The following is a 121,896-nucleotide window of genomic DNA, read 5'->3' as shown; positions in this document are numbered from 1 at the left end:
GGATAATAACAAAAATGTTTAAAATTTTACAGTAAAATGTTGGTGAGACATGAGATAACTTGCTTTATCCTATAAAGCACCATCCAGTGCTATGACCTTTTCATCACATTGACCACAATGTTTCATTTATGACAACTGTAATCTGTCTAATCTGATCTAATCTCTATCTTGTGTTGAGTATTATAGTCTATATTGGCAGTAATAAATGGGTGTATGCTAATGTTTAATAGGCATTAAAAAAAGTGTTATCATTTCCGTGAAGCTGCCCTGAGACCTTATATAATTCAAAGGATGAAAACAGGAAAAGCCCATTTTGTGTGTCCTTAGGAGTATCTATGGGAGGATCTGGCCAGTAAGCTTTGGTTTTGTCTGTCAGGCTGTGGTGTTGTGTAGGTTGTCATAGTTAATATGGGGTTAAGATGAGATGGGTGGAATAATAACGCTGACATAACAAGGTGTGGGTGAAAATGAAGAGAAGGTAGAGTCAGTTGTCCCTTCCCAACAGAGGTTGAATGAAGCAGAAGCATGTTTCAGCAAGAGCCAGCATTTGTATAAATGAAAAGAGAAATTATTTCTCAGATTATGCACACCGCTACTCAGACATCATGGCTACAGGGATTTTGGAAATTCAGAGTGTGATTTTATAAAACCTTGAAGGCACTCTTCAAAGGTATAAACTGGGACAACCCGTTCTCACTCCCAAAGCGTAATATTTTACGCTAGGTGACAAATCGTCACCATATTACGTTTTCGGCTACCCACCACGTTCCTAAATGACGACCTCGGAAAAAGAGGAAATATGAGAACCGTCTGGACTGAACCTACACATGTTCGCTCTTTTTCTTCAAATCGCTTACAAACAGGCTATTTAACATCATTAAAGTCCTGGTTAAGGTCAGGAATAAGGTTATGGTCAGGGCTAGGGATAAGGTTAGGTTTAGGGCTGGAATACAGGGCTGGAACGTCTACTACCGCGGGAGCGTCATTGCACTGGATTCCAGCCATAACCCGCCGCGTACCATAAGAACGCCGAAGGTCTCCTTTCGCGTTCCTCAGGAACGCCGCGGGACGTGACAAAACGTCGACATGTTACGCCTCAGGAGTGAGAACGCTCTGACTGGGAAGGTGTGGTGCAAGAGATCAAATTGGGAGGAGTTTCTTTTTTCAATTTTCTAAATATTCAATATATCCATGTGTCTAAGAAATCCCTGAATTGAGGTTTAATTACCCTCCAAACTACACCCCCCCTCTCTTCCACCCACTGTTGTTGACTGGCTCGGCCGGTTATGTAACACATTTATGCCTTGCGCACGTGGCTACAGTCATTATAAATGACAATATGTGGACGGATTAAACATTACCATCCACCCCTGAAACCAAACAGCCCGCATTTCACCTCTAAGGCACAGGATAAGAGTGAGGTCAATGAACGCTGTGGCCAATTAATCGATTTTCTACCGAGGAGCTCGCACTCATCCGTTCAGTCCCGACCATAAAAACGAATCCAGGGATTGAACAGGACAGTGTGTTTGCTCTTAACTCGATCTGAGGGTACACTCAGTTCAGCGTGACCGGTTGTTGGTTGTGTCATCCTTACCAGGAAAAATGCATTGAACGGGTATTATTCGATGGGCCTCCTGGCATTTATCTCAAGAGGGCAATGAGCAAACACTGATTTAAAGCAAAGTTCATACACTCGTTGAAAATGTTAATTAAAAAAATAAAAAAAAAAATGAATGCGATTGGATGATCACTCGGATATCTTCTGAATAAAAAAAATTAAACCACATTTAGAGATGCAAATTATGCGCATATTAATCGTATTGTTGTAATTCCCCCTCTCACCCCTCATATGGTACCACCACTAGACTGACCACCACTCTCTCTCTCTCCCTTTCCTTCCCTGTCTCACGTTATTCCCCCTCCTTCATCTAAAAGCTGTCATCCTGAGCGGTACTGAGTCGACGGCTCAATCCCTAAACGCCCGGATGAGAGCGGCAGGCGACATTCAGGGCAACACAGTCGCATGAGTCGACCGACTGGAAGGCAACCAGTCCAGTGGGGGACGACAGCGAGTGCAGGAATCTGAAAATTTTCGACGCAACCCACGAAGATCGCTGTGGGAAAAATTCAGACAGAGACAGAGGCGTGGAGGCGAAGAGGAGCGGCGCGTTCCCCCCTCCTCTTGCGGTGTCCTATTTCGTTGGTAAGTACATTTTGCCCATTAAAAAAAACCGCTGCACATGTGCCTTTTCCTCTTCCACGGGACTCGTGTCTCGTTTCGCCACTTTCCCTGCGCGTTTGTTGTGGTCTGCGTCCCCGCGGGCTGCGTTTAAGGAAGAAGAGGCCTGGTAAGTAGCAATATAGCGGCAAAGAGGCATGTGTGTACATTAAAATGGGCTGCAGCAGCTCACGGGCACGCTACGGTGATTCCGAATTGTACTCCTGTTACGTTGACGGACAGCGCCGTGAACGTCACATTTTACCGTGAGTGGCAACATTTTTGTTTTATTTCTGTGCGCTCGTTCCTGTTGTTGCTGCTGATCGCACGCGACAAAACCAGTGAATGAAGCTACACGTGTGTGTGACTCCACATCTGAGAGTCACCAGCTCTTATTCACTGTCCGCTCTGAACCACCGTAGCCGGCCATGGCTTGAATTTGAGAGCTGCTTTCAGTGCCTAATAAATCATTTAGTTGTTAATCACACGCGCGCATTTCTCTCAGGGCTTTTCGTGAGCAGACCAAACGCTGAGGACAACGGTGGTCTCCACTGGGCATGCGCACTACCGCCCCCTTTGACCTATAATATTAATCAGTTGAGAGTAGTAGTAGTCTGTCCTGCACCTCTCAAAAGTGCATCGGGTCGCTTCTCCGGTTTGTTGACAGAACGATTATTGAGTGGAACTTCAGGCGAGTGAGTCGGGCAGCACAAGCAAATAAAGCAGATCCTGTTATTCACGAGCAGAAATGAATCTGTGATGGCAAGCTCTGTAGCTCAAGGCAAGCCTCATTGTCACCATGATGACTATTTTCCAAAGAGAAATATCACAGGGCTGTGGGAAGAACAACAGAATGAACTGGGCAAAACGCTACAGACTGCTTACTCAGAACAAAAATATCACAGTGTAAAAATACGCCATCACAAAATTACTGAAATGTCACGCAAGTGAAAGTAAGATAGTAAGCAAACATTATGCAAATACTCAGAGGTAGGAGTGCCAAATAAAAAGTCCCTGGTAATATATTTTGGCTAGGCTCGTTTTTTTTTTAATTTTTTTTTTTACGTGAACTATTTTAAGTGTATGTGAAAACAAATACAAGTAAATTTCAAGTACCTTAAGTTGGGCACCAAAGTGTATGCACTTAGCTATTTTCATAGTTAATAAAAAGTGCTGATTGTCATATTCTAGGCAAATCCAGTTGTCCTCTTGTCTTCTTTAACAATATTTCACTACGTTAATGATATCTGTTGCTACTGCTTGCATAGGAAGTGGAAATCACATATTACTTATGGACCCATGATGCAGTTTTCTAGTTAATCATTAGTCTGCGTGCTATGATAAGCAGTGGTGAGAAAGGGGCAAAAATATCAGGGTCTGTCACTACCTTACGTGTTTTCCATTCTCTGCTTTTTCTCCTATATGGTTTTGGTAATAAAATATTAGAGCAGTGCTTCGCACAGCAGGGGTTATAACCTGGGAGAATAAAATGCTCTGATTGCTGTGTCTATTCTAGCTTTATCGGCATTAAGACAGATATGGAAGTGCAGAATGATAAGATACGCAGATTAATGACCTCCCTGTCTTTCTACACTTTTATCCTGTTTGTAAACAAAAGCACAACCAACCTAAATGTCCCTGGAGTGAGCTAAAGTTATTTATTTATTTATTTATTTATTTATTTATATGTTTATATGTTTTTCTTAACTACAGGGTGGAGAATGCTAACAAATATGGTACAGAGCAGGGAAGGGTGTTAGGTAACGGTTTGGCTTGGTACTTGCTGTTCAGGGCGTTTGCACCCATGTGGTAATAATGAAATGGTAGTAGAATTTGTTTGCTTCTCTTTACACCATCCGGCCATTTTTGTGTCTTGGATTAACTTTTTTAATAACATGAACAGTAGCCAGTCTACCTAAGCTGGACTCACTGGCTTTCACGCAGTTATGCAGGGATTTTAAAACGTAAAGTCCTTACACCTTCGGCTGTGGGTAATCTGCTGCTTTAAAGCAGTCTGATTTACTGACACAGGGAACATTTCAGTTCAACTTCTGTGTTTGAGCGTCAGCTTCTTTTTTTTTGTTGTACTTATTTACTTGACAGCTTTGGAGAGAAGAAAACATGTTAGTGTGGTTGGACTTCTTTTGAAAAAGCTTTTATTAAAGAGTTCCACCACTATCTAATCGAGTTAAGGTGCGTTCACGGAAACATTACGGTCCACTGTGTTTATGTTTGACTGTACTTTGACCTGCCTTTTGTGAGTGTAATCTTTTTTGAGAGAAAAAAAACAATCAAACCAAAATGATTCACACTAAATTGCCAGTTCCGTGGCGACAGGGTGCAACCACAGCCTAGACCACATGCTCAATAGTCTCTCTTCTAATGGTTAACCAAATGCTCCATGACAGACACCGAGCACCTCATATTTAAGCTTTGCAGCTAAACCTTGTTTAGTAGAACTTTTGTGTGGAAATTAGCCATCAGTGGAGGAGGGCGGGGGGTGAGCCGAGTTTTTATGCATGGAAGAGGTATGTGTACATTGCGTAATGTTTTCATGTTCAACAGTACACTGAGTGAGCAGACTGGTTTTCGTGGCTGTACTTTTAAAGTACAGTTTGTCGTTTCTAAGAACTTTTTGCCCTCTGCGACTTTGCTTTTAGTTCCGGTTCAATGTTATTTTCCCCTGAGGCCTCTCGCGATTACACAAAAATATTTTCTGTCAGCAGGCAGGCTACAGCACTTCATATTATAGTCTCTCTTCATGGAGGAGACCTTCATGTGTTTTGATTGAAGGTGTGATAAAACTCTGAGATTTTTTTGTTAGATTGTTTTTTGTTTTGTTTTTTAAAGTAAAAACCAAACCTGATTTAAATTTGGCTGGTTTTCCCTTCAAGGTTCCTTCCATGTCGTAGAAATGCACGTTCAGATTGCTCCTGTTTTGTTAGGATCGCTCACTTGAAGTCCCACTCTGCCCACTTGCAGGGATATTCACAGGATGTGAGTAAACTGTGTCAAAACAACATTTCTAATCATTTCATTTCATTGGGGAAGCTAGGTGCCGTCAAAGGAAGCCAAAGCAGAGGAATTGTGCCAAAAAAAGCCTAATGGTATGTGATAAAGTTAAGGCTGTTTGGACTGAATGTTCTCTGTCCGATGCCTCAGTGCGTCACAGGTTAATCGGTACTGACAGTCCAACCCTGGTGGATACATTCGCAGTAGAAAAAGACTTGTGTGTTCTTTTACCTTGGATACTTTGAGTATCCTTCTACTAATGTTTGGCCACCAACTGGTGACCCAATTCTTGTCACTAATGATGACATTTTATATTAAATTTGGGTCAGAGTGACACAACATTTGAGATTTTGTTTTATGTACATATTTGAGGTCAACAGTGACCCTACAGGGAATGATTTAAGTGTCGTGGCAGCTCTGGTAGTTATGCAGGGCTGCACAAGGAGGCATTGTTGAAGGGGATAAGCACTAAATTTGAATCAAGTGGGGTTTTTAAAAAATTTTAGGTGAAGTCTTATCTTGTTGAAATAGTGACTGCTTTTCAGATGCACAATGATCTTGGTTAATATACAAATTGCTGCAGAGTTGTCACTGTTGTGCTGACAGCTTGTTTCAGCTCCAACAGTTACTTTTAAGTGTTCAGAATAGCAAAATCCTCATATTTTACATGTCATTAACAATTACTTTGTGGAAAAACATCTACTAAATAACAATAAATGTCTTAACTGGGACATTTTAAGACTCGTCAGTGTCCTCTGGTTGACAAAATGTCATAAGGAGTGTTTCCAAGAACCTCACCCTATGATTAGCAATATTACAGCTGGAGTACAACTAAAGCAAAATATTTTTTTTGAATTATTAATTAATCTACAGGTTATTTTCCCAAGAAATGTTTTTGCTCATATGTATTGCAGAGGATAGTGAATCAGAATTTTGCAGGGCCTCCAGTGGCACATTGTTAATAGCAGCCTGAAACCAAGCAGTTTTTATTATTTTATGATGATGTCAAAGAAGACAAAGGAAACAACTTTAAATTAAAATTCTTAAACAAATAATCTAACCCCAATTTTTGGGAATTATAATTTCTTATTACTAGAATAAAATAAAGCTGTACCGTGTTAATATTGTATACATTGATGGCAGTTACACACAGCTATCAGAATTCTGAATTATCTCAGATTTAATTTGGATTTTCTTACATAAAAAGACTAAATTAGTTTGACCTTGTCTGTCAACATGACCTGGAATAAAAGACAATGATAGGAAAAGGTGCTCGCCTCCTTTCAGTTATGGCTGCCCACCGTGCAGTCCGGCCCTTCTGCCAGTGGGTGTGTCTGCGTCGCTGTGGGAAGAAGGGCAGTTGGCACCGGGGCTGGCAGCTTCACAGTCAGAGAACAGTCTGTCTTTCTGATCAGCCCACCTCGCCCTCCGAGCACAATCACCCTGTTATGTCTGAACCCTCCTTCGCCATGGCAACATCACATGATACCACTGAAAGAGCGAGAATCTTCATGCTGTGTGTGTGTGTGTGTGTGTGTGTGTGTGTATGCGTGTGCTACATGCCTGCTTATGCCAGTATTGCTTAATCCATGTTATTGCTGAAAACCTGGTTAAGCATATCATCAATCACGTGTCTTCTTATTTTGTTAGCTAAGGTCACAACATGCATAGGACAGAAGATGACGGAAAGGTTTGCATGCAAGTGTTTTAAGAGGACACAGAGCAAAACACACTTAGGGGAATCTGCTAGCTATCAGTGATAGAGAAAGAAGACAAAAACAGATCGAGCAAACTTCAAATTTGCCTTTTTTTAATTGTTTAATTTAAGCTGTGCCTTAGGGTCAGGGGGCCATTAAAGCTTGGGATAATAACCCAAACCATTTCAGCTCTTGGACTATTTTACAACCATCAGTTCGGTTTTACCTCAGTACTTAACCAGATTTTAACTATCAGGACGCAAAATACTTGAGGCTGCAATTATACGTTTAAATATTTGTGGCTAGTACACATGTATATGTATGCAGCTGGTTTCAGGGAACTTCTGTCTCCTGCCAAGTTTAGAGCCATAATGCTCATCTATCCGCCTTTACTGCTGTCATGTAGACCTTCATTCTTAGAAACCATAAGTTAACCTTAATAGCTCTTAATGCTGAAATTTTTTTTCCGAGAACTCGTAACACGACGATTGTGGTATTTTTGAAGGTTTCCTCGGTCTTCTTCACAAATATCAGCATTTACTGACTCACTTCTTTAATCGTGCTGCCAGCCGTAGGTTTCCTGTTAGTTTTCCTGTTTTGGTTTCTTTAAAGCTGGAATCTCTTGTTTAAATTGTTAAGGCTGGTGCTTACAAGAAGTTATTGCCTCCTGAACCTTTAGATTCTTCCCATGAGAAATGTAAGCCATTCCATCAAACAACAAAACAATTAGCCATATATTACACTCTGGTATTTTACGATAGCTGTATCATTTTCTCAGTCCTGTTGTGTGCTTTTTTGGCCCTGTTTGTGCACTCCACTCTGCCCATAAGAGCGGTTTTGTAGTCTTTCTGGTGGCCTTCTGTAAGCGGCAGGGTCTGTATCAAAGCGGCGTCACACAGAGCTTCTCTTGTTCGGATGTTGGCCTTGTGTTAACTATGCTAATGGCATAGCATGACAGGCTTACTGCTAAACTGTGAGGCCTTGCGGTTCTATTTATGGAAAGTATGCATTTTTCTCTTCTTTTCGCTCATGTATGTTTCTCAGGAGCACAGTGGGGCTTGCTTGACATTAATGTGAAATCATTTCGCCACTAAGCCCGGAGGCCAGTTTGAAATTTTGGAAAATGTTTGTTGGCACAGCGCTTAGGGAAATCAATTTTTGTTATTTTGGGGTAATGTGTCTGTGACAAATTGGGTAAAATTATTGAGAACTGGCAGATTTATGTTGGTTGCACAATTTTATTTTAAATAATTTATATTTTATTGCAGATTGTATTTGATTTAAACAGGTCACCTCTTATGGTAGCGTATCGCAGTTTTCTCCATTTTACTCTGCTGTGTGGCGAAATGTGTAAGAGGTCTCAGATATGAATGAGAAACGTGTACATGTCCTGGTTATTGCTGTTGTGTCTATAATGTTGCCACTTATTTGTATTTGACTGTACGAATGAGGCAGGGCTCCATGTAAGGTTGAGCAGCTGGCAGACTGGTTACTGCATACGCTCATGTGACACGGCTATTTCTAGCCAAATCATTCCTTCTCCCTGCTGCCTCCAGCAAGTGCAAGAGCAAGTGGTGGATACGTGACACCTCAGGAAGCCGTGAGGTTAGAAGGTGGGGGCAGTCGTCATAGTCCAGTGGTATCTATCCAGAGGCCACTTTGTGGGATGGGGATAAGCTAGGTAGGACATGACTTGATGGCCAATTGAATGTCTTCAGTAGAAGACTGAAGTAAAGGTATGTGGTCGGAACAGGTTGAGACTGTTTCCACAAAGTTGTAATTTGTCAGACAGTGTTTGCACATGTCACTGGGCACGCTGGAAATAAACACATGAATTGTTGGTTGACACACATCCAACGTTCTTGTTGGGAAGATGTAAAGATATAAGGTGATTGATCAGTTCTGCTGCTTACTTAAAAAACCTTTCAGAATCTAAGTCTGTTTGTTGTTCAGTGTCATTTCTCAACTTCAGTGCCACTTGGATAGGTTGTGGTATTGAATGTGATGTCTTAATAGATGCTTCATCATTTCTTTCTTTCTGTGCTAACATTGCTGTCTTTCACAGACAGCAATATTAGATTCAATATTTACATTTAATAGCTGGATTCTCATAAGCTTAGAACTAATCCATTAACAATACATGGGGCATTGGTTTGGAAGCCACCATGTTGCTATCTTGAATACAGTAGCCATGGTAAAGCGCCAAATGAGGCTTTATGTACGTGGCTAGAGACCGGCCACATAAGTAGTACCTTATGAGTTACTATAAATTTAAATCTCAAAAATCAATCTTTCAAACTATATATGACTGTAACATTTGTACAAAAGATTTGTGTTTCTCATTATGTCATTCTCCTCCTCCACTGCTCTCTCTTTTACCTCATGTCCACTTCATTCTATTCTTTCTCACCTCTAGCCTCATTTCCTGAACTGAAGCCAAGGCTCTAATACATGAAAACATGCATAAACATGCTTATTTATTCCCGATATTTTTGTAATTACTTATTGTCAGCAGATAAGATGTGACCCTCCTCTCTCTCGATAGCTGACAGCCAGCTAAACACAAACAGCTGGTTATAAACTAACATCATGCCAGCTAAGGTTAGGGTCAAGTGTCCTAACAATCACACTTTCCCTCTGATAAACAGTTTGATTAGATTCCCAATGAAGATGAAATCAAACGATGTTGAATCAACTTCAAAGAAAGTTTCACTAATGCCAGCTAACAGTAGCTAACAATAGCTAACAGTAGCTAACAATAGCTAACAGTAGCTTAAAGGGGCAAAAAAAGGCAGCTCTTATGGACACAAAAGTTCAGGATAACTTCCACAGTTCACCTTGGTATCATTGTCATCGGACAGAAGTAAACTTCATTGACTCGTATTGGGCTCCTTTCATAAGGTTTTGCAGCCTCCTCCAGCATAAATAGACCTGTACGCCTAGCATATTTACAGCTGAGGTAAACAGCAGACTGACGGTCACACTGAGATGAATGGTGGGCAGAGTTGTTTATTCTAATTATGCACTTGAATTGTAAGATGTTAGAAAATAGAACTCAGTTGATTCCGATCAGTCAACTGACATCTATTAATGATATTTTGCACATTGTACCATTAAGATTTGCTGTCATCTTGTGATTCCCGTTTATGTTTTGCATTTAATTCACGTGATGGTAAATGCAAAATTTCCTGTGTTTGCTCATGCCAAGAACTGGTACAGTATAGAAAACAATGAGAATTTGTGTGAGTTAACTGGAATCTCAAGCTGAATGTTGCAACTCTAGTATTGACAAAAATTATCAACAAATCCCAAATTTTAATCATATTTTTATCCAGTCATTTTACTCAATGATTTGTTCCACGGTAAGCACCAATTTACTGCCATATGCATAATTTTTAAGTCTAAAATAGTACCGAGGGAGTACTGTTGTGATCACATATAATTTCACTGAATCATACCATTAAGCTCTCACAAGCTGAGACTACCTATTACAATGTTAGGTGGCATTTTGTACACTTTACGGACGAATTAATCAGAGTATTCAAACGGAGTGGAGGATATGATTGTTGGTCTAATACAAGTCTGTTATTTTTAATAATGGTTAGTTGTATAATTGGGTCTTCTTTAGATGTGTGACAGAAACAAGAGATAATTTTGGAACAGAGTGTGGGCACAGAATACACTCCTATTGTGAAGTAAACCTGATATCAGTCCAGTAAACCAGCGGTCTCCAACCTTTTTTGCGCCACGGACCGGTTTATGCCCGACAATATTTTCACGGACCGGCCTTTAAGGTGTTGCGGATAAATACAACAAAATAAAACTAGTACCGGTACCGAAAAAAAGAAAAAAGAAGAAACCGAGTTAACAATAAACGATAACAAAATAACGCTGAAAACCGATAAAAACCGTGAAAACCATACATTTCACACCCGAGCCTCAACTCTCGCGGCCCGGTACCAAACGACTCAAGGACCGGTACTGGTCCGAGGCCCGGGGGTTGGGGACCGCTGCAGTAAACTACAGGAGGTTAGGATTAAATGTGATTGAACAACTCGGAGGGTTCCCTATACTGAACAGGTGATGACATCTTCATAATGTTTATCACATTCCAGCCCTGCCCTCGGTATACAGCAAGTAACCGTTATGGCCAGCAGCCTACTAATACTTAGAAGGCTTACCCAGCTCCAGTCTGAACTGTAGTCAACAAACCTGTCTACATAATCTTTACACATAAACACGGCATCTTTCAGAATACTGTATATGATATTAGAAAATGTTTACTAGGTGTCTAGGGCCGTGTATAATCTGTAAAACCTGTAAAACAGAGAGTTTTCACATCTTTAGCTCTAATATAATTTGAACTTGCGCAATAGAATCGTGTCTTATTGAGCTTAAGTTCAGGAGTTTTAAAGTACATTTTGAGCTTAAGAATATTTGATTTTGATAAAAGACAGGGTTATATTTTTTTTCCTAAAAGCTGGTAGGCAACTTTTTAAGGAATAGACCACTGATACAAATGTCTGAATGTCAGAGTTAAACTTGCAAACACATCAAAGCATGGCTGTGAGATCAGCTCCGTTAAAGCCCTCTTTTTGAGTCCTGCTGGCTTTTGGGAGATGTTTGCTTAAACAGTTAATGGGAAATGGGACTTATCAGCACTTTGGCGTTCTTACTTGGACAATTTTATAACCTAATTATATTTGTTCAGTCAAGTGTATAGTCAAGAGGACTTTTGTTTAACTGAAATCCCTGATTCAGAAGCATGGTAAGTTGCCATTGAAGCTAGTAGTTGAAAAACTTACTCAAAGTATTTAAAATTCTCCTACTCAAGAAAACTGAGAGTAGAGGGGGGATGGGGGGGGGGGGGGTTGGGGATTTCAGCTTCATTGCACCCCCTACTGGTTGGGCAAGATGATGTTCTGATCTGGAGCCATGGATGGAAAAGTCTTGAAGAAATGAGTTATACCAACAAGATTAGAGGTGACCCAGGCAGAGCTGCCCTCCTCCCCATCCTACCCTCCATCACCGAAACACCAGCAGACCACTTGTCACAACGGCTTTCCTTCAGCACCAGGCATGCTGTGACAGCATTCACACACAGAGAAAGTAGCGCATGTCACACCCAGCCTCCAAGGATGCTGCCCCCAAAAATATCACTCCCTGGAGTGTGCACGGCAGCTGTATCAAAATATTGTGTGAAATATTCTGACAAGGCTGCGCATATCAGGACAGATAAATAATTTGCACATTTGTGTAGAGAATTGTTATCAGTTTTGATTGCAGGTTCTTCATTTAGTCCGAACGCTAGGACACTTGTATTGAGCACCTGGGTGTGACCTTAGCTTGCCCCACAAATGCAAAATTGAACACACCTCCTTAAAGTTGAAAAGTGCATTGTGTCTGTGTGTGGACGCCATGTGCCATGAATGTGCGGTGCAGCTTGAATATGTGATAACACTGGCCACACTGTGTTTACTGTGTAATTTTCAGATTAAGCCATTTGTTCTTTCACAGACGTAGCAACGTAGACCAACATCTCCTGCCATGCAGTGCTCTGTTGACAGTAGGGCTGAACGATATATCGCATTTGCGATAATATCGCGACATGATCAAGTGCAATTTTCTAACCGCAAAGGCTGCGATTATACTGCGATTATATTATACAATTCATGGGCTGCATCCTCCTGAGGCCGCATTTGTAGACCGATTACGTCACAGCGACGCGCCGAAGGCTGTCCAAATTACTACCATATCCCAGAATTCATAGCGCGGCCCAGCCAAACTCCAGTTTCCAGCAATGGCGGCCGCTACTAAGTTTTAAAATTACTCATACTAATCTTTCTGGGTCACAAAATAAACTTTTAACATATTTTCAGGTGAGAAAGTAGCTGTGTAAACATCAAATATCTGCTCGGTTTATCAAGATATCCCATATTTGCAAAAGTGCTTCGACGTTTTCAGAGGCGTCTGCTACCCACCAGCTCGACAGCTAGCCGGGAGCTCGAGGGTTACTGATGCGGCCGAGAACGGCACAACTCCCGGCACATCATTTTCAGATCACCGCGGAGTTTCGCTGCTCGGGTTAAACGTAATATATAAGTCACTTAGACAACCTAAAAATGTTATTGTTGGGCTTTTTTCAGTGTTTTGTTTGTTCGTGAGTAAATCGGTTTGGCTGAGATTAAAGTTATTAGATTAGATAAAATAAAACTTTATTAATCCCCCGGGTGGGTTCCTCCTTGGTTTTCACACAGCTGACTAAACGTCAAACAGAAAACTTATTAAACAGAAGTATGAGACAGTCGAGAATTTACACCAGTGTCTGGTTATATTTTAGATAGCAAGAAGCAGACGGCCGAGTTTATTAAACTCCACCGAGACAGCGGTGACGCTAATCAGAACTAGACCGTCCAATTTCACGCCTTTAAATTTTAAAGGCGTGTTTGTGTGTGTGTTTATACAATTGCTATTATGTTTGCACTTTATGTGTAATGTTACTGACTGCAGAGATCAGTAAGATGTGTGTATTTTTTATTTATTAGTTTTATTTATTTAATATTATTTTTTAATTGAATGACTGTCTAGTAGTTCACAGATGTCGAAAAACTGAGTGTGGTAAAGCCACTGATTTTTTTTATGTATATTTCTGCAATCTGCACATTGTACTGACTTTCATTTTAATGTTTACACCAGGGTTCCTTGTCAGCACTTTATGCTCAGATGTTTGTAAGCTAAAAATAAACTATTGTGTATGTTCAAATATACTGTTGTGATTGAAGAAGTTAAATAAAAATGTCAGTCATCAATTCATGCATCACCTCATGTCATCATAACAGAGGTCTGTCTTCCAGGAAAGAACAGTTTAAAATTAATGTAATATAGTATTGGCCATACTATATGATGTATTGCTTGTCTTTGTTTAATAATACAGAAGACAAATACCTTAAAAAATAATCGCATATCGCATCGCAATCGCAATATTGGGGCAAAAAATCGCAATTAGATTATTTTCCATAATCGTTCAGCCCTAGTTGACAGTCCTGGATTCGTGATTGTGATTTTGTTTATGCACGCATTTGTTCACTGGCAGCGGCCTGCCTGTGGACTGTTCCGTCTCTGTTGTCATCAATCATTCCAGGAGATAAACAGAGTATTTGTAGTTCAGAAACGTCTGAGTCTGGAGCTGCTGTGTCCTCAGCTCCCCTTAACTAAGACAATTGAGATTCAGTGCAGTCACTAATATATCGCCATGGTTTTAGTGAGGATACACTTAATTTATGTATTTTAAAAACAGAAAACGAAAAATTCAGACATAAATAAAGAAAGCTGATTTTGATAAATCTGACTGCAAATTCACGACTGATGATGGACTGACCTTTTTTCTCTAATTTAGCATTTGTTTTCCTGTCTGCAAACTTAAGTTACGTCCTCAGTTAGCTTTTTTCCTCTTAGTTTATAAAAATACAGTTTTTTGTTTGTTTTTTTAAACCCCTTGATGCGATTAAAGCCTGCTGCTGAAGTTGTCATGTGAAAATCCCCTCCCTGTTGTAAACAGTCTAAGTACCATTACTGCAACTCATTCTTAGGACAAAGACATTACCCATGGCTAATGCTAACTACACATTGTTGAGCATTACTCTCAGTTTTCAGAATAACAGCAATGGGGTAATACACCAATTCACTGACTTGCAGATGTAATCTGTCAGGCCTCGTGCCTTTTCTTCGATTGTGTGTAAGCCGTGTACGCTTGGGTCGACATGTAGTTAATTACACTGTGTGGCTGTACATGCATCTATGCAGAGGCCTGGCATTCCTGTAAAGTGGTGCCAAAGTACAGGACCCCACGTACCCCTGCCACCGCTACGTCTGTCACTACGTGCGCGCAGCAGCAGGCCTAATCAAAGCACTTCTGTAATAGTGTTAGCTGTGTCATGTGCTGGAAGCCAGGATTAAGAGCACGGCCACTAGATGCAGCTTAGGAGGAGCCATTCTCTTTCATTCTCTTTTTGCTCTGTCTCTCTCTCTCTGGCTTTGTCTTATACTTACGTTTAACCTCACATGCGGTGGCTGCAGCCATCCAAGGTCACTGAAGTGTGTTATACTACAAATACTATAGATTTAATGTGAAACAAAACAAAGCGCTTTCATAATCCTTTTGCTAAAAAAAAAAGTACCCACAGCTTAAAGTATCTGCACATACACGTACTGTTTATGTATCCAATAGTGTCCTCCTTTAACCTTTCTACCACACACTGTTCCACTGGCGGGACACTAGCACCACATAGAACGTTCCCGAACAGCTAGCACTACCAAAAACATCACAAATAGGAGCATGTTAGGTGAATCATTTTGTTGTGCTTGTGTTCTACACATATGTTCTCATACTTTTTATTAGGATACAGAGAAAGTAAGAGAAATTCAAACATAAACGGTAAACAAAATTGGAGGGAAAAATCATTCTCCCCTCCCAAGCAAAGAGCTTTATATTGAAAATTGTTCTGGATCCTGTGGCACTCAGGACCACGAAATCCTATGTCAGCATTTGCTTAAAAGGCCTCATATTTGTCTTTTCGCATTACATAACAATCCCAGAGGTTTTAGATCTCCACTTTGGAGACCATTTGAAGTTTCATGGGTCACTTGGCAGCTTTAGTGTAGACAAAATACTGAGGCGACAACATGCTTTATTCCCACTGGTGTAAACATGGACCAAAACATAATTTAATCATGTTGGTATGTCTCATTTTTCACTGGACTCTTTCGCCATTTTTGCCCTACATTTCCAGCACTCACTTATACCGGCACCCACTTTGTCCCAGTAACACAGTTTAATACCACAGAACATGCCAGCAGTAGATTACCAGTCTCAGCGGTCAAGAAAAAAGTAGGTAGGCTGGAGGTCCTGGCAGTGCTATGTGAGTACAGATCAAAATTGTTCTGCTTCCACATCTAAAAAGAGGAGAGGGTGGCAGGGGGTCGGCACAGGAGTGAAGAAGGAAGCAAGGACAGGGCTGAAGGGGATTTGTTTTTTTGCTTTTGGGTACCTATGCTGATTCGTGGAAAAGAACTGGAGCTGTTCGGGCAAAACTAAGTACGGAAGGGAGGGAGCAAGGAGGGGAAACCGGAGAAAGGGTCAGGGGTAAGATGACTCCTACACTGAGGAACATGGACACAGATGGCAGAAAGTGAAAAAAGCCAGACTGCAGCCTCAAAAAAGGCCCCAAATAGTTGGTAGGTACCAAGCCTAATTGTGTCAGTCACATGATATGAGGGCTTGCCTGAATAACTGGCCCTCTTATTGTTAGTAATAAATTGTTGGCTCTTTTTTTCCTTCTTTGTGGCACTGTTTGATTGGTCTACTAAGATCCCACTTGTGTGCATGGGTTATTCTCAGAGGTGACTAATAGTTTCTGCTTGCCTAAAAGCATTATTCTGAGCACTCCATCCTTTGTGAGCTGCTATTTTAGCCTTGGTGGTTTTTGTGCATTGGGTACATGGGTTATTGTGTGTGTCCTTGGCTTTGAAGTTCATAAATTTGGGACTTTAAGTATAGAAAGTATAATTATTGAAGTTATTGTGACGTTTTCTAGTTTTTTTTATGCATTCAGTCAGTATTTCCTTTAAATACACTGATTTTATTGATCTAAGTTAATTTCCTTATTTGGATGCCTTAGAAACCTCAACAAGGGCGAGCAGTGTTAGGTTCTGTGCAGTGTGTCTGGCTGTTATTTAAAACAGTCATACAGACGCTTAAATAGGGATGAGTCGCTTTACTTGGTTTGCCATTTCTCAGTAAGGGTGTCAAACCCATGCATAGTCTCCACTGAAACCAGAGAGAGCTGACCTTAAGAGTATTTAAACCTAAGCCTTACACAACATTGAAAGCCACAGGGGGGCTCAATTGTTTGCTCTTGCACCAGAGCTCGGTTTAGCATTGATAAAGGCTTGGATATTTGTTAGGTGCATGAGAATGTCATTTTAAAACTGTTTCGAAGATAATTGCTGTCTGAGGGTTAGCCAGAGGTAATTAAGCGGCAAAAGCTTTCATAACACAGATGCAAATCCAACGGTAACAGGGGCCTTATTAGAGACTGTGATGAAAATTTTGTTTCTTTCTCCTCTGATAGTCCAGGAAATGTATTCGATACTTTTGGGGTAATTGGTCTGAGAGTCTCAGTACTACCACACTGAGTAATAGTTGTCCAGGCTTTTGTTGTGTCCATACATAGCAGACAACTTGGCAAAGAACGCAAATTGTATCTTTAGGTACTCTGTTACTACCAGTCAGTCACAAAAACACAAAATTTGTTCCAATTTCTTTAGACGAATCTATGAAAAATGCAAAAGATAGCAAAGACTTGACACAGGACCTGGCAGGTGTATCTGACTCTTCAGTTGCTCCATCTGGTGTTCACTGAAGCCTCTTCAGAAAATGGTCTTGGTGGAAGGGTCGCTATCAAGAAGGCATCCCTAAAGAAGGGAGAGAAAAGGTTGAGGTATCCCAAATTATGCAAGAACAAGACTGAAAATCAGTGGTGACAGGTCTTTCCAATGCGGCTCCAACAACATTCTCAAACAATGTTGTTGGAGATCTTGTCAAAATTTATGTTATGTACACATGAAAGTACCGTCAGATTTCGATCCAACATGCAATAGCATGTGAAAAGCATCTGATTGACAGCAGCTTTATTTTCCAGCATGACAATGATCCCAAACACCCTTCCTTTGCAGTAAAGCACACCTGGATAGAAAAACACACAATGGTGCACTTTTAGCCATGGACTGGCCTCACCAGAGCTTGAACCTCTACATTTTTGAAGCACTGTGGGATCTTTTAAAGTCCTTCAAGAAGACTGGAGAACTATTAATGAAGACTAGTTTAACCCTTTAAAACCGGTCCGAGCGGGCACGCTCCGTTTTGCGTAACTATTTTTAAATCTCTGTAGAACTGGAACCACTTAAGGTAGCGCAATATTTTTTTTTTGCATATGAAACCGGAGGAGTTGTACTTACATGTTATGCCATTAGCTTGTCCTAAGTCATGGTTTCCTTCCACATATAGCTTTGCAAAAATTGCATATAAAGCACTGGCAGCAACAAAAACATAATATATTCCACGCTTTGCCGATCCGATCAGCTGTTCATAACACTTCCTAGGTTGGAATAGACACCAGCGCGAACTACTGTATGTCCGCCATTACCTGCCCGAAGTGACGTCATCTTCGTGGAAAAAGTAGTTTTTTACCTTCAGGGCCTTATAAGCCTTTGCTGGTGTTTTTAAAAGTCATGTTTGACTTTTCTGAATAGTTTCTGGGATGCTTAGGACTCAAATTGCACTGCTGGAAATAGTTTATTGTGATGCACATGCAGTTTTTTTTTGCAAATTTGCATTACAATATTTATTTTAGTTTTTCCTGCAGTATATAAAAATTGGTGTTTCTCAAAAATGAATTTTGTATTTACAGTTTTTAGGAATAAACCTCTTAAATTTCTCTAAATATATATATATATATATATATATATATATATATATATATATATATATATATATATATATATATATATATATATATATATATATATATAAAAAACAAAAAACGATTTTCAATTTTTTTTTTTTGCAGTTTATTGCACTTTTTTGCAATTTATGTAGTTTCTATTGATTTAATGCATACATATTATTAAAATTTGGGCTATAATGGTTGTATTGATGTATAGCAACTTGAAATGCTCCCAAAAATGGCACTACAGCATGTAAAAATATAAAGATAAGCTCTGGCGGACTTGGTTCTATGGTAGGTCTTAAAGGGTTAAGAAAGCCTGCCTTGGAAAGTTCAGACAGTGTCAAGGGATAATGTTAGTCATACTTAATATTAACTTTCAAGGTTGATAGAATTGTAGAAACTCTGTTTTTGTCTTATTTATTGTATTTCTATGTATGTTTGGACATGTTTCAATAATTCACTGCACCTGTTTCCAATTTTCCTGGCAAAATATAGAGGAACGAAGGGGGACTAAAGACCTTTGCACAGAACTGTATGTTCCTATTTACACCTGGTATTAAAATACACCTTGAGATATCAGATTACAGTGGAAAGTGCTAAATAAGTGTAAATGACCACCCTGACTCATTTCAGCGCATGAAGTCCAAACACTTGCTGAAGTTGTCGCATATGACTACCTGGTGTATAAACTACAAATGCATCGTCAACATGGACATAAGAAGAAAAGATGTCCCGAGAAAGGACATGGTGGTCCTTCATCTTGTCCTCTACCCTTTTTGCAACCTGTGAATGACTTTGCCCTGTCATTCTCCTCATACATGTATATTGGTCCTTGAAACATTGTGCTAGCACTCGCTAAAATATAATCTGTTTCTTCACTGGTGACAGATGCATGTAACAATGGTGCACTGGACCCTTTGACATTAATGAGATCCAAACACAAGTGGCACAGGTTTAAATGACGATGTGCCTCTGCTGTCCACTTGTGATCCAGTCACCCCGTACATATTTTAAAACCAAGTGCAAAAAGAGGTCTGTCAGACCTCTTTAGCATGCACCTCATCTCTGCTCGATGGTTGTGGGTTGAGACTACAGCCATTAGCTAGAGGATAGGCCGCCCAATGTTCAGAAAATGTTCCTGGTTGCATTGCGGGAAACCTAAATACCAAAGTTTGACATTGAAGAAATGTGTGGAGAATCTTTGGTTCTGCTGTAAGAATTTTGGCACTTTAAAAAAAAGGCTTATCAGCATTTAAAATGGCTCTATGTGCTAAATCGTTGGAGTAATCTTTTTGTGGTACATTTTGCAGCGGATATCCACATTCAATTGAGGTTAAAGGTTAACTCTGAGGTAGAGCTGGGCGATATGAGATTTTTTCATATCACGATATGTTTTTTTCATTTCAGGCGATAACGATATCTATCACGATATAAGCCAAATAACTATATTTGTAAGATTTAAATGTGCCGTTGCTCACAAGTAAAATGTGAAATAATCAGCAGCTTGTTTTTATTTAAATATTTATTTCCCATAATAAGTTCAACAGGGTAGATGTACTTAAGGAACATGAGACTTTTTCAGATAAATAAAGGCAAATATTGCAAACTACACAAAAGGCAGCCACTAAAGCATTTAAGTTTCAAAATAGAACAAACGAAACAGACTAAATTGTCAATTCCACTTAGAAACAAAATATTAATTCTAAAAATAAATCTTAGTTTGTTTTACAGAAGAACAGACAAAACTGACTAACTTTTGTCAATATCAAATAAACTGAGAACTAAAAGGAAATTCTCAATCTCTCCTTGTTGTATAGCTGAGCTTTTCAAACAGTTTTAACAGTTACTTTAGTCTGACAAAAGCCGAATGACGAATTAGCGCTTCCAGTCAGAGACTGAGGCTACGTCCACACGTACACGGGTATTTTTGAAAACGGAGATTTTCCGTTTTTGTTTTAAAAAATAATCCCGTCCACACATAAAGGCAGAAATGAAGGAAAACGCTGCTATGAACATGCCAAAGCAGCAGGTGGCGCTAGATTCCTAACCGTGCAGAAATGTTGGCCAATCAGAAGTCTAGAAGCCTCGGTGGGAAAAAGTAAACAAAGCTGGGGCATAGAAGCAGAACCGAGTCGTATGTGTGGAGGGACAGTAACTGTGTGTATATGTAAGCATTTAAACACTGCAGAGAGTAGAATTAACAGTAACAGTATTGTAGAAATTCATTTCACCGAAACAATAACGTGGCGCACAGTGTGACGCATGCACCGGTTTATTGTATTTCCAGACTTGCTTTCGGCACAATTTACAGTGCACGCTGCTCTGTTTTTTGTCAGACTTGAAATAGCCGAAATACCTTCACACTACAGAACTTCTATGGCTCTTCCGTTCGACAATCTCTCCGGCATTGGAACCATCATCTGTTTTCTCTTCGGTCACACTCGGTTGATTTTTCTAGTCGGCACACTCATTTCCTCCATTACCCGCTGGCTGCTTCCCAAACAAACACACGTGCGGCTTGGCACTTGTGCTGTATGTAACAAGTCACGCGACGTGACGCTGCGGCTGTGATTGGTTCGGCTCTGCGCTACTTAATTTGGATTGGCTGACCTTTTTTTTTTTTTTTTTTTTTTGAGGACAAGAGCGGCGAGGTCTATCGCGATAGCTTAATTTCTCTATCGAGTAAAAGTTATATCGCGATACATATCGTTATCGTTCTATCGCCCAGCTCTACTCTGAGGGATTTATTACTATTGACTTTTTGTTGTTCGTGGCAACGCTGTGTTAATGTCACAAAATCCATTCATGAGTCATCTTTGCTGTGTGTTGAATGCCCCATAAAAGCAGTCCCCCTTTCAACAAAATACTTTACTGTAACCGAGTTTTAACCAACGCAGCTGCATTAATGCATCTTTAACTTATATTTGAAACGATGATAGGAACTCGATGCTGTCAGGTTTTATGTAATAGTGAAATAAAGAGAAAATGAACATATTTTTAGAAACAAAGTTAAGAGGGGATTTTATTTCAAAGCAGTCTATCTTGAGACTTTAGTCATTGTGCAGAGATAGCAGAATCTCTACAAAAGTAAATCTAGCAAAAATCTCTACTGGAGACTATTTATTTAGCTGTGTGCTCGCATAAATTTTTGACAGATTGCCTGTGTGTTTCCATCAGAAGCAATCTGAAGAGTTATTCACTTCTTAACAACCGGACTTAGTGCTGCAATGCGGGGAGAAAATAAATAGACTTAGTGAGAGGATTTATGAAAGTGTGTGTGTGTCTGGTGAACCTTTTGAAGATGGTGCTGAGAGCGACATGCGCTGTTGTTGTCATTCTTAAGCGACCCCCCTCCTGCCCATCGACGCTGACTGATCATAGGACTGTAGCATGTGTGTGTGTATGTGTGCGTGTTTGGGTTCTAAGAGACAGCGCCTCCCTGCTGCGAAGTACAGAGTCAGAGGCAGCAGGTGCAGCTGACGCAGATTGGCTTTTAGCAGGCAGGGCCAGTTTGGGGGACAGAAAGGGAGAGAATGAGCTGAGAGGCGATAGAAGAGAAAGCTCAAACAAATACAACATCAGACCTTTGAACAGAACTGGATAGATGAGGTCACCGTGTTTTTAGCCCTTGGACAGTATGTGAGGAGGAAGGGAACAGGACCCAGAGTGTGCTGTGGAGGCATCTGACTTATTCTTGGCTTCAATGGCGCATGTGAGTAATGATTTAAAAAAACAAAGAAAAAAATCCACACAAAAGATTTTGTGAAGGTTAAAAGAGAAACTTTTTAGGAAGCAGGTAGTTTATTGTCGAGCCAAATCTCCAATAAGTTTAGAACAAAAACCTTGCTGGTTGTAGCCAATTAGAGTTTGTTTCCCTGTAAAATCATCTCAAGTATAGGATTTTTCTTGCCATTCTTCTTGTTTAATTATCAGTGACGTGTTGAGGAACTGCTGAAGAGATGCGAACTCTGCGGCTTTGCATTTAGTCGCCTACATCAGCTCTGGCCTGGGCTCTTCATTGTGTCGACGAGAGCCCCTATCTCTGCCCGCACAAGTCAAGTGACATAAAGACGCACTGTTCGGCGTGTCTTTGAAAGGAACAATTGTGGCAGAGAGAGAAAGGCAGAGAAAGTGATGGGTGGGCTCCAGCCAAATAATGGTGCTGAAATGCTGTGCGCTCTTGTGTGATAGGCTTCTGTATTACAAAGAAAAGTAGTCCTGTCTTAGTTCATTTCATTATACTGATTATTCTGCAATAACAACCGCTAGAGATGACAGTGTGCGTTCATCTGTGCATCGTTTTCTAGTATGTGTGCATAATAATAATATTATTATTATTATTATTATATGAATCGGTCTGCTACTTGCGTTGGGATCAGAGTGATGAAGGAGAGGGAAGTGCTCTGAATGCCCTTCATCTGTCTGAATGCTTTTCCCTGGCTGTAAAACACATCACAGGTTCAGCTCCTCTTCTTCTCCCCCCCCATTGCTGGCTGTCCTCCTCCACAGACATTGGCCGCCTCCCCCCTGTCTGTCCATCCTCTCTGCACTCAGATAACCAGTCAGTGGTACACCTCTTCTTCTACGACATTTGTCATTGGTTGATGTGTGCTGTGAATGCAGATAAATTCCTTTAAGAGGCAGTCTAGACTCAGCTGGCTGTGCTGCTCTCTCTCTCTCTCTCTTTATCTCCCTCGCTCTTGGTGGTTAGCTCGCGCCGTCCTCTCTCCTGCAACACCACCACAACCTGCCGATTCCTCAGTAAACCTCTTCTGCTCCTTCTCTTCCCCTCTCCTCGTTCATCATCAGTTTTCTTCCCGTCTCTCTGCGTAATTTTATTTCTGATCAATCACTCGCCACTCTATTTCCCAGTCTGTTTTCTTTTCCATACTGCCATTTCCCTCTGTCCCCCTCTACCTCCCCTCAAAAAATACATTTCGTCTTTGACGTTTATTCATTTCCACCACTGTCCCATCTCCTCTTGATGTGAAGTGTCATGAAGGTGAGTGGTGCTGTTTTAAAGGATTTGATCTTTCTGTACTTGGCTTCCTGTTTCTCATAGTTTTGTGTTATTAAATATAATCTCTCTCCATCTCTTAACTTACTGAGCCATCTGGTAGATGCGAGCATCCGGTGTCCTTGAAGGCACTGCAGTTGCGTATGCTTCAGGTATAACAATTAGCCGGCTAGTAGGATGCTGCTGTGAGTCATCATCTTGACACTAGATGTATGTTCTAGTTCTGTTTCTTTCAGCATGTGCCTAGACAGGATGAGAGGAAGGGGAGGGGGCTGAATCAGTGTGAGGATAGAGGAGCCGCGTGTCAATGCAGACTGTAGCTCGTGACACAGTGTTTTGCACCAGCTGTGGCTGTGGTGCATTGGCATCTCCGGCGGATTAATGATCACTGTTCAGCAGTGATAACAAACAGTTAAACTAATCACTGGAAGTAGTTTGCACAGAGGCTTCGTGTTACAGTCCATGGCACACAACACGTGCGGCTAGGGGCCGATGCTGTAACAGGTGAAACGCTCTAGTAGTGTTACAGGTTAGCTGGCAGTCTCTGCATTTTTTGGGGTCAATAAAAAGTCTAAAAATCAATATTTTATTAAACAGCTATCATCCATATGTTTATAAGAATGTATCAGATGTGTGAAGGAGTACAGTTTCGGCTACAGATGGCAGCTATTGAATAGAAACCCACTGTACACCTGCAAATGTAAGATTAGGTGTCAAGAATTGATAGAGGCCAAGAAGTGGAGCGAAGCGAGAGTGAATTGGCATCTAGCCTCCCCAAGAATGATGCTGCTGCTCTGTAATTGCTGGTTTAAAAAAAACTGGTTTAAAAAAAACATTCCAGAAAAAAACATTTTCAGGTTTAAATGTTTCTACTTTGCTTAATTTCTTCTGCACAGACAACACGAAGACCCACTTTAGCCTTGTTTGCCCATGTTGTGTCATTTCTGAGTTTGTGCATGTGTGTCTGTGTCAGTGCTCTCATTATGGATACTGTTTGGCAACCCACATCCACAGGAAGAAAATGAGTCTGCCAGAAATAATCCTCAAGAGCAGGTTGCTTTACGGAGTCACTTTCCAGTGTTTTTATTTAGGGTTGCTTTCTTAGGTACTCTTGGCGCACCGTTGCTGTGCAAGGCCGTGGTTTGCTCTTTGGGAACAATTACACAGTCGCTCAAAGATAAAACCTCAAACTGTTAGCGGACAAACAAGGAAGGCCCACAATTTACAAGCAGATTGTGGAAATAAAGGTTAAACAGACGATTGAAATGCAGAACTGGTGGTGTTTATAATAAGATGTGGAGTGTGGGGTTTATTTTTTTAAAGAACATTTTACCTTGATATTTAAAAATTCTATTAATTTCCAATTTTCCATGTTCAGGAGGAACTGCCGGTTCATCTCCTTGGACTGACCCTGGATCCAGAAAAATATCTGAGCTCTTATTAGTTTGTGATGTATTTTTGAAAATTAAGGCAGTGTCTCCAAATGTACCAATGTCCTTGTTATTTCAGTTTCATTTATTCTTCAAGCGTATGAAAGTGTTGCAGGGGTTAGCACTGTAGCTAACTGTTCAGTTCATTTCCACCATCAGGGCAGGGTCTTTGTGTGGGGAGTTTTTCTGTGTTTGTGTGGGTTCTCTGGCTTTAGTTAGTGGAGTTAGGTTAATTGGTAATTCTAAATTGCCCTTAGGTAAATGTGAGTGTGGGTGACCATAAACTAGGCTTAAGTATGGCCATGTACCAACTGGAAACATTTTGATGCAAAAAATTATAAAATTTCAACAGACAAAACAAACAAAATGAAGGTATTATACATATGATATAGGGCTGTGCGATATGACCAAAATCTCATATCCCGATATAAGAATTCTATCGTCCGATAACGATATAAATCACAAAAATGTAACATTTTCTGTAAATTCTGTGAATCTCGGGCAGCTCGACTTGCGGGAAGTGTTTCCAGCTGCGCGTCATGTAGCTGCAGTCGAGTGTTTTAACCGATGCATGAAACGATACACTTTTAGACATAAGTTGTAAAGGCCGCCGTTTTCTTTGCGTATTTATTACACGGCGTGCTGCGGGGAAAAGCCTGTTCTAACGTTTGAGTCTAAGGTTTCTTTTTTAGCACCTGGCGGCTCTTTTTTACTTCTCATCCTTAAATAATCTGCTCTTTCACGTGATTCAGTTTATTTTGAAAAGTCTCAACAGGATCTTGAGCTTTATTGTGAAAGGTTTACGTGGAACATAAACAAGCAGACACGCGATGCTGTTACCGTAGTTGTTGCTAATCACAACCATAAAAACAGGGCTTGTCAAATAAAATATAAGAGAAAGAGAGAACTTTAAGAAATTAATATAGCCACTACAGTGACCATCAAAACCATGAAAAAATATTGCCGTAAACAGTTTATTTTGCGACACCACGAAACAAACGATAGCGTAAAACGAAACGATAGACTGTTTTATATCGTCATCGGATATATATCGTTATATCGAACAGCCCTAATATGATACAACATCCTTTGTGGAAATGGTGCCTGTTAATCGACTCTTCATACTCATCTGAAACTATTCAGGGCCACTGTATCCAGAATTTTCCCTTATAATTCCAGCATTTCTCAGGCACATTAATCGTGACCTGAATATTGCTCTTGCTCTTAAAAAGTCTATCAAAGTCACCTCAGTCATCCCTGGTGGTCTCAGGATCAGCACCTTGGAGAGTGGCAGCGGCACAGTTTTTAAAGGTTGTAAATGATTCACCTGAGCTGTGTTGGAAACGGGATGCTTCATTTCGGCAGATAAAATCACATCATATAAATATGAGCTGGACTTCCAAGTTTTTGTTGTTTTTTTTAACCGACTCAGTGTTTTTACCGAAATGGCACCTATGCATTAGTTTCCTTAACAAAGCGGGTCAGACTCCTTCCTGTGTGCACCTTATCTCAAACATTTCTTCTAAGTTGTTTGAACAGTTATGTGATTTCCTCTCTCTGCTGCCAATTTTCAAATTAAATTTTGTATGCTACTGTTTCATCACCTGATTACTTCCCTGCATCCCAACGACCTGCAAAATAGAAACATCACGGAGTTCATTCTTATCCAGGTAGCAAAAAGCAATTGCAATTACATTTGCAGTGCATCAATTTGCATTGTGGTTCTGCTCCGTCCTTGCTTCTATTTTATTCTGCTAACACTGAGCGCATCTTTTACATGAATTATTCATTGATTGTTACAAGTGAATTACAGAAGGGCCGCTCTTGGTAAATGGCAATAAAATGGAAAGATAATAGGTTGTATGACACACCATGCAACGGTTCTTATTTTGCTTTCAGGCAAAAACTGTAAAGATTCATTCTGAAGGTCATGTAGCCAGACAGTCCATTTAGCTTGAATCACACACATGAATATGAAACTGAATCTCTTTGCTAAATGGCTGGATCCAAATCAGTGCATACTCCAGGTCGTGGTAGGATTATTGAGTTGTGTTCAAGGACGTACTCAATAAAATTATGACCAGCTGACCTAGAGATCACACCCGCGCTCAAATCACTTTCTTATCTTTCTTCCATGTCACCCTAAGGCACAGGACGTTCAGTCTGCTTTTGCTGCAGATGTGTTTGGCTGCACATCTCTTCTGAGCATTGCCTGGTTCTGTGTGTTGCTGGACGCTCGTGTTTGACTGTGGTGTGTGATGTGGTCGTCTTGTGGCAGCAGTGCTCCCCGGAATAAACATTTACACAGTCTCTTGTTAGTCCTTCAGACTTTGCCAGAGTCAATACATTGACTGCAGAAAACATTTTTAGAGAGCGCTACTCAATGGCATGAAACAAGCCGCCACACATGGATTCTTTAACTTATTCAATAAAGATTCGGTGAGAAATCAGTTTAGGGTAGCTTTTCATATTGGTGCGGCCTTTATTAAACTGCCTTTTATTATGAATTGACATAATTACAAGCAGCAGATATGAGTCGGGAAGCAATTAAGTAATCAGAGATAAAATCATGCCCCGCCTTATATTGTCTTTTTTATCGTTCATCATTAATTTTCATTCGTTATGGCGATGGACACAAGTTCACGAGCTTGGTTTCTTTAACTTTTTAATTCATTCAATTCAGTTTTATTTATACAGCGCCAAATCACAACAACAGTCACTTCAAGGCACTTTATATTGTAAGGTAGATCCTACAATAATACATAAAAATTTGGCCAAGAGGCACTGAACTTGTGCTCAGATGTGTTTCTCTCACTGGAGAGGATTTCACCTCGGGGGTCAGTACATCATCAAGTCATTGTTTACTCATTCTGTTTGAGATTTGGCAGCGTCTGAGCTCTCCTCACCTTCACTTCTGTGATTTTACTGTGAGAAAACCAAGAAATGCGTCCACTTATTTTTCAAATCAGCAGCAACGTAATCATTTTTAGTGTCACTAATGGATCCCTATTCCAGGAGGTCTTGATCAAAAGACAAATTATCATGTTTTTATGTGTTTGTTGTGGTTCTGCAAAGGATAAAGGCTAAGAGTGCGTGACACCGACTGTTCCAGATGGAGTTCTCGGTCGGGAGGAGGGAGCCATAACTGGCCACAGGCTATTTAGAAAGGAGCTGCTTGCCCCCCACGCGAGGAGAATGCAGTCGGTTTATGCCAAGAGCTGTTTACATTTAATGCTTCCCCACAAAAAAAAAACCAGAAGAGAGAAAAAATGAAACCATTCCAGACTGTTTGAGGTTAACTGTGAAACCCCCTCCCCCCCCCCCCCCCCCCCCCCCCCCCCCAGAACAATACTTTTTAAATTTAGAGAGAAATTAGGAAATAGGGGCTTAATAGTTTTATTTTATAGTTATTCACATCAGAAACGAAGAGTCTTGTAAGTCCCCTCAAGAAATGTATCCCACCTCGAGCAGCAGTAGAACATCAGCGCAGATGCTGTTGCTGCATTGCAGTCTTAACTTAAACGCACCACGTTTTTCTTTTTTGCACTGCACCAGAGCATTTGGTTCTGTTTGAACTTGTACTCCAAAGCTGGTTACAAAACTCGTGTACCTTTCAGTGTCGCCCGGCAAGCACAATTATAGTGACGCTGAGGCTAAAGGAGCACAGATTGGAAACCAGCTATAATGTAAATCTGGCAAGAAAACATCTACGGGGCTGCCACTGAAGCAACTTTATGACTAACATTTCTGTTTTAACATTTCATAGAATACTTAAAAATTCTCTGTTATCACTGTTGGCATCACTGGGTCGGATTAAAATAATAACAGATGGTGTGATTTTTCTTTTTTTGTGTGGTTGAACATTAAAACTAAGTAAATTATAAACTCCTATCTGAGATTGTCTGAATGTGTGGCAAAGGTTGTCAGCTGCCCTGGTGCGCGGGGATAAAATGATACTAGCCTTTCTAATGTTCGGAGCATTGCTCATGTCTCATTCTGGAAACGGTGATCTTTTTATAGTGTCAGTGCTGACAGCAAACCCTCTGCACGATCTGATTTGATTCCTTTGAAGTGCAGACTGTGATTTCCTATTGTAGATATCTGAGATGTCCTCAGCTTTTCTCACTGGAGTGCACTGGAGTGCTATCATTGTTTCATCAAAGCCAGTTCTGCTTCATCATCATCTATCCCGAATCTTTCATTTATGTGTGTCTCCCCTCCCCTCTCTCCTAGTCCCACCCAGACTTCTTTGTTTTTGGTTTTCTGAGGAAGTCACGGGGAGGTGTTGTCAGGAGGTGTTGAAAAAGAGTAATCATAGCTTATGACACTAATCTGTTTCTGTCTCTCCTCTCTCTTTTCTCCGGCAGGTGAAAGAACGTGCAGACCGACTGTCTCACACTAAGCTATGGAATGCTCTCTGCTCCCACCATCACTAACCTCCAATCTTTGGACTGAGCTCCAAACGCTTAGTTAGCGGCTGTGCTTCTCCCCTCAGACTCTTTATAACCAGGGGACGAAGAGAAGGTGTGGGCTTACCAAGTCCTCCGCTAAAAACGCACAGAGCACTTCATCTTTTTTTTTTCTTCTTCGTCTTTTTTTGTAGATATTTTAAGCAGGATTTTTGTTTCTTTGCATATTTTTCTCACCTGAAATCATATCAAGATGGATCTGGAGTCGTATCTGTGGATGGTGGTTATTGGCTTCATCATTGCCTTCGTCCTGGCATTTTCAGTCGGAGCTAATGATGTGGCCAATTCATTTGGCACAGCAGTGGGATCCGGCGTGGTCACTCTGAAGCAGGCCTGCATCCTGGCATCCATCTTCGAGACGCTGGGTTCAATGTTGCTCGGGGCCAAAGTGGGAGAGACGATTCGGAAGGGCATCATAGATGTCAGCCTCTACAATGACACGGTGCCCGTGCTCATGGCAGGCGAGGTCAGCGCCATGGTTGGTAAGTTGAATTTGCTCTTACATCCACTGAGTGAAGCAGTTGCCGCTAATGTCTTAAGCCTCATTTTAGACATGCAAATCCTTATGTTTATCTGATGGACAGTTTTAGGCCATGCTGGAATAAGCACCAGAGTCAATTTGATGTAAAAGCCACAACAGCACTTCTACTAAATAAACCCAGTGATTGTTTTTTTTTTTTTTTTTTTTAATTTGCAACCTGTCGCATGTCTGAATGAAGTTTGAAGTAACTTGAATGTGCAAAAAAAACTTGGATGTCGATGAAATTTAGGATTCATTATTTTATTTTATCCTTTACAAATCACATCAGACTTCATCAAAACTTGTAACAAACACGATTAGTGGAGAACATGCTTGACTTTTTGATGTTATAGCTGCTAAACAACTGTTAACAAACAGGAAACAACCATGAGACTGGAAATAAGAATAATAGTTGTCAGTAGCTCTGAAAACAGTCTGTAAATGCTTTTTATTAGAGATGCTTAAGTGTATTTTTCTTTTCTGTCTTCTAAGACTGTTAAAAGGCTTTTGAATGAGCCGCGATGGAAGAGAGACATTTGACTTTGTTGCCTCGGCGATTTTTTTTTTCCTGAAATTTTTTGACTCTTTAAAAGTTGATTCATTTGCTAATATTAGTTGTGATGCTAGTTGCAGCCAAGAGAAACTCCTGCGACTTCCACTCCATAGATGAAAAATGTGTTACCAAAGGTGCCCCCCTCCCCCCATCCCTCCAGTGTTACTACTACAAGTTTCGATCCTTATCCAGCAAAGGGTCACACAGAGCCAAAGATCTATTTTCAGCCATTCGGCCACACGATCAAGTATTCCTACAGCAGTTTTCCTGATGTCAACATCATCCTGTCCGTCTAGGATTACAACAACACATGCTTTTTCCTAGTAAAATAATAAATAAAAACTCTTTACATTAGAAATCTTTCTCACATGCCTAAAAGATTTGCACATTGCAGTAATATATGGTATATATTAAAGAGGAAATGCTTCAGTTTTTTTTTTGTCCCCATCACCTGTAAAGTTGTAAAATAAGAGAAAAATTAAAAAATTACTTTCCAACAGCCCAAAAGACAATTTTTTAAAACTTCAACAATGTCTTATTTATTACCTCATATAAACTACTTTGATATGTATTGTTCAATATTTACCATGTCACAAATTAGGCCCTGCTAATCCTCCCGAAATCTGCTAAATCCATAGCTTAATGCAGACATAGACCTTTATAAAAGGCTTAGAAATGAATTTGAATTTAACAATAATGTTATATATATTATCCTGGGCTCAGCTGGTACTTGTGACATGCACCAATCCTCATGTATGTATCATAATTACTGTTATTAAGCAGTGCACCTCACTCACTTTCTTACTGTACATGAAAGGCACTGCACGAAGTGTTTTTATTTTTTATGTATTTTCAGATCAAACTTTATTGGGGCTTTGCAAATGTTAGCTAACCTTGCAGCATTGTAAGTATTTCCTAAGAGCCGCAGGAAAACAAAACTCCTGAAGTGAAACATAAAGAGGAATTGTTGAGTATCAACTGGAGACTCGCACACCACCATTTCAGTAAAAGCAGAAAACAATGGGTCTCCCATTAGGACAATACCATTTTGATGACAGACTGCTGGCAAACGTTGATTTAAAAAGGGCAGCATTATGCACAGGGGATTCCCAAGGAGATGAAAATTCAGGTGTGGCTGGCTGCCACAGGTCACTGTTGGAGAAACGTTTTAACTGGCATATTGTTCATGCATAATTAAAGAAGTTTTAACCTATTGTTAAAACTTCCTCCAGTGCTTCTTGTGTACTGGAGGCTTTGGTGTTTTGCTGGAGTTTAAAGTCTAATTTAGGGCTGACAATGATTTGTCCTATTATCTGCTTCTCTAGGATAATGAAAACAACCGCATGTATAAAATCTCCAGCCAAAATAAGCTTTTAAAAGGTTGCCTCCCCCCCCTGCAGGTTATAAGTGTACTATGTACACCCAAAACAGTACTTAACAGCTAACTCGATGAGTGTTTCTAGCTCTACTTACCGGAGCACTGAACAGACACCATGCTAACTCAATTTATGGAAATGTAAGCCGAGAGAAATGGTACACATTTTTCTACACATACACATTCCCTAGCGCCACTCGGCTGAAACTGTTGTGAACCTCAGCTGTGTGCATGAGTCAGTGCAGTTTCCTGGTTCAGCTGTTGATTGGCTCTTTGGAGGCAGGTTGTGTCATCCCTCATAGAATACCTCTGCTGTAAAACTGTTTCGGCCCCTCTTAATTCCTGTCCTCAGCCCCCTTCAGGTCATGCCACAGCATCTCAATTAGATTAAGGTTAAGGCTCTGGCTTAGCCTCCGCAACAAATTTTCTTTTTTCAGCAGCTCTGTTGTTATTGTTTCACTGTGTGCGCTTTGGGTCATTGTCTGCTTACATCACCCAAAATCTCCAGAGCTGCAGGTCATGATCCGCTGCCCCTAAAGTTATCTTGTAATTTTCAAATTCACTGTTTCCTCAGTGATTTGACAGGGTGCTCTTTCACTACACACATTTTATGACTTTATTTATAGAGAGAGGTACCTCTCTAAACCCACACTTCCAGTTTTTCCTGATTTTAATGAGCTTTTTAAAGTCTTAGTCTCAGATGTTCTTTTCGATTTTCCAGCTTGGGCCATGAAACTACTCTCTGTGTTGAACTTTGTCTGTGTTATTGGTTTAGTTAAAATATTTGTCTCTAATGAATGTAGTGATTTAGAAGACATATTTGAGTGATTATTTCGAAACTTTTTCTCACGACTGGATCTTAAAATATTCCTCTTTTTAAATATATATAATCTTCTATGTCAAAAACACTGCAATTACTCACATCATTGAGCAATTTTTGAATAGCAGTCTTTGTTAAAGGAGGGATAAACAAAGCCTAGTGTAGTTTTCAGATTATACTTTTGTCTCAGCTTCTATAAACACTGCAAACTTAAGGCAGTCATTTGGAATTTCAAATGGCACTCTCAGGCCCTCATTTAAGATGTTACATGATGTCACACAAACTGCAGATGGGAATTAACTGCTAATTTTCCCAAGAGATTGTTTTTGTGCATGGAGGCGGACAAATAAATAAACCAAGCTAAACGTTAGATTTTTGTCTCTGTTTTGGTCACAGGGTCAGCCGTCTGGCAGCTAATTGCCTCCTTCCTCAAGCTCCCCATCTCTGGGACTCACTGCATCGTTGGCGCCACCATCGGCTTCTCTATGGTAGCCATCGGCACAAAGGGAGTACAGTGGATGCAGCTTGTCAAGATTGGTAATGGCAGAAGATTGTATCAGAGTAGTGTGTGTGTGTGTGTGTGTGTGTGTGTGTGTGTGTGTGTGTGTGTGTGTGTGTGTGTGTGTGTGTGTGTGTGTGCCTATAATAACTGCCCCATTTTCCAGTGAAACCTGATGGAATAGAAACCACTCTGAGATATGCCCAGTGGAGTTTGATTTTTAGAAAGGTTTCTAGGTTTTTAGTAAACAACAATCTTCAGATTGTGTTTCCAAGTACATGACTCACTTTATACCCAGTACTTTATTGAGTTTAGTTTAGACAGATAAACCTATTTCTTCCTTGTTAAGAGCCTCTGTCATACATCATACAGCATCCAATAATAATGCATACTTTAAAGAATAATAAACTCTCACGTCACCATAAAACTGGTTATTGGGATTTATTCTCATACTTAAATACATAACGCATAAATGAAATGACTTGGAATTCATTTTAGGAAGAGAACTGATGGCTAAAAACACAAAAAACTATTAAAACACAAAATTTCTAGTTGTAGAGAGTTGGCAAGGCTCTCCTGTCGTTTCCTCATTAACATTTTTCAATTCTTCTTCAGTGGCGTCTTGGTTCATCTCCCCCTTGCTCTCTGGACTCATGTCTGGACTTCTCTTTATGCTCATCAGACACTTCATCCTCAACAAGGTAGGCGCACATCACTTTCAACTAATGCTGTGTTCAGTTTTGTGACACTGCCCTTGCATTTGCAGCCGTTGCACTCTCCGCACTCACACTTAGCTGCCAATCTGGTCATTTTAATATAAGAAATCGGAGACAGACTTGCACGTGTACGCCCAACTTGTCTGAAAGAACTTGAGCACAGATAAAAACCCATTTGATATGGCAACACCCGCGTATTTGTTATGTAATGGGAAAGCTCTGGCAGACTAGGAAGTGCTGCAGATCATCCGAGGGTCACGACTGCAGGATTATATATGAGTGAGTCACGGGAAGATTTGCCGTTTGGGCCGGTGTTAGATGGGTCAAATTAGGAATGAGTTCATTTTTGCGTCTGCGGGCTATTTGCATCAGAATATTCGATCTTTCTGTTTTGTGTTTGCAGGGTTGAGATTTGTTACTTCTGTAAAATCCACATCCCATTTAGTGTCATTTTACATTTCACCTGCCTCATTAGTCATATTAATTATTAACCTTCTGATAAAAGCAAGCCATGGTTGTGCAAGATGGAATAATTGTATTACTCCACACCTTTAAATTGACCTGAGCTAAACTTTTAGCCAGAAGATGTGCTCATTTTAGCTAATATGTTATTGTGTTGTACATGTTTTGTTTTATGATTTATTATCATTATTGTTGCATTTCCTTTTTTACTTCACAGGATGACTCTGTTCCAAACGGATTGCGAGCATTGCCCCTCTTCTACGCCTCCACCATTGGTATCAACACATTCTCCATCATGTATACTGGAGCTCCATGTAAGTGCTTATTCCCAGTATATCTCTGATTATTTAACCTGACACCAGTGTATGATCAAATTATCACCTCAGGGATGGAAGCGCTTGTTAGTTTGCTCAAAATTCCTCTTGAATGTGTGATGCCAGTACATGATTTTGTATTTTTTTTTTTTTTAATGTGTGTTCATTAACTGCAGTGCTCGGGTTGGAGATGCTACCGGTGTGGGCCATCTTTCTCATCACTTTAGCTGGCTCGCTGGTCTGCGCAGCTCTGGTCTGGATATTGGTCTGTCCCTGGATGAGGAGAAAGATTGCAAGTAAGTATCTGTTAAATTTGGTTTAGGGTTAGGGTAAGTGTTGTGTTTAGGTATTTGGTTTTATGTAAACGAATGTCCTCACAAGGATATCCATACAAGTGTGTGTGTGTGTCCAGTCTGTCTCTCTCACGCCATGTGAAAACGCTCTGACACCAAACAACGGAAGCCAGGGCATGTGCTTTCTTGTTGGCCTCTGCCAGAGGCACTAAAGCCACCAGAAAAATCCCTGTGAACTCTCCAGTGCTCCACTTAGATTTTTGGGCGTAGAGCTACTTGGTCAGATGAAAGAGGCTAAGATCGTGGCCTGCAGTGTAGAAAGCTTTCAGGATCAGGGCTGGGAATTGTTTCCCTAATGGGAAAACCAGCCCACAGCAAAGCAGGCAGTGCTGTAAAACTCACGACACAGAAAATTAAAACATTGGAAAAAGTAGACAGTGGTGGATAAAGACAAGGCACAGCTCTGTTTATTTTAACTTTGTGCTGGATAAATAAAAGGTTCTTTGTGTAAGAGCTCAAACACTTGATCCAAAAAATCTGATCGATGCCAGAAATGCTTTGCACTATAAAGAAATATAAATAAAATTTAATAAGAAGCTGAGTGGTATTTATAGGCCATGAAAAATAATATCTATGTTTAGGCCAAAAAAATGAATGTTTTTTTCCACTGACTCGTGGTTTGTGTGACTGTGTCATGAACCCCCTAATGCCTGCGAGGATTACAGGTAAAATTATTGGTGCTAATCTGGATATTACTGCATCCACTTAAATAAAACAGGTCATAACTCTGATTGGGTTTTTTTTCTCTACTGGGGTATTCAAAGAGTCGGGTAGGCACTGGGATAATTTAGATAATCTGTTTCTTGTCAGAAGTTTTGTCTCCCGAACCTGAAAGCAGAAGCAACAGCTTTTTTTAAGCGTGAAAAGTTGCAAATAAATTCTAATCTTTTTTTTTTCTTTCCCTTTTTTTGTCTAACTATTGTTTTGCTTTCTTAACTGGCTGCCATCCAGATTGGTTTCCTTGAAATCCTTTAATAATAAAAGGCTGCCACAATACAGTTGTGGCTTTCCTTTCATGATGGATTTAAAGCAACCTGCAAAAATGTCCTAACTCGGTGCTCTTTCAACTGCTGCTTGATCTCCTCCAGGTCGTTTAAAGAAAGAGCAGGCTCTGTCGAGGATTTCTGATGAGAGCCTGGATAAGATCCCTGAAGAGGAGGAGGAGAGCCCCGTCTTCAAAGAGTTACCAGGGGCGAAGGGCACAGATGAGGCTGTGATGCCGCTCACAGGCGGCAGCAGTGACCGGGGCACCCGCGAATCCAGCAGCGAGCTCACCAACCTGGCGAATGGAGGCACTATCCTGCCAAACGGCAGGGTGTATGGTACAACTGGACATTTATAATAATATTTGATAAGAGGAGAGTAACTATAGCTTTATTTATGCGTTAATACTTATTAGCATAAATAAATTTGCCATTAATGGAGATCAAACTCGTCGGTCATCATCATTAATATCCTGCTCCCACGCAGACTTTTCATTAATCGTCTGTCTTCCAGGTCGGACACACTCAATGACGAACGGCAGCCTCAAATCCCCCATCTCTAACGGCAGCTTCAGCTTCGATGGCCACATGCGTAGCGATGGCCAGGTGTACCACACGGTGCACAAAGACTCGGGTCTGTACAAAGACCTGCTTCACAAAATCCACCTGGGCCGCATGGATGACAACGAGCGCTCCAACGCCGGCCCGCCTGACAACAATTACCGCCTGCTGCGCCGCAACAACAGCTACACCTGCTACACAGCGGCAATATGCGGCATGCCCGTCCAGCCGATGCGCTCCGAATCACGCGAGGACAGTGAAAAGCTGGTTGGTGAGGGAGGCGGCAGGAGCAACAGCGTGTCTTACTCCAAAAAGCGGATACGCTACGACAGCTACTCATCGTACTGTAACGCCGTGGCCGAGGCTGAGATCGAGGCCGAGGAGGGCGGAGTGGAGATGAAGCTTGCCACAGACCTGGAAGGGGTGGAGGAAGAAGGGGCTGCACCTCCAGGGCCGGACGACTTGGAGGATCAGGAGGAGAAGGACAAACCTGAGGTGTTTCTGCTTTTCCACTTCTTGCAGATCCTCACCGCCTGCTTCGGTTCTTTCGCCCACGGAGGCAACGATGTCAGGTGCTGCCCCCTACGTGTTGCATGACAGATAGCGACCTTTATGGTCCAGAGTACATTTCTCTGTCAACTAAATATAAAAAAATCATCTTCACGCTGCTCTTTGGACTTGAGTATATAATGCCTGAATAAGGTTTTTATCTACTTTCTTGTTTGTAGTAATGCCATTGGGCCTTTGGTGGCACTGTGGATGATCTATGAACAGGGCGGTGTGATGCAGGATGCTGCCACTCCTATCTGGCTGCTGTTTTACGGTGGTATAGGCATCTGTGCCGGCCTGTGGGTATGGGGCCGCCGCGTCATCCAGACCATGGGGAAGGACCTCACTCCCATTACCCCCTCAAGGTGAGAAAGTCGCCTCACAGGAGAGTGAGTGCACATGTGCATGTCTGTGGATGCGGTTGGGTGCGTTTGAAGGAGAGTTGTGCTGCAGAGGTGAACTATCCACCATGCTTTGGTTTTACACGCTCCATAGAGCCTCAACACGCTGACACAAACAAGTTCATAGAGGGCTCCCAGCCTCCATGGTGAGTACTTACTTTCCCACAGCCGTATTAGAATGCTTATGCACAATGTCTTAAGGGCAGTAAAGTGCAAATGAACAATCAGAAGATACTTAGTAATCTATGTGCAGACAGCAAAATGCATAAAGCAGTTTGTCTGTTGTGTAACTAATGAATGTTCTGATTTTCCCTCACTCTCTGCCAGGGAGTGACCTGCACACACAGTGTTGATGTGCACTCATGTTTATCATCAGAGGTCAGACAGATCGTTTAAGTGAAAAGATCTGTGTGTTCAAATCCATTACATTTGAGTTTATTAGGTAAAATACAAAGACTGAATGGATTTTTTTTATTACTTTTTCCTGCTATAAACGTATAAATAAAAATTTGGTGATAAATAAATCTTGATCTCAGCATTAAGCACACTATTTATGATTTTGGGAATCATCCCAGACTTTGCTAGAAATAATTCTTACTACTTTTTTACAGAAATCTGCTTTAATAATAGTATCTTAGTGGTGCCTAGGGAGTGAAATAGTAGCGCTTTTTTTTTTCTCAGATTTTTTTGACCTATTACATAAAAAATTCTGAATAAACAAGTAGACTTTCGGACCACAACAAACAAAGCCTGAGGACACTGGCTGTCTGATAACCTGAGCAGTAGACGTCTCACATCCACAAACCCGTGCTGTTGCTCTGTCCTTGACTTCAGTCTCCTCCTTCCTCTCTCTCTTCTCTTCCCACGCATAAGATGAAGAGTTTGCGCGTGTGTGTGTGTGTGTGTGTGTGTGTGTGTGTGTGTGTGTGTGTGTGTGTGTGTCTGTGCATACCACCGAGTTGTTTGTGTGCTGAGGAAACCGAACTCTGCAAGTCACTGTGCATTGAATGTACTGTATGTGTCCGAGCATGCATGCACATTAGGGTCTAATTGTTCCAGCAAGGCGTTTTGAGGTTTGCGTGTGTGCGTGCGTGCATGTGTGTGTTTGAGTGGCTGTGTTTTGTTGCCTGGCAGGAACATCACACAGGGTTGCAGGAAGCTGTTTGGCATTCTGGGTGAAGAGAAGTAGAGCAGGAGGGGTGAGGGAGGGCCACAGTGGGAACCGTAGCCTCTCTTCTCCAACCGCAGGGAGGGACGCCAGTCTGACTCTTGCACTTTTCTTTCCCCCCCCCCCGTCCTCCTTTCTCCTTCCTACCCACTCCTGTAAATCACTATTTTTGTGGTTAACCCTCTTCTTCTTCTCAGCGCCCTGCTTTTTTCTTTTTCTTCATTCCTTTACATCTTGTTTTTTTTTTTTTTTTACGTCTCACCTAAAGAGCTTTCTCTCTCTCTCTCCCCTTTTCCCTAAAGTCTCTTTCTCACGCTCACGCCCACGCCATCTCATTATTTTCCCTTCCCTCATTTCTCCTCTTTTTGTTTGGGCTCTCTCTTTTTTGTCTGTCTCCTTTCTCTCTTAATCTCCCTCCTTCCATCACCAGCTTAGACTTTTTGCCAGGACCCAAAGACAAATTTGCACTGGTTCACCGTTCTAAAGACTTGATTTCCTCCAGTGTCTGTTTCCATGCATCACTCTGAAAAGAAGTTTGTTTGGGGCAAGGACACAGAAGTGTTTATATGTGTGTCTGCGGTCTATGTGCCCGGGAATATATTTTAGCAGCCGCAGCGAACACCTAAAAAGTGCAATGTATCACAGCAGTAAAAAGACTTTTGAAACTTGAAGTATGGATTTTCATCCTTCTGCCCAGCTCTGCTGTTGAAGCACCACAGGGACAGATTGCTGCAGATCTACCAGGCTCTGCAAAGCTTAACCAGCAGAACTCAGAGAAACACAAACAATCATATCTCTTTGTGATGAGTCGATATGGCACACTTGTCCAGTTGTGTATAGTTTATTGTTGCTGTTGAGAGGTGGAGCGAATGGTGTGAGTTTTTTCTGTAGCTTTCTTGCAAGACCCTCTACTCCTACATTCTGACATGAGCTGGGGGAAAGCACAGGTCTAAGTAATACAGTTAACATTTGCCTAATGGCTATCAATTTCTGTAGGCCATGAGTTGGGGCCAAGTGGCCATTTACAAATGGGTTCAAAATTAATCAGGTGACATCGCTGGTGCTCTGCTGTCTTAGAGATTGGCTCCTGCTGCTCGACCACTCCACACTCCGCCTGCAGTGACATTTAAATTTCAGTCGTATCTTCATCTGGAACCTTAGCTCAGTGTTTCTGACGAATGTTATTGGCTGCCATCTAGTAAGAAAAAAGCCACATTTTTCTCCTTTTAAGTTGCATTTTCATGCATTTAGTTTAATTTTTTTCCCCTCTTTTATGATTTGGAAGTTTATTCTAATGTCTAATGTCTTCTCTGTGTGTGTCCTGAAAGCAGCTGGTGGCTTTAGAGAAACTGTCTTCTAGTAAGCACAAGGCAGCACAGAAACACACCAACACAAAGGCCTGTTTGTATATCACATACTGAAACTGTGTCCATTATGAATAACACACTAGTGTGTAATACCTGGTAGAAATGCTGTGTGTGTGTGTGTGTGTGTGTGTGTGTGTGTGTGTGTGTGTGTCAGATATTTAATATTATTTCTGTTTTTCAAATGTGTGTTGGGTATACTTTAAAGAACTGCTGAATGCTCTGCAATGGTTTTATATGTGGATGCCAGTGAGATCGTACCATCATGAGCATCATCCAAGACATCACAATGAAGAATGTCTCTTTGCTCCCTCCCCCCTTCCCTTCCTCTCCCTTCCCTTCCTTCCACAGTGGATTCACTATTGAACTGGCTTCTGCAGTCACAGTCGTGTTCGCTTCCAATATCGGAATCCCTGTCAGTACCACACACTGCAAGGTATGACTGAGTGGCCTTCCAGCTGGCCTCTCAACTCCCTTTCAGGCATTTCCAGGGGACAGGGAGCTCACACTGCCTCCCAGGCCGCCGTGCTGGACTGAGCTAGAATCGCGCACACACACCGCTTTAGCTATAATTAGTGCTTAGTCATGTCGTGAGATAATTAGCTAAAATCTGTTTTAGTTTACTATAATTTTATGCCTACCTCCCTACAAGTGCTCTGCTTCTTAGTTAAATTTCTCCACAGAAATCAAAGCTCAGATTATTGTGGCAGAGAAAAAAAAGGATAATTGCAGTTTATGAAAACGTGGGTCTTATTTATTAGTTTTGACCTTCTTTTCTGTCTGTTGTGATCACTTGTACAAGCTAGGCCGAAAGCCGTGAGCACGACATCATTAGTCCAACAAAGTCAGTAACACGGGCCCTACTGTCGGGTGTGTTGTGGGAGGGGAAAAAAAAGCAAGAAAGTATTTTCCTGTGGAAATCACCAGGGAGCCTGACTCGGTTAAATTTCCTAATACCAGTTTTACAGTTACATTTTAATTTTATCATTAAAATCTCTTTAAACATTATCCGCTAGCTGATTTACTGAAATCCAGGCGATAAAAATTCTCGTAAGTCTGAGTTGCCTTTAATTATTACAGGGCGCTCCAGGCGGCTTTTCAAATAGCAGAAGAAGCTCTGCTCAATTGTTTTTGGTCCGATTTGCCATTTCTATCATTTCCATCCTCATGAGTATGAAAAATGAACCCTAATATTTCCAGTTTGGTAAAGTGTTTCCCACAGTGATCACAGTAACAGCATCGTTAGTAGAAATCGTTGTCAAAACGATGTAAATACCACTCATTTTCTCATAAACGAGACTTATCCTCCGCAGGAACTGATAATCCTAACCAATCTTTGAGGTGCATGAGAAGATCAAAACGAATCCATGTCCAGCCCGCTACAACCAGCCCCAGGCAGCAGTGTGCAGCCCCTCTCCCCTGTTCTTTTCAGGAACAGCAGATCGAGGCTGGAATTCGAGACGGACCCCACCAGTCCCAGTCCTCCCCTGCCCGCCCCCATCAACACGGTGTCTCATTCTCTGTTTCATTTCCACCAAGTCTCTTCCATTTTGCCCTCTTAGCACTGGCATGGTTTGGTGTGTGGGTTTTCGACCCTGCCGTGCTTGTCCGCAAGCAGACCTCAACCTCCCAAATACCTATCACCCCCCCCCCCCCCCCCCCCGAAACCCACCTGTCACACTTGTTTTCCACTTTTTTTTACCTCTCCATCTTTCTCTGTCTGTCTCTCTACTCATCTATCTTCACAGCGGATTTTGCATTGAAGTAATGAGTGCGCTAACAGTGCTTGTTGCATCAAATGTGGGCATCCCAATAAGCTCCACCCACTGCAAGGTATTGGTAGTGAAGTCATCCTAGAGAGCCCTCCGGGAGCTCGCCTTCATCGCTTCACCTGTAGCTGTCAATCGCCAAAGCCAATCACAACTCCCGAAGTTGACGTTTTGATTTCTCGTGCAGTTTTCCTTCAGCAACACAACCCCAAGTTTGACTGAAAGGTAGCTTTGTAAGATTAAAGAATGTTATCAGGCAGTTACGTGCATGTTTATTAGACATACAGCAAATACATAGATATCATCTTTATTTATTTATTGTTTTTTGTTTATTAAATTAGTAGTAAAAGTTTTTTTAATAGATGAAAAACTAGGAATATTTGCTAAACAAATACACAAGTAGAGAGTTTGATGATAATATTGATATCACTAAATATTAAGCTATTGCCGTTAGCCTCTTAGCTACTTGTAAAGCTGAAGCTGGATGAAACACCCGAAATGTTTGTTTTTAGCTTATATAAGATCATACGTGCAATAATCAGTGAAAACAGGAATGCAAAAATGTTAGCTCCACTGAAGGGAAACTGCACAAGACTCAAAACTGGGTTTAAGTTACTGGTGATCTATTTGTCTAAACATCAATATCATCGCCATCCATACCTTATCTTCATTTCTCACCTCCAAATGCCTTCGCGTTTCCTTCCTAAAAACCTTGGATAATCAACTGCTCTGCTAAAATGCTAAATCTACTGATGGTTAGAGGTATATAATCGTGGTGGTGATTTGAATGATTTAGTGATTCTTATTTATTTGTTTATTTTAAATGTGGAGATGGTCCACAGATGATGCTGGACTAAAAAAAAAACCACTAGCAAGACTTGCAGCTCTTTGACATTTTAAATTGTTTGGTTTTCAGAAAGTAGCCAGCAACATCTCTCAACATCTTCAGTGTGTGTGTGCGTGCGTGCGTGTGTGAGAGAGAGTGTGTCTGTATCTGTGTCACTGGCATCCATTCGGTTTCAGTGAAGTTCTGTTGTGTATGAGTGATAATTTTTCTTTTCAGGTCTTTTGTGTGTGTGGGTGTGGAAGTTAAACCGAATGGATGGGTGTGTGGGTCGGTGTGGTATGGTAATGTGCAGTGACTCGTTTCAAAAACTCAAAAGCAATACGAACACTGAGGTCACACCGAGTTCAGAATTTGTTGCTCCGTGCTTGAGGTACTAAAACCATCAAACAAACAATGTGACCACTGAGTTAAATATTGTTCAACACATGCACACCCTGCTTTGGAAAGAGGAGAATCCAAGAAATGCTACATTAAAGTATCTTGCGTTTAAGTAGAGAGGCTACATGACCTGAATGTCTTTTCTGGGAGATATTTTTGTGAGTCTAGTAGAGCTTAGTCTTATTAAGACTGACTAATAAACCAAAAGAACAGGCTGGACTCTGTTGGCCCGACCTTCCACATTTAGTCAGCGTGTGACAGACGGTGTCTCCTGTTGCTGCTGCCATATAAGAGCAGGGAAATGCGGTTTAACTCCCGCCCACCTGTAGCGTCACTAAGAGCTGAAACCACTCACTGCACGTTACTCCAACACTCAGGTGTGTCGCTTTGAGTCTTTGAACATGGATTAGAAAACAATCTCTTTTGTATTCTGAAGTTATTTCTATCAAAAGAAAGAAGTGGAAGTCTGAAATTTGCAGACAGATTTGCAAAAGCTAACTAGCTCTAGTTTAGTGCTTTTTGATATTTACAGCCTAATATTAAGTAAATAATAGACTGTTGCTACTCTGGAGCTGCTGATTTCAGGCTTCCACGGATACCAAATTTAATTTATGCTGTGATAACCTCTATAATCTGCTTGCAGTCACTAACGCAGACACTGATCTGATTTTGAAGAGCTGCAGGTTGCACGTGGCCTTTCTGCTGACCTGTTGATATGTTATCACCTTTTGTTCGTGTGTCTTTCTGGCCGCACTCTTTGGTGGAAGTTTTTTTTGTTGTTGCTCAGTACAAGTTTTAGATACAGTTAATATACCAATTACTACCAGTTTCAATATCAATTACATTAAATTCAAAGTATCAAAGTATTTTTTTGTAAGAGTCCATATAGTACGAAAATGGACTTGAGTATGTATGTACATATTTTTCTTATACTGTCCCTCTGTGAAGCATGTTAGCTCACCCCCTGTCTAAAAAGTTGCTGACCACACTCTACTAACTGGCTTCTTCTTGCCTGACTTCCACAAACAGGAATTTGATTCTTTTTAGCCCCATGTTTTCAACCTAGTGCTTCTGTTTGTGCTTAAAATGACCATGTAAGGACATCCATGCCGAGGTGATGTCATCTCGGGACGAGTAGAAAAAAAACGTAGTCTGAAGCCTGAGCTTTAGCTCATAGAGATTACTTTTACATACGCTGTCCTCATTTTTTGAAACTTTGCTCGTGTTCTAAATAAGCATGCAGTGTTTTATGTGGGAGCAAATTAGGAAAACCATAAAAGGAGCCCTTAAATAGAATATTTAATATTAAACTTATTATTATTGTTGTTGCAGAAGAATTTGAGGACTTCTTCAAGTGCTGACTGATACTGTTAGAGGAGACTAACACATAATTTCCACCAATCACCATCTGCAATTTAATTAATCAGCTGTTGCTGTTATCTTTTCTGTCCAATAGGGTTAATTAGACAATTAACCACTTACTGCACAAGAGAAGAGTTAAGCATTGCAAAACATGCCTTAAGAATAGCTGACGTAATCTGACTGCAAAACAATCTTGGAGAAACTTCCATCAAGAGAAAAGCGTGGACAACCTGTAGCTCTTTATACTGACTTTGGCTTTGCTGCGTTGAACGTTTTGTTCTGTGCTGCTGCTGATTATTTTTCTTTCTTCCCTCCTTGCTGCGGCCTCCAGGTGGGCTCAGTTGTGGCTGTGGGTTGGATCCGCTCCCAGAAAGCAGTGGACTGGCGCCTCTTCAGGAACATCTTCCTGGCGTGGTTTGTCACGGTGCCTGTGGCCGGCCTGTTCAGCGCCGCCGTCATGGCCCTGTTTGTCTACGGCATCCTGCCCTACGTCTGAGGGCGCAGCGCCGGGAGGGAGAGCAGAGGAGGAAAAAGAGAGTCGGAGAGAGAGAGAGAGAGGGGGAAACTTGGGTAGATGTCATATCTCGAATGTGTGGGTTGCTGATAGAAGAGAAGGAAGAGAGTCGATGCACAAGGGTGACGAGGAAGAAGGGAGGATGGTTTACAGGTGGACTTGGTTGTACTGTAGATGTGAGGAGGGTTGGTTCACATGCTGCCTGGCTCCGTAGTCCAGAGATCTTTTTGACTCATTTGAGTTCCCAATCGGTTTTTATTTATTCTCTTTCTTTTTGGTGGGATTGATTAAAAAACAAAAGTGTAACTAGTGTACCATTCAATCTGCTGTACATAAGACAATAACAGGGGACTTACTGGTAACTTCTAACAAAACACGTGACAGTCTCCTTAAAAAACAAAACCACGTAAATATAAAAAATACAGAAATAAAAATGATCAAAAAGCAGTTTATTCTGCTAACATAAGCCAGCAGACTCGCCTGCAGTAAATCCATATCCTTCTGCCTGAAATTCTAGGCAGCACAATCGGTCAAGTGCTTACTTTTTATTATCGTTATCATTGTTCCAAAATGCCAGGGGTGAAAAAAACAACAAAAAAAAAAAACTAAACTGTACATATTGTGATATTGGGTCGAGTGTGATTCGTTGTATTGCGGCTTGCTTTCAAACAAAAGAAAAGATGTGCGCGTGGTCAACCAAACCCATCTGTCATCTCACTTTCAACATGCTAGCCGGTACAACTGGGGCCAAACGGAACGGACGCCTCAGAGAGGAGCGGTGAGACTGTCACTCTGCTTTTGTTTTTTTATTATTATTATTATTATTTTTCACATGATACCATAGGAACCTAATTTACTAAAGAGTTGATTTTTTGTTTTTGTCAAGAGCTCCTGTATGTTTTTAGAGATCTCATATTTTTTAATGATGTATTATACTGTAATTTGTACTGTAAATAATGTCCTTTAAGAGTTTGGATGTGGGGGTCTGGGATGGGGGATTGGGGATGCGTGCGTGCGTGTGAGTGTGAATGGTTTCAGAAAAGTGGGTGGGCGGGGGGGGGGCCTCTTCACCTCATAATGATGTCAGAATTCACGGTTAGTTTCAACCCCCGCTGCTCATGGGAAACTCCCACCGATGAACACTTGGCAGGTTTTTCTGAAGTTGGCAGAAGAATATTGATTAGAACAAAGTGTTTTGCTTTACCAAACCCATCCACAGCAGAGGAAGTGAGAGTTGCCGTTGCATTCACTGTTTTATTGCCTGGGTGAATTGAACAGTATTGACAGAAGGTTCTTTTGTTAACGGCTCCCTCCTCGAGGAGATACGCAGATAGCGAGGGACAGTGAGGTTGCTCTTTAGAGAGCAGAACCATGCCAAAGTAAGTTGTTGTCACCATGTCTGTATGCCAGATAAATGAGGTACAGCAGATGCCAAAACTGATCAGATGTACAAAAAATAAAGCACTGATTAAGTTTAGTAAAAATGTTTGCATATCATCATCCATATGCCTTTGACTTTGGATAAAGCAGGAGTCATTTCCTTATATCAAAGGCTCCCTGCCCACTGATGAACCTTTACATTTTTTCATATTCAGATCATCTCAGATCTCGCACCGCGGTTATCCGAGATTATCCGAGTCCAGGTTTCAAATCTAACAGAGTGAGACATGCAAAAAGCTAAGGCCTTGTGATCTGTCATATCGAATACTTAAATTGTAAAGCGTTATGCAGACGTCGAAAGGAAGAGGACTCAATCCAAGCCACACGAGTAGCTCCTCAAAATGGGCAGGTGTTGTTTGGAGCAGAGAAGCATTTAGTCTCTCAATCACATCTGATTCAGTCTAAGCGCCATGTCATGAGGTGTGTGAATCACAGCCCGGTGAGGGTTTCAAGGCTGCTCATGCCACAAAAATATCACAAGACTTTTGTCTTAGGACTTAAGGTTGTATTCGGAGGTAGAACTGATCATCACCAGCTTTTTAAAACGGTCACCTGACCTGTAGATGAACAAAGTCTTTTTTTTTCTTTTAATTTGAACAAACTCGATGCCAGGTGTCGCAAGTTGTTTTTGTTCTTGTGGTGTGTTTCCTCATTTCTTGTTTTGTTTGTTTCTTTGTTTTCTCTCTCTCTCATGAACAAATCTATGCTTACGTAGCCACTTGCCTTGTAACTTTGTGTTTTACTTTGTGCAGAAAAAGTAAACTAATTATGTACTGTGGTGTTTACATCGTAACCATATTGTAGAGTTATCTGAAAAACAAAAAACCCACAAAAAAACAACTGTTGCCTAATGATGCCAATGAAAGACAAACTATTAACCGTGAGTTTTTAAGTGCAAGTAAAAAAATTTTTTAAAAAATAACCAGAAGTGTCTAGAGAGAAAGAGAGCGAGAGCAAGTGTGTGCGCAGTGACTCGTTTTTCATTTTGTTTCTTGTAGCGGTAGTGCTGATCCTGACCCCCGTCACCTTACACTGCTACTACAATGCATTAACACTACATGTATGGGTGCAATTCAGTAATAAAGAGGATAACTAGAGAAATTTCATCAGAACTATATTTTTCTACCATATCTGAGTTTTAACCGGGATGAGCTTCCGGACACTTTGGAGGACACTCTGTGGGGCTGATGGTAAAATCTGGCCAATTGGGATTAGTTGTTGTAAGACTGTAATCGCAGCAATACTGAGAAATGGTCTTATTTCAGGGTGCCATGTGCCACACTTCCTCTCAGCCCGGTGGGTTCCTCTAACATATAGACTGATGTGTCGGTTGCCAGTAGATCAGATTTTTAAATTACCATTTTTATTTTTGAATTTTTGATGAAAACACTTTGTAATTTTGTTTCCCTACTGCTTTGGCCACGAGCTTCAAGAGCAGCACAGCACCGTGCCAGAAAACCATTGTGTAGGACTGACCTGATGAAGATGAATGCAATGAGTGGTATCTGGAAACTTGATTGTGAGGAAATTTGTTTCCCTGTTTTTTGGCAGGTTAGCGCTGTTGAAGCTCATGGCCTTCTACTTTTCCACAGGCTGTGTGTTGTTCAATGGGGCTGCACAGAGCCGGTGTGTTCAAATCCTCTTGTGTTTGTTCTCTGATGCCCGGAGGAAGAATATTTAGAAGGAATTTTGTGATGACACAAAACATTTAGCCTCCCCCCCCACCCAGGAAAATATGCAGCAGAGATCTGAAGCTTTCATGGATGTTTTTTTCCCCTTTGTCTTTAAAGCAAGCCAGTGTTACGGCCAACTTCTAATTGCTAAACAGCTGAGGCGCTCTGGCCTCAAGCAAATGGCACAAAAATGACAAAAATTAGTAAAAGCAGACGGTAGCCTCAAAATTTTTTAAATCTCTCATGCAGTCGTGAGGATAGCATTTTGTGCTATTTTATTTCTTTGGATTCTATTTTATACTATGGCATTTATAACTGCTGAAATAAAAGCAGTTTAAACCTTAAAAATCTATATTCATAATATGAAGTCAGAAGCTGAAGAAAGACTCTTTCATTTGCCAGCTTTCTACTCTGAGGCTTGTGGAAGTTTGTTGCTCTGGTGCAAGATTTACTAAACAATATAATGAGCCGGAAAAAACTTTATTTCCTTCATGCATTAGGAGGTTTGTTTGTGAATGGACTGAGGTCAGCCGGCATGCATCGCGTGTTTGATTTGTGCAGTGTCACCATCCTCTGCTGCAGCCCCCCTTTGTAACTCACACTGTCATTTTCTATATTGTTTTCCATGCATTCTCAGTCCTGATAGGCCAAAAGGGATGCACTGCTCAAGATGGGGAGGGAAAGTGAAAATCGCCTTCTGCTGGCAGCTTTAAGTATCTGAGAGAAAGGGCTACATCCTGAGCCGGCAACAGGAAATATATACATCTAACGTGGTTCCCTGTAAAATCCGAACACTTTCAAAATTTGATCACAAACGCAAAAAAAGATTGGGCGTAGGGATGACCACGGCCCCTAGAGGGCGCAGTTTGACACGTTCCCTCCCCGTAGAGAGGGACAGCATTTTAGACGGGAGCTGCTGTGCTTCTGCCGCATTTCAACTGTTTATCAACCTTTTTGTAGACAAAAAACGAAACAAAAAAAACAGAATGTGCCATTTCTTTCTCCCTGAATGTGCAATACAAGCCGTTTCTCGTGAAGGTGCAACTACATTGCCGTCACTTTAGTGGTCGTGTGTAGCTCCACCTGCCCTGGTGTCATAGCGCCCTCTCCTGTGTGTGTGGGACTAGCACCGCCTCCCAAAGGCGGAGCAGCATCAGCTCAGACTTTCATCTGGATGTGGCGTGCTGTCTCCTAGTTGTCGGGTCTGTTTTGTAATAGAATGTGCTCCTTGGCTGGCCTGCAGGTTTTACAGCTCTGTGATGTCTCTTTACTGTTTACTGCTACTTAACTGTCCGGTCCTTCAGAAATAAGATGCATATATATATGAATACAAATGAATAAATTAAAAAAGAAATAAAAAAAAATCTAAAGAAACTGTAGCCTGCTTCTACAAAATCTTAAAGCTCTTCTGATTTGCATATATCGTACTGTAATGTTTTATTTAAGATTTAGTGAGAAAATGTCTGCATTTAAACTAAATTATGGGAATTAAAATTACAAAGAGTACCTAAAATCCACTGAGTTGTGTCTTACTTTTGTAAAGGTGTGTGGTATGTGTTTGTATGCTGCATAAGGAAAGCTGGGAAAGTGTATAATTAAACACTGAGGCTTTATTGCATAGTGGGCACAAGAGACGGATATTTAAGACAAGTTACCACATTGTTTATTTCACATAGTGTTTATTTATTTTTTTTGCATTATGGGTAAGCTAGAGAACATCTGGCAATGGGATCAGACCATCGCTGATGCTAGCGAGTTCTTGAACCACACCATTTTGTTTCCTTTTATACAAGATAAAGATGTCTCATGTTAGGAGTTATGCATGTATTAAAAATCCAACAGTGGAAAGGAGCCACAGGACCTTTGGGCCCCTACTTCCATTTAGTAGTGTTGGACCACACCCAACCTCTCGATCGTGATTACAGGAATGTAGTTAACATTGTAAAGTTTTGACTGGTTTTAGGTCCAGCGTTATTGAGGCATGCTGATAAAATGTAACCACAGAGACAGAAACACCTGATAAAGTATTCAAAAAACACCTCCGTGGCAGTTCCTGTTGCAGTATAAAACTCACAAGGTAAAAACAATAACACCCCACCCCTTATTTAGCTTATTTAAGTCAATAAAGAGACAAAAAAAACCAACTTTTGATATACAGTCCGAGTGTTTTTTTAGTTTTTTTTTTAATCCAGTCCAATCTCTGGTATTATGAACCCAACAACGGCAACTTGCTTTATACAGTGTGTAGTTTCCACTGCATCTAATATGAACTTCTGCTCATGCTGCGTCTCTTCTCATTTCCCCCCACTTTGCATGCATTTGGTTTCCTGCAGCAACCGACCTCTTTAAAGACCAAATGAATCTGCCAGATCTTTTCAGGCTGCTCTTATTTAGGGTTTTGAGCTGAAATAATAATTCACTGACTTGGCTCAGATTGCACTTTAAGTTCTCAGCAGCATTGCTGTCTGAGCTGGGTTTCATTTAATACATCTCTACAGTAACGGTGAAAAATGCTGGTTTGATGCTGGCACACAGCAAGTGACACCATTTGCGTTCAGAGGGATAATGGTTTCCATTTCACATCGGTTAAATCAGTAACCAACAAGAAATGGAAACCATAACCTCTCTGCAGTGTTTCAGTAACACACAGCCTGCGTGCTTTGTGAATGGTATTTGTCCACTTATGTGTGGTTCTCGTCCTCATCTTAATTGACAACAGACAACCCTTCAGCTGTGATGAAATGTGGCTCCTGCACTGCAGTAAAAATCTCATCAGGGTTCAGGGTGGAGGTTCACTTCATTTTAAGCCCCTGACCTCCTCCTTTGTCTGCAACCACCGGTTTGCATGCTTAACTTCAAACACCAAGTCTAATTTGTTTGTAGTATGTTGCAGATGTGTCTTTCTGTGAATCAATTTTCTATAAAGACCTTGTTTTCAAGTTGTTCTTGAAACGCGGTATGTCTCCAGATGACGATGATGAAAGTATTTCACAAAAGACCTTGCAGTCTTTTCAGTAAAGCTGTAAAAAATTAGCCTTAATTTTCAACTACATGATTCTTAAAAAGTCCCAGTCCTGCCATTGCCATCGATTGGAATTTGTAGATGCTAAAATTGTCCACTGTTCCATTCTGCAGCAGTGACGTCATTATATTTAGAAACAAAGGTTAAGAATGACACCTATGTGCTTTAAAAACCAAGACGTGTTTATTTTGTGTGTTATTCCAGACATATTGTCCACTGTTCCATTGATGTTTGAGATTCTTTGGCCCTAGATGGTCTGCTCACATGACACATGGCAGACAGGCCGGAGATACGGCTATTTTTGTTCTATATTGGTATTCATGTGGCGTTCGTGTGTTCAGATTTGCATAAGTTCACAGTGAAGCATAACAGATATTCGTCTGGATTTGTGCGTGTTCATGTGAGGAGGAAAGTGCAGCTGCCATAATGTGAGCAAAAAAAAACACTGGAGTATTTGTGCCTTTAATAGTTAATGTGTTGTTTTTTTTCCCTAACTGTGCACAGAAAAACTGTGGAAATTTTCCCCAGGTAAGTTTCCACTACATTTTAATGACCCAAGTTAGTCCAGTGGTTGTCAAGGAAATCAACTTTTACAAAGATGATTTTTGTAAATTTGAGATTATCATGCTGTTTATTTCTCCCAAACTTAATTTAACTGTGAAAATACAAGAACAGCCGAGCTGGCCTGCAAGTCAAAAACCAGGGCATAAAACCAAAAGTTCATTAGCGCCACTATAATCTCAAGGATAACCGAAGAGACTCATACCCTTGTTCTCATTTCTGTCAGAGAGAGCTCAGTAATAAAAGCCATTCCACACTGACAGATGTGCCTCACTCTTTGTGAGTTACACAATGTCAGAACTCAAGGTGAAATCTTTTTGTTATTGTTATTAAAAAAATAACCCACACTCAGTTTAGTCCAGTGTGTCAATCTGCTGCTGTGAATGAGGACAGGAGAAGACCAACTGAGAATGCCTTGACCTGTAAGATAGGCGTTTATTCTTTTTCTTGTAACCATGTTCTGTACATGCTCGCCAAGAAGTTAGCAACTGAGAGAAAAAAAAAAAAGTAAAAAAACCAAAACAAACAAACCAGAGAGCAGGATTGAGTTAGTTCATTTCCATCCAAAAACATTTTTTATTGTCCTCCAAACTGAAAGGTTTACCCTGTGATTTGGCTTCTTTGATAAGCCAAAAAACATACATTGCATTTCCTCAGGTAGCAGTGGAGGCATACAAAGATCGTTTTGAGTGAGAGAAATTAATGGAAAGAGCAATACAGGATTCTCTCCTTCAAGTCACATGATGAGTAATCTTTGCATTCATGAGTAATGGAGAGAAGATTAATCTCAGATCACTGGAAGCTTGAGAAAGTAGCATCTGATCTTCATTAAGAGAGAAAGGAGGGAGAAGATGAAAAACAAAAACAAAAAAACAACCACATGAAGAACAGGGTCGCGTTTCTTCCATGTTAGAAAAGGCCTGAAAACTGTCACACTGCTGAGATAGTTTCATCTCTGGTTGCCTCCAAGTTGTGTATCGCTTTTATGTAGAGCATCTGTAGTGTACACAAATGGACACTGGATATGCAATTCAAAACCAAAGTGCCCACAGTTGATAGAAAGCAAGGTCACATGACCCAAAACAGGTAATGTCACACAAAGGGGAGGGAGGAGGGTGAGATTGGACTTGAAGGTAACCAAACGCCGTCATCAGTCTGTGTTCGTGTGTGTGTCTAGTGTGTGCGGTGAAGTGCCGGCGATGCGGCACTCAGCACCATTAATGTACAGTTACTCAGGTGTACGAACAAAAAGAGAAAGACCTCCCCGTCTAGTGACTGTGCAGTTAAAAATGGGCACATGGTGATTTAAGCTCATGCTTAAGTTGTGGTAAACCATCCAAGCACTTCTTTAATTTATAACTATAAATACACAGCAGCGTTTTTACCAGAGAGGCTTCTGTCTGCTCCTCTCCCTTGGTGAGTGGAGTGTGTGACAAGTTTCTCTTAAAATGGCTAACTACGCTTTACTCATCTGCTAAAGGAAACACGGGTTATGTGGATTTGATTATCAACTTTCATATAGATTTTTCTATAATATATTTATATAGTTATTTTTCCTTTCTCTCACGCAGCCACCACTCTTGCTTTCACATTCTCTCGTCTCACTACTTTTATTCAATGGACCACATAAAACATGGGGTGGAGTGGGGAGCAACAGAGCTGAAATGACATGATCACTGACAGATGATCACTGAGAGGAAAAAAAAAAAAAAAAAAGCCAAGAAGAACTGCAGTCTTTTTGTCATCCATTGGCAGTTGGACTGACGCCGCAGTCAGCCAGTTACAATGGTGGTTTTGAGGGGAGGGAAGGGCCATGTCATCAAAGAGGCGGCGGAGGAGGCTCTTTCTTCGTTGGTGCCGTTTTAGTTGTCGTCTTCGTCGTCTTGGTAGCTGGGGTCATCTCCTTCAGGTTGAGGTTCTCCAGCGCCACGTCTAAGGTCATGACCTCAACACAACCCATGGCCTCGAAGTCAGCGAAATTCCGCAACGAACCGTGACAGTCATCCTCGTCCTCGGAGGAGGAGGCTGAGGCGTCCTCGTCTGGTAACAGTGTGGACAGCAGCAGCTCCGTCACGAACAGGCTCCTGTCGGCCCACTGGGCCTCGCACGCCTGGCGCTCTGCCTCAGACAGCCGTGGTTCGTTCAGCCTGCACAGAGAGAGACAGAAGGAGTGATGAGAATAAGAAATTTATTTGTAACATAAAAATCCTGTAACTACTTATTCCGCACTGAAAAATCCAAAACGTCTACTACTGGACACAAGATTTAGAGGTTTTTAAATTTCCACAAAGGGGCCAAACGTAATGCTTGCAGATAACTGCCTTAAACTAAGATTTAAAAGGAGTTTCTGATCACATGTTAAGCTGTGAACCAATGAGTGGATCACACATACATACTCAAACGAGCATGCACGTGGTTGTTGCTAATTTTTCCACTCAATTTCCACGTTCTCTGCACAGAAAGAATTTCTAAACACAGGTAATAAGTAAAATACATTTAAAAAAGAAAAACAAAAGAGACTTGAAAATAAAAACATTTAAAACTGGCACACCTGCTGAGTAGAAACTGGGAGCTATGTGCAGTATGCTGTGTGTTGGGCTCGGGTGGGCCCGGGTTAGGGCTTGGGTTGGTATTATGGTTGGCGCTTGGGTTGGGGTTTGCAGTGGCTGAATTGGTATTTAGAATAGCATTGGCTCGGCCGCCACCTCTGGTGGCATTTCGGGCAGTCTCCAGCTGTTGACGTGCTGCCTGGGCCTGCTGGCGTTCCAGCTGGAGTTGCATCTGAAGCTGCTGGAGCTGGGAGGCAGACGGGCCCGAGCTGAGCTGACCTCCTGCTGAACGCCGTACCCCCGACAACTGAGACAGAAGCTCTGGAGGAACAGAAAACAACAGTGGTCAGTGTAAAGCATTAAAGCTGATCATACTAACTACAGATGATAGCTCAATAATACATTTCTTTAAAAGATAGCAATATTTTATTATTTTCAAAATAATATATCAAGTCGGTCAAGCGTTTTATCCCTCAAAATATGCACTGATTAGTTATACTGTCACCAGCACACCAAATCAAAAGACAAATGTGATTTTCAGGGCTAAAACTCGATGAGCTGGATCAAGGGCTCAGCAGGTATAGTGGGTCATTAGAGAGGCGGCTGGTACCCGTGTGTGAGGCAGACTGAACAGGGTCCCTCATTATGGCACAGCTGGAGCTGACATGGCGAATGCCAAGCACTGAACCAGATTCAAATTGGGAACAGGATAATCAAGGAATTGCTACAGCAACAACTCTACCCACACATTTCTTTACCATCTACACAACACTTAAGTACATGCAGACACAAGTAGCAATGGTTTGTAATACCCAAGCTACAGCAGTTAGCTTACCCTTTTTTGTGAGGAGGAAAATATACTAAAGAAAACCTAATAAACATGCTACACCTGATTTAGTATTGAGCGCACTTTTTCTTTCCCTGTCAGACCTATATGATAATGCATATAACAATAAAGATAAATTAATCCTTTAATGTCTTACTGTAATAATTTGTTGTCTGACTTGCACCTGGCTCTGCAGCTTCTTGCTCTACAATTATGTGCCCCACAGGAAGCCTGTAATAACAGGTGCTTTGGGACTGGGGACTAAGGGAAAACTACACACTGGGGAGCAGCATTTGAACCTTGGTGAGGTGACATTACTGGTTGGTGGGTTCAGACTATTTAAAAACTGCATCAAATGTACTAAAGTTAAGCTCAATAAAGCCTGGATTTCCAAGGGTTTTCGTAAAGTTAAAACCCATCGTTTACAGAGCTACCAGGATATTTTCCCCGTTTTTTGTTTTGTTTTGTTTTTTTTAAATAACACTTTCTGGTGCGGCATTTACATTTCAAGTCAGCGCAACATACGTCACTCATCGTTTACTGTCGTGCTGGGAGATTACCTATCATGGAAGAGGAACTAAAAATTACCCTGAAATGGCTTGGGTACTTTATTGAACCGTTCTTGCATACACTCATACTGAAGAAATCATCAGGCACTTCCTGAATCCAGTAAAAAAAATTAAAAAAAAGTTTTTTTGAGTGTATGTGTGACTAACCTGCTATGGGGTCCATGGCCTCTCTGCTGTAGTTGGAGCTCTGTGATGAACTCTGACTGGTGGAAAGCCCCCCTGTGGTGCTGCTGGTGAAATGCATGTTAGACCTGCGGGCTCGCGGGCCCCCTAACCCGCGCCCGGGGTGAAACATCCTCCTCACATGCCGCACGCCACTGGACTCATCGTGATGCTTGCCGTCAAGGAACAAAACAAGAGCATAATATTGATACAACTAAAAGTCAAAAATTAATGAATAATAAAAAAAAAGTACAATTAAAAATAATCCATAAACCTCAAAATGTGCCTGATTGTGAATAACAGATATTTCTTGCTTATAAAATTGCTTTTTAAAAAACGAACAGTTAATAAGCGAGATGTAGCTCAAAACTATCGCTGCCACGCCTCTAAATGCTTCCCAGGACTTTTAATGAGCCATCTGCAATCAATACCTGCATAAAGCTCTCATGTCAACATAAACACAGAAGACAAAGAACTTTGCTGACTCGCAATCAAAAGTTATGGCTCTGTCAGTGAAGCTGTCAAAGGACTTGCTTGAGCTACGTTTCATTCAACTATATTTTTGCATTTGTGGTTTTCTTCACTGCACCCATTCAAAGTACGCTATAAATAGGCAGCCAGACTGCTGTTGTCAGTCCGAGTCTATTCACGAGTGTGCTTTTCAGCTGATTTCTGACAGGCTAAGTAGACAATCACATTTTAGCCATTTAGACAATTAGCTCAATTTAATGAATGTCCCTTTTTTGGGAGGAGGTGAAGCTTCTTTAACCTTTGCACAAGTGGTCATTTACTCATTTAAGTTACAATGTGTCTGCATTTTTATCCTCAAAGGAATGAAGGAGATAAGCATGCATGTCTGGAATCTAATTAGTTAAAACGCCTTGACAGAGCCTTGGGTTTATGCAAAGTTTAATAGCAATCAAGTAACGGATCAGATAAGAGCACTCCTAAGACTACTTAATTTTTTTTTGAGTAGAGAAATTTCCCAGATAATGCTTAAGTGAATGAAATACTCAGGTCTTATTTCCTGCACTGATTTCTGAACCACTAACATGTTACTGCCTTCTGCAGTTATATCATCAACAAAAATCTAAATCAGGTGATAAAACAATGCAAATCAGTGTTTCCATTATACATTTTTTTCCTCTTTCATAAAACAAGTCTACTGTAATGTTTCTGTCCATCAGCACTTTTTTCTTCATCTCTTTTCTGGCATCTTACAGAGCCAAGAGTAGAAAAAAACTGCAGCTTTTGGCTCCATGGATTTATATATAATGAGAAATAATAAAAGTAACCAGTAGAGGAAAACAGTACAGTATTTACAATATCAGTATCAATAAGGATCCAGATTGTATTGATAAATCCTGAGCAAATATCAATGACAATGCCACTAGGCATCAAAATCAGTGGAAACCCCTATGACAACCTGAAACAGCCAAATAACAAAAAAGAAGGGAAAAAAGCTGAAAACACAAGTGCCACTGATCTGTTTTAGCCACATTTCCTCATGCTATTAATTTACCACTTAATCATGTGTTCATATTTTTGTTTTTGAGGCATGATAATTAGTCCATGTGCCTTCACTGTCGTGCATTGTCTATGCACCAGATCACCAGCAAACTGCTAAAGATTTTATTAACATAAATAAAATGTTAATGTTAAAATGGCTTGTCATGCAGAGTAGGCTTTAATACTGTAAGCAAAATATCAACAAATGTCAGTTCCACTGAACAGATGCCTCCTTGTTGCAATGATCTTTAAATAGACAAGGCTAGTTCAATGACATGAAACTCAGCATTTCTTTCACAAAGCATAAAATGCAGCTAATGTCACTTCATATCTGCAGAGATGGTACTTAAAGTACTTGAAAAGGATATCAAGTCTCTGGGTGCTCTGTGTTCAAGTGTTAGATGAGCAGCAAAGTCATCTGTCACATGATTTGGGTCACCACCAGGAAGTGCTGCACATATGGGGCAGATCTAAATGACAGAAAAACAGAGTGTGCACATTAGTTTTCACAACACACACACACTTCACCTCACACTCAACATTCACCACGAGGTATTAAATCCTCTTAAACAAACACTGTGCTTAAACACGAAGAAATGTAATATCAGTAAAGTGAAACCTGCATGTGAAAGGAATATATCCAACAGAAATTAATTTAAAAGGCACAGACTGCCATCAAAACATCAGAATGCTGCACAGCACTGGCTGTAACAATGACATTAATAAAAACATCAATATTTTAATACCTTGTAAACTCTGACTACTATTTCAATGCCAATTTTCTGCAGTAGTGACAGACTGATACCTGCTGTGCTTTCTCACGCCGTCATCTGACAGGAACTGACACCTGAGACTTTATAATGAGAGATATCTATGGGAGAGTTTCATGACAGAAAGAATGGCAGCTAATCGTTCACAGTTCCATCTTCCTCACTTGTTAAGTGATATTTATCTTTAAAATTTATCTATAAAAATCTGTTTATTCAATGCTGTCATTTTTTCCCCAGGGAAATGTTTTTCACAATTTTTTCTAATGTAATCACATTAGAAATTTCCACAATGTGATAAATTTTTGTTTGTACATTTAAAAAGGAAGAAAATTCAAATTATCCAAGCTAAGCTGCAGTGTTGATTTAACCAGAGCAGGTAGGCAATTCCTCATATATTCAAAGAACAAGGATTTTGTGTCACTTGCAAACATAAGGAGACATTAACAGTGTTTTTACACAATGGCTGTCTGCACCTGTGGGGAAGACATACTGTTAAATTTCATTCATTTTCGAATAAAAACTTATTGAGAACGCCTTTAGCTACATATGTTCTTGGCCTTATATGGTATCTAAGGGGACTGTATGACTTTTAACAATTAATATACTAACTTTCATCTGGTGTTCCTGGACAGATTGTGCCTCCCCGGTACTTTCTCAGTCTCCCTGTCTGCTCGTGCGCCTTTCTCACAAATTGCACACATAGAAAACTAGTTCTCCCCTTATTAGAATGAGAAAACAAATATAAAGCCATAACTGAAAAATCATTTTAAGTCAACAGCTTGGAAAGCTCACGTGCAGTCTCAGCTGTATAAGCCAGTGGTGGTGGTGTTTTTGTTGACTGTACAAAAAGAATAAGCTATAAATAGAGCTGCAAAGTCTGCCATGACTTGCAATTTGATTCTTATTTCAGACTCAGAAACTGACTCAAGGACTTTCAACAATAATACTGTGAACCAAGACAATAAATATGACATAAATGCATGCTGACAAACCCAACAAGATCCTGCAATGTGAGGCCCACTCAGACACTGATTCAGTTTGCTTAGTTAAGATAATATTGAAGGAAATGCAGCTGTTAATATCTGCACAAACATCAAGTTTAATTTCATGGAGCACCAACTTACCACTTCTGTGGAGGTCTCTGTATGCTCTGCAGCCACATGCTCCTGCAGGGACATCTCTGTGTAGCCCATTCTGCCACAGTAGGGACATGTGAAGGCTTGGGGCTGCTCCACCGAGAAGGCTTCACCACCATAGTACAAGTCTGGGAGGGAATAAACACCCACATTCCATGTAGTGTCAGTTATGTAGCAACATTTAAATGCAAGAGTTTAAGTTAAAGCTACAAGTATGCTATAAAATGTAAACACAATTAAAGATACTCTGTTAACTACAGTATTTTTACCCTTTACATATACCAGGAAACATAAATAAACCCATGCACATGAAACCATCAGCAAGTAGGCCATCTACAGACATAGTTACAAACTACAACAGTCCATTTAAGAAGAACATTTAGCTCCTAATGAGAGATCTACTCAGCACTCCATTAGTTGTTTAAAAAAACAAAACAACAACAAAACCCACCAACAACAACAGAAAAAACACATACAACAACATTAGCATTAACTTTGGGGTTATGTTTGAGTTAAATATAAGTGCAAATTTCACTTTTCCTACTTTCATAGTTAACACTCGCAAATAACAAACCCCCTCCCCCCTCAAAATGGTGTTTATTACAGTTAATATTCATTAATCTATAAACCTTGATTAATATTGGTTAATGTCAACTGTTTAACACAACTAATCATAAACTTAAAGATCCGATATTTATTGAATTAAAAAATTTAAAGATGTGTTCCTTGCCACGAGTCTTCAGGGATAATCAATGAAAAGCAATGAAAACATGCATTTATAGATGCATGCTCATCTATATTCATTCTACAGTCCATAATACCATCTTTTTAAAAATCAACACTTGTGTTGTCCAGCAACACCACTGCTACTTCAAATTCTTCCTTAATGTGAGCATAGGTTAAATAATAAAAATAAATAAATAAAAAAAAGGTACTTCTGAGCTGCTTTAGGCAGTTTGATTTGCAGGTAAACTCAAAAACTGAGTGGAAGAAAAACCATCACTGGGCTGAATTGGGCAGCAGCACGTTAAACAAATTGGCTGAAGGTGTTAATGTGCGTGTGGTAGCCTGTCTCTGTGTTAGCCCTGTGTTAGACTGGCAATGATGCAAATATTTGAATTATTATTTGAATGCAAATAAGTCATCGCTTTTTCTTGATTATGGAAGCTTTTTTTTTCCTTTTTTAAATTTGGTCTTTACGAACATCTGTGGGGGAAAAAAAACAAAACACCATCTTGATTTGACTCTAGACCTGGTGTGAAAGTTTCAGCTCTGAAAAAAAGAAAAAGAAACTGAGCACAACGCTAAAACCAGAAAATTTTAATGTTCACATACCCTGAATAGTTCTATAGAGGTGCTGAGAAAAGCCGCTGATACGGGTCATTTCACAGAGACCAATTTATAGCACACCTTTTCTTTCACATCGCTTTTTTTTTTTAAAGAGAAAGAAATCACCTATTACTAGCTACATGTATGACAACAACTCATGGCAGGGGTCTCATTTCCCCAAATAATCAAAAGAATTCTAATCATCAATTATTTTTTTTTAGACATAGCTCAGTTGGTGGAAAACCAGCAGGCTCACTGAAAATGCTTGCAAAAAGTCAATAAAATATCACTGCCAAAAAAAACGAAAACCTCTTATTAAGCTTGCACCTTCTGTTGTGTTTTCAGCAACAGTTGCTGTTTGTATTTGTTTTTTCACCAGGCTGAAAAAGAGCATCTTCAATGTGTGAAAAGCTGAACGGTAACATATTTCACAACATCAAGACAAGAAGTAATAACAGAAGCAGTCGTCCAAAAGGAAGACAAATGGCCCATTTAATCGAAAGAAATTTGGATTGTACCACGCTTACCCGAATGCTTAATTAAAGAATTAAGAATATTAAAAGATTTGGAGAAGTTTAATCCTTACTGCTGCCAATATAAAATATTCCAGTTATGCAGTGATAAATCAAACCCAGAAGGCCAACAACACACTCCCAAAAACTCCTCAGGCTGAGTCAAATCCATCACTGTTAAGCCATTTGGGAGCAGCCTTCCCATCTGAAAACAAAAGCCAGTGCCAGGAAAAGATAACATACAACATTGCACTTTTGCAATCTTATAAAATCTAGTGAAGGGAGGTTTATAAAATTAAAAAAAACAAACAAAAAAAAACAAAAACAAAACACTGCCAGTATTACCGCTCTGCCCTAACTGACAGTCGTGACCATCCCAAGACAATTCAGTTCTTTAGCATTTGTCACATTTTAAAGGAAAAAAAATAAAATACCACTGCACCAAGTTTGAAAACAGCTCATAATTTCTCCATCTTTTGTCACCCCCCCTCCCCTTCCCTCATACACCTGGCCCATACCTGGACTATCACTCAACACACCATATGAGCACACATCATCCCTCTTTAACAGCTGATAAATTCATGTTTGATTGCTTGACAGTTTACAGTCCCTCAGTTGACTCGACAGTGAAATACAACAGGCAATTACCCTCTATGAGAACTGGCTTACAGGCACTGTGTCTGTAATTTGAGGCTCAGTATTTCAACTAATGGAGAAATGTTCATAAATTCAACTACACTCCATTCTCATTCCTGGTTTTTAGCTGACTGTCTGTTGACATGGATGACATGCATATCATCTTTACTTACCAAAGTCAACGCGGGTTAATATACACTGCATGGGATGCTCTGTCGTGTGTCTGGTTGTAGTTGCACCGCTCTCGTAGCACGATGCGCAAAGATCATAGTCGTAGCAAATTAAACATTTGTAACGTCGTCCTCTGAAGTTACCCTTTAAACATGCATCACAGCTCACACCTGAGTGAAGACAGGAGAACAGAAGAGAGAAAAGTTAGAAGATGTGACAGTTAATCAACTTTAATTAATTTTCAAAATCAAGTAATTGAAAACTTCATCTTTTGAGGATTGCCAGATTTATTACTGGATACAATTTATCACAGTTTCTCTGATACCATTAGGTTCACTGGATTACAACTGATATTTTTTTCCTTGTATGTCCACTTCAGTTAAACTGCAGTGAATAATATTCAAAACATACCTACATTGGAAATTTACAGAAACATTACCACTACATATTGTCTGGTTGGAAGATTTTAAAGTAATGGATATTCAGTTGATTTTTCAGTCCTGAGCCAGAATATCGCAGATCGCTGCAGAATTCCTGCCTCAACATTAAAACTAACACAATCGAGATAATTCAATGTTCATTAAGATAATTTATAATAAATATTAAGTGCACAGACAGCACTGTTTAGTCTGAACTGGGACTTTGAGAGAAGTCGACTCTTGTGGTAACATACTGGATTGCATTACTTTCTTGTGCATTTGTTTTGTTGTAGTTGGCTAAGCGTTTTGTTCAATATTTGCTTGTGTTGTGGTGGGCATAGGTGACTTGGAGTAGATTTTTAGCTATGTTCCTTACAAGTGTTTATTTATTGCACAATTTATAAATAAAGTGTTACTGTGTTACACTTAGTCCAAGTCCCATCAATGTTTAAGTAAAAACTACATTCACAACAGTGAATTACTAATTACCACTGTCTTCATTTCAGTACCTACATACATGTAATGCGCCATGTGAGATGGACTGTGGTCAAGTCCGGGCACTTTTTGATTGACTACGACAGTCGTACAGACACAGTGTACGCATGGCATGACACTGGTTTGTGTAACCCCCCCTAATATCTCCATTCATAACTATGAAGCTGTAAAAAGGTATATAAACGAGTGTGATAACGGTAACCCCTTCATGATATAACTCAGGCACAAACACCTTGACTGACAGCAAAGTTAAAAACAACAACAACACAGGCATGGCATGTAAAGGCCGCCCGGCCTAACCTTCGCAACCGGCTAACAATTTAATAACTTAACTCTTAGCTCACAGGCAAGTCATCAATGGTAGACTTTACCCAAGTCAATTTTTTGCCGGTTTGTGATCAGAAACGTCTTCTAACAACACTGCAAGACATCTACTCAACACTAATAACTAACAAGGTTGGCCACAAGGACGACGTGAATGTTAGTTTGCTAAATGTTAGCTTGCGAAACTTGATTCAGCAGGCCAGCAATGACCAGGAAGGAGGCTGAAACTAGCTAACGTTTACGACATACAAGTTTCAAACCCATAACGCCATCTGGGTCGCGTTCCACGCTTCTGTTTCCTATTCTCGACACTCCCCTCGCTCCCCGGCTCGTTAAGGTTAACCTACATTACCCATCTCCCAGGCTAGCTAGCACACTTAGCTAAAGATACGGAGCTCCTTCCGCTTATATGTCAGCGTTGTTTTGGTCAGTTAAAACAGAGTAGTGCATATGTTCTGAAGAGAGAAGACCAACTCCAAGAGTCCGTTATGATTAGACACCAATTCTCCCGGCAGCCATAATGTGCCCCCACGAAATTTCACTGCAACCTCGCTGCTAACACTAGCCTACGTTAGCTAGGATGAGCTGCAAACTAAGGAATTCTCGGCTAGCTAACATTAGCTAGCGGTGAGCTGTCATCGTTTTTAATCGCAAATCCCGTCTCTGCTTCCACCTCCGTGCTAAAGCACCTTCTTACCTTCATGACGGGACATCCTAGCGCAGCCCCTTGCTCGGGCTCCTTCGCCTTGCAATGCAAAATAATATGAGTGAAGAGAAGAGAAGCCGGGGCTGGCTGGCTCTCCCTGGCCTCTTCCCTCATGAAGGATCCGGTCTGGCTCGCTGCCCCCTCCCTCTCCTTCTCCCTCCGCCTCCTGCTGTGTCACTGTCCAGTGCATTGTCACTCCATGCACACGGTGGCGCTGTTGTTCCATTTTATTTTTTTTTTTACCACAAATGCTGCTTTGGGTCGCTTGTGGATGAACTATAGTGACCTTAGTTCTCACTTTTTTAATTTACCGTGAATTTCAGCATTGAAAATTCTCACAAGTGTTTTTTAAATCATTAAACAGGAGGTGCAACTGGAGTTGGAACAGTTGAAGATAATGAGATTTTCATTGTGTGACCAGGAAGGACGGGATTAAAGTGAGGAAGAGCTCCGGTTGAGCAGGTTCATGAATGTAGTAAAGGACAACATTGAGCGGGTTGGTGTGACAGATGACTGGGTGTTAGGGATAGTTTGAGATGGATGCAGATGAGGTGTCGTGACCTCTAATTATTGCTCATTCCAGTTCTACCCACTTTATTTAATTTTTAGCATCATCAAACAGCCACAGCATTAGAATAACTGACAGATTAGGTGAATTTTCATCATTGCCTTACAATGAAATGTTATGCTGGGTCAGGATATCAGGTGGAATAATCTGCTCCCACCAAACCAGATCCAAATCTCAAAGGATCCTCTTCCAACGCCCCCAGATCCCGGGCCATCAGGATCACTAACGACTCCAGCCATCCTGCTTACAAACTGTTCAGGCCACTGAGGTCAGGGAAACGCCTCTGTAGCCTGAAAACAAGAACTGAAAGGTTCAGGAGGAGTTTTTACCCACAAACAGTGAGACTCCTCAATCAAAACACAAATCGGACAACATGATGGACAATTCCATACACAGTATATAATTTTCCTTTGAGTTTTATCCTTATTTTTATTTGTACTTTATCATATACATCTGTATTTATGTAAATACGTACACTATAGCTCTTAACTATTACAGCGTAATATTTTGCACGATAGTATACATTTTTATACTTTTATATAGATATTTTTTATTATAAGTTTAGTAAGATGCACAGTCGGGGGGGGGAGTACTTTTTAGCCGGAAAAAACATTTCACTGTGTGTTGTACTAGTTATAACTACATGTGACAAATAAATAAAGAATTGAATTGAGATCATACATCCCTGTCCTGGTGCCAAAGCTTGTTTGGTGGGTGCCCATACAATATTAGTTGGGAGGCTTGATTTGATCATGTCAGCTACTGTCAGATGCTCCCTTATTCACAAATGGTCACCACAGCGGGTTGCTCAGCATGATGATTTGGCAGACGTTTATACACCAGGTGTTGTTCCTGATGCAACTCTAAAGGGATCTACTCCCCAGACCAAACCAAGGATGACCACACATAACGTCAAAAGGTATTTAATCTTGGAAGTTTGTTATTTAGTCATTTATTTTTATTCAACACACCAAGACTGAGACATCTAAAAGCTTTGTGTGTGAGTTCTGCTGAGAAGCTGCTGCTGCCAGGATGTCATCTCAGTGGTCTGCCAACACTGCAAGCTTTGTTCTAACTTCATGGCTCAAAATTGAAGTTTTTGACAGTAATTTAAGGAAGGAGTAACGGCTGCACTAGATGAAGATGTTTAAATTATACTGGAGAACTGCTGATTATTTTTGTATTTCACAGTGCCTCATTGTTGCTTCTTGCCAGGCAGACCTTGTAGAGCGAAATCAAGACAGGTCAGCAAAGTGCAGAATCAAACTGGCTCACACATTTGGCAGCTTGCTGAGGTATGTGGATGGAAAGAATAACTTTAATTGTGCATGCAAAGCTATTTTAAATTTGACGCAAATGTCCAACATCAGCTTGATTCTGGGAAGTCCACAAGCTTTTCTTTTCTTTTTTTTTAATTTTTAATAAGAAGCAGAAAAAAATAAGTTTATCTGGTAAAACATATGTTGACCTCTAAACTACAATCTTTCTAATTTTATTATTTCCACAGCATACAGAGAAATGTTTAGTTTTAGACCTCAAACACCTTGGGGAACTCTATAATACCCCATGAAATTGTATCTCATATTTACTTATTTGCCAGAGGTGAAAGAACACAGGGCAATGCTCTACTACTGGAAAGTTTCCAAACATGCACAGACGTCACAGAGGTAATCATCTGACCCACGCCTTTTTTTCCACATAGATCTCACACAGCACAGTGTGATACCTATATTAGCACAGTATATGGGCTTGGAAAGTAAATAAATACTTTGCAGATCTGCATATCTATGTCTCCAGTCTTACCAAACAACTTAACAACATAATTCCAGCCAGACTCATCACATGCACCTGAAGTCCACCAATCATATTATATCTATTCACATCCAGCGTTGCTGGCTCCCCATTCCCGAACGCATCCAATACAAGATTCTGCTCCTAAACTTCAGACCATTTTGGCCTTGTCTTTTTAACTTTGTCATCAAAGCGCTCAACTTAAGCTATAGCCCTCTGATATAATCATTTCTGATCCTGTACATTCTGGTCATTTTCAGGTGAAATCTTAGCATCTTCAGCTTTGCCACCTCCAGGTTTACTCCTCAATTTACGACTCACAAAGACAGTGAATTTTTTTTGTTATAAGGCAACCTTGAATGTTTTGAAAGGCACCTGGAACCCTCAGGGGATCAAGTAATGTAGTATTGAGTCAGTCAGGTGCATTGTCTCATCTTATCACTTGAACTTTAGTGCCCTACTGAAATCAAAACATATACTTTCCTATACATTTTTATATAAATGGGTGTTAAAAATACGAAAAGTTACTTTGGACTGCCCTTTGTCACACAGTGTCACGCTCCTCCATTCAAGAATACATTTTAGTGTGTCTTCTGATTTTTTTCAAAATTGTAAAAAAAAAATTCAAAAAGGACATAATTTCTTGGTCAATTTGTGCAGTGAAGCACTATGAAGGATATGGGTTATTGGCATTTCCATCACTGCTTGTTTCAGTGCACTGATGGCTCATTGTTAGTTTTTTATTAACGTAAAGCTGTACTGTGTGTACCCTCATTTGATTGCACGATGTGATAGATTACACACGCAGTGACATCTTAGACAGACAGACAGACAGACAGACAGATAGGATCTGTGTAGTTATAGTGCCTTAAGGTAGTGAAAAAAGCAAAATAAAACATAAGAAATTGCGCTGTAACTATTTGCAGAGATGCGTAAAAACTTTTTTAGATGTCAGGTATCAGGCGCTGTTGGGGTAGCAGATGACACTTCCAGCTGGTGATGTGTGCACACAAAAAACAGTGGTGTCACTTTAACAGGGACCTTTGCGTGAGTGCACCCATTCTTCGTCTCATCAACTGAAACTGGCTTGCGAGCTAAGCTGATGATTTGGCAGCATGCCAGGCAGGGGGAGAGAGACCCCTTCCTTCTCCATACAACCAGCAGCCTTTTAAATATTCCTATAAGAGCTCCCATTGGATATTCTTTGTATGACTGGATTTTTTTTTAATGTTGGTATTGTAAAAACGCCGTCTCGTTTCAGTGCGTCTTTCAGCGTTCAACTGTTTTTTGGTTTTTGTTTGCTTGTTTCTTTTTTGAGAAGTAGCGCCTCCTGGATTCCTGGAACATTTCTATTTGAAGTGCTCTCTGGATGAGCAAAACATAAAAAATAATTTAAAAAAGAAAGAAAGCGTATTTTCGCATTCTCTTTGGGTGTCTTGGAGTTTTCTTGAATTTTTGTCTGCATATTCCTTTCGCGTCTTTTGTCATATGTTGCCTATTTTTACCCTCATCTGTCCGGTAAGAAAACAAAGACGGGAATTGTATGATCTTCAGACCAATACAAAACAATTAATTGCGTCTGACGCCTATACACCCTTTAAGGGTTAAAGTGAGATAGGCTACTACGATTCATTCAACCTTTCCACGCCCTCAACGTAAACAAATGGGGGCTTGGCCAATAAGATCCGCCATAGATCAGCCGATGATCAGATGACCGAAAGGAGAAACTATTTAAAACTGTAATGACACGCTTCATTCACAGCTTACACATTTCTGGAGCCGGTTCTTAACAGGCGCACACGAAAACGCATCACCGGCTCTTTTGTTACCACTGAATTTCAATCGCTCACCAGCGCACCTCGTTGCCGGCAGTACTACCAAAAAACATTTTATATCCTAAGAAAGCTTTCATTTCGTCCACACTCATCTGTGGCTGAGAAATGAATCATAAAAGCGTTTTAATCAGGATTTTCCTACTATGTGCTTATCCTCTTTTTTCATCAGCAACTGAGGAAAACGCCGTTCTTAAAGGTAAGAAATGGCTTTTTTGTCTATTCATTCGCTAATTGCTCTCTAAAATAAAGGGAGAGGGTGAAAACCTCACGTCTAGCATACAGCGGGGTATATATCATACGCCTGAGAAAATCCTAAAATTCTCCCACGTCTCGCTTGATTAATGCGCGTCATTTTTAGACTAAATTACACATTTGAACAAGTGTGGCGGGCAGAGCAAAGCAGAAAAACTGGAATGGATTTAAAGGACACGAGGGCGACGCGTCCTTTTTGGAAGGAGTCTTCAAGTAGAGCCAGGACACAACGCCACGTCTGTGCGCTGCCCTTGGAAAGATGTCCTGCTGAATCCGCGTTTTACTGCAGACTTCACGAGATCGTTTTTATTACCCAGCTCAGCTGAAATCATTTTGGTCTGTGTGGCCCATTGGGGCGTTGAGTTCATGTTGAGCACACTGTGAAGTTCCTTGACACAATGTGCGATGTTGGCTATAACTAAAACTGATCTTTACTTGCTGCGAGGGTAAACCAGACTTCATTCGGTTCATTATTAAGAGCGTAACACAATGAGACTAAATTAAAAGTCCTATTCAAAACCAATTCGGACTGTACATCTTTAAAATCAAGCACGGCTGCAATTATTTTTAAACTTGGAAACAGTCGGCTTCTTTCACCAGGCGTTTTAATCTCAGGCTTGAGACAGGTATGCTAAGTTGTGGCATAATTATGAGCTGTAGCTGCAGATTTGTGAAAAAGATGAACTGAAGAAGCATAGCGATGACTTTACTGCTTCTTGAGTCCAGCTTGCACCTAACCGTTGTTCAAGAGCAAATCTTGGCAGCAAAAGCAGGTTTATTTTGTTTTTCAGCCCCTAAAGGCTGAAAATAAAGACAATATAAACAGTCAATTTTTATATTTATTATTGTGCATTTTTCTCCTCAGGTGAAGACAGTGGGCAGAATGACTTGTCAACAGACAGCCACTCTGTTGCTGGCATCATCAAGTACAACATGAGAAAGAGCTTAGATCTGGAGCAGGAGGGCTGCTACCTGAAAACTGGCAAGAATGACTGTCTAGAGAAATGTGGCTTCAATGCTACAGCCAAGACTATCTTCATCATCCATGGCTGGACGGTACATATGAATGATAATTTATATCTATCTGTTAATAAGCATCTGTGTAGTTTAGGTTATTTCTTTGGCTTCCTAGGTCACTTTCTTGACTTCAGAGTGAATCAAGCTTAAATGTTTTAACTATTTATTTTTGATTGTTGGGGGTAGCAGAAAGATGCTTACATAGTTAACAGTCTGACCAATGACTGACTTCTGCTGTCCTTTCCTCTTAGATGAGCGGGATGTTTGAACACTGGATGCACAAGCTCGTCTCTGCATTAATGCAACGTGAAAGTGAAGCCAACGTGGTGATTGTTGATTGGATATCAAGGGCCCAGCAGCTATACCCTGATGCAGTCAACCACACTTATGGTGTTGGCCTTGATATTGCAGCGCTGCTCAACTGGCTTCAGGTATGTACAGTAATTTAAAGAAGCTCCCACCCACCCAGAGTACCAAAACTAAACATTCAAATATTAGTAATGCTTCAGTGGGTTTCTATTCAGCCTTTTCTTTTTTTTAAACTATAGAAAGTGAAAACTGATGTGCAACTACTTAATTGTAACATCCCAGTGGACACCAAGGTGCACTCGTGCATAACTTTATCAAAGGCAAAATGGCTTCATTTGCAGAACTGATGTATAAATGGCTTTCATCATAGCCTTAAAGTGTAACATTGTGCTTCTGATATAGTACAACATGGTTGCTCCATTTCTGAAATCTCTTTTTTTTTTTTCTTTTTTTTTTTTTTCTTTTTTTTTAGCGTAATATACTTGTTTTGTTTTTTTGCTTTGAGTACCTTTTTGTTTGTATGGTTCGTTTTCCCAATTTCCAAATAAGATCAGTGCATTTAGCACTTCTAAGGCAAAGACAACAATTCCCATTCAGTGGGACTGTTACAAAATTTTATCAGTAAATAAAAGGCAATTCAGAAAGCGTTCAGGCATCTTGCCATGTAGTTGTAAATGTAGACAAAGAGTGTCACTGAGACAGAGGGTGGAGGCGCTGCTCCATGGAAGGAACTATCAGTGGATTCTGTTCGGGTTAACTGAGCCTGGCTCAGCTGCAGGCACAACTCATCATTGGCTGAAATCCAGGCTCTGTCCATTGTAGGCCACTGTGGCAGCAGCTGACATCTTTATATATATTTTTTTTATTGTTTCCTGAAACAGGATGAGCACCAGCTCCCTCTGGAGAATGTCCACCTGATTGGTTATAGTTTAGGTGCTCATGTGGCAGGCTACGCAGGAATGCATGTACGAGGGACCATTGGCAGAATCACTGGTAAGTTGGAAGTAATATGAGCCAGAAAAAATAGCCCTTTAATTTGAGGGTTGCCTCATTTGCTTGACCTTTCTAATCTTTGTTCTTCATAGGTCTAGACCCAGCAGGACCAATGTTTGAGGGTGTGGAGAAGGAGAAGCGCCTCTCACCAGATGATGCCGACTTTGTGGATGTTCTGCACACATACACTCGGGAGGCTTTGGGTGTGAGCATTGGAATCCAGCAGCCAATTGGGGACATTGATATCTATCCTAATGGCGGTGACGTGCAGCCGGGCTGTGGACTTGGGGACGTGCTGGCAGTGGCAGGAAGTAAGTGGCTGAAAGTCTTTACTTTTGCATGTATCCCCTATGTTTAAAAAAAAAAAAAAAAGAAGAAAAAGAATCCTACTGACCTTTAAACTATAATCTACTATACTCAACTTTTCTAGATTTCATGGAGGTGATGAAGTGTGAACACGAGCGCGCTGTGCACTTGTTTGTGGACTCTCTGATGAACAAGGAGCACCTGAGCTATGCCTTCCAGTGCACTGGGCCCGACCGCTTCAAGAAGGGAATCTGCCTGAGCTGTCGCAAAAACCGCTGCAACAAAATTGGCTACAATGCCACAAAAATGCGCAAGAGGCGTAACAGTAAAATGTATCTGAAAACCCGGGCTGACACACCTTTCGCAGGTGAGATACAAGAAGAATGAAATGTTATGACGTGTACTTCCTAGAGCAAAAGTGATAAGCAAGTACTATAACCCAATCTGTTTTCATATCTTTAACCTCTATATCTAACTTGTTTTATGATTTTACAGTTGCAGTGTAAACTACTACTGTACACACACCTACACTAGATCAAGTATTAACTCTTGCTTTTTGTTCAAGGCTACCACTACCAGATGAAGATGCACGTGTTCAACAAAAAACAGTCTGATGATGCTGATCCCATCTTCAATGTCAAGTTGTATGGCGAGCACAAGGACACAGCTGATATGTTTGTTGACGTGTAAGTTCAAAACCTAAACCCTTCCTGCCAAACCAGTCTTCTTTCACAATGTCTCAACATGACAACGTGTAAATCGCTAACGGCTCAGTTACAGTCCTTCTGTATGCACAGTGTGGTAGTTGTTTTTGACTGAATGTTGTACTGAGAACCAATCAGATTATTTCTATACATTTAGAATTTTCAACTCGAGTGCTTGTTCTGAATTTTTTCAAAGTGGTCTTGGGCTGTACAACAAATTTGGTGGCAGACTGAAGCGAACAGCAGTTTTCATAAATATACAAGCGTGCCAGGGCAATATGACAGCTCTCTGAAGACTGTTTATTTTAGAGGTCTACTTTAGTTGCAAATGCTTGATCTTAAAAAATGGTGGACTTAAACACAGCTTCCTTTTAACGTGTGTTGTTTTTTTTTTTTTTTTTTTGTTTTTTTTTAAACAAATTTCTTACTACTTGTGCAGCCGCGATAACACCATTGGTCTGAACATGACAAACACCTTCCTGGTTTTTGCCGAGGAAGAGATCGGTGAAGTGCTCAGGATCCGTCTGAGTTGGGAAGGAGAATCCGACTCCTGGAGCTCTATGTGGAAAAACATCAAGAAGAATTTCTGGGGCTGGAACGCCAACCCTTCCAAACCCGTGCTTGAAGTTCGTCGGATGCGTGTGAAAGCTGGAGAATCACAGAAAAAGTGAGCTGAAGGGTCAAAACTGCAGTTGCCAGTCTTAATGGTGCAGAATTAATTTTAATTAATCTGTTCAGACACTGACTGATGCTTTGTGGTGTTACAGGTATGCTTTCTGTGCCGAAGACTCTTCAAAAACAGAAATCTCTCCAGGGGAATATATCAATTTTATTAAATGCCCTGATGGCTGGGATGCGAAACCGAGAAAACGGTATGAAAAGTTGAAAAACTGGAAAAATTCAAATTTATCATTACCTGGTCCTGTAACTTAAAGTTGGGTTTATGGTGTATGTAATTATTCTGCTCTTTCTGATCAACAGGGTGCCCATGTAACAATTCGGCTCTCCCAACAACCAATGCACCATCACCATGGGGGAATCCAACATGAATCAGGAAGAAGCTGTGCCCTCTGTATTTGAGCACTTAGGCTTAATCAGCACGTGGTGAAGGGGGAAGTGGGCGGGGGGGTTCAGCTCTAGTGGAAGGTTTCCACTGACTTCTGAAAATAAGAACGATGGGTTTCTCTCAGCATGCGGCGGTTGCAAAATGGTGCACAGCCTGGAAGTGGTGGCACTCTCAACTGTGTGGGTTGCCTGAGAAGTTACAGAAAGTTCCTCTGTGTGGACTAGTGAAGTAGAGATTTCTGCCAGTGGACACACCAGCAGTTATAGTCACTGTACTGTACAATTTTTAAAATATTTATTTATGAATAAATGAAAGCACTGCAAGACAACCTTATTTATCAGAGCACACCCCATAATGGAGCGCATGTTGAATGAGTTTCTTCGAGATGCAGTATTTGTGTATTAATGTGCGTTTTTGTACCTGTGAAGTGTGCCTTTCTGCTGAAAGAGATTACTGATACACTGTTTAATTGAAGGAGATGTCAGTCTTATTGGATCCTACCTTTCTGTGCTTTTGTGTGTAGTTACTGTATGTGACTTTTGAGGGGATGTGTCTGTACATAATGTAAATACATTTGTTTCTTTTGGAGAAATAAATTCACACTTTGTTTGTAGCAGCTTGTGCCTTGTCCATCATTTCAAGATTAAATCTGTGTTGTGGCCTACTCACAACATAGAAGATGAAACTATTTAACCTGAAGATTCACTTTGATTTTTCAGTAATCAGAGCATGTATATTTGTCACACTGTCATGTTCATGTGACATTTCTGTATGACTCAACTTTAGGAGAACGCTGAAAGTGAATGTTTTCTGAAAAAGACTCCACTACTGCTTGTGAGAACATGCTTTTACAGCTCACACTGCAACTGATGCTTGAACTTCAAGCGCGCCTGTTACCTCCTGTGAGGATTCACTTTATATTTGAAATATAAGCTGAACACCTTTCATTATAAAAGGAGTTTGATGCTATTCTGAGAAACTAGAAGAAATAGCTAAATGTCATGGGGTAAATTTGCAGTGTAGTACACTCTGATTTCTGCTCTGCTTGTAAAATTTGTTTTTTTTCTCAGGCCTTGAAAGATGTCAGGAGAAACGTCAGCATTGACGTTTCTCCTGACATCATTCTGAATAAACAGGAAAACCTATGACACTTCATGGTTCATAGCATACAGTGGCATGGTTCAACCATGGCATAGGTTGAGCTGAGCAGAATTTTTTTTGTTTGTTTGTTTCTTGTATACATGTTGACTCACTTTATTCTGCTGTAACACAACACGCAGTTAATATCCAACTGGATGTGTTCCTTCCACAAGCTTTTCCAGTCTTTAATGAGACATCCATTTACTGGAGCAGGACCCCCCACCCACCCCAAACACAAACACACACACACTCACTCACTTTTTTCCCATCATATTACTCCTTCACAAACATCTACGTCACAACTGCTATCCTGTGATGTTTCACTGAAATTCTTTGAATACATTTAGACCCTTGATATCACTCGGTTGCCTTGACTAAACATGGGAAAAGAGTGTAATAAGCTGACAGATGTGTGTGAAATAGTGTACTTGAAGATTTCTAGGTCTAGTAATGCCTTCAGATGTGCTGTATGTAACGTGAGATGGGTCCTTGTGATCGTCGCTGCTGCCTGGCAGCTATTTACGTATGATCTATATCAAGACTTCCTATCTCTGTCAAAGTTTTAATTGTTTTCCTGTTCTGCTGTCTGATTGCTATCTTCAGTGGTTACTTTTGCCTGTGTACAACTCTGCTGACCCATTTTCACCAAGACAAACAAACATCTGCTCAGAAAATGTCTGTGGTTAAAGGCATGAAGCTGGTTTTACCACCACGCTAAGCTGACCACACAATATTGTTTCAGTGACTCACTCCAGTTTCATAGTCATAGGGTATTTTAATGCCATTAATGTCGTCTGCCTCCAGAATGGAAAACAAGCCATAGCCTTTAGCTTTTAGTCACTGTTTGAAACATGTCTTTTCTGTAACTGGAACTTATTGGCATCTTGACTTATTCAGAAATGATGAAAATGCAAAGGAATCTTAACCTCAGTACAGACAGAACATTTTCAAAACCTCTGATGGTTAAATATAAAATGCCAAACAAACCTTGCGGTGGTTAAACTTCTGCTTTCTTGGTGTTTTGTAAACTGATGTTTTATTAAATTTTTATTTAATTTAATGATAAAAAACTGTCAGTTTTGTCATTTTGTGTCCACCAATTTTCACCATCACACCATCACCATGGTGGAGCCATAACAACCCATGATATAGAAGTTTTAAAACAATTGAACCTGAGGATTCTCTTTGATGTTTTGTTAATTCAGATATTTTCTGTTCATGTTTGGATTAAGGCATCGAAACAAGTACTTCGCACGCACATTTGAAACTCCTGCACGACCCATCGTTATGAGAAATTTGCAAACGAAAGTCATCTTGAAAAGTGAATCTGCTACCATATAATGCACTTGTGAGTGTATGCACGTGCCAACTAGCAAAAAAGAAATTGTCTTTTTCTTTGAAGTTTATCATCTTTGTCTGTAGATTCTGTTTCTGAAAGTATCAAGTGTTTACAATTTCCATGAAATGTATTTAACGTTAGCATGCTTGTACCCGATATCGTCAAATAAATACCACAATTCAGGGGATTTTCCACTTACAAAACTGAAACCATTATTCTCAGAACACGAAACTCCCAATAAGCCACTTCCATGCAGTGAGTGTTTTGCAATGATGTTTTTGAGACTTTATACAGGACTATTGAGAAAAAGTTCTGGATCCATACTGTTTCCACAAAGTATAAGTTACAGAAACATTCAGACACAGCTTCCCCACAGCTATTTGACATCGGTCATGGCCTTCCAAATAAGCATACAGGCAGATTACATACTACCTCACAAAGCCACTTTAACTGGTTAAAGTAGCGAGAAAATGAAAATTTGCTTTTCATTTCCTCATACACCTTCTCTCCTCTACACCAAAACAAAATAATGTGCTTGGCAGCTAAGCACATTATGCTGTGACAGATATCAAACCCTCTCTGGGTTTGATATCTGTCACATCTAAGCAGTGACAGATATCAAGCTGGTTTCTTCAAAAGTGCAGAAATGTAACCAAGCATGATCACAGTGACAGTGGTACCAGGTTAATGTTATGTCAGTGAACACCTTATTAAGCATGTTGGCATGTTTCCCGGCATTTGGATGAGAACATCAATGTATGCACCAAGTTTGTGTTTATCCACTCTCTAACTATTAAAAACTCTCACTCACAACCTTGAACGTAAAGTCAGAGGATTACCAAAGTCAGCGGGATTTGGGGGAATCTCTTCCAAATTTCACGTCATTTTTAAATACAAAGCTGTTCTACTGTCATGAAATTAAAAGACTCAACAAGAAATAGCAGAACAAGATGAATAATCACCCACAGACCATATGCTTTATGTGTGTGTTTATATTTCGCCAGTGTATGCTTGTTTAAATGGGGCCTGGTCTCTGAAGCAGAAATGTGATTAAAATAGGTTTTAGGCAAACCTGTCCTACATTTGCAGTCCAGCTGTAATTCATTTGTGCATGTCCTGGAAAATCTAAATCTAAATATTTTTATTGCAAGGTCCTGCAAGCAGTGGCTCTGTAGTTTCTCCCAGCAACACAACATGAGCTGTCCTGTGTTGTTGGTTGCCCTGGAGCCACGTGCCTTGCAGATTAAAGGGTGGCTGTGCGTACATTGCCACATGTTATGTTGTTGGCATTATACCAGTGACTGCAGTGCGATCAATAGCACAGAGTGGTGACGGGAAGCGGGGGAGTTCACCTCACATGACCCTATAGCCAGGAGGGAGGAACCACTTTAACCTTGTTTCTAGGGCGTTCAATGACATCACAGTGGTCAATTAGAGACACTTTGAGCAGAAATGAATGTTGACCTCTCTGGGTTTACGGTACAAAGTGTGCTGACGGCTCACTGGTTTTGGCAAGCCAGCCTGGCATGAGCGGAAAGCACTCTGAGGTCACATGTACTAACTCTGTTTCCAAGGAAGACATCTGCTACATTTTCTAGGAGATGTTACAAAGTTGGTGAAGTTGGGCCAAGTAATTGTCTACACATTGAAGATGCTATAATAAAAGGCTGGCAGGTTAAACTAGATTAGACAGCCATAAAATATTCTTTACTTTACCTGTGACAAACTTGCAGTTTATTTTCACTTTTGGCCATAATAAAACAAAGTGAAGTGAAGATGGAGGGATATTTACTTGATTACAGCTGCTGCCTTGTATGAAAGACACTTTTTTTGTTTGTTTGTTATGAAATAGGCTAAATTTTATTTTCCCACCCCACCTTATCAAACAGAAAATCAAGATTATTCTCAAGTGCTATGCTAAGCAATGAGGGGAAGCTGTGACTGGGCATTCATTGCAACTTTTTGAACTGCTTTTAACCCCTTTTCTTGTTACAGTGTTCTTGCAGGTTCACAGAGACAATGAACTCTGATATCCCTGAACCAAATCCCAGATCAACCCCAGAAAAAAAAAACAATTACCTTACTGTGTCTCAAGAAGAGGTTATGGACAAAGTTGCTGAAATGTACAACACAAATAACTCTTTTTTTGTTTATGTTTTTGCTGCCAGTTGACCTGATAGAAAGCTGACATTCTGAAGTGACACTGCAAACACAACAAAGCTGATTTGTGTTAGATCGTTACCATCTTTGTTTCTATGGTGACATAGACACTGTAGTTATGAGGTGGATTATGAAGACTGTGGTCCAGACTTTAGGTTGTCTTTTATGATTTTAGTGACCTTTGGTTTTTTGCATTTAGTGCCATCTTCAGGTTACAGTAGTAGATACTAGGATTGACATGTTTAATGTCAAAGTTATTGACATGGTTATTAGCATTACGATAATGGCTGCTGTAATTTTATTTACAAAACCTCACTGTAAATGAATTAACAGCAACACTTTTTGATGTAAATGATATTGCAGAAAAGTTGCTGTAAATTATTTTTACATAAACTTCATCTAGCTGCTAGTATTTAAAAATGACAAATTTGATGGAATGTCCACTCCCAGGAATGTTGCAGTATTGTCATACATGAATGCTCCAGACCAGCAAAGTGCAAAAACCTCTGCTTTTATAGTGCAAGGAGCAATGTGGCACAGCAACTGGCTTCTACTTACTTTCAAATTAACATGCAGTGGTGTTCTTCACAGGACTGTACAGGACTTCATATGATCATATCTTTAATGCTGGAAGAGAACGCAAATATTTGTAAATTGTTTTCATTGAGATTTATCGGATGATTTTTTTTATGTATAAAATTTTGTAAAACAGTAATTTCCCAACTTTTGTGGTAAATAAAGTGTTTTTACTTATTTCTCCTTCTTCTTATTCTCCTTCAGTAATAAATGTGATCTTGCTTGGTTCCAGTTTAGAGCATTATGACAGTCAGCAGAATTCTGGTGACAATAAGTACAAAGCTACTTTCCCCAAAATCGTCTTCTTGCTGTATTTATTGTTTTGCCCATGGACAGTGGTGCGTGTTGTGCACATGCTAAATATATTGACGTCAGATGGAAAAATGTGTTCACATACAAGAGGAAAGTGTTGTTTGTGGGTGGGAAGGTGCCACCCACTATGACTGTCATTAGCCTATCATAAATTGCCCGAGCACCCAGAGGCTACATGGTTTAAGTTCAGTGTTTATGCTTTGCAGGTACATAACAAGTTTGTTTAAGAGGCTGTAATTATATACCCTGGTCCCTATGTTGATATGTGTGTGTGTGTGTGTGTAGGATGGGGCTGGTGTGATGGGGGGAATTTTCCACAAGTCTCCTTCTAGTACTTGAGAATGTGTGGGTGGCATCAGCACCGTTATGCCATGTTGTGACAGACCAAGAGCGTTTTGAGGGTTATTAGTCACCTGTGATTTCAAGTGATTTTCAGTAAATTTATGTGGGCAGGTTTTATCTCCAGGATCATTTTACTCTTTTTAAAGATGTTTTTACACTCACTAATTTCAAATAAAAGTGAGTTGCACACCATTCAAATCTTATTTGGATCATTCTGTACACTTTTGAGAGCTTTCCCCATGAAACCATCTCCAATTTATATAAAAATGTTATGGTACAAAGAAATTTTAGCTTCATATAAATACTTTTCAAGATGTATTTTTTGAGAAGTGGTGCGAGAAAGACCAGGGAAAACCTGGAAAGTTTCACAATAATCATAAATGTTCAAATTTTCATCCTGTCACAGTGTGCCAAAGCAGACTGTATGAATAGTGAATAGTGGACCCAGAATGCAGACACGAAGGAACGTGGAACAAAAACTTGAATTTGCAAAAAGGGAGCCGTTTAATGTCCCTGATGCAGAAATACAAAATAATGCACAAGGCAAGCAAAGACGAGAATAAACAATCTAAACTGAGGAATCTAAAGATACACAAAACCCTAAACATGAAACCTGGCGTTGCTACAAAGACACCTTGTACATGGAGACATAGCGCAACAGACGATTTGACACTGAACAAAGGAGGACAGAGGACTTAAGTACACAGAAAGATAATAAGGGGATGGGGAACAGGTGGGAACATAGCTGGGACAAATCAGACCCAACGAGACAAGAGGAAGCAAAACTAGACACTGCACACAGGACAGGGACTTTCACAATAAAACAGGAAACAGCATGGAACCCAGACACGACAACACAAACTCGACAATATAAGACATAAGATATGAAACACATAACAGGCAAGGGAAAATTAAACACAGGGGTAGAAGACACAAGCGGAATCTAAGAAACTATAATGGTAACTTGGGCATAATAGAATGAACTTAACTATGGACTTAACTATAAACCAAAAACATCAAAATAAACTAAAACTCAAAACTCTGGGTCAACAGACCCAGGATTGTGACATGGCCTGGCTGATTAAAATCAGAATAACCAATTTGTAAAAATAAGATATTACTTTTTTAAAATACAAAATTTGCCAAAGTCTTGAGCCATCCACCATTTCTTTATATTTTGTTTCTAATAGTATTTTTGCACCAGCAAATTGATTTCGCTAGAGCTATTAGCTGCAGTGCAGTGTGTCCTTAAACAATTTTTGCAAACTGGACAAGTGGGGAACACTTGTATTATTTGCAAAGTCATGTCCTTAAGAAATAGGAAATAATCCAGCAAATACCTGACACAAAGCTTAAAAGCTGCATGTGGCCCTTCAACTGATCTATCTACTGTTTGGAGATGTAATTCAGTCAGGTGCACATGGAGAGCTTGTGAAAATTGATGGAATTATGGTCATCATACCAAATATTGACTTTTAAGCTTGTTACATTTGTGCAAACTCTGTTATTGCCTTATGTACTGTGTTTTCATGTTTGCAGATGTTTCGATATATGTTTGCAACTATTTCCCATTTTTTAAGAAAATACATGGCTCAAGGATTTTGACCAGTACTTTATAGTATATGCTCCCTTTTTATTTAATACCAGCAGCACATCTAAACAAAATTGTGAAGTGGCATTTTGTGCTGCATCATCACTTCTTTTAAAAGCACTCTTTTCCTTTTCAGGAACTGATGAGACTTTAAATGTCCATCTCTTGCTTGATATAATATTTTGGCTCCTCAACAATTCAGTCCCACTGTGTATTTTAGCTAAAACCATTCTGTAATCAGATTTGTAGTAAAAATATATATATACTGATGGAAACAATTAAGAGAACACTCAAATCAGTAATTGGGTTTTGAAGAACAAAATAATCAAGTTGACAATCTTTCTGCCGTGCATGTTTGTTAAGAACAAAATCCCATAACAATGGCCAGTGGATACCAAAATAATCTATCCTCAGAGTGCTCTATTCTAAATCCCACCAGAAGTCAAGGTTAGATTGTCAGAGTATTCCCCTAACTGTTTTTGAGCAGTACATATTTCTGGAATCATCACTCATCAGTTATATGAAACGGAAACGGACTAAGATTGTCAGGTCAGGCTTCGGGTCATTGTCCTAATGCAGAGCTCCAACACAGCTGGACTTGTGTCCTCACTGCCCTCTCAGATGATGACTTACTAAGTAAACAATGTGCAGTTATCACCATGATCCTACAATGACAAAAAGGGCATGTTGGATTTACTTAATTCAATAGTGTACATTGGTTGCACACAAATGTTTTGCTTTGGCAGAAACTTAAACAACTGAGTTAAATCAATATAACTTTTCCATATTAACAAACCTGTGCATTTTGTGTTCATAAAACGTGATTGAAAAATGTTTAGATGAAGTAAGTTGAGCTCTTGGAATATTTTAATCCTTCACAATTTTGTCATTTTATTTCAACACTATTCAATAGCTTTTATCCCAGGTCACTTAAATATTACATGTTGTCTTCATATTACATAATGTTCAGCAAAATCTAGAGTCTGGTTACTATAAAAATCAAATGGATCTACAACAGCTAATCCTCCTATCTTTATCCTGGTTGCAGGGTAATAACCCTGAAGTGATAAGTTACTTGGTTATCACAGAGACAAACAACCATTGGCCACTTACATTCACAGGTAATTTAGAATCACCAATTAACCTAACTCTAATAACTGCATGACTTTTAACTGTGGGAGGAAACCAGAATGCCCAGAGAGAAACCTGCAAACTAGCCGAGATTGTGGATTTGAACACAGGACCTTCTTAATGTGAAGCAACAGCATTAACCGCCACCAATCCATGCCTTTGTCGTTGACAGGTTAAACCACAATAAATAGCAATAGCATACACATAGTGTGTGTGTAGTTGTCTGCCTCTTATAACTCCAGTGATTTTCCTGAAGTTTGACATCTCGTGCGATCTTGTGAATTTCATGAGTTCAGCAACTAACCACTCTTACTAGATTGTATCATGTAATCTAAACAAGAACAAATTAAGTTGTTGAATTTGTTACAGATCCTTCATGATTTAATTAGGTTCATAGAAACATGAAATTATTGTGTTCAAATTGCAAGTTAGACTTTTTTAATGTAACAACCACCAAATTTATTTACCAAGAAAAGTAGAGGAGGCTGCTCGACTTGACTGAGGGGGATGCCTTCCTGAAACCACGATCCAAAGCGCGCGAAACTGAAATACTGTGCGGTGTCGCGAGATTTAACATTGCTATATTATTGACTTACTTCACTCAAACATGATATAAACAATTTAATCTACCCTCTCTGCATATCATGTAGTTTCTACACTATATAGTTACACTTAACTTTAAAGCATGAGGCACATGTGTTAAATACACGCAAGATGCTTACATAAATCCAAGAGCTGGCCAATCCCTTTTTTTCAGTGTACCACTAAGTACCAACATAAGCAAAAATGGAGGGACCGGTGAGCCAGCGGCGTTGGAATGGACATCAATGAACTCTTCCGACCTCGTCAACTGTGAGCCGAATCAGCTTCAGTTCTCATCCCCTTTTCTCATGGAAACTCCCTTTGGAAAGAAAATAATAATCGGCTGTGTCTGAATGTCACATATTTGCCACGACTTCTGAAGTAGTGCCAAATCATCTTGCAAACAGGATCTTGAACAATGGAAAGATATAATAAACAATGGGACTGGATCAGTTTTACAGTGAAACATCTTAATGACTAAATTGCAGGCCTTTCTTTTTTAAGGGGAAATCCAACATCAGAGGTCATTTACTGTTAAAGCTCAGTGTCAGCAAAGCTGTTTCAAGCGTTCTAATGAACCAGGAAGTTATATCTGTTGTATGCTTATTTCTGCTGATTTGCGCATCTTCGTAAAGTTCCATTTTCTTTTCTCGTTTAAAGAGTTCTCTCCCTGCTGTCTTCTGTTCCCCCTCATTCCCAAACTGCAATGGCAGATGGCTGCCTCTCCCTGAACGTGGTTCTGCCAAAGGTTTCTTCCTGTTAAAAGGGAGTTTTTCCTTCCCACTGTCTCCAGGTTCTTGCAGGGGTTGTATGATTGTTTGGGTTTCTTTCTAATATTGTAGCATCTTTACCCTACAATATAAAGCGCTTTGAGAAAGCTGTTGTTATGAATTTTTGCCATATAAATTGAATTGAACTGAACTGAACTGAACTGAACTGAATTGAATTGAATTGAATTGAATTGAATTGAATTGAATTGAAGTGAAGTGAAGTGAATTGAAGTGAATTGAATTGAACTGGTTAACTTAGATCACTATATCTGTCTTCCAGGATTAGTTGGTGTGGCTTAACCCTCTGTAGAACCTGGGACCATTTCGTGGCCTTTGCGTTTTTTAATTCCACGCCATTTCCACTGTGTTTAATGGAGTATAGCCAAATTTTCAAACATGTATTTTTTTCCCATTTTATTTTAAAATTTCAGTCTGAGTTTCTTAAATGAGCTTAAATGGCTGAGCTACAGACATACATCCACTATCGAACCTCGTGGCCGATTTGTGCCCCATTGAAACCCATTATAAACGCTATTTTTCACGCCAGAAAAATTACGGTCAAAGGGATCGTCAGGTTTCCAGCTTAGGTTTCGTTTTGGACTACAGGCCTTAGAGTTGTAATATTTTTATTTGTCCACCGGGTGGCGCCCTTGCTTCACATTTGACCTCTGCTGGAAAACAGCGGGCTGCTTGGACAGACCTGCCGGAAATGAAGCCTCATTTCCGGCGTGCAGCAGCGGCTTCGCCCGCTGATCGGGCGGACCATTTTTTGGTCCCTAGGACCATGAGAGGGTGCATTTTTTTTTTAGTCAACAGGAAATGACGTATTTGTTGTCACTTGGTATCGGACGTGTGGGCTGGAAAAAGCAGTCCCCGGTGATCGTGCCCCGGTGATCGTCGCGACTTACCCCGGCAACGTGCACTTATTTCGGCCTAGAGGAGGAGCATTTGCCGCCTGGAGACCATTTTCTGGTCCTGAAAAAAAAAAAAAAAGGCGATCGAAATGACTCTTGGTGCCAATCTTTAGTCCATCTAAAGGCCTAATTATAATAACAAACAAATATTACTTCAAATGTTTTTTTTGGAAAATATTTAGTTTTTTTGTTTTTTGGGGCTAAAAAAACAGGGCGCTCATGTAATAAAACTGGGATTTAAAGGGTTAAAACAATGAAAATATAATTAAAACTTGACATGGATATTTTAAGCAGAAGTAGTTTTAAAAGATTGACTAATTTAAAGTAGAAAAAAATATTGATATATAACATTTTTAGAGCACTTTTGGGGCGGGACCATTTTTTGGTCCCGAGGTTCACGAAAGGATGGGATTTTGAGGTCCTACCAAGGTTAACATAAAAACTGATAAAAATCGGCTTAACATGCAGCCAAATTTAGCCATAACCAATCCCAACAGGTTCTAATGCTACTGCTTCCAAAACATGAATGTAAATGGACTGGTACTTTTATAGTACATTTCTGCACAGTACTTGTAGTAAGCATGTCCAATGTTCCACAAGTCTCATCAATAATTCACAAAACATTCATAAAACATTCTTTAAAAGGCAATGTTTCGATATGATGAAGCACTTGCCTGAAAACATCTCTCAATTCAAATGTTGCCTTTATAAGGATTCAATTATTAAACCAGACCCGAGTAGAATATGGAACATAAATGTAATGTGATCTGTGTAAAACACACATACACACAAACACACATTTAAGCTAACAATATGCGTGTTAATGTTGTTCCTACAGCTCATAATGTATGTTATTCAGAGCTTTGTGAGTCAGTGTAGTTAACCTTCAAGGTTATCTGCCTCATATCCTTTCTGATAGAAATATTTCTGAACCTTACTCACACAGGATTAGTGTTACCAGGGGAACGACTCTCTCATGAGCAGAATTCTCATGAAGTAAGAAAAATCTGTTTTATTTCACTGACATCTGTGACTGGTAGTTACAAACATAGCTGTTACATCTGCTACATAACATTTGTTCTGTTGAAGTTAATATCATTAATGACATTTGAAATCTTTTACAAATGACTGGAATCAACACTAGTCCTGCGTGCGTAATACTTAACACATGGTGGCTTGTGCAAGAGTCTAATTTAATCTAAACCTTGATATTATCCCAAATCAAAAGAAATACTTTTGTTGTCTAAATCTAGCCAAACTGTGAATGAAAACCTAAAATAAGGAAAAGGAGAGAAAAATGTAGGAGTCTAAAAATATCTGAGCCTTTAGTTTTGGTTTAACACTGAACAGAAATCCCAACCACCACATGTGCTTCTGGGTAAAGTCCCATGTTTCAACTGTTTCTCTGCAGCAACTTCATCATAATGTCATGGGTCAAGGATCAGTGATATCTTTATTATCGCAGATCAGCAAATTATTGTACAGTCAGCAAAACACACACAGCCATTAAGCAAACATGTATAAATAAACAACAGTTGTTACACAAGGACACACTGAGTCCAGATTTCAAACAGTAACTTTATTAGTTATTTAAAATGTCAATGGGAGCCTGCAGAAATGATGTAGACTTTATCTTTCTTCATATCAGTTAGTCATATTAAGAGCAACCAAAGCATGATGCTGTAGGATTAACACAAATACATTTAAATCAAATACTCTTTACACATAATCCTTCAAGTCTTTACTGAACACACCATCACCAGTGTTGCTGATAAAAGTAAGTGAACCCTTGAATTTGAAAACTGGTTTTAGCTCTTCTGGCCGCAAACCGCTTCCAGTAACTACAGATGAGACGTGTGCAACATTCACAAGGAATTTTGAATCTCTACAAATCTGTTTAATCTCAGCCATATTTTTATGACATCTAATATGAACAGCTAATTGATTTAGGTTTGTTTTTGTTCATGTTTGCGGTCTAACCGCCATCATGCAATAGTTTTATTTTGATGCTTATGATTATTGTCGTGCAGCATCATCACGTTCCGTTATGCTGCATCTGATAAACTTTGGAGCTAATTTTTCTTTTGATGAAACACCTCCAGACTCAAAAACATTTTTAAGCTATTCGGACTGCAAAGAACTTGACAATATCAATCACAATAAATGACTATTCTATTCTGTTCTATTCTGAAGAGTCTAAATACACACACAAGCCTTTTAGGTTGACTAAGATTAAGCCTTTACCGCACCACTGCAACTACAGGTCCAACTAAAAACTTTTTAACCTTAGTGGAATTCTAATCTTAATCATCTTAAATTTAACCAGGTCTTAACCTCTTTGAAGAAGGAAGTACAAGTGCAGATCTTGACCTTTCTAGATTTGCATCAGTAAGGCAATATATTTCAGTGAAACTGGTCTTCTCCAGAACACACATGCTTCTTTCTTTCAATTTCTGCCGATTTCCAACAGTTAAAAACTAACAACCTGATTACCCCACATACATATTTTATGTGTTTGTTTTAGTCAGAAGTACCACTGCAGGACTTGGTTGTGCATTAGCAACAAAAAGTTTAATTTGAGCCTGAGAGGGTTAATTGAATTGTATTTGATTAAAAACACAGATTCACTCTGTTGGGACACACAGTGCCACACAAAGAGCCCCTGAAGCTGGTCGTTTCTTGTGTTCCCATATTTTATGGTGTCAGAAGTGTAGGCTCACAAGTTCTCGTGGGAATGAGCCAGACAAGTGTGACGGAGCCACAAAAATACCCTTCTAGCTGAAGGAACGTAGAAAAACAACCATAATCTGCAGACAATGGGACTTATGTAATTCTTTCATGTTACAAAAGGATATAAGCTCTGAATGTTAAGAATCAACATTCTGATTTGGCCTTATTTCTCAGACAACGTCTGGGATCGGTTTATACAGTTAAAGTCACAAATGACATATGGATATGATAAAGCAGTTAGTTTTGTTTATAATCAAACTACATGGCAAAATCATTATTTTTGACTGTGGCAATACTCATGGTTTTTCTTTTGAAGGTTTTTGGGTATTTTCTAGATTTATATACTTATTGTTTTGGGAAGACAAGCTGCAGTTGGACTTATCTAAGTGGGTGTGTATCCACACGTCAGCCGTATCAGCTTTCTAACTGTTGGTCACTCGTAGAATAATGTCACTGATGCCACAAGTTTGCTATATAGTTATACAACAGTGCTTGGGTTATTTAAGACCAGTCACTTCTTTTAATAGCTGTGTGCACATGACCTGTTCACTGCTTACATGATTACCACACCTCTTTGCCTGCATAACACAATCAAACATGACACCTAAAAGACCCTTTAGTTTTCTACTTTAATATAATCAGCATTGGTAGGCAAGTTAAATAACACATGCATCACATTGTTCTATATTAAAAACAAACAAACAAACAATCAAACAAGCATTTTGGAAAATGCTTTTTGGTGTTTTATTGTAAAGATTTCGGCCATCGTGTTGTTGCTGAGCCGAGTCCTTGTATTGTATGTGAAGGTATTTGGCTTTGAAGTCACATGGTTTGAATCATATGATTTGAAGATTGATTTGTACAGTAGATCAAATACATTACACTGTCTCAGCTGAGCTCACTGCAGCAGCAGACAAAACCAACCTCAAAGGGAGCGTCACTTTTCATCAGAGCTGCCCTGCTGTGGAATGAGGATTTACTGTTAATCTTTTAATACCAATGAATCACGTTTTTTTTTTTATCTTGGGGAAGACAGTCCGCAGGGGCACTAAATCCATCTATAAAAGGCAAAATCCTTAGCATGTGGATGTTAATGTATTTAATGTATGGCTCCACCTTCCTATTGTTTATTTAGGTTTGTACAGTTAGTTTTACACTTTGTTTCAGCGTCCTTCTGAGTGAACATAACATAACAGACCTTACAATATATAGTGTTGTTTTCTAACAATTACTATATAATTACTCTTAAATTATGGGGGAATTTGTAATGAGTCAGTAAAATGCCTTGTGGTTCTTACATCACAGCAACTATACTAAACTACACTATGCAATGCTAGACTATAGGACAAAAAGCTACACAAATGCTCTGCCTAACCACGTTATTAGGTACACTTTGGTAGAACTGGGTTTCACACAGTTGATCCAGATCCAGCCCAGAACCAGTTTTATTGTCGGGATAACTATGGGAAAGTCAGTGTTGTCCTTTAGAGTCTGTGGGAAAGGACCCGACAACAGCAGCGTTGCAGGTTTACACATTTTTATTGACTGGCTTTCCAACGTGCAGCTTTCCAGCTGCTCCTCTTCTGTGGCGGACACAACACAACCCTCTCAGGTGCCAGCAACATCTTTGACAGGGGAGACATGATTAGATGATGGGGTCAGGTGTGTGAGTCAGACACCACACCCTCAACCCACTGCTCCACCCCTCCCCTGCAGCTGAGCCACAAACCACACCACGCCATAGAGTCATTTACAGATGCTCTTCTTGGTTATTCAAGCAGTTATTTGAATTGCTGTAACCATCCCATCAGGCCGAAGCAGTCTGGCCATTTTCTTCTGACATCAACAAGGCATTTAGTTTCACCCCGAGAACTCCAGCTCATGGTCATGTGATTGGCTGATTGGATATTTGCATTAACAATCAGTTTTTAACATGTGTACACAATGAAGTAGCAAGTGTGAGTCTGTTTATGAAGGTTGATCAAAACTGACATATAAAGGGTAGGACACTGTATTTATTTAGTAGAAATGTCATAAAAAGAAAGTTAAGCTATTGGGGCTAAATTTCACAAAATGCAATAGAAACTCACTTGCATAAATCCTCACAGCAAACATATGAACTAAAAAACACATTAACAAATATTACATGTGAATCAGCAGACAGAGACAGATGGCTATTTTCAGCTGCTCCCTTATTTCCCAAGGAGTCACCACAGTGGACTGATGTGCATGGTGACCTCTACCCAGATGCCTTTCCTGACACAACCAACTCATTGAGTCAGGCTTGAGACCAGCATGAGGAGTAGACTAGCTTGTGACCCCTGAGGTTGTGTTTTTGTCTCAAACTAATTAATAACTGATTTAGGACATTTTAAAAGAGGCTGTCTGTTCAGACTGTTCTGTGCGAGGAATTTAAACAGATGTAAAATAAAGTAATTTACTAAGGGATGTTAGATACAAGGTTTTCTGTTCTCCCAAAGAAACGACTGTCTTTCCAAACATCCTCTTATCGTGAAGTGAGGTCATATATTTTACCAACAGTAATTCTTATTAGTCCATAACGGATGAGCAATAGCCCAACAGCCAAAAAACAAGATTAGTATTAGTATCAGTTTCACAAGAACTTAATCTTATTTGTTGGTTTCACAGCAGATCAAACGAGAAAGAAAAGGCCATGTAAAGGGTACCTTTGATGATAAAATGGTAACAATTATCACTGAATTAAAGAAGAAAAAAACATCTGCTCTAAATTTCTCCCCCCAAAAATTAATCACTATCATCCCGTATTTCCTGGGCTGCTTGCCTTAATCAGAAGCATAGGAACATGGGGGAAACTCATGATCAAAATGTGTTTTTGCCATTATAAACACAATTCTTGGTGCTGCTCACTCAGGCTTTTGTTCTTTTATATATACCCATCAGCCAGGTCATTAAAAGTCCAAAGACAGACAGGGTGTGGACCCAAATTCAGGACTCCAAAGCAGAACTAAACTCAGAATCTTTATTGCTGGAACTTATCAAAATAAAGCTGGGCTGAAGACACACTAGGAAATTAAAGGGGAAACCAGAATACCGGGACACAAGAAAAACCTGAGACAACTGAGGGTTAAATATGTGCATGAGGTATTTAAAGAGAGAAGACACAGTTGGGGAAAACAAGACACAGGTGAACAGAATCTAATTACCGACTGCCAAAATACAATAGGAAGTAACAGAACACAGGAACAGAAATGCAGACTTGACACAAAGACAGAAAGTAAAACACACAGAGACAAGACTGACTTCATACAGGAGACACAAGGGTCAACCGCAGAGATAAGACCAGGACAGTCTGGACACAAAAGAGAATTCACATTAACCAAGAACTGAGAACTAGAAACGCAATTAGCAAAACTCAGAAGTGCTGGGAAATAGTACTATACTCATATACTCAAAGGATGAAAGGATATAGAAGTAGAACATAAATGACTTCATAAACCCAAAAATAAATCATGAACACACAAAACTCAAACCTTGTTTATGGAGCACAGACACACTGAGTACCTACCCTATAAAAACTGTGGAATTTGCTGTCTTATCTGTTGTCTTATTAAATTTTTTTTACGAGACTCAAAATGAATTATCAGTTTAACCTAAGGCATTTCTAGGAGGGCAGACACTGCAGTTTTGGAACTCATGGAAGAGTGGCATTTTTGGAGCTGTCTTGACATGAAAAGCTGAAGTTTTGAAGATGAATTAAAGCTCATTGTTTGCTTTCCAGTGAATCTTCTTCATCAATATTCACAACGTATTTTAGAGCCGCATTTTACATACACTAATATTTTTGTAAATGGGTATTTTGTAATGATGACTTTGAATTATCAAAGAAGAAAAGACACCAAAAAACAAACATATATATGGAGTTTTACAGTGATATTTTTCTTAATTAAAAACCCATTTCCTTCTGACACCAACTATTTATGGTATGACATACACATCAAAAGTGAAAAGGAATAGGGATGAAGCAGAAAATGTGGCAACCTCTGACTCCATCTCACCCTTACAACAACCCTCTGCATTTCTTCCTTCACTACATTCATTTCTCTCATCTGTGGTGTTTCTCTTTTTTCCTCCTGCCTGGCAACTAATCCACCTTCCTTACCTTTGCTGCTTCAGAGAAACTTTCATTCAGGCACACATATTCTGTCGTGTTTCTCCTGACTTTCATTGCTCTTCTCTCCAGAGTATATCTCCACCTCTCCAAGCCCTCTTCCAGCTGCTCTTACTACAGGTCATCTGCAAACATCATAACCCACATAATCCACCCTGCCTGATCTCCCCAGTCAATTTGTCCATGATCATTGGAAATAAGCAGGGACTCAGAGCACATCCCTGACGTAAGCCACTGTCTCACTGACCTCATACATGTCCTGCACAACCTCACAAACTTCTCTGCAACTCGAGACTTCCTCATGCATTCCCACCGTTCCTCTCTTGGCACGCTATCAAATGCGCTCTCTAAACAGATACACAAAGTCACAGCATAACTCCCTTTGATCTTCTCTTACTTTACAATCAACACTCTCAACCCAAACGTCACATCTATAGCATGAAGCCATACTGCTGCTTACTGCTTGTCAGCACTCTTCTTAGCCTAGTTTTAAAAAGACTTCCCCTTATGGCCTATGGTATGGCTCATCAACTTTATCCTCTTGTAGTTACTACAGCTCTGCACATCTCCCTTGTTCTCAAAAAGCTGGTACCAGTACACTCCTTCTCCATTCCTCAAGCATTTTCTCACTGTCCCAGAATGTCTTAACCTCCTAGGACCTGGCGTCCACATATGTGGACATCACATTTTGGGATGTCTAGACCAAAATACTTAATTTTTCTTTACAAGGACCTGATATCCACTTACGAGGGCATTATACTGCCACTGTTCTATCAAAATTAATGCAACACCATTGCATTAATCTTGCTAAATGTAAATAACAGTAAATACTTAATATTGAATGTTGTTGTGCAGCGCGCAAGACTGACAGCGCACAATGTGCTTTGAGGTAGCAGCCAAGAAAAATGTAGTTTGTGTCTATGAACAGTGAACACCTGTGTGCACACCCATGTGGATCAGCGTGCTTGTATTCAAAAGGTTTCTCCATGTAACTATCTGCTAGAGCAGGGGTAGGGAACTCCAGGCCTTGAGAGTCCCCAGACATCCAGAGGCCCCAGAGTGTGAGAGCCCAAGAAGGACCACCAGAGGGGCATCACCCTCCTGGGAAGAGCTGAGGAGAGCCCCAGATCACCCAGCAGCCATGGGGCAGAAGCCAGAGGGGGCTGCAGTGACGTGCCCGTGGGCTCTGCCGGCAGCCAGCACATGCAGTTTTTTAAGAAATGAGTTTCAAAGGAATGTCCAAATTGGAGGAGTCTGTAGATCATGGTTGGAACTGGCAAGACAAAACAATACCCATCTGTCACTCAAAGGTCAGACGCCTTCTATTATTATGCATAAATCAAAGCTGAAATACAGTTGAAACAGTGTATAAAAATTTATTTCACTTGCAGCAGTACAGTTGTCATGAAATGGAAATAAGATACAGAGACCAAAGACCCTTTTTTTAAATTACTATTATTATCAGATTTTGTTTATTTCTGCTGTAAAGCTTCTGTAACATGGGAACCTTCAATGCTTGACTAGCTTTGGAGAAAAACTATAAAGCCTGCATTTTTTGGCACTTTATTGCAGGCTTCAGTTTTCTACCCTGTAGCATTATCTCTTTCTCTACTGTGCTCATCCATGACCAGAGTATCCAACAGTGCATCCCAAGTTGAAGAATTTCATCAGATTAGATTTCACTTAAAAAAAAAAAAAAAACTAAAAAAAAAAGAAATCACTCACCCAAGCAGTACACCAAGGTCATTATAGTTTACTAAAACTGCGGGGGGAGGGGGGGGGGGATTAAATAAAAAGGTGTGGAAAAAACATTGTAGTTAACTTAAATGAAAATAGGATGTAGACTTTTGGAAAAGTAATTGTGGTCTTTTTGGAAAAGATCACAATTACCAGAGGTTTTACAGTATGCTTAAAAAGTAAACTATGAATGAATACAAGCAAATGCAAGATGTATTTTTCAAATTGTAAAGCTTTAAGGCAAATGTATATCTTGCAAATCTCATTAAGTAAACCAGACTCGGCTTTTTCTATGTTCTTATTTTTCCCCACCACAGGTTCTTGGATCTGTATCAGATTAAAATACTTATTACAAAAACATTATTTTATCCCAAAGAGCTCCTTCAACTAAAACAATGACTTATTATTAGGAGGAGCTCATCTTACAACATTCCCATCATCCTGACATATGGGAACAGACCACCTGAGCTTTCACTGCATGTTATGGTATTCTGTGGGAATCTGTGCAGAGTAAGAAGCAGTCGTGTCTTTACTTGACATGGTTTATGCAACGGCTGATGTCAGATGACGGTGTCCCAGCCTCAAATTACACTTTACTAAGGACGTCTGCACACATGCCTCTGTACACTCGCACTCACACACAGCTCCCAAACTTCTCCAAAAACGAAATGATCAAATGGGATAAATGTCTGTCCACTGAAAACACAGACATGGTCATCAGCAACAGACTTAGGGATTTCCCCTTTGTATTGTCTACTTTGTCAATGAATGAGTAGCAGAGACCATACAATGGCATGCAAGCTTAAGAGGCATAAGAACAAGGAGAAAAAAAACTGCCTGAGTGGCAGACACCAACAAAATGGTAACGATTTCCGCTAGGGCGTTTAGTTGTTAGTCATAAAATACTATTTCTAAAAGAATGACAAAGAACCAGAGAAAAGTGGGGGAGAAAAAAACACAAGCGTGTTGATTGGCTGAGTCCAGGGTGCCTGATCCTAGACCCACTGTGATTGGCTGAGAGGTATGGCCTCACCTTGAAAGAGGGTTACTCCAGTTCATTGACATTGAGATTTCGTGTGTGTTGGTGTGGCTGAGAACCTACATTCACTACAAAGACATGCCATTCTCATAAGCAACAATCATTGTGGCATGTGCAAACGTTGATCAGTTCATACCTGAATATTTACTCACTATTATATGCCCGTCTTGTTTCATCATACATCCAGTACAAACAGTTACTTATTTCCCTGAAACTCTGATTAAGTAATAAAATAATAATAAAAAAATAAAAAATCACATTAATCTTTAGATTAAGGCAGTGTGATGCCCCCTGTTCTCTTGTTTCACAGACAACCTCTCTCTCATCTGCCCTATCAGGCACTCAAACGTGACTGACCATGTGTCAGAGAGATCAGTAATGGCAAGGAAGCTAATCACTAGGAAAACACTACCAAGGAACCATAAAAACAGCATTCAGGCTAAATTCATTTGTAGGCATATACGCATTCCTGCTCTGTGTAGTTGAGCCAACCCCCCATGCCAATTCTAACCTTAACCCCCTTAACCCTCTCGCTCCTCCATCCAACTTTTGAAATGACCCTAATCCGGGAGCTGTGACACCGTGCTCCCTCTGAATTTTAGCCATTGAATATGTGGCACTTGGTCAAACAAAGGGACTTTGTGTTATATCTAGCTGGAGTGCGTGGTGGGAAAGTGGCTGTGATCAGTTATTTCCCCACAGAACCTTTTTTTTTTATCTCAAAACTTACAGAAAAATGTAGCGTGACTGCTCGAGAAAGAAGTTCAACAATGAATCACTGGGCACTGTTTCAGAGTAAAACCTTTGTCCTCGGTCGTTAAACTTTTAGTTCACATTGTGAACAGAGCATATAACAACAGCACAGCAAAGACGTCAGCTGCTGTCAAGATGTTCTTGAGCGCATTGTTTTGTTGTTTTTGGGGGACCTTTTAACAATGGAAATATGATCATTTTATATTGTAGATATAATCAGAGACCACAATGACTTGACATTACTACGTACGAAAAACAGATGGCAAGCTAGTATCCGAATAACAAACAACATAACAGCTGTTTACTCTTTAAAAAATAATACTTTACATGTGCGATGAAAACTAAAATAAAAAACACATTTCAAACAAAAAAATGTCCTGATATGTTGATATCGATGCCCATCAACCTGCCTGCCTTTTTATAAATATATAAATTATATAAAAATATATTTTTATTGTTTTATGAACTTTGTAAGGAATCTGTTGTCAGTCTCTTCATCCTTTTTGAGAATTGCTTTATGATAGGTGGACTATCAAAAAGGCTTCTTGCTGTGTTTGTTGTTTGGCTTTTTCTTTCTTCCTTGTTTTTCTGGTAGGGGTGGGTTTGGGGGTGGGTAGCAAAAGATTGCAGTCAGAAAAAAACTACACACACATCTAGATTACAGTAGTAGCTACTCAAACAGTGTTTTTCTGTTTTTTGGTGGTGATGATAATTTAATAAGATTCTAATTATCCTTGGCTAAAGGTGCCCTTAAAAAATGCCCAATTCTTATACAATATTTGGAAATCTGGTTTTCCTGCCAGTTGAAACCTGCATTGTTTACTTGCATGTGAACTAGCTTGTAGCCTTCTTCTGACCTACTTCTACTGGCACAGTGCTGTATTTTGATGCAGTGCCAGATGCCACAGAAATTGTGCGACACTATTGGTGAGAAACTGTGTTGCATCAGCTGTGTGCACATATACGTGCATTTGCAATGTGGGGGGCTTGAACAAGCAAAGCAAAATAGGAGCTCTACTGTTGAGTGGTGTATTATAGGGTGAAGCTTTTGCCTTGCAAGGTAGCTACATTCTTCTGCAAATTGCGAGATCACCATTATCCAACAGCACATCTTTACTAAAGATGACATGCTATTCTACCCACAATTATCTCAGATCAGAACTATTAGTCAATAAATTTGCAGTTACAGGCATGTTTTAGGTGTGACCATGTAGTGCTCATCAAATCGCTTTCACAATTCTTTTAAAGTGACCGTTTGTAAAAACTTCTTATGCCATGAGTAAGCCATAGATAGTGGATCTCTTCCAAACACCTGTGCTGCATTTTAATGTAGCATTATATGCGTTTTGGGTAACTTCAGGTTAGGGGAAGAACTTAAACCACAGGTTTGCAGATTTTCAGACTTCCTGACATGTCTATGAAGGCTTCACATCCTTAAAAAGTGAAGCTTGTCCGACCATGCTTCACACATGAAGACTCTGAAGTGGACTATGTCTCAAAAGCAACAGGAACATAGTCCACTTCAGATGGATCTTCTCCAAGATGCTTGTAAAATGGGTCTGAAATAACACAATCTTCAATGCAAGCTGAATCATGCCAACAGTTGCAAAGAAAAAATTTACTTGCCTGAAGCCATGCTATCAAACATCAATGTTTCCTTCAAAACTGAAAGCGAACACTGAAGCATAGGCTCAAATTTACCCAAGGCTTATTTTTATTAGATAATAAACACACCCTAATCTGAAAAGATAACCCTTGAAATAATCCATAATTAGGTTTATTGCCCCCCTCCTCAAGTTACCAAAGAAAATCACTGTTTTACACACATCTTGGTCTAGGGTATTTCCCATGATACACAAGAAGCCCACACAAACAGGATGTCTTTACAATGACTTTGCTCGTGCAGGCAAACGTGATCCTGTAGTGTAGCATTCATACCCAGTGATTCAAACATCAACACACCTATGTGTGAAAATGCGAAGAGTGTTTGATGTCAGGATGTCATCTGAAGTTTAGAGAGAGCTGCAGGACCTTTCAGGGGGAGCTAGACAGCACAGTTAGACAGCCTGCTGCTGCTGCCGATCTCTGCATATGAATGATCCCCACATTTCACACACGAACACACACTTCAACAAACAGATGGTGCTAAAAAAAAAAAAAAAAGCAGTACGAAAAGGATCAGCTATTTGCAGCTTTCCTTCTGGGCATGCGGAAAGGGGACTAGCTGAGCTTTCTGCATGCCCAGAAGGAAATGTTCTTACATGATTAAAGCATTACTTTAGCATTACATCCATCTTTACTGTGAAAGCCCCATGTATGCAACAAAAGAAACATAGTAAGGAAATAAAGTTACACTCACAGCTGCTTAGGTGGGATAACGAGTCAGGAAACTGAACTTCATTCAGCATTTTATTCATTCATTTACAATGGGGAGACCCTTAAACACACTGAATGACGTCAGAAATTATTGTTTGAGAGCAATTCAGTCACAGACTTGGACTTCACAGCCCTTTGGATCCACTTCGGGAGCCAGTATTGCAGGAAGATGTCTTAGCTTGTCCAAGAATGCAAACAAACACACAATAAGGTGTCAAAGCTCTATTCAGAAAAGCCTTTTGTCATGAAAGGGGCCACTTTAGTTTGAAGTTGAATCAGGTACTTAGACCCTGTCACTCCTATCTGCTAGTGTAGCTGTAGGTCAATACACAACCAGTGCTTCAGTCCTTATCATGCCGTTGAATGGCGATTAACAGTTCTAATCACTTCCACAGATACAGAAAATAAACACCCTTTTCTAATTAACAATTAACAGAAAGCTTCCCAGATAATGCAAATGAATACAGTTGTTGTGTGATATGTGTGAATATGGGGATTATTATAATTGATAATGGCCAATTAGTAAGTTGCTAACATTTTAAAACATTTTAAAGGGTTGGGGGGGAAAAGTAATAGGCATTACTGGAATGCCTACTGAATTAGTCTAACTTTGCCATCTTCCTAGCTGCATGGAGAAGAAACAATAGTCAAAATACTCAAGTAGTAACAACATGTAAAAAAAAACTTGATTGTCATAAATGTTCTGGCTTCTTTGGAAATCCACAGAATGTAACTGATCCACCCTGTTTAGTGAAACACTACAAGTTTATATTTATACAAAGTTTTATGTCATTTGAAACAGAAACAAACCAAAATAAAATGCAAATGTTTTAGACAGGCTGACTCACAGCAAGTCATATCAGATGTCAGATAATTCAAAGGAACTGCTCCAAAACGAGATGATCTGAAATGGGGATCCAGTTCAGTGAGTCCAGTTATCAGAGATCAGGGCTAGCAGACCAGCTGCATCTGTTAGCATGCTTGAACACCTCTAGAGGAAGTAGTTTCTGGCATGTCCGCATTGGCTTTATTTTCCATTCCTGTAGAGGTACTGCTTGTAAATGACAGAAATATCTCGAAGTCATGAGTAAAAAAAGTTACCAAATGTTTAACTGGAACGAAAGACTGAAAATAGTGGCAGAGCGAGTAACACTGGATCTTCATGTGCAGCAAAAAAAAATCTTTCAGCACACATTCACACATACAACCACAAACCTGTGAACATTCAGAATGTTAAAAAATGTTACCAGTTACTTTTGAAGTATTATCCTTTTAATGTTGATTTTACAAATGTCACCACGTGTTTAGAGATGCCAACATAGGCTGCAAGTGTAAAGTGAATGAGATAAACTGAGAGGGTTTATATGGAGTGTAGAGTTCATTCTGGGGTCATGCACTATCACATACATGTAGATCTAACCAGAATGCAAACACACAGACGACAGACCTCATTAAGGTTAATGCATGCACTTTGAGCTCCTGGTGTTTTCTTCAGTGCTATAATACACAGGAGAGGAATTTCACAATAACTGCATGGTAAACAAAGCCTGGCTACTTCTGCCTGAAGGAAAGGTGACATTTGCCATGTGGACCAAAGGACAGTCACTTTGGTTTTAGATCACCTGAAACACAGCTGAGAAAGCTCAAACATCCTTTTCCCCAATCAACTTCCTGTCCTCTTCCTGGGGAGACTAAAGACAAACAGGAAAAATGCAGCACTAAAGGGATGGAGCAACCATGCTCAGGCTATCAGCTCAGCTCTTGCAGGAACTGACTTAGTTGCGCTAAAAAGAGAGCATTCAAATATAAAATATAAGACAGTGTATTAAAAAAAAGAATTCTCTTGTAGAGGCATGAAATGCATTAATATATATAAACACACAATAGCTAGAGGTGTTACAGTCAGCCGTCCTTTGTTTTTGTGTTAATGACCACGTGTTCTAATTGAAGAGCCCGTGACCCAAAGACGACCATGTGGCCTAATGGATAAGGCGTCTGACTTCGGATCAGAAGATTGAGGGTTCGAGTCCCTTCGTGGTTATTTATATGTCTACAAATTTTCCCGGAGGAACCTACCCGACGCATTATTAAAACTTTATCAAATTTAATGGGTTAATTTCCTTCTCTTTTCTCGTACTCTTCTATATCATTGTCTATAGTTCCTTGTTCTATTGTGGGATTAAATTGTTTGAAAACTTTGCTCATGTGTCTCCTTTCACAGTGAATATAAATGAACAATGTAATTAATGGCGTAATCAGCTAAGGTTAGAACATTCCACAATCCACAAACACTAAATAACTGCTAATTAGTGCTAAGTAACATACTAATGCAGCAGCAGAATTTCACCAAGCAAAACGGAAACATTTTTAGATTCAGCCATGTACCCAGAGGAACTGCAGTTTTTGACACTTCAACTGAATGGCTTCACTTTTTCAGCCCCAGCAGCTGCTGCTTGGTTCATTATTTGTTTAATATTCTGTGTTCTTATTCAGTGCTTACCTTGTTGCTTGTTATCGGTTTGTTCCTCCCTCACTGACCTCGTAACACATTCCTGTAGCATCCTCGGACGTGTAACACGTCGCTGAATAATCATCTGGTGATATAAGTCAGCTTAACCTTCCATAAACATGTTATTATCTATTCTGTACTTTAAAAAAAGAAAGCTTATCACTTTCCAACCTTGCAGTCAGCCTTTTTTGTCTGCATTTGGGTTCTGCTTGAATTTCCGATAACAGTATGTCTCCGTTATTAAAGATAAGCAAGATATAGGTAGACAGAAAAAAAGACGATGAATTTAATAATCACACTGCAGACTTTTATAAGTTAATTTGTCCTCAGTAATATAGTGAAGGCAGTAACCGCAGCAGAAAGGAATGTACTCATCAGATCAGACTGTTCTGGCTTACACTTTTGTTCTGTGCGACAAAAAGTTTGGCTTCGGACGAGAGTTCCCAGGAGGCTGGTTATCAGAGCAAGCAAATGGGTGTGAGTGTGTTCACCCATCTGAAAGATAGGCTTGATATCACACCACTGTCTCTGTCTGCCCTTTAATTAGATAATGCAAAAGCCCGTCTGAAAACTCCAGCTAACTCCAAACAAACACACAGACACACACACACATACACACACTGCAGTCACCTCATCCACATCACGCCACCTCTCACCAGTTGGAAGTCAGGAAGTCCCCAACAACAGCTGCACCACTGTATTGAGCCGTTGTACTACAACACATATCAGAGATGAATAATACACAGCTTTGCTTTTGTACTTGACACTCTGGATAAGACCAGCCTGAAACTATTGATTTCAATTTACATGGTGTGGTTCTTGTGGTTTTTCTTGTTATGATGATTACTGTGTTCATTAAACCTTTAATCTGCCCATATCGTTTAATCCCTCTTTGGAAATATTTATACACTTTTGTTTTTAATTTTGTGAAACTTCAAGCTCCTCCAGCATTTCTGAGATGTTATGTGTAGAAAAAAACCCATCTTGCTAGTATCACTGTTAAATTCTCAGAAATTGACTCAGTCTGTAACCACAGTTGAGACAACAGCGTCATCATTGTCCTCATGTGGTTGCAGACAATAGCTGGACTTAGAATTCCTTTTAATATAGTTCCAAGCGCTCATGTCTATTGTCTGGAGGTAAACTTTTATATTCAAGTAAATTAAAGAAATTAAAAAAGAAATCATCAGCCTAGCATCTCGTAGTTTTTCGAAACAACAATAATATTTCAAATTAGTTCTTTAAAATGTTCCCAGAACACAGATTACATAATTCAGAGGGGCCGACTGGAAATCATTGACAGTTAAGAAACAAATAATTCAAAGGAAGGGAGTGGTGCACACATGGTGAAATGAGAGAACGAGCGGCAGTTGGGCAAGAAGGATCAGGTGATGGGCTGGGGCGGAGTTCTTCCAGACCGACGATGTGTACTGTTTCTACCAACAAGAGATGACCTAATGTGAATGACAATCTGATCACGTGATGCTGCCGAGAAAAGCCCCTTTTTTAAGTTTCAAACTTTGGGTTTGAAACAAGAAAAAAAGACCTAAAAAAAAGGTGTTAAAAGCCTAATACAGTTATACAGGTTTTTCTAACACAACTTCATTGTGCTGATTGTTCTGGGTGAGTAAACCTCTGCAGGAATGGAAAGGATGTAATGGTTGAGTAAGATGTAATGAAGCTAAAATCAAACTGAGGTAAATGTCTGTCATGTGCAGTCAGAACAAGAGGTGCAATCAAACATAATAATTGAAATCTTTTAGGGAGGTTTTCATGCAGAAGCTTAAATTGTTCTGCCTAGATGCTCCTTTGGACATTTTTTTGTTGTGGAACAACATTTGCATGCACACAGTGGTCTGGAAAGTTCATAATAAATGCAAAGTGAGAGTGGCAGTCACATAATAAAAACAAAGGGCATAATGACTGATCGCAGAGTAAATGAACTACTGGTCTTGGCAAACTAACAGTTGTCTGGACGAGTTCATATTTACTGTTCATTCTGATCTGTCTGGACATCTTATCACTGTGAATCTGTCAGCAAAGTTCCCCAGAGTCCCCCAAAGTTTCCGTGTTGCAGGATCAAGCTTATAATGGTGCTTTAAGATCCTTTAAGATCCTGCTGTGAGGGACAGCGACACTGTCCACCACAGTGGTGGTAATAGTATAGAGTAGGACTGTAGTTACTTCTTTTGATTTGTTTTACAGTGTGTTTGTTCCTCTCCCCATGTTCACACCACCTCCACTGGCACTTCACAAGTGCACCTGTGATGGGGATGTGGAATCCGACTGAACGTTCCTGTCTTGTATCACCTTTAAAAAAGAAATTGAAACATTTTGGTTTCAGATCTTTGTTTTTCATTTATTTTTCCGCCTGTGAAAAAACAACCCATTCTGCAGGCTTGTATTATGTGTAGTGATATATTTCCATCAGTTAAACTGGGAAGATTTCACTGACTGCGATAAAGGAATTGTTGAAAAAATGTTGCTATAACAGCGACAGTTAAGCCACATTGGGAGAGTTGAGATGACAGAGACATGGAGTTGATCCCATTTCACATTTACTTTTTAGTGGCCTTTAGCTGACACACATCCAGAACAGTTCAAGTGAGTGAAAGGTAAGTGGGGACCTCAAAATGGTCTCGTTAATGACCGAAGTTCAAACTTATAAATGGGGCAAAGGGGATATTTTATCAAAAGGCTAAGCTGTGCTGGATGTGTGTCAACTGAAGGTCAAAATAACTGGAGGCAAAGTTTAGAGAGGCAGAGTTGAGAGGGTTTGGACACGTGCAGAGGAAGGATAGTGGTTATACTAGACAAAAGATATTAAAGATGGAAATCCCAGGCAGGGGGTACAAGACAAAAACCACAGAGGACCTTCATGGATGTGGTAATGGAGGACATGCAGAGGCCTGGTGATAGGGTGAGACGCTGTGGTGACCCCTAAAGGGAGCATCCAAAGAAAGAAGATGGCCTTTGATAAAACAATAAACAAATCAAATGAGTGGCAATGCAAACACCTCAAATAAGCTCGTATAAATATTTCTTTTTTCATTTACATTTAATTTATAATTGATATTCAAATTTTGTTTTCACTGTATTATTTCTCCATATTTACAGTTTTTCTCAGTCGCTTTGGTGCGTTTCTCAGAACACCATTAACATTTGCACAGCAGTTAGTGCATTTCCCAAAACAATTAGTGCAAACTGCAAAACCTAGTGGATAGCCTGCAAAAGCACGTCACATGCACAGAATTGATTATCCATACCTCAAAAGCAAGTATCCATATCAATGAAACTGTCAGTGCCATCAAAATGAAAAGTCTTGACACCATCTTTATGAACAAGATAGTCAAGTGGCATTGTCATGTTTCCACTATGACAGTTTATAATTTCAGTGTTTCCCATTGCAAAAACAATTGGTGACACCTGAAAATGCTGACGACAGCACTATGGCCTACCTGTACAGCCATCTGAAATGTGCAGTAAAGTCACTGTAGATGTTATGGGAGTCTTGGGAGTAACTGAGACACTGAATACGTACGTTTCACATTTCCATTGTGTAGAAGTGTTTGTAATCCTACAGAATTGTGCAAAAGAAAAATATGCTACAGTCACTTGTGCACTGTATGTAAACATAAAATCACCCATTTGGTAGAGCTGTGCACTAATGTGAACAATAAACAGCACATGTAACAGTACAGTAAATCATTCTGGCACATCCAGACGTTCCTGTCTGTCTGGCCACATATTTTCATCTACATCACAACAGATGTTATCCCTCGCAATGCAGCGAGGAAAGTATCTCCTGGAGTGGCGAATCCATCCTCTGCAGGACCCTGCTGTGATGTCGTCACATGCTGCATCCATGGCTGCTAGCAGGGCCATTTGCTCATGTGGATTTCATTTTTCTTGAGTACTCTGTCAATTGTTGAAATTGGAACAGATTCAATATTGCCAAATACCGTGACAGCGCTTTGTATGTCTCTCTGTCACGATCTGGTACAGGGATTCAACGCAGAGCGGTAAGGTATCTCCAAGGTGTGGTTTATTTACAGTGCAGTGCAATATATATACAGTGAAGGGATCCAAAACTCCGAGGGGAATCACAGGGTAATCCAAAACTCCGGGGGGAATCACAGGGTAACTCGCTCACGTCTCCTTCGCTCACACTCACACACTTTCCCGCAGCAGGGAGGTCGCAGGTCCGGGGGGGGGGGGAGATCTGAAGCAGACGAGAAGGCAGGTCACCAACTAATCACAAGTCACGGATATGAAGCACAAGAGCTGTGAGAACACTAACGTTAGGGGTACAATCATCCAGCGACGAGAGGATCTGTGTTCCAGCCTCAAATAGTGCTCCCGGTGATGATGGGTGAGTGTTGTCAGGTGTGTGTGTGGGCCAAGGGCGGGAGCCCACAGTGAGCTCCGCCCAGGCAGAGAGGGAGAAAACAGCAACAGCAATTGTAGCCTTGTGGGGCCGACCGGGCAGGCACGGAGACCATGACACTCTCAGCTTTATTGCATTGTTTGCAATGACCATTGCACAAATGGCTTCTTCTTGCTGTGGGGTAAAAAGGGGCCCTCTTCCGCCTCCGCGAGGTTGTCTTACAATCCTATGTGGTGCAGAGTAAACTTTTTGTGAAATTGCAAATACAGTACAGTAACATGTGATGTGTCTGAGATGGCACAGTACAGTACAGTGTATTACTGTTTGCATACCTGTTTTCCCTACGGAATGTTTGAATGATTGAACTGACAGTAGTTCTTCCAATATTGGGTTGCACCCTTCGACCAGCCTCCTCCATGGTGAGGCCGTGATTGACAACATGGTCCACAATTGTAGCCCTTATTTCATTAGGAATCCGCCTATATCTGCCTCTTCTCCCTCTTCCCCTCCCCCTTCCTCCCCTCATCCTCACCCCTCTTCCACGGTGCTGACCTTCCATTTTGTGTCACAGAAGTGTAGAAATGGTACACACTAGCTCCTGCGCAGTTTATATATGCTTGCCAATTGGGGATTCACAGGATTCATCCATAATTGACAGTGAACAAGTTGTTTGTCATTGGTTACAACTAAACTTTCACACGCCTCCTCATGAGTGACAGCTGTAATTCACCTGAGATCAATTTTTCAATTTCGGAGACATTTCCAGGAAAAATGATACAGAAAGGTATAGGATTTGCTTGACAGATGGCCAATATTTGGCATGTGATAACTAGTTCAACAATTTTGTGTGTGATGACTCAAGCAATGGATGTATGACTATTAGTTTTATTGGGAACGACTATTCAGCATCCATAGGTATGATTACTTTTGACTGGCATGACATAAGCAAATGGAAATGTCAGAAAGCAGCAGGGAAATGTATGGAAGCATCTGATTCATGTCCAAAATCATTTGCAGTTTGTTCAGAGAGAGGAGAAATTGCTACTATGATGTGCACAAATGACTGAGTGTTGTGGAGGTTGAACTAATAGTTATGAGAATTTCAATTCTGATCTGAGAAACGCACCAAAGCGACTGAGAAAAACTGTATCTTCCCAAGCTAATTTCTGTTTTGTTTTCCTTTTTCTTTATTCTTTATCCACATCATTCCCTTATAAGAAGAATAACTGCCCCCAGACAGGAACTGAGTCTCGTAATTCAGTAGACTAAACAACTAGTGAGTCATTCATTTGTTTATTTATCCATAAGGACGTCTTGGTCCTTCATACTACATTCTTTGTGGCAAGAATGTAAAGTTTAACCTGTGAGCTATTATGAGTCAAACATGTTTATACAAATCAAACAGATAGATAGATAGATAGATAGATAGATAGATAGATAGATAGATAGATAGATAGATAGATAGATAGATAGATAGATAGATAGATAGATAGATAGATAGATAGATAGATAGATAGATAGATAGATAGATAGATAGATAGATAGATAGATAGATAGATAGATGTGTCATCAGAGAACTTCTGCAGGTGGCCTCTCTGATAGTGAGTGAGTTTGCTGCAGAAGACGGCTAACAGCATCATCTATCCCCACAAGAGGCTTGTAAACAAACTGAAGAGGGTCGAGAGCATGTTTCACCTGCAAGCTGAACCAGGCAAGAACCAGTCTCTTCAGCATCCATCGTCAAACTCATCCTTAAATCTCATCTTAATCACATGCGATTACGTTTTTTTGACTGCAACTCCGTTTTGATTGACAATTGTGACATACCACATAGACACACGTCAAAGTACTCAAATGTGCCTCAGTTGTTCGTACAGCAAGCATCTCCAATAAATATTTTGTTTCAGTGACGCACACAGATATGCACAACACATAAACATTGTGTTTACACCCCAGATGGATTCACGAGGAGAAAAAAATGTAGAAAGAAGCCACACGGGCCTCTTTTTACCTTCCTGTCTTTACAAAAACACAGGTTACACCCATCTTTGATCTCTTCATTTTTTTTCTTCACCACTTTTTTTTTGTTTTTTTTGTACATTTGTGATTTTGTTATTTTTATAAAAACCTGTCTGTAAACATTTAAAAACATCCCAAAGAACTACAAGGAAAGTAGTGATACTTACCCGCAGCCTCCAGATTAACATGCCTTGTAATCTTAGATAAGAATGTTGCAAAACATTTAAAAAACATGCAGGTAACTATTTAATCTGGGAAGTGAACTCGCTGTGACATTTCCAGAGGTTTCTCAGAGCTTTGGAATTTTACACAATTACTCAAGGCCACACATTAAAGGGAGCGTTATTGAGTCCTGCATGTGCTTGGTAATGTTCTAGTTAATTAGGAGTGAGAATGTTACAGAGCTGCTTCTAAGTACCTTTATGTGTTTCACATAGTTAATAACACAACAAGTGTACAATGGTGTTAACATGAATCGGGTTATGTCATTCTCTACAGTATGGGCAGTGCCTGCAGTGAGAATATCAGAGCAGTTCACAGATGGTGCTGTAGTGAATGCTGGATTAATTAAAAACAGAAACATTTAGTGAGTCAGAAAATAGTCTTAATTGTTTAGTTTTATCTTTGTTAATAGAACTCAAAATATTAACACAAAGATGAAATGATCCAGTGGCTGATGTTTTGCATTATACTGATATTGAAGCATTTGCCCTTTGATCTGCTACACATTGTCTTTCTGTTAAATAAATGGTGTAGATTTGTTTTACCTACTGATCTAGAGAACTGGACCTCCATAGGAAAATGAAGCATCTATAATCTATTATCCCTCTTGTGAATTGGATCAATGTGTATTTTCTGACCTATAAGTACACTAGTGCAGTAATCATTAGTGCAGTATTACTAGAAGTTGCAGCTTACCTGGTATTGCTTTAAGATCGCAAGTCTGTGCATGTGTGCGTCACTGAAGCCTTGGGACACCTACAGTAGCAGGAACTGTTTCACAAGTAGGTTTATAAACATGCAGGTTTTCCTAAACAGGCAGGAGTTATAGAACTATAACTAATGGGTAAACTGAGCCCTGGCCCTTTCATAGATGATCATCCACATCAGGAAAGTTGTGCACATGATGAGTCTGTTCTGGCATAAAATGCACCCAGACATGTTGGTCTGAGGTAGTATTGGTTATTTAATATCATTTATTTCTAATGTATCTCAGTGTTTGGCCAACTTGGCTCGTCATATATGCACAGTGGCACATTCACCACTGACATATCAGGTCCATAAGGGTGAGAGGTTGGGTCACGCTGGCCCTTTAGGTTACAGCAATTTTATGAACGCTTCTGATGGTGTTCATATTAGCAATGTATGCACAACACGAGCCGGTCTGATGTGTTGCCTAACAGTCATATCAGATACGGTCAGCTTGTGGAGCATAATTTATCCTGCAAATTGGTTTCCTATTATATCGAGATTGAACCCTCAGCTGACGATCAACAATGCAGTTCCTCCCATTTTGTAAATATCACCAAAGGTTCTTCACATCCACTTCCACACCTTCTAATTGCCACAAACGCCAGCCTGTCGCTCACCAACCGACTATACAAACCTGCTTGCAAGAGCCACTTCTCGTTTCCCCGTTGTGCTATCGTTTTCTTCCAGTGCAGTGCAATTACAAACATTCATACTTGTGGTTGAGGCTGTTTACATTTTTTTATCACTTGAAACTTTGATTAAAAGCTGTATCTTTTAATCAGAGTTGTTCATTTTTAATGAGTCGCTGAGTTTCTTCTCTACTCTGAAGGGATTTCATGTATCTAAATGTCGGCACACCTGAGGCAGTACACAGTCAGTGAATTGCTAGCGCTGCCTCTCATTGTTGACCTGCCTTTGCCATAGTGATGTACAGTTGATTAACGAGTACCGTGCTGGAGTCATTAACTTGCTCCTTCTGTGCACCTCCCTAAGGTTTCTGTTCCTTTGTGGTTCAACAAGGAATCTACTTGACTGATCAACATTTAGTAATAATAACTTTATTTATTTAGCACTTTAAAACGGTCACAAAGTGCTGGACAGTCTGGATAAAACACATTAAAAATAAGTGTTCATATCTGAACATACAAACACACAGTCAGGCATATGGTACTGCATTCTTTTATTGAGACACACTTCCATATGCACATTTGCTATGAACTATATCCAGAAATAAGGAAAAGCCGGCAGCTATTTAAAATAAACCACTGATTCAGCCAACCCAATGGGCTGACAGAGGCTGTTCCCAAGTTTAAGAGCCACGACCTCAAAGGCTCGATTGAAGTGAAGCCTCAGCAGGTCTGCTACCATGTAGGGTTTTACACATAATAATACAACTTTCAAATTCATCTTAGCTGCTGCATTCTGAACCAAATGAAGACAGGCTAACGAGGACAGAGAGGTGCACACGAAGAATTGTTTAAAGTAATTGAGACAGGAGAAAAGGTCTAACTTTATTGTTACTTAGATGAAAGAAACAAAGCTGGATGAGCCTAGAGAAGAGAGATTCAAAATTCAAATGGTGGTTGAAAATAATTGCAGATGATTTGATATTGCTGACAAGGAGGTCTAAGTAATTAGTCACTACCCCAGAGAAGCAGTCAGTATGGTTTGAAATAAATTACTGGATTTGAGGCCATTTGCTAGCCAAGCCCAAACTGTTTTTTCTGGACGTAAAACCGGTATTCAAAGAAAAATTATATTCACAAAAAAACTCTTAAATACATTAGCTTAGCCAAGAGTGAGAACCAATGTTTATATACCTGTATTCCAGTCCAGTAGGATCTGATACTGGTACAGGTTGTGGAAAGGATTATCATAGCTTCACACTGCATGGAGAGAAACAAAAGGTTCTGAATTGTAAACAAGCCAAGTTATCCTTTTGATTTTCTCAAATTATTATTAAACCCAGTGTGAGTGTGTAAAACTAAATCTCTCAGAAATGCTGGCAGTGTCTTGGTGGGGTGAGGAAAGGGGCTGGATTTATTCCCAGTATAATGAAGCAAGCAGCGGGGTCATCATTTTTTTTATTTTTACCCTGGGCAACCAGTTCAGTCTCCAAATACTTGGCTGTATGCAGTAACATGCTGCTGCTTCCATGTGAGGCTAGAGTTAATGGCCATATTCCTGTCACACAGAAAGGTGTTTTACTTCATAAACAGCTCCATGATGAACTATCATATTTCATATTGCAGCTATAATAAAGCTTTACACCAGTAAGTGAGCTCTTAAATGGGCAGTAGTCCTTAAATCTAGTGTATAAACTCTGGTTTGTTTTTCTGTTTATCCATCAGAATCATTATGGCGTGAGTTCCTCTGTGTTCAATACCTCAGCTGTAGAGAAATCTGCCTTCTCATTAAAATATTGGAGCTACAGTGGGGCAAAAAAGTATTTAGTCAGCCACCGATTGTGCAAGTTCCCCCACTTAAAATGATGACAGAGGTCAGTAATTTGCACCAGAGGTACACTTCAACTGTGAGAGACAGAATGTGAAAAAAAAATCCATGAATCCACATGGTAGGATTTGTAAAGAATTTATTCGTAAATCAGGGTGGAAAATAAGTATTTGGTCACCTCAGACAAGGAAAATCTCTGGCTCTCACAGACCTGTAACGTCTTCTGTAAGAAGCTTTTCTGTCCCCCACTCGTTGCCTGTATGAATGGCACCTGTTTGAACTCATCATCTGTATAAAAGACACCTGTCCACAGCCTCAAACAGTCAGACTCCAAACTCCGCCATGGCCAAGACCAAAGAGCTTTCGAAGGACACCAGGAAAAGTATTGTAGACCTGCACCAGACTGGGAAGAGTGAATCTACAATAGGCAAGCAGCTTGGTGTGAAAAAATCAACTGTGGGAGCAATCATCAGAAAATGGAAGACATACAAGACCACTGATAATCTCCCTCGATCTGGGGCTCCACGCAAGATCTTATCCCGTGGGGTCAAAATGATCATGAGAACGGTGAGCAAAGATCCCAGAACCACACGGGGGGACCTGGTGAATGACCTGCAGAGAGCTGGGACCAAAGTAACAAAGGTCACCATCAGTAACACACTACAACGGCAGGGAATCAAATCCCTCAGTGCCAGACGTGTTCCGCTGCTGAAGCCAGTGCATGTCCAGGCCCGTCTGAAGTTTGCCAGAGAGCACATGGATGATACAGCAGAGGATTGGGAGAATGTCATGTGGTCAGATGAAACCAAAGTAGAACTTTTTGGTATAAACTCAACTCGTCGTGTTTGGAGGAAGAAGAATACTGAGTTGCATCCCAAGAACACCATACCTACTGTGATGCATGGGGGTGGAAACATCATGCTATGGGGCTGTTTTTCTGCCAAGGGGACAGGACGACTGATCTGTGTTAAGGACAGAATGAATGGGGCCATGTATCGTGAGATTTTGAGCCAAAACCTCCTTCCATCAGTGAGAACTTTGAAGATGAAACGAGGCTGGGTCTTCCAACATGACAATGATCCAAAACACACCGCCCGGGCAACAAAGGAGTGGCTCCGTAAGAAGCATTTGAAAGTCCTGGAGTGGCCTAGCCAGTCTCCAGACCTCAACCCCATAGAAAATCTGTGGTGGGAGTTGAAAGTCCGTGTTGCTCGGCGACAGCCCCAAAACATCACTGCTCTCGAGAAGATCTGCATGGAGGAATGGGCCAAAATACCAGCTACTGTGTGTGCAAACCTGGTAAAGACCTATAGTAAACGTTTGACCTCTGTTATTGCCAACAAAGGTTATGTTACAAAGTATTGAGTTGTATTTTTGTTATTGACCAAATACTTATTTTCCACCCTGATTTACGAATAAATTCTTTACAAATCCTACCATGTGGATTCATGGATTTTTTTTTTCACATTCTGTCTCTCACAGTTGAAGTGTACCTCTGGTGCAAATTACTGACCTCTGTCATCATTTTAGGTGGGGGAACTTGCACAATCGGTGGCTGACTAAATACTTTTTTGCCCCACTGTACATCTCATCATATGATGCTCAAAATGCCAGCAAACTAGAAAAAACAAAACCCAGTCTCTTATTAGAAACTGTGACCCAGATGCTTAAAAATATCCAGAAACCTTGATGTGAGTAGTTTCGTGCAGGAACAGTATTCTTCCTGCTGTCTACATCCAAAGTAAACATACAGGTTGATATCCTCACAGCTCAGTCAAGAGGGGATGCGTAAATGTCTACATCAAGTTACGCTTTGACTAGCGTGACCATATCATCACGGATGGGCGGAGGCTGTCTTCTGCAGTGCGATGCTTTTGCCACACGTAATTCAGAAGTTCTTATATGAGCTGTTATATCTGCCTTTCATTTTCTAGTTTACAGGCTTTTGATCTTGTGAAAATACACATAGCTGTTTTGGGGGTTTTCTCAGTTTTATGTGGTTATGTCATCCAGAGAGAAACCACATGCTGAGCTGACTAACATTTCTCACAGGGGGTCAAGACAAATGCAATAGCACCAGCGAGACATGTTTCAGTTTGAGCACAGAGCAGACCTGTGATCTTAAACCTATAAACAACCCAACTGACTGTAGTGGCTTATTTATGGCGCGCAGTCACTGTTTTTATTTGCAGCAGCTTAACTTTTTCGTGAAGACTGTGAGAGTTTACAGTAAGTGAGGAAAACAGGTGTGAATGCAAGTGGACCATCACATTACACACTAATAAAGTTTCCCCTCAGCGCTTGAGTCAGGACTTTGTCAGCCCAGCTTGTACAAAATTATCTTTTTTGTTTTCATTTTTTTCATGTAATGACTTGACATCCATCTAGCTTGTTATGCAACAGATACTTCCATGGTTGAGATGCACTGCTTTACAAGCAGTTTCTAAGGTTTTTTTTAACCTCCTGTTAGCTCAGTCGGTGAAGGAAAGAGGCATGACGCACTGACACTCGACTCTTCGGTCTCTACGCCGATCTGGGACTATATAAAGACCAAACTGTACAGGCGTAAGGACCAACTGAAGTTCCCCGAGGCTGTGCACACAGACACGTGCATGGCCACACATCGTTTATTTTCTTTGCCAGTTTCCCCATCAAATACTTTTCTTTCTTTCTGGCAACCCTCGGCATTCTTTTTCTAAAGCAGTGGTTCCCAAACTTTTTTTTGCTAGGCCCCCCTTTGTTTTACAAGAAAAATGTTCGCGCCCCCGCCCCCTGCGCGCGTGCACGCACAAACACATCCTCCAACCACACACACCCTTCTTTTGCTCCATTGCGGTTTATTTCACACCTCAGACATTTAGTAAACAATTAAGCAAATACAAGTAATCTGCAATAAATTACAGGTAGTAAGTAAGTAAACTCCTAACTCTTTTATGCTATGTCCGCACCTGGTATTTTTGACAGCTGTTTCGTCCACACGTAAACGGCGCTTTGAATCACCGAAAACGGAGATTTTTTAAAACTCCTTTTTTGCGTTTACGTGTGGGAGGAATACAGAGTTTGTCACCCAACGTCAAAGGTATGTGCCTTTTTTCACATCACGCTGTGCGCCACGTTATTGTTTCCGTGAGATGAATAGCAGAATGGCTGATAGAGACGAAATACTGTTACTGTTAATCTGACTATCTTCAGGTTTTACACGCTTACATATATGCACGCAGTTACTGTCCCTCCATTTACAAAGGCAGAGGCGTCACGGTGTGATTATTTTACGTGTAGTTGGGTTTTTTTTCCTGTGTAATAATATTCAACATTGCTATCAATACATTTTTGCCAAAAAATGCCTCTCTGTGCAAAATGGGTTTAAAAACATAAACAACTGTGGGATACTGTTTGTCCCTGATTTAGACAGGGGGAACAAATCCTGGCAGGATCAACCTGATATTATTTGTATCCTGCTGTAACTTTACTGTGTAAAGAGCTAACATCTCCAAAATGTCAGGAGTAGTTAGTCATTACAACAAGTGTTTGTGAACTAAAAATCAAGAATGTGGGATACTGTTTGTCCGTGATGTGTAGAGCAGCGCCTGCTCCTGACAGGGGACTCTAATTATGCAGGGGAGACCTACCTTGGATCTTGTATAGGTGAAGCCAAAGGGAAGACCATATTTTCTAGTGTTTGGCTTAGAATGAAGTTGGTTTGGAAACATATTCAGCTATGCTTCATCTTCTGCTTTGCGTTTCTGTGGCCGCCCTGTGCTAGCAGTGTCCGAGCGTTTTGGGGTTTTTTTCCCCCCTTTTCATACCGCGCCTAACCCTGCAATGGGGGCGGGCCCCACACTTTGGGAAGAATGCTGTCTTGAGCATCCTCACAAACTTGTTAACATTCATCCGATGCATCTGACAAGAATGGTCACTCTGTTTCTCTCCAGTCAGTCAGAGGGCCCACTGAAAATGTGCATGAATGCCAGCACCTCTGTCTTCAGTGCTCGTCTGGTGTCTGTGGGATTCCGGGTGTATTTCCAGGTTCTGGGATACCTAGAAACTGGACCTTATGGTCAGTGCCAGTTTCCATGGTTCCCACTGTGAAAGGGATGTTCTTTTGGGGCCCTGGCATGTTTGTGAAATCCCAGTGAAAAGATGGCTCTGAGTCTGGAGGTCCTGAGCCCACTGAGAGCACGTTTCGGAAGGATAAGCAAGCGAGAGAAACACAGAAGTGGCACGTTTGGGTCCCGGCTCAGTGCCGCACATCGGTTAGGAGCTCAAGGGACTGGGTCAGAGCAAGGGTTCACTGGCGGGATATAAACATACTGGTTTATCCAAATTTACAGCAGTAAACACAAGTTCAGCTAAAGATATACACAGAGAGACACGCACATACAAACATTTAATGAGGAAAACTAAATGTTATCCCTAGTCTCCTTTTTTTTTTTTTTTTTTTTTACTGAATTTCACAAACAACGTCCTGTTTTCATTATTAGAACTCACCCTAAGGTGATTTGCACACATTGAATGTTCTTATTTTCATATTTTAGACATAAGCTAAGAAATTTGAAAATGGCCTGTTTAGTTTACATGTTTCAGACACTTAGTTTACACGTGACTCATCTTTTGAAAATCCTCCCAACACTCCCTGTGCAAACAATCATATACACAAAGAAACTTCTGTTTATTGAGGAACACCAACAATGACAAACACAATACTGGTTTTGCCATGAAAATATGAAATTAGTTCAAATGTAACCGGTAAACTGAACTTCACTGCTGTGACACTGTGAGAAAAAGTAATTAGCTGTAGCCTTCCATCGAAACACAAAGTCAGTCATCAGTAATGAACATCAGTGTTAGCAATGTATGTGCTACAAATACAGAAGAGTGATTGGATGTATTTTTAGATTTGAAGTGAATAGACTGTGAGAACATGTGTGAAAAGGACAGATGGGATTTCAAAGGTACATCCAGTACTACAAGCCTTTCCAGTTATAATGTGGACAAACCCTTCTGACTATGACTCAGCACCGGTAGCACTTGTCACAGTAATGAGCTGATCACGTCTTTTAAAATGCATGGGGTTATTATTTTCTCTATACATCTGAAATGTTAGAGATTTATCTATCCTGCTTTTACAACACGTTTAAAAACTGCTTGAGATTTTTGCGATGCTTTTGCGACACTCTGGACAGGCACTCAAAAGCATAACGTCATAAATCCTCGGGCTGCTGACAGATCAATCAATCAATCAATCAATCAATTAATTAATCAAGGCTTTATTCGCCACGTGCAGGTTGCCCTGCAGTGAAATAGTGCCTGAGACAGTGACAGTTGCAGTGGAAATATCTGATGATCACATTTTTTATTTTGGCATCCTGTCTCGTTGCTGTACCTGAGTTACCTGGAAACAGCAGGTCTTCTTCTCCAGCATGGTCACGAAGCAGCTGTCTCCTCATTCCCTTTGGAGATTTCATTTACAGATAAACAAAAATGCGCCAATTATGTATTTCAAAAACAGCAATAGAAATATTTATGAAAATAAAAGCACTGATATAATTTAAAGGAAAAGAGGCAGACTACACATTCCTGCTACAGAGCAGTTTCCATGCGGATGGTAGAGATTCAGCATTTTGCACTGAATTGTAATTCTGTGGCATGACAGGTGTGAGGTATTAATTTCTTGTGGAAGGAATGCAGTGAGATGGTGCATTGTGCCTCCCCGCGCCATCATAGAAATCACAGAGCTGGTTTGATCTGAAAAAAAAAAGTGATGACTCTGGCATTTTGCAACTGGTTTCACCATTTTTACATTCCCCTTGAATTCAGGTCAGCAAAAATTTACAAAAATTAAAATATATCAAATCCAGCTTTCCCCCACAGAATCAGGAATGAATGTCAGGTGTTATTATCTTAATATCGCTCTGCATGAAATAATTACTTTCTTGAGGATAATGCAATTGTTAACCAGTAAAAGGAAAATGTTGTGAATAGTTACCACAGCATTCAAAATGGGCTGACTGTGCTCTCAGTGCAGCTGAATGGCTCACATTCACTAAGTGGCTTCATTTCCACTGCGGCTTTACAAAAAGCACCTGGGACTCCCCACATCGTGGCAGACGGAGGAAGAACCACACGTCAACTCAAGGCTTGAGACTCCGCTCTGTGTGGCCAACTATAACAATAACCCTCAGGCTGGACAGTACTCGTATGTAGCTCTGCTTTCCACGAATTGGCAGTGCTGAAGCCAAGGTTTTCCATGGTCAGGGCCAGCAAAACCCCTGAATTTATAGAATTTATGTTGGTTTAGATATGCTAGATGGACATTAATACAACACAGAGGTGTAACAATTGGTTGCATTTGTAGGGATAATTATACTGCTGGACTGCATGTTTTCAAACCATTTACTACAGACATATTACATTAGCGCAGAGCATTTCTGACAAAGCATAGCATGATCATTTAAATGCATTTGGGGCTTCAGTTGGTTTCATTGATTTTATACATTGAATGCTGCAAGAACAGATAAATTATATCACTATCCGAGATTTGTGAAGTACTTAAAAGTTCAAACCACTAATATTGATCCTAAAAGCATTTTATCTTTGCATCTTAACTCACTGCTGTCTCATAGCTTTAGAGTCCTTGAACAGATTTGATAATGTCTGGGCGATAATTAGCAGCAATATGTTAAAAATCAATGAAACAGTTCAGGATGGAAGTGACAGAATTCTTCCTCCCCCTGGTGGCCATACACTGCCAGTGCTACTATTTTATACACTATAAAGTTACTCATGGACTGGTCTCTAATTGTTGTAATGAGAGCAATGTGATTATGAAGTGATGGCTCCGGAATAATGTATAGTCAAAAGCACTGCATCGAGTTTGATAGCGTCCAATAAATACTGAAGTTATAAAACACTTTTAAAAAAATGTTTATAATGGACGTTCTTTAGTAATCTGAGAGCTGTGGGATTGCTGTGGGATTTGGTATTTTGGCCATAACACACAAACTGGAACTGGAACCAGGGGCATATCAGTTTTGAGCAAAGAAATACCTTTGCAAGCTTCATTTTCATTGTGAAAAAGTCTCCAAGTCAAGATTTTAATGCCAGGCGCCCCATAATCATCCTATCAAAATCGTCGCAAATTATCAGTTCAAAAAACCGCCTAAGGGGAGTAAGTAATGCACTAAAATGATATGGGCAGATTTTATCACTGTCACCGTATCCCGTATCTGAAATGGAGAGAAAAAACAATATAATTAGTGTGTGTGGTGTTATGGGTTGAAGCGCGCGCGGGGGGGGGTATCCACGAGTTACATTAATACAAACTATTTCAGCATATAACCCTGAAATCTGGTGAAACAGCTGACCGGAACCATCTGTAGAATAAAATCCGTATTTACCGTCAGATCATGAGTCTAATAAAATCCCGTTACTCTGCCACACGCATGCGTAAACGCCCTCGCCGTTTTCCCTTTAGGTAGCATACTGTTGACATACTGTATTGGTCTGACATTAATCAATCACAGTAGCACCGCTCGATCACAGCTCAGCGACCTTCTCAACAAATGGATTATGAAAAGATAAAATAAAATAAATCTATGAAAGATCAACAAAGCCCTTCCGCTGAATCACGGTTGAAAGCTTCGAGAAAATACATTTTATTGTATTGTATTGTATTTTATCACCAAACTATTTTAGCATGTGTTTCCGGAGTATCACTGCAGAGATGTTGACAATGAAGAGATAGAAATCCTCCATGTCCGCCATCGGTACGTCAAAAAATGTATGCATGCAAGAAGCTTCACGTGTAAGAAAATAAATAAATAATTAAAACGTTAGAGTAACAAATGACCTGCTATCTCTATTTTGCTGACATATAACGTTATCAATGTCACAAATTAACTATAAAATGGTACTTTCAAACATCAACGGACGCTCTTTGGTTATCATCGCAAAACCGGAAGTTAATAGCAGACTATTTCCACTTCGCCGTATTTATCTTTGTGTGTTTGGTTGTCAGGACAAGCCCCAGGACAAGAGGGCAGAACACCGGTCCTTTGGAAGCTCGCTTCATAAGCGGCTACACTGCAGTTACATGATGTACATACAGCCCGGCCTTTTACAGAAAGTACCCTTTTATTTGGTATGTTTGTTTTGATAGTCGTTTATTATTATTATTCTTTTTTAAATAAAGATATATGCTAGCTTATTAGCGACCAACATACTATTGCTACAAAGAGTCAAACGGTAGGAAACCGTTGTCAGAACTGTTGTCTTCTAGCAACTTAAAGAAGTCCAGACGCTTTTCTTTGCAAGCTCCTTTGACTACGATGACCTGGATGACTGAGAACCTTCACAGACACACCGTTGTCTTCATTATCTTCACGATTCAAGTTGAGTAAGTGGTACTGCTAACTTTACGTCAAAGCTCTCTAAGAAAGAAAGAAAAAGGGGGCACAATTTTGCTTAGCTGTCTAGGGTGATTAGATGTCTGCACAACATTTTTTTATTCCTTGTCCTCCTGCCCGTCTCACATCTAAAGACAGTGTCACACATTTTGACTGTATCTGCAGGACAAGCACTTTGTAAAGTCTATTTTTTACTCAGAAGGAAAGGCTTTTTTGTATTTATTGTAATTCTAGTCAGAACCAAGAAGACATTGTCTTGAATACAGTGGAAACAACCACATAGAAATTGAAGCAGCCAGTATATTCTAAGAAACAGAGGTTTTCTCTTTTTTTGCTAGTTATTTTTTAATTTTGCACAGAGAGGGAAATATGGTGGTAACAAAAAAGTTAAAATTGTCAGATACAACAGGTATCTGACAATCAGGAAAACAGGTATGCCAATCCACCAGTACATATGAACTGAAAACCAAAAAACAATTAGCAGCTGCAACGATGGTGAAATTGAAAAGAATACGACATTAAGCATCCTTTTATCTTCATCTTTTATCAAGAGAGTTGAAACTATAATATATTTAGCATATACATGATAAATGCCAGTGTTGTAAAATTGTTTTTTCCATTTGTTTGTTTTTTATTATTATCATTTTAAATTTAGATATGAACATTTCAAGCTACAAAGCTGACATGTCCCACTTTGTCCCACACAACAAACCCCATGTCTGCCCAACAACCAGTTTGGCGGGATCTGGTCAACCAAAGTGCTGATATTTTTACTTATATAAAAATAATAATAATACACTTATCTTCTGTTCAGGTATGTAAGTAAATAACTATAATTTGGAATCATAATAAAAACAAATAATATTATTTAATAGTAAACAGCAAATTTGTAAATTCATCGATAACATTGATAATTACATTTTAACATTAAAGTATAATTTTACTTAAATAGCTTGCACATGCTGGTGGATAAACCATTACAGAAACATAATTACCAACACTGTTAATTTTGGATTGGGTGGTGGTCTAATAAATCTTTTAAGCCGTTTATATGTAAAAATCATTTGATAAATGAAGTATTTCTCAATGCATTTCAACCTATGATCTAATGTTTATACATGGTCATATGATTTTAATGTTCCAGTGTGGGTGACACTCAATATATTTGATATACTGACTTATTAAATGGCTAAAAAAAGATTTTAAACACGCCTTTCTGAATGGTGGCGCTATTGCATAAACATGCCATTAGAGGGCGCTTTGGTAGAAATTCTTGATACTCAGGCATGACGTCGAAGTTTTTTTTAATGTATTTATTAGTGACCTACACGAGTCACGACCATGTGCTAATGTTCTATGTATAAGTCATAAGCTATCGTTCTAAATGGCCAGTCTTGTCCAGAAATGTCGTAGTTTCTAACTGACTTTCAATAAGGCATTTATAAATTCTAATGTAGTTTATTACATAGGTGAGGAACATTAATCGTCTCATTACCACGTGATTTTCTGCTGTCAAAATATGGGTCCTGGCACTCATGTGGACGTTATTTTGGCACGTATCACTCACTTAAACCTTGTTCTGAGACACACAGATGACTTTGATTTTGTGGGTGATGGGTGTAAGTGCAATGTTAGCGAGAAACTTGTTTTATCCAGATGTTCTGCACCATGTTTTTTCTCTAAAGCTGGAGCAGGATGAAGGCAGCCTTCCGACTTAACATTGTCAATTATTACTCACTTATACAAGTTCTAAAACAGTATTAAGCATTAATTAAATTAGGCCAGTGGTTACAACTGAAAGGGCTTTACAAAATGAGCCTTTATATGAAATGCTTCTGAAAACGACATAATCATATCTTTGTCCTGTTGTGTAACTGAAAACAATTTATGCTGTTTCCTGTTGCTTATATTATGTTACTTATAATCTTTCTATGCTTGCAGGTAAGACAGACAGACTGAGACTAAAATAATGTAAGAGTCTGTCCAGTATATCCTCTTGAAGAACACTATCTGACATTACTTTTAATGAATTCTAACCTGATATATGTTCATGTTGAAGGTCTGATCTAAAATACTACATGTCACTGTCTGTGACTGTGGGTGTCATGTTGGTGGGCCTGTCGTACACAATCTGTTTAGCCTCCCAGTGGATTTATGGTTGGCCTGACAAGCCTGGGTATAAGAAGTACATAGAAGCTCTTAATCCAAGGTAACTTTTAAAATACTTTAGATGTGTTCTCTGTTTTTATTTTGCATTTTTGTTCCACTCATTGAGCAGAGTCTGTTTTTAAGGTTTGTTTATGTGTTTGTGTTCTTAATCAGGCGAATATATCGTCTCAGCTTTGTTACGCTGGATCTTCTCAAATACCTGCGGTATGCCAGACTTTACTTTCAACTGAAGTCATGGTATAACGATGAGAGGAACCTTAAGTATTACGAAAAGGTATTTTAAGGATAACTTGCTGAGAAAATCTACCTATTTTGTTGAAAAATTTGTCAGTAATCAGTTTGTTTGTGTGGACACTTAATAGGGCATCACATTTGGTCGCAGAGGCAACAAGCTGGACTTGTACCACCCTCCAAATGTAGACAAGTTAGAAGATATGCCATCACCAGTTGTAATATTTATCTATGGAGGTGCTTGGAGTTCAGGAGAAAGGTCCACTTACTGTTTACTGAGCAGGCAGATGGCTGAAGAACTGAAAGCAACTGTAATTTGTCCTGATTACTGCACATATCCAAAGGTGAGAGCTTCTGAACAACACAGTAAAAGCGGGGGGGGGGGGTTATTCAAATATTAAACTTCTAAACTACTCTTGGCTGACTCTCATCAACAGGGGAATGTTTTAGGGATGGTCCAAGATATCGCTGACTGCTTGATTTGGGTCCACGAGAATGGAGAGAAATTCAACTTTGACAAAGTAAGACAGCTTAGTATTATTTAAGTATTCTTTGGAACATGAATAATAAGCTGCCTATATCTGTACAATCAAACAAACCTCCTGAAATATAATTAATCAATAACAATAGCTACCATGACCCAAAATACTGACTTTTACAAATGTTACATATTCATATACATGCGTTTTTACAGATTAAGTAAATGTTTTATTTATTTTGTAGAATAATTCTGACAGCTTCTGCATCATGTCTTTTCCTATTTTTTAATTTTTGACACTGTTTTGGATTGTGACTGGTGGTTGAAGTGAAGTAATGTAACTTATTTATCATTATTTATTCAACATAAACTGGAAACAGATTTTTAGGTCTTGTTTAACCCTCTGAGCAGTAAAAATCTTCTTTTTGGTGTCGTTTCCACATGTTGATTAAAAACCACATCATCATACAGAAGTAGTTTGAATGATTTCCCGACCCTAGAAACTGAGCCGTGTAAGGAGGATTCAGCAAAATCTCAGGAGGGACACTCAGACCTTTCTCTCCATGCAAACGGCCCCAGTACAAGCTGGAGACTGTGGTTTGATAAAGTTAACAGAACCAAATTAATCTGACACCGTCCACCCCTTGGCTGTGTCCAATACCTACTGGTAATGATTTATTGCCAGCAAACCAAACCAAACTCTCGATATGGTTGTAAAGGGTTTGGATAACCTGGGCCAGATACACCATACTCCCAAAACAAACCCAAGAAAGACACCATGAGGAATGTGGTTGAACATGGTGAAATCTCAAAGTTCATAAAACACTTCTAGGCTAGTTGGGCAAACTCCCACATTACTTTCAGTCCTCAAGAGAATAAAGAGCTCTTCTAGTCTTCACAATCAGGATCAAAACCACATTGTTCCTGTAACCAAGGTCCACCTAACTGGCTCTCCTCTCTAATACCCTGGGACAGTCCTTCCAAGAAGCCTGACGGGTGTGATCCAGCAAGACAATTGCATAACCTGCAAAGCCTTAGGGAATCGTGGGTGAATCTCTACCACCAATGAGTTTTTTTTAACTACATCAGTGACCTTGCCCTCATTAATGTCTGAGTCCTCCTCTTCATTCCCAAACTCTGCTTTCAGCACCGAAGCAGTCAGTGGGATTGAGGAGGTCCCACAAGTCAACCAAGCTTCGGACTGCTTCTTCAGCTTGACTGGATTAAGGGTTATTCCTGTGACAGGTATCAGCCACCTTACAGCTGAAACCCTTTACAGCAGCTTCAGCAATGGTTTTGCAGAGCGTGGTTCACTTGGACTCAGTGTCCTTAGCATCTCTCAGAATGTTGTCGAAGTTCTGAAGTTGCCCCCAACGTACCTTCACTACACAAAGCGTGTGCAGCATGCTCCTGCATCACCTGATCCTAGTCATCACCAGGTGATCAGCTAATAGCTCAGTTTCCCCCCTCACCTATACGGCATGCTGCCACAGATCTGATGATACGATTACAAAATAAATCGCAGCGCGACCTAGGATGTCCTGGGACTAAGTGCATATATGAATGCTTTTATACTCATTCACAAATTGTTTGTTATAAACGTTAAAAAATACATATATCTAATCACATACAGCATGCTGTTCTGTTTTTTATAGGATAACATTGTATTAATTGGGCATTCAGCAGGTGCACATTTGTGTACACTCACCACACTGTTTCTTGTTGATACAAGAGAGGAGCTTTCCATAGAGCCAGACAAGCAGCAGGAAGTCTTCCTGTTAATAAGAGGAATTATTGGTAAGAAATGAAGTTCATCATCTAAAGAAATGTTTTTTAATTTTATACTAAACTTTCATGATGTAATATTTGCCACATACATAGCTAAATTATTGATGGAGATTGTAAAACACATTTTGAGCATTTTTAGCTAATCTGTGGTTCCTCTTCCTTTATTTATACTTTATAAGTTAGGTTAACTGTTTTATATTCTGGACAGGTCTGAGTGGCGTCTACAACACTGTGGAACATTATGAACATGAACAGAAACGAGGAATCGAATACCTCTCTGACATGCACAGAGCAATGACTGGTGTGGAAAACCTTCCATTCTACTCACCAA

At 40.1% G+C, this 121,896-nt stretch overlaps 4 protein-coding genes and 1 non-coding gene across 12 annotated transcripts in view; 4 read left to right on the top strand and 1 right to left on the bottom strand.

Annotated features, from left to right (window-relative positions):
- Window positions 1-1,856: 1,856 nt before the first annotated feature.
- Window positions 1,857-49,487, top strand: slc20a2 (solute carrier family 20 member 2). Of its 6 annotated transcripts, none has more exons than XM_085476018.1 (11): window positions 1,857-2,206; window positions 29,252-29,835; window positions 33,018-33,158; window positions 33,736-33,821; window positions 34,516-34,612; window positions 34,789-34,908; window positions 36,054-36,287; window positions 36,463-37,081; window positions 37,238-37,423; window positions 41,740-41,824; window positions 44,679-49,487. In XM_085476018.1, the coding sequence occupies exons 2-11, from the start codon at window positions 29,547-29,549 to the stop codon at window positions 44,841-44,843; spliced, it is 2,022 nt and encodes a 673-aa protein (XP_085332144.1). In that variant the 5' UTR covers window positions 1,857-2,206; window positions 29,252-29,546; the 3' UTR covers window positions 44,844-49,487. The 6 variants fall into 6 exon arrangements, with proteins under 6 accessions (XP_085332144.1, XP_085332139.1, XP_085332141.1 ...); XM_085476013.1 differs by lacking the exon at window positions 41,740-41,824 and adding an exon at window positions 40,343-40,427 and having other exon boundaries at window positions 1,858-2,206; XM_085476015.1 differs by lacking the exons at window positions 1,857-2,206; window positions 41,740-41,824 and adding exons at window positions 2,233-2,351; window positions 40,343-40,427.
- A 2,472-nt stretch (window positions 49,488-51,959) lies between these two features.
- On the bottom strand, window positions 51,960-63,860 carry LOC146697321 (E3 ubiquitin-protein ligase KCMF1-like). Its single transcript, XM_085476012.1, has 7 exons — window positions 63,662-63,860; window positions 61,729-61,896; window positions 59,067-59,206; window positions 57,541-57,642; window positions 55,649-55,829; window positions 54,109-54,427; window positions 51,960-53,704 (listed from the first exon to the last, which is right to left on the bottom strand). The coding sequence occupies exons 1-7, from the start codon at window positions 63,858-63,860 to the stop codon at window positions 53,377-53,379; spliced, it is 1,437 nt and encodes a 478-aa protein (XP_085332138.1). The 3' UTR covers window positions 51,960-53,376.
- Window positions 63,861-67,179: 3,319 nt separating this feature from the next.
- Window positions 67,180-73,124, top strand: lipg (lipase, endothelial). Its single transcript, XM_085476010.1, has 10 exons — window positions 67,180-68,060; window positions 68,982-69,172; window positions 69,385-69,564; window positions 70,324-70,435; window positions 70,528-70,746; window positions 70,866-71,108; window positions 71,307-71,427; window positions 71,885-72,112; window positions 72,213-72,317; window positions 72,427-73,124. Exons 1-10 carry the CDS (start codon window positions 67,970-67,972, stop codon window positions 72,437-72,439), a joined length of 1,503 nt encoding a protein of 500 aa, XP_085332136.1. The 5' UTR covers window positions 67,180-67,969; the 3' UTR covers window positions 72,440-73,124.
- A 24,997-nt stretch (window positions 73,125-98,121) lies between these two features.
- Window positions 98,122-98,194, top strand: trnar-ucg (transfer RNA arginine (anticodon UCG)). Its single transcript has one exon. It is a non-coding gene; the product is annotated as a tRNA-Arg (tRNA).
- Window positions 98,195-116,479: 18,285 nt separating this feature from the next.
- LOC146697318 (uncharacterized) overlaps window positions 116,480-121,896 on the top strand; it is a 6,754-nt gene continuing 1,337 nt past the window's right edge. Inside the window, exons 1-8 of one of the 3 annotated variants that reach the window (XM_085476008.1) lie at window positions 116,480-116,884; window positions 118,841-118,870; window positions 118,959-119,108; window positions 119,222-119,342; window positions 119,431-119,643; window positions 119,737-119,820; window positions 121,433-121,574; window positions 121,774-121,896. The exon at window positions 121,774-121,896 is cut by the window's right edge and continues 40 nt beyond it. In XM_085476008.1, coding sequence (XP_085332134.1) covers window positions 118,869-118,870; window positions 118,959-119,108; window positions 119,222-119,342; window positions 119,431-119,643; window positions 119,737-119,820; window positions 121,433-121,574; window positions 121,774-121,896 — 835 coding nt within the window. In that variant the 5' untranslated portion in view covers window positions 116,480-116,884; window positions 118,841-118,868. Of the gene's footprint in view, window positions 116,890-116,916; window positions 118,871-118,958; window positions 119,109-119,221; window positions 119,343-119,430; window positions 119,644-119,736; window positions 119,821-121,432; window positions 121,575-121,773 lie in introns of those variants that run through there. The other 2 variants (XM_085476007.1, XM_085476009.1) reach the window with 2 other exon arrangements.

This window comes from Copadichromis virginalis, linkage group LG12 (assembly GCF_057382275.1).
Source record: "Copadichromis virginalis isolate Kocher_CV1m ecotype Utaka linkage group LG12, C_Virginalis_male_GT1.1, whole genome shotgun sequence".
NCBI classification, from domain to species: Eukaryota; Metazoa; Chordata; class Actinopteri; order Cichliformes; family Cichlidae; genus Copadichromis; species Copadichromis virginalis.
The sequence above is the reverse complement of the archived record's forward strand: the minus strand, read 5'-3'. Positions and strand labels throughout refer to the sequence as shown.

Bases quoted from the DNA above. Each gene is read 5' to 3' on its own strand.
- lipg (XM_085476010.1), top strand. From the start codon at position 67,970: ATGAATCATAAAAGCGTTTTAATCAGGATTTTCCTACTATGTGCTTAT. The intron at 70,436-70,527 runs GTAAGTTGGAAG...TGTTCTTCATAG, and splicing joins GACCATTGGCAGAATCACTG to GTCTAGACCCAGCAGGACCA. The intron at 71,428-71,884 runs GTAAGTTCAAAA...CTACTTGTGCAG, and splicing joins GCTGATATGTTTGTTGACGT to CCGCGATAACACCATTGGTC.
- slc20a2 (XM_085476018.1), top strand. From the start codon at position 29,547: ATGGATCTGGAGTCGTATCTGTGGATGGTGGTTATTGGCTTCATCATT. The intron at 33,822-34,515 runs GTAGGCGCACAT...TTTACTTCACAG, and splicing joins GACACTTCATCCTCAACAAG to GATGACTCTGTTCCAAACGG. The intron at 41,825-44,678 runs GTATTGGTAGTG...TGCGGCCTCCAG, and splicing joins TAAGCTCCACCCACTGCAAG to GTGGGCTCAGTTGTGGCTGT.
- LOC146697321 (XM_085476012.1), bottom strand. From the start codon at position 63,860: ATGCACTGGACAGTGACACAGCAGGAGGCGGAGGGAGAAGGAGAGGGA. The intron at 57,643-59,066 runs GTAAGTTGGTGC...TCTGTCATTTAG, and splicing joins CAGAGACCTCCACAGAAGTG to ATCTGCCCCATATGTGCAGC. The intron at 55,830-57,540 runs ATATCCTTTTCA...GGCAAGCATCAC, and splicing joins ACAGAGCACCCAGAGACTTG to GATGAGTCCAGTGGCGTGCG.